The sequence below is a fragment of the Phyllobates terribilis genome, unplaced genomic scaffold (genome assembly GCF_046119375.1).
Source record: "Phyllobates terribilis strain yellow unplaced genomic scaffold, ASM4611937v1 Scaffold_2__4_contigs__length_985480577, whole genome shotgun sequence".
Lineage (NCBI taxonomy): Eukaryota > Metazoa > Chordata > Amphibia > Anura > Dendrobatidae > Phyllobates > Phyllobates terribilis.
In genome coordinates, this window is record NW_027362762.1 from 215,272,128 (window position 1) to 215,416,306 (window position 144,179).

The 144,179-nt window shown below is 43.6% G+C and overlaps 1 protein-coding gene across 3 annotated transcripts; it reads left to right on the top strand.

Annotated features, from left to right (window-relative positions):
- Nucleotides 1-19,014: 19,014 nt before the first annotated feature.
- Nucleotides 19,015-116,092, top strand: TSC22D1 (TSC22 domain family member 1). Of its 3 annotated transcripts, none has more exons than XM_073663897.1 (3): nt 19,015-22,344; nt 111,116-111,167; nt 114,346-116,092. In XM_073663897.1, exons 1-3 carry the CDS (start codon nt 19,598-19,600, stop codon nt 114,619-114,621), a joined length of 3,075 nt encoding a protein of 1,024 aa, XP_073519998.1. In that variant the 5' UTR covers nt 19,015-19,597; the 3' UTR covers nt 114,622-116,092. The 3 variants fall into 3 exon arrangements, with proteins under 3 accessions (XP_073519998.1, XP_073519999.1, XP_073520000.1); XM_073663898.1 differs by lacking the exon at nt 19,015-22,344 and adding an exon at nt 104,327-104,650; XM_073663899.1 differs by lacking the exon at nt 19,015-22,344 and adding an exon at nt 110,723-110,985.
- The last annotated feature ends 28,087 nt before the right edge of the window (nt 116,093-144,179 follow it).

A 144,179-nucleotide genomic window follows, 5' to 3' on the forward strand; every position in this document is an offset into this window, starting at 1 on the left:
CCGGGCTAGCAGCAGAGAGGTGAGGGGAACAGCGTCCCTGCCTAGCAGAGGGCAGGGACGCCGGCGCTACAGTGTTGATGTCATTACTCAACACCCCTCCTCATTACAGAGATGCACATCACCAGATTTACTTAATTGGTAGTTGGCTCTCAAGCCTATTTTGCTTTGAGTAGGACAACATGTATAAAAAGTATCATGTGATCAAAATACTCATTTGCCTAATAATTCTGCACACAGTGTATTAATATCAGCCTCCAGCTGTCTGCTTTACCTTTGCTGGTTATTAAAAATGGGGGGACCCTAAAAAAATGACGTGAGGCCCCCCTATTTTTAATAACCAGCTAAGGCAAAGTAGACAGCTAGGGGCTGATATTAATAGGCTGGGAAGGGCCATGGATATTGAGAACAAGGCTCGATAGGGTTACTCGAAGTTAGCGGCAGGCACAAGTGTGAGAATTTCCATTCCTGCCACTGAACGGGAGTGAACTTTGAAGTCTCGTTCTGAGAACTTTCTCACAATGAGACTCCATAGGATCCGATGGGCGTCTTGGGACATTGCACTATTGGATTACCGTCTGAACTTCCTGGATTTATTTTTAAATAATAAATGGGTAAACCAGGGAGGGTGGGGGAGTCTTTATTCAAATATTTCTGTGTCTCTTTGTTTTTTTAACTATTCACTTACCGGGTTAGTAATGGGGTTATCTGATAGATGCCATCCCATTACTAACCTCTAGGCTTGATGTCAGCGGACATTAGAAATTTCCCGTGTGTATCCATGCTGTACAAGCCTAGTCTCCCTCTACACTAGGGTTCCACAACCGGTGGCTCGTGGGCCCATGATGTGCCAATTTGATGCATTAGCACCAGGTCTAGTAAACAGCTATGAAAAGCAGGTCACTAGATGGTACCTTTTCTGAGTATCCCCACACCAAAGAGCAAATCTAGATGCTGTAGGGTTTCTACTCACTTGGGTGCGTCAGGAGGCAAACAGGAAGTGTTTTCATTGAAATGTCCATGTTAGCTTATTGCCTCATAAACTGACCATAAGCAAAAGGAAAACAAACAGCCTTTAGTGCAGGCAAAACAAAGTAAAAGGTCCTTCAGGCAAAGTCTCTGGTTAGCCAGTCCTTTGGGCACACAGGCTGGATAGCGTCCAGTACACTGTCTCAGTCTGCAGATAACAACACACGAGAGGCCTTCTCCCTCCATACACAGACCATGTGTCAAACAAAGGACTCCATTTTAACCTCTTAACCACACCCAGAGATGAGGTATGTGGGCAGCCAGACCCGTCCATCTCTCATGGCTGCCAGTAAAACCTGGCCCTGGATGCACTAAACAATCCTCTTAGTGCTATGTGCACTAGAGTTGCACTCCAGGATTACGTCACAGATGACAACCATCTCTGTGACACATACCTCCCATCAACTATATGTCTGGTAGCTGCCTTACATACCTCCCCCCTCTGCCTAAAGCCATGGGGCTTGGCACCTTCTACTACTAGACAGGGGATTCTCACGAGGGCATCGGCATTACCATGTAGCTTCCTAGCTCTTTGTTTCACATGGAAGCTGAAATTTTGTAGGGTTAAAAACAAGTGGGTAACCCTAGCATTTTTTCTCCCTCATCCACCTGAGTGGGGCATTGTCTGATACCAACTTAAACTTTCCACCCAACAGATAGTAACGTAACGCGTCCACCGCCCACTTTATGGCCAAGCATTCTTTTTCTACGATGGAATAATTAATTTCACATGCGGATAGCTTCCTACTTAGGTAAAGAACCGGGTGCTCCTCCCCTTGTATCTCCTGAGAAAGGACTGCTCCCAAACCAACATCTGAGGTGTCTGTCTGGAGTATAAATTCCTTATTGAAGTCATGGGCAACCAGAACTGGTTGCTTACACATAGCCAATTTTAGTTCTTGAAAGGCCATCTCTGCCTCTGCAGTCCATTTGGCCATTGCTGATTTCATCCCCTTAAGGAGGTCAGTCAGGGGTGCTGCCATCATGGCAAAGTTTGGGATGAATCTCCTGTAGTATCCCATGATTCCTAGAAAGGCTCTCACTTGCTTATTTGAGAGTGGTTTTGGCCAGGTTTGGATTGCCTCCACTTTACTGATTTGGAGTTTGATCTCGCCTCTACCTTGTTAGAACCTTGCTGTTAGGTTTTTTTTCCTTTGCTGGTCACATGACCTTGTTGGCCTATTTAGTCCTGCTCCGCCCTTCTGGCTTTGCTGGACTTCATTGTATATCTACTTTCTAGCTAGCCTGTGCTCTGTATCTAACTCTGTTAGTTTGCTTGGTCTACGGACCTCTATGTTCTATCTATTTTGTTTGTTCGTCTGTCTGCTACTATTTCTGTTAGGAGGTGTCCCATATTCCTCCCAGTCCTTAGTACTTGTAGGGATTCCCTCCCCACATCTATAGGTCTTCGTACAGACTAGATTAGGACTTTAGCAGGTCTGATCGCAGGATCAGGTTCCCTGTTACATCGTAGGGATTCAGCTGAGTCTCATAGTAGGGACAGATCTCCTCTCTTTCCTTAGCTTTGGTAGCAGAACATAACAGTAAGTCCAGCCAGCAAATTCTCTAAGGAAAGATTTTTCTGTTCCATCATGGTGTCGGTTCAGGATTTGGCTCATCGCCTGCAGGGACTCTCTCTGGAGGTGGCCGAGCTCCGTCAGCACGTGAGTAACTGTCCTGGAGCACATTTCTTGGAGCCTAAGGTATGTTTGCCGGATTTATTTTTTGGTGAACACCGAGAATTTTTTTCATTTAAAAATGCTTGCTTATTGTATTTTCGTTTGAGACCTAAGTCCTCTGGGGATGAATCCCAGCGCGTAGGGTTCATAATGTCACTTTTGCGCAAAGAGCCTCAGGAGTGGGCCTTTTCTTTGCAACCTAGTGATTCATGCTTCAGATCAGTGGATAGTTTTTTTTCTGCTTTGGGACTATTATATGATGATCCTGACCGTGTCGCATCAGCTGAGACTGAGTTGAGACGTCTAAAACAAGGATCGGGTAATGTGGAAAAATATTGTACACATTTTCGTCGTTGGTCCACTCAAACAGGGTGGAACGATTCTGCTCTGAAAAGTCTATTTCTTGCTGGGCTCAGTGAAAGGGTTAAAGACCTGCTAATTGCTTATCCTACACCTGAAGATTTGCAACAGGCTATGCAATTAGCTATACGGGTGGATAGAAGACTGCGTGCTAGGGTTAATGAGAGCAAATCCTCTGCTATGTCAGTTTCTGGTTATGATAATGTGTGTACTAACAGTGGTGAACCGATGGAGATTGGATCGGTGGCACCTCGCTCTCAAGAAAAAGACCGTCGTTTTTCGCAAGGCTTGTGTTTCTACTGCGGAAAATCTGGTCATTTGATTAAAGGCTGTGAACTTCGTATGAAGAAAGAAAAAAAAATGGTCAGTCACGCCCGTATTGCCTGTTTAAATTCCAAGGGTATATTTTTAGCTGCTTCCACGATTGCTCAGGAAAAATTAATGGAATTTCGGGTGTTTGTTGATTGCGGGTCTACACTGAATGTAATTGATGGGGGATTCGTGGAAAAACTCAATTTAAAACCTGAACCTTTGTCATCCCCCATTGCTGTGGTTTCTGTGGATGGCTCCCCTTTGAAGAATATTACTCTCAAGGTCAGTGAATTTCCTCTCACTATTAATGGTGTTCACCATGAGAAATTGGATTTGGTAGTGTTGAATAACTTGCCTTCTCCAGTAATATTGGGTTTGCCCTGGTTAAAATTTCACAATCCTGTACTGGATTGGTCTACCAGTGAAATTAAATCCTGGAGCCATAAATGTTATGACAAGTGTTGTAACGGGCGTATTGCAGCTTTGGATAGGGGAGAATTGCCTGTTCCTATTCAGGATTTTTGGAGAGTTTTTTCTGAGAAGGAATCGCAGGTTTTGCCTCCCCATAGAGACTATGATTGTTCTATTGAATTTGTCCCTGGAGCGACTCTTCCTAAGAGTCGTTTATTTAACCTTACTATTCCTGAGAGGAAGGCTTTGGAGGAATACATACAGACAAGCTTGGCCGCCGGTCACATTAGGCCCTCTAAGTCTCCTGTGGCGGTTGGATTTTTTTTTGTAAAAAAAAAGGACGGCGGTTTACGTCCTTGTCTGGATTTTCGTGAGATTAACAAAATTACGGTACGCAATCCTTACCCACTGCCATTGATTCCTGATCTGTTTAACCAGTTATTGGGGGCCAAGTGGTTCTCTAAAATTGACCTTAAGGGGGCATACAATCTGTTGCGCATGAAGGAGGGTGATGAATGGAAGACTGCTTTTAACACTCCTGTGGGTCATTTTGAGAATCTGGTTATGCCTTTTGGTCTCACTAATGCTCCTGCATTTTTTCAGAATCTGATTAATGACATCCTTAGACCTTTGATCGGTAAAAATGTGGTTGTGTATTTGGATGACATTTTGATTTATTCGCCAGATCTGGAGTCTCATTGGCGGAGCGTGCGTGAGGTATTACAGTTATTAATGGACAATTCGCTTTTTGCTAAGCTGGAGAAATGTGAGTTCGCTGTACAGAGAATTAGTTTTTTGGGCTACATTATCTCCAGCAAAGGTTTTGAGATGGATCCGGTTAAGGTTCAGGCTGTGCAGGAATGGCCTAGGCCTATTGGTTTGAAATCGATACAGAGGTTTTTGGGTTTCGCCAATTACTATAGAAAGTTCATAAAAAATGTTTCTAGTATTGTCAAACCTCTGACTGATCTCACCAGGAAAGGTGCTGATGCGGTTCAGTGGTCTTCTGAGGCCATTGAAGCTTTTGTGTATCTCAAGGAGAGGTTCACCTCTGCTCCCATCCTTATGCAGCCTGATGTTACTAGGCCGTTTTTGGTTGAGGTTGATGCTTCCTCTGTGGGGGTTGGCGCAGTATTGTCTCAGGATAACGGGGATGGATTACATCCCTGTGCCTTTTTTTCAAAAAATTTTTCGGAGACTGAATTGAATTACGATATTGGTAATCGGGAATTATTGGCTATTAAACTCGCATTTGAACACTGGCGCCACTTCTTGGAAGGTGCGGAATTTCCCATTCAGGTTCTTACGGATCATAAAAATCTGATATATCTTGATGCTGCCAAGCGCCTGAATGCCCGTCAGGCTAGGTGGGCACTGTTTTTCTCGCGGTTTAATTTCTCCGTTACTTACATCCCTGGTACTAAGAATGTTAAGGCGGATGCCTTGTCTCGCAGTTTTTCTCCCATAGTCGGTGCTGAGAAAGAGGAAAACATTTTACAAGAAGGTGTTGTGATAGCTGCTTTAGACTCCGTCTTGGAAGATGAGATTCTTAAAGCTCAGGAGAATGCCCCATCTAACACTCCTCATGGGAGGTTGTTTGTGCCTGAGACCTTTAGGAGAGATTTGTTTGTTGAGTGTCACGAATCTCGGTTGGCAGGTCATCCCGGAATCTCTGAGACCAAGAGACTGGTGGGTCGCAGTTTTTGGTGGCCTGGATGGCAGAAGGAAGTCATTAAATGGGTGCGCTAATGTACTATATGTGCTAGATCTAAGTCCTCACATACTCCTGCTGCGGGGTTGCTTTGTCCTTTGGAGGTCCCCAGTGCTCCTTGGACACATTTGGCTATGGACTTTATAACTGACCTTCCCCCCTCTGAGGGTTTTACTGTCATCTGGGTGGTCGTGGACCGCTTTAGCAAGATGTGTCACTTGGTTCCCTTCGTCAAACTGCCCTGCGCTAAAACTCTCGCTAAGGCCTTTGTCAAGGAAATTGTCAGACTTCATGGCGTTCCTACTGACATTGTTTCTGATAGGGGTCCTCAGTTCGTGGCTCGTTTTTGGCGTGCCTTTTGTGACAGGTTGGGAATTCATTTGTCGTTTTCGTCCGGATATCATCCTGAATCTAATGGCCAGACAGAAAGGAAAAACCAGGATGTTGAGCAGTTCTTGCGTTGTTTTGTGGCAGACAATCAAGAGGGGTGGTCTGAGTTTCTGCCACTTGCCGAATTTGCTCTGAACAATCATACATCTTCTTCTGCTGGTTGTTTGCCTTTTTTTTGTTGTTCTGGGAGACATCCGTCGTTTGGGTCGTTCTCCAAGTTGGGATCTGCCGTGCCTGAGGAGGAGAATTTTTCCGGTGATTTGGAAAGAGTTTGGACGGATGTGCGTGGTAATCTTCAGGAGGCCAACAGAAAATCTAAAGACTACTTTGATAGGAAACGACAGGAGGTTTTGTTCGCTGTTGGTGACATGGTTTGGTTGTCCTCTAGGAATCTGCGGTTGAGGATTCCTTCTAAGAAATTGGGTCCCAAGTTTGTAGGGCCCTTTAAGGTGCTTCAGGTTGTCAACCAATCTGCTGTTAGGTTGGAGGTTCCTACCTCCTGGAGAATTAATCCGGTCTTTCATGTCTCTCTGTTAAAAAAAGCTGTTGTGTCGGATGGTGACGCCTCTGCCTCTGTTCCTCCGGTGGTGGAGGACGGGGAATATGAAATTTCTCGCATCCTTGACTCTAGACGGTATAGAGGTAGTTTGCAGTATCTTGTGGCCTGGAAAGGTTTCGGACCCGAGGATAACTCTTGGGTGAGGTCAGATGATGTTTCCGCGTCCAGACTTATCAGAGCGTTTCACAGGAGATTTCCTGATAAGCCTGGTCCTAGGGGATCCGGAGGATCCTCTTAGAAGGGGGGGTACTGTTAGAACCTTGCTGTTAGGTTTTTTTTCCTTTGCTGGTCACATGACCTTGTTGGCCTATTTAGTCCTGCTCCGCCCTTCTGGCTTTGCTGGACTTCATTGTATATCTACTTTCTAGCTAGCCTGTGCTCTGTATCTAACTCTGTTAGTTTGCTTGGTCTACGGACCTCTATGTTCTATCTATTTTGTTTGTTCGTCTGTCTGCTACTATTTCTGTTAGGAGGTGCCCCATATTCCTCCCAGTCCTTAGTACTTGTAGGGATTCCCTCCCCACATCTATAGGTCTTCGTACAGACTAGATTAGGACTTTAGCAGGTCTGATCGCAGGATCAGGTTCCCTGTTACATCGTAGGGATTCAGCTGAGTCTCATAGTAGGGACAGATCTCCTCTCTTTCCTTAGCTTTGGTAGCAGAACATAACATACCTATTACTTAACCCTGGTATTTGGCTTCTCCTTTCCCCATGGCACACTTTTTTGGATTTATTGAAAACTCCTCCTTCCTAATAGCATCAAACACTGCCTGGACCTTTTCCAGATGACTTCCCCAGTCTGGGCTGAAGACTACAATATCGTCCAGGTATGCCGCGGTGTATTTCTTATGGGGTGCCAAGATTCGGTCCATGGCCCTCTGGAAGGTGGCCGGGGCCCCCAGCAGTTCTAACGGCATCCGGACATATTGGAAGCAACAGTCCGGCGTAGAAAACGCAGTCTTCTCCTTGGCTCCCTGTGACATGGGGATCTGCCAATATCCCTTTGTTAAATCCAAGGTGGTTATGTACCTTGCTGGTCCAAGTCTCTCGATCAGCTCATCGACACGCGGCATCGGATATGCGTTGAATTTGGAGACCTCATTCAACCTCCTATAATCATTGCAAATCTCCCTTCGCCATCGGTTTTTGGAACCAGGACAATCGGGCTCGACCATCCGCTCTTGGATTCCTCAATCACTCCGAGTTTCAACATATGCTCCACTTCCTTGGAGATCAATTCTCGTCGGGCCTCAGGAATTCAATAGGGCTTTAAGTTCACCAACACATGTGGCTTTGTCAGAACCTCGTGTTCTATGACCTTGGTGCACCTAGGCAATACTGAGAACAGTTCCCTGTTCTTCTGCAGCAATTCCTGTTTTTGTGCTTTCTTCAGCGTCTCTGCTATTGCGACTCCTCCAACCTTGTCTTCTGGCTTGACCAGCAAGCACGGAGTTTCAACAGGCTCTCTGTCTTGCCATGGCTTGATGAGATTGACATGGTAGATCTGGTATGGTTTACGTCTTCCTGGTTGATGAATCTTATAATTCACTTCTCCAAGCTTTTCCACCACCTCATACGGTCCTTGCCACTTATCCAAGAATTTACTTTCCACGGTAGGAATTAGCACGAGGACTCGGTCTCCAGGATTGAACTGCCTCACTCTGGCTGACCGGTTGTAGACGCTGGCCTAAGCCTCTTGTGCCTGGAGGAGATGTCCTTTTGCGATGGGCGTCACCTTCACAATCCTCTCCTGCATCAGTGCAATGTGCTCGATGACGCTCCTGTGGGGCGAGACTTCAGATTCCCAGGTTTCCTTTGCTATATCAAGGAATCCCAGCGGATGTTGGCCAAACAGGAGTTCAAATGGCGAGAACCCAGTAGAGACCTTTGGAGCCTCTTGAATACAGAACAAAAGATATGGCAGGAGATAGCCCCAGTCTTTACCATCCTTTTCTATACTCTTCAGCGTTTTATTGAACCTTTCCACGAGGCAATCTGTCTGAGGATGGTATACTGATGTCCTCAGTTGGGAGATTTGCAGGGTCTTACATAATTCCCTCATCACCTTACTCATAAAGGGTGTTCCCTGATCGGTCAGGGATCTCCCTTGGCACTCCTGTCTGGGAAAATGCGTGGACTAATTTGCAAGCTATACATTTTGCCGGATCGCTTCAGAATAGCGTGTGGCATAGTCCAGGATGACCAAAATATATTAATGCCCATGAGCAGATTTAACCAGGGGACCAACCAAGTCCATAGCAATTCTCTCTAACGGCACTTCAATGATGGGCAATGGCACGAGGGGACTTCGAAAGTGAGAGGTGGGTGCGGTTAACTGGCATGTAGGGCAGGACCTGTGGTACTTTAAGATTTCCTGGTGACATCCAGGCCAATGGAACCTCTGCATGATTCGTTCCTGAGTTTTTTCCACTCCCAGATGGCCACCCAAGAAATGTGAATGGGCCATGTCCAACACCCACCGTCTGTAGGGCCCCGGCACCACTAACTATTCCACAAGATTCCGTAACCCGGTACAACAATTCCCCACTCAACATAAAATAGGGAAATCTTGTGTCAGCCTCTGGCTCTTGTGCAATACCATTTATGACTGTGACATTGTTAAATGCTTCGCTCAGATTAAGGTCCCTATGTTGGGTGGACCCAAAATTCTCGCTGGTCATCCCTAACTCAGGAAGGTCAGTCTCAGGGGACACTACCTCCTCATCCCCCACAAGGATATAGAAGGGAAACCCGTCTGACTCTGGGTGTGGTGATACCTCTTTAGGGCCAACCGGTTTCATATCCGAGCCACTGAACCCTTCCCCCACAGATCCCAAAACAAATAAAAGTCCCGGCCTATAATAATGGGGTGCAAAAAATCCTGGATGCCGCTGATCTCATGGGACTCAGTACCGTGGGCCGTTTCAATGTTCACTCTGGCCACCGGATAATCTTAGCATCACCATGAATGCAGCGGACGCCAACCTTCTTCTATAGGATCAGCTGGAGAGGAAGTGTGGCCCTCACAAGGGTCACCAGACTCCCTGAGTCTAGTAGTCCAGTTACCTGTCAACCATTTATCTTCACGGGACAAGCTTGAGGCCCCTCGCTGGGTGGACAGTTCACACTGCAGGCCGGATACACATAGTATGAACAACGGCGTCCCAGGCTGCAGTCCATTTGCTCGGAGGTCAGGGGACAACGGGTGGCTATATGGCCTGGGCCGTGGCATTTCCAGCATATAATATCACCAGTAGGGACCTTTGGCATTACCTCCCCCGCCCCTTTGGACCCTTTGGCAGTTATATATGGCAGTTGGACAGGGCAGGAGACAGGTAAGACATGCAAGACAATCAAACAAACTTGCTTCCAGTTCATCTGTTTTGCAAACAGTATTCACCATTTGTATTTGTGCCATTTATATTCTGGCTGCTACAATCATCCACATTCACCGTTCTCCCACCAATTCTGCACACTTCATCCATATTAACCCCTCACTCCTCTCTTCTCCTATGTACAGCTGTCATGCTCTCTTCACAATGTTATACCACACAGATCCATTCATTCCCGCCATACAACACAGTAAACGCTCTCACAAATCACTCAACCATCTGCTCACTCTCTGTATTTCCTTCTCTTAGTCGCAGGTGATATTTCTCCTAATCCAGGACCCTCCAGTAATAACATTAACTTTTTCCCTGTTACATTCAGTAACCCTGCTAATCTCATTAATATTCCCTGCATATCTTCTGTCTCATTCAACTGTGCCCTTTGGAATGCGCGCTCAGCATGTAATAAACTCTCTTACATCCATGACTTTTTCCTCTCTAATTCCCTCAATCTTCTGGCTCTCACTGAAACCTGGATCCAGCAGTCGGACACCACCGCTGCTGCAGCTCTCTCCTATGGTGGCATACACTTTTCTCATACTCCAAGACCTGACAACAGATCAGGTGGAGGTGTTGGTCTGCTTCTTTCAACAAAATGTACTTTTCAGGTTATCCCCCCAGTACCCTCCCTTATCTCCCCTTCTTTTGAAGCCCACACAGTCAGACTCTACCGGCCCTTCTCCCTGCGAGTGGCCGTTGTCTATCGCCCTCCAGGTCCCTCCCATCAGTTCCTGGATCACTTTGCTGCCTGGCTTCCAAATTTTCTATCCTGCAACATCCCCACGATAATCATGGGAGACTTTAACATCAGAATTGGCGATTCTCTTTCCCCATCTGCCACTCACCTTTTATCACTAACCTCCTCCTTCGGCCTTTCACAGCTTGCTAATTCTCCTACACATGAAGTACATGACTTTACTAACTTTCCCCTTCCACCTGACCATAATCTTCTTTCATTCTCTCTCAAGAACTGTGACTCTACTCAAGACCCCCCACTTTCCACACTTATAGAAATATACGCACCATTAACACCTAAAAATTTATGAAAAAGTTGCAATCATCATTGGCCCCAATCTCCTCCCTCTCATGTCCCGACTCTGCATTGAAGCATTATAACGAAATAATGCTATGCGCCCTGGATGAAGCCGCACCTCCTACACAAAGAACAATTCGGCATAGACGGCGATAAACCTGGCACACGCCTCAAACATGTCTTCTCCAGCGGTGCTCCAGGTGCGCTGAAAGGCTGTGGAGAAAATCTAATCTGCCCGAAGATTTCCTCCATTATAAATTTATGCTAAAAACATATAACTCTGCGCTTCACCTCTCCAAATAAACCTACTTTAACAACCTCATAATCTCAATTTCCAATAATCCTAAACGACTCTTTGACACGTTTCATTCTCTCCTCAAACAGCACAGGCCCCGATTACCGACCTCAGCGTTGACGATCTGGCCAATTATTTCAAAGAAAAAATTGACCATATCCGACAGGAAATTTTCTCCCAATCCCCAAACGTTATGCATGCTCTCCCCTACCACATTGTATCTTGCTCACTTTCTGACTTCGAACCTGTCACGGAAGATTTAAGTGATCAGGCTCCTTGCATCTTCTCGCCCTACCACCTGCACCAGTGACCCTATTCCCTCACATCTCCTTCTTTCCCTTTCTCCAGCTGTCGCCACTCACCTAACTAAAATTTTCAACCTCTCCCTCTCATCTGGTATCTTCCCCTCTTCTTTTAAACATGCCAGCATACATCCATTACTTAAAAAACCATCCCTTGACCAGAACTGCATGGCCAACTGCAGACCTGTTTCCAATCTTCCCTTTATCTCTAAACTCCTGGAACGCCTGGTCCATTCCCGTGTAATCCGCTATCTCTCAGACAACTCTCTTCTTGACCCTTTACAATCTGGTTTCCGCTCTTTACATTCTACTGAAACTGCCCTCACTAAAGTCTCTAATGATCTACTAACAGCTAAATCTAATGGTCACTACTCCCTGCTGATTCTCCCGGATCTCTCTGCAGCATTCGACACTGTGGATCACCAGCTCCTCCTCACTATGTTCCGCACTATTGGCCTCAAGAACACTGTTCTCTCCTGGTTCTCCTCCTATCTCTCTGACTGCTCCTTCTCTGTGTCTTTTGCCTGCTCCTCCTCCTCTCTCCTTCCCCTTACTGTCGGGGTTCCTCAAGGATCAGTCCTAGGCCCCCTTCTTTTCTCAGACTTCACCCAGGACATGCAAAACGTGTTGTAGCAGTCACACATATCTGCTGGGAACACTGCCCGCACTTCTAACACCAATTGTGGGGTTTCTACTTGGGTGCATCAGGAGGCAAACAGGAAGCGTTTTCAATTAAATGTCCATGTCAGTTTATTGCCTCATTAACTGACCATGAGCAAAAGGAAAACAATCAGCCTTTAGTGCAGGCAAATCAAAGTAAATGGTCCTTTAGGCAAAGTTACTGGTTAGCCAGTTCTGTGGGCACACAGGCTAGATAGTGTCCAGTACACTGGCTCAGTCTGCAGATAACAACACACAGGAGGCATTCTCACTCCATACACAGACCATGTGTCGAACAACGGACTCCATTTTAACCTGTTAACCACACCCAGAGATGAGGTATGTGGACATCCAGACCCACCCGTCTTTCATGGCTACCCGTAAAAAAAAGGGGGTCACCTGTCAATATAATATATGTCCCATTGGAGAAAAAAGTCAAATGGTTTTGAAGGTTGGTTTAAATAATTAAAGGCACCTCCCCTTGAGAAAGCTTTGGCGAAACGCACGAAGGGGTAGCAGGAGACACATCTGGTTTGTGTACACTAAGTCTTAGTAGATCACCGCTCTTCACTTATTTATTCTCTTATTACATTTGGGTGTTATTATGGGTAGTGTCTAAGCCATACTATATGACCTTTCCTCCCTACACACCTTTTTGATAGGATGAAATCGACTTGACAGGTCATGTTGAGATAACATAGGACTGTCTATACCTATTGGGTTGGTTACCTTACAGTGGATGAAATATTGTGGCTTTTGTAATTATTTAAACCATCCTTCAATACCATTTGACTTTTTTCTCCCAAGGGACATATATTATATGGACAGGTGTCCCCCTTTTTCCTTCTGTACGAGACCTCATTCTAATATGTTACATGTTTTAATTCAATTTATTAATAAAATGTGTTTGTTTTTACTCTATCTGGTTATTTATGGCTACTCCATGGTCTTTTCTTCTGCACATAGTATTTGGGAGGACTCCACTTACGGATGATGTGTTCTACTAATGTGGGGGAACTTGATGGTTCTTATGGTTCCAAGCCACGGTTACATATGATGTACTATTTGAATATTTGTCTAGCAAGTCTACGTGTCCATGAAATTCACGGACAGCAAATAGATGGTAACAATATGCAGTCCTTGTCCTGTCCGTATTTATCTTTCAATGTATAGGAGAAGCTTTGTAATTTATTTTTTATTTTTTTTTATATTTAAAAACCATTGATGAAACACTGATCATAAAACAGATACACGGACCAAACACTGATGAAAATCAGATGAAAAAAATAGATGACACTGAGACCATTTTATGCGTATGTGATAAATCATAGACATCTGAAAGAGGCCTAAAAGCAACAAAAAGAGGTCAACAGGTTTGATGTTTTCCTCTTATTTATATGGAAGATATAACATGTGCAACTGGGCTAGAAAAGTTTAGGCATTGCTATTTTAATACATGTCAAGGCTGTCTTAGTTAAATTGCCTGCATAAACTTCATTGTTTAGCTACACACTCTCCAAGATCAATGCAACAGTAAATACAGGGTATAGTACATACAAGAACCACTTGACTTAAAGAAACTTTGTAAAAGATCTTATTAGCAGAAAGTGACATCTTAACCTCTCAACCTCCCTTGTAAGTGTCCCCACACTATGCTTGTAGGTCCTCGTAGAAGATTTTTTCGACTGTCACATTAATCTGAAAGGAACTTGTGTCTACCTGGAAAACAACCCCATTTAGATTAATGGAACTGATTTTCAGTTACAGAAAATTTCTGCTCCAATTGAACGCACTTTGATGTTTAGAAACGCACAAAGGATTACAGATTAGCAGTAAATCAGTTACAGATTTCCAGAGGTTATTCAGAACCTAAATTACAAAACGATGAACATAATTGAGGCTCAATAAAACCCCAAACATATGATGTGGTGTTTTCCTGCAAAATTCACCTATAACACAAATTTCAGGCCACTTCACTGCAGAAAAATAATCTGTTGTGTACGCGCATGGCTATAAGGCAATGAAAACCTGATCAAGACAGCAAGAAGATTATGAGGGCCATGCTGTACTTTCTCTTCCTCAGCCTGTTTGTGAGACCACATGTGACATCTAATCATCAGAGGTTAATTCTAAGGCTATGTTCACACGGAGCTTTCTGAAGTGGATCGGTCATTTAAATATCTCAATCATTAACAATTAAGATTAACCCTTTCAGGGGCCCATTTTGGGTTTTAGGACCATAAGAATTTATGTGTTCTTGCATCACCATATTCAGAGATCTATAACTGTTTTACTTTTCCATCTACATACCCACTTAATTTTTTTTGCTTGTCAAGTTGTATTTTTCAACTATATTGTGGGGTATGTATAACTTGATTTATTTTTTTTCTTCTTGAGCCGACTGAATGGCTGCAGTGCTGTTGATGTGATGTCAGCACTGCAGACAAACAACAGAGACAGAAGCAGTGGTGGAGAGCAGATGCTGGACCTGAGTATAGTAAGGAATACTCGGTTTGTTTTTATTTTTATAACTACAGCAGCCTATGAAAAATGTTTTCTGAAATAGGACAACATGTATATGGATTAAAAGTTGATTTCTCTGCCACTCTTTTACTAAAATGTATACTGCTGGTTTGATTTCATAGGGGCTATGTCATAGAGGAAAATTAAAATCCATAAAGACATCCCCAGAGAGGGGACACATCACCCTCACATTGAACATATGGGATTAATTAACTGGGGAAGTGAGAAAATAATTATAACAGGGGAAGAGAGAGAGAGCTGACACTTCAACTTACATTGACGTAGGGACCTCATGTCGTGAACAGGTAATTACAGCAAAAATCTGTTCAGGGAACCAGCCACCCAGACTGGGATTTACAGGCTCTTCCTCTGTTCAAAGGATTTTTCTCAGACATTTTGGAGCCAGTGGTCAGTGATGAATATTGGGGTTTGCCTCGATCCGATAATTAGGGGAGAAAGATTTTCAGCATCGAAGCGAATGGATGAACATAACGCATTTACTCAAATCCCTATAACACCATTCTAACCTCTTCAACTTAATATTGGTCTGATGGATAATGCTATTCACGCCATGTTTCATCTCTATAGAAAGGGAAAATCGCAATAGGAAACAATATCTACAGCCTGGGACCTCCAGGGGCAAAGATATCCTGAACGTTAGAGATCTCATAAAATTCATTAGCTCCTCGCATTAGCTTTTACGCTGTATAATGACCCCAACATTAGCTCTCACGCGGTATAATGGCCCCCACATTAGCCTCCATGCTGAATAATGGTTTCCGCATTTATTCCCATGCTGTATAATGGCCTCCATATTAACTCTCACCTGTATAATGGCCCCCATATTAGCTCCCATGCTGTATAATGGCCCTATATTAGCTCCAACCTGTATAATGGCCCCATATTAACTCCCACACTGTGTAATAGCCCCCATATTGGCTACAACCTGTATAATGGCCCCCATATTAGCTCAAACGCTGTATAATAACCCCGATATTAGCTCCAAACTGTACAATGGCCCCATATTAACTCCTAAACTGTGTAATGGCCCCCATATTAGCTCCAACCTATATAATGGCCCCCATATTAGCTCAAATGCTGTATAATAACCCCCATATTAGCTCCAACTTGTATAATGGCCCCCATATTAGCTCCCACGCTGTATAATGGCCCCAACATTAGGTCCTACGTTGTATAATGGCCCCCGCAGTTGCTTCCACGCTGAATAATGGCCCCCACATTAGCTCGCATGCTGTATAATGTCCACCATATTAGCTCCCACGCTGTATAATGGCCCCTGCATTAGCTCCCACACTGTATACTGTCCCCCACAATAGGTTCCACGCTGTATAATGGCTCCCGCATTAGCTCCCATGCTGTATAATGTCCACTATATTAGCTCCCACCTGTATAATAAGCTTACAGCCTGCCATGACCCCGCTACCTCCTCAATACCACTGTATCTGCTGATTTACCAACACCGGAGCTGCTGCAACTCCCACGTACTGTCTCCTTCCCCACCATCCTGTAGAATGTAAGCCCGCAAGAGCAGGGTCCTCTTCCTTCTGTACCAGTCTATCATTGTTTATTTGTTACTGTGATATATGTATCTTGTATGTAACCCCTTTTCATGTATAGCACCATGGAATCAATGGTGCTATATAAATAAATAATAATAATGGCCCCCATATTAGCTCCCACGCTGTATAATGGCCCCCATATTAGCTCCCACTTGTAAAATGGCACCTATATTAGCTCCCACGCTGTATAATGGCCCCATATTAGCTCCCACGCTGTATAATTGCCCCATATTAGCTCCCACGCTGTATAATTGCCCCATATTAGCTCCCACCTGTATAATGGCCGCCATGTTAGTTCTCACACTTTATAATGTCCTAATTTTAGCTCCCACGCTGTATAATGACTCCACATTAGCTCCCACTCTGCATAATGGCCCCCATATAATCTCCCAAGCTATAAAATGGCCCCTGCATTAGCTTCCACGCTGTATAAGGACCCCCACAGTAGTCCCTACGATGTATGAGGGGACCCCCACATGGTATTAGTGTCCCCCATACTTTATGATGCCCCCACAGTCCCACCATTTTAAATAAAAACCATCCTATACTCACCTAATCCAGGATCCTGATGAGTCCACCCTGCAAAGCACGGGTAGACCAATGTGCTGTCACTGCAAGCAAAAGACATCAGAGTTCCAGCGCGACACGATGACATCACCGCACCGGGACTCTGAAGACCTGTGCTCACGACGGCGCATCACCTGCTGTTCTGTAGACCACAGGTTTAAAGCAACCTGAGGTCTACAGAACAGAGAGCCCTAGTGCAGGGAGATCGTGTCTACCTGTTCTACTGCAGAGCTTAATTATATCGGTGTGTTGCACATGATGATATAGTTAACAGTGGCAGTAGCTCAGGGTGGACCCCTCCAAACGAGGGGCAATCGTACCCTCTGCCCCCTTGGTAGCTACGCTCTTGAATTCAGTGCATCTTGTTCCTTTCTAAACAAAAGTCTTAAACAGAATCAGTCACCAGGTTTTTGTCACAATCTGATAGCAGCATAATGTAGGAGCAGAGACCCTGGTTCCAGTGATGTGTCACTTACTGGGCTGCTTGCTGTAGTTTTAATAAAATTACTGTTTTATCAGAAGGAAATTATCTCTAGAGGACAATTCCAACCACGCCTCCACAAACTGGCAGCTTTCTGCCTATGCAGGCTATACACAGAAAGCTGTCAATCAGTGGTGTAAGTGGAGTTATATAAAGCTCAGCATTCAGAAAGCTGGTAGATGTGCAGCAGATTAAACAGTCATTTTATCAAAACTACAGCAAGCATTCCATTAAATTATACAAGGCTGGTATTAGGGTCTTTGTCCCTACATCATGCTGCTCTCAGAGAGGTTATTAAAAACCTGGTGGCAGATTCCCTTTAACGAATCGAGGCCTAAAAGTTCTTGGAGATACAGTTGAAAGAACAGTCCACAAGTTCAAAGTAAAAGGAACACTGGCTGCACCACCTGGACGTGAAAGAAGAAGCGATAAATGCTTTACAGCACAGCAAATTTCTGAGGAGGCAGTCAGTGAGGTTTTAGTTTGTACGGTGTGACGCATACAGAACGCTGAGGGTCTCCATGCCTGAACACCAAGACGAACATCTTCACTTATTCAAAAGAACAAGTGGGTGACAATATGCTCAAAACCATATAAATAAGCCCAGATGTTTTGGGATTATGCTCTGTGGGGCAATGAAACATAATTGGAACTTTTTGGGCCTATGAATCAGCAGTATGTCTGGAAGGGGAAGAATGAAGCATGCGCTGAGAAGAACACCCTGCCTACAGTGATGCATGGTGGTAGCTCGTTGATGCCCTGGGGCTGCTTTGCTTCCTCTTTCACTAGAAACCTTCAGCGTGTGGAAGACAATATGGATTCAATCGTCAAGAAATATTATGGGAAAATGCCATGCATTCTATAGAAAGCTGAAGTTTGGACATCACTGGACCTTCCTGCAGTACAATCATGCCAAGCACATCTCAAAGTCCACCAATGATTGGTTTCTGAAGTCCTGGAAGATTCGAGATTCACTGTCACCTCACAGTGCACAAACCGGGGAATATTGATGAACTGGAGGCCATTTCCTTTGGAATACCGTATACACAGCAGGTCACAACAGCCAGAGGAGCTGTACAGAAGACACTTGTCATGTGAGTAGTTCGGACACTGCAGAGGTCAGTGTAGAGTGATCTTGTGGTGAATTTGGAGACGCCACACGTCTCCAAACAACTGTGCAGGTTATTCTGTCTCTTGCAGAAGGTGTGTACGCTCTGCTAATACCCCAGTGGGGTGAGTAGTTGTGTCCTCCCCTATGGACACTTTACATTAGTCACCAGTTGGCCGCCTCTTGCTGTGACTTGGGAAGCTGTATTGTGGAGATGGCAGACACCTCGGTCGTGCTGCTCCTTCCCACTGACATCACAGTGTGACGGTGCAGATGACACACAGGTGGTCCCTGCTCCCCGGTGCTGCCTCCTCCACGTGTCCCGGCCATTGCACAATGGGCTATGTTTCACACTGCCCGACATTCAACAAGCAGGACACGTCTGCATGACTCCCGCACTGACGTCATCCCTCCGAGAGCCCGAGCGCTCCCGAAACCCTCGCCCTGCGTTCGGCAGTTTCCGTCCCGCTTCGGGCGAGCCCGCTGCGTCATGCTCGACTCTATCCCTCCCCCTGCAGGCCGGCCGTCTTGCTACAGCTCTGCTAACGTCGTAGTGCGCATGTTCGGCGGCCATTTTTCTCGATTCTCCGCCCCTCAGTGAGCAGCTTCCCCGGCTGGCAGCCGCTGTCGTCCAATACCGTGTAAGATTAAGGAAGGGGGAGGGAGGCACAGGCGCCGTGTAACAGGGAGCCGGAGCCCAGAGACACTGCGAGAGAAAAGAAAGGCAGAGTCACGGGGGATAGAGCCAGGCAGAGGAGTCCATGAGCCGCCGGCCTCCTCACCGCCGCTGACCCGGATTCTCCGCAGCGTTCCACGAACACGGCTGTTTATCTGTGCGGAGGATGGGTCCCGGCCAGGAGCCGTGCTGATGACTGTCAGTAATGGCCGCGGCCACCGGCTGCATCGTCCCGGCCATCTCCGCACTCCGCATCCTCGTCATCCTCGTCTCCCGGCAGCAGAGTGACCACACCTGCCTTGTGGCCCCGGATCCAGGGCTCTGCGCCGCGCTGCCCTCCCCGAGGAGTGAGCTGTCAGTACACGGAGCGTGCTGCTGATCGCCGGGCACCGGGAGGCGGCGTGCCTGCACTGACCCCGCGGCCCCACATCCGTGCATTGTCCGCAGCATCTGCCCGGGCTCCAGCCATACAGCGGGGGTCCTGCTCCAGCTCGGGGAGTGAAGGTGGGTGGGCTGAGAGGAGGAGAATCAGCATGCACCAGCCCGATCCATCTGCAGATCTGGCTGCCAGGAAGATGGCGCAGCCGGCAGACATCCCCAGAAGGGGCAGCGGGACCGGGGCGACCCCCTCAGCGGTGAGCATAACAGGTGGCCCTGGGGGCAGTGGGCACATCCTGGCCCCTGACGAGTACCAGTCTCCTCTGCTGGTGCAGCCCCCACCTCCCGCCTCCTCCTCCTCACCTGGACCTCAGCAGCATCCTCCCCAAACCTTGAACTTGATGGCACAGCCCATGGTACAGTCTGGGGCACAGATTAAAAAGAAAAGTGGCTTTCAGATTACCAGTGTCACCCCTGCTCAAATTTCAGCCAGCATGAGCTCGAATAACAGCATAGCGGAGGACACTGAGAGCTACGATGACCTGGATGAGTCGCACACTGAAGACCTGTCGTCTTCTGAAATCCTGGATGTGTCGTTGTCCAGGGCTACAGATCTGGGCGGCCCCGAGAGAAGCTCCTCCGAGGAGACCTTGAATAACTTTCAAGAAGCTGAAACTCCTGGCGCTGTGTCTCCAAATCAACCGCACCTTCATCAACATTTACCTGCTAATGTCCAGAATATTATGATAAATGGGAACGTGCACCATCTTCATCATCACCATCATGGACTTCCGATGCCGGCCCATCATGGCTTATCCAGTGCCTCTGTGTCTGCGGCTTCTCACAATCCCACATCTGTGAAACTGGCTTCTCAAGGATCTACAGAGACTACAGCACCTGTTTCTTCTGCAGCGCCAGCTGTGGGGACTATGCCACCCATTGTGCGTAAAGCAAGTGGGCCTGTTGGTTCAGGGGTCAGTCCTGCCACAGGTAGTGGTACCACACACAATGTCAATATCCAAAATGTCAGCAGCATGGCAGCCCCTGTGGGCCCTGCGCTCACTAGTGTACCTGTTAGCTCCACCAGTGTGACGAGTACTAGTAATGTCAGTGCTGTCTCTGGAAATGTTAATCCTCATTTAGGTTCTTCTGGCAACGGAAATTTTGCTGCATCTAGTATACCTAGCAATGCTACTAGTGCCCCTGTAGGACCAGCCGCTGTGCCAGCTGTAGGGCAGCAGCAGGCAGCACCTTCGGCTGCTGCGACCTCTAGGTTTAGAGTTGTAAAGTTGGACTCCAGTTCCGAACCGTTCAGGAAGGGCAGATGGACTTGTATGGAGTTCTATGACAAAGAAAATGCAGCAGCTGCTTCAGAGGGAGCTGTGGTCAACAAAGCAGTGGAGAGCGTTAAACAAAACCCACTTGAGATGACGTGTGAGCGAGAGAGCACCAGTGGGAGCTCAGTGAGTAGCAACATCAGTACTCTGAGTCACTACACAGAAAGTGTTGGAAGTGGGGAAATGGGGGCACCTGCAATGCAAGGATTTCAAGCACTGGGACCCCAGCAGATTGACTTCAGCAACCCTCTCGCCCAGAATGTCTCACCTTCAAATATACCACAGAGTGTTTCCCAGCCTCAGCTTGCACAGTTACAGATACATTCACAAGATGCCACTTATTCTCCCCAGAAACAAGCAGGACAGGCCGCGCCAGTTGCTATGACTGCCCCTGTTGGTGTGCAGCCAGCTGCTATTAACATACTTGGTGTCCCATCTTCTATAGGGCATCAGCCACCAGCAGTTTCTACGATGATCCCACCACAGTTGCCATATTCTCAACCGGCACAGCCCTTACAAAGTCTACCGACTGTTCAACAGCAGCCTCCAACGATACAATATGCACATCCACAAACTGCTCCAACTCAGATGACTACCGGGCATGTCATGCCAACAAATCAAAGTTCTGTACCAGGGAGTTTATCCGAATACATACAGCACCCCCAAATTGTTCAGACAGGAGTGGCTCCTATACCGTCTGCATCAGCTGGAGCGGGTAGTACCGCAGCATCATTACCTGTTGTCCAAGCACAAGTTTTGCAGGGACAGATTCAGTCTGTATCAGCACAAGTGCCACCAACCTGTGTAGCTCCAACCCAGCCTGTGGTGCACGCTCAGGCCACCATACCGGCAACTGGTGGACAAGTTATAGGCGTTGTGCAACAAGGCAATCTGCAAACTCCAGTGCACCAGGTATCTACCAGTCAAACTACACCACCTGTTATGCAGCAAAGTGTTCCAGCTCCTTCTCATTCGGTACTACCACCCACACAGGGAATACCAGTTGGCGTTCCTACTCATCCACCTCCTGTACTGATTGCACCTCAAAATCCTCTGCTTTCTTCAAAACCTCCAACCCAACTTATTGAACCCACCGCTGTACAGGGAATGACCACTCCGCAAGTACCCGCAGTCAGTCCTTTACCCACAGCTACCAATGTTCCAGCCGTTCAGCAGCTGGGGATGAGTGTACCTACTGGAATATCACCTGCAGCTACCACCCTGGGCCCACCACCTACTGTTCCTCAACTTCCAACACCTCAAAATGGGAATTTGGTCCAAAGTGGAAATCATGCTCCAGTTATTGCAAGTGTACCCATTGCACAAAATATTGCTCTTCAGATGGCTGGTAGTGCTGGTCATTTCTTGGCACCATCTCTTATTCAGTCAGTGGCAAGCCAGATTGAGGATGCTCGACGTTTGATGGAGCACTCAATGGTGGGCCTACCGCATATCCTGGAAGGGTCCTCTTTGGATACTAGTGGTGGTCTTCAAGGTGCTGGATCTTTACTTCCTTTGAAGTCTTTACCCCTGACAACTCCTCTGGTTGATGGAGAAGATGAAAGGTGAGAGTGGCATCACTGTCATTGTATTCTATTGTCACATGAAATATTCCAGTGAAGTCAGTTTCCTGTCTTTGCTTCCTATTGTAGACTTTGTGTCTTAGGCCTGTGAGATGTTGGATCTATTGTCCTTGACACATAACAGGCATCCTGTATTATTCACTTGGTGGGATCTGAATGTCACAATTTCCCTTTGTGTTGTATGGATTTTCCTGTGCTCCCACCCAACCTCAGCCCAGAAGTGCAGTCCCGGTGGCTTCAGTCCCTCGGCTTCTTGGCAGACCGTGATCCTTGAGTCTTGCATGTAACCTGCTTTAGTTTTATATGACATGGTCTGGAATTAGATGTCAGCTCATTGAGATTTTACTGTGGTTTTCGTCATCTGCATTGGCTTGCGTAATGGATATGATCACAGGTATTCACTATTTTATTAGCTAGCACAAGAGATTTGTCATCTTGTTCCCAGGCCTGTTCATCACGAAGCATTAAAGCCGGCGCTGTCATATTTATATTAGTGGATACGACGGGGGTGAAAAGTTCAGTTTATTCTCGCAGCACTGAAAAAAAAAAAAATGTTGTAAAGTTTTGTATGAGGCAGAGATTACTCACTTTTGGTACAGTTTTTATTTTTCTTCATAGGTTTCCTTCTTTTTGGATCCTGTCCTCCTGGCTTTTTGTTGAAAATATAACACTAAAAATGCAACAAAACTGCTTGTGTAAATGTAGCCTAAATGATTGCATGCTAGATACCAATGACAGGAAATAAGACTTCTCATTGTAGGTTCTCTGCGATACAGCTGCTCACTTCTTCCTGTAGTGTTCGGTGCTGTGGTTTAATCTACTTTCTGTAAAGTGTTCTGTAGAGACTGAGTAGTCTCCTTCACCCACATTTACCCACCCCACCCCACTGGGGAATGGGTACTGAACAAGATACACAAAAAATGGAGCGTATGGTATGTGCCAGCTTATTGTTCTACCTCCTTTGATACCAATTGAGTAGGATGTGACAAAGAGAAATTAAAGTGCGCCATTTGTAAGCAAAATGCAGTTAGCAACAGTTCATAGGTTTGTGTCCTTCAATCTGGTTTAAAAGTCATTTATGTTCCTCTCTTCTATCAGTTTCTATTTAGCATCGTGATTGGGAACTTTTTAGAAAGCTAGGTGACCACCAGACCACCATTGGAGTGTGCTCAGATGGGACACTTTTTGGCAGTTTTATTCTCTTAAAATAAGGACGTAAAAAACAAACACTAAATTCATGTATTAACCCCTTCCCAACATCCGTGTACATGTACGGCACAGCGGACTAGGATTTCCGGTGAACCATACTGTGCATGTATGGCTGGTGATGGTGCCGGCTTAGCAGCAATGCCAGCCCCATAAGCAGCAAGTGCCAACTGTGTTTTGAAGCTCACACTCTCTGTGACTGCAGACTTATGAATCCCCCCAGCGCACGCACTGTGTGCTGTGAGAATTCGCCAGTTTCGGAGCCAGGAACAGCAGGCATGTATGTGTTATGCATACTCCCTGGCAGAGCCCGTCTAGTGGGCATGGACTCATTCCATACACTTGTATTGAGAGAGGTCGTGCCCACTAGACCGCCTCTGCCCGGGAGTATGCATAACGCAAAAGTACCCCCAGGTCAGAAACTGGTGAATAGTCGCGGTGCACAGTGCATGCACTGAGGGGATTCATAAGTCTGCAGTCAGAGTGACTGCAGACTTAACAATTTAGACCAGACAACCCCTTTAAGGCCAAATGATTGCCTCTAGGTTTGTCCTTTACGGTGGCCCATTTGACCCGGTCATAAGATTGGTCTAACACACCTCCTGTCAGAGGTATTGCAGCGTAATAGACCAGTGATCCAACCAGTGTAAATTTAAGGACATGTTCAGTATTTGGTCAGTATTTCACATCAGTATTTATAAGCCAAAACCAGGAGTGAGTGATAAATACAGAAGTGGTGACGTGATTCTATTATACAGTGGGTACGGAAAGTATTCAGACCCCTTTAAATTTTTCACTCTGTTTCATTGCAGCCATTTGGTAAATTCTAAAAAGTTCATTTTTTTTCTCATTAAAGTACACTCTGCACCCCATCTTGACTGAAAAAAAACAAAAGTAGAAATTTTTGCAAATTTATTAAAAAAGAAAAAGTGAAATATCACATGGTCATAAGTATTCAGACCCTTTGCTCAGTGTTGAGTAGAAGCCCCCTTTTGACCTAGTACAGCCATGAGTCTTCTTGGGAATGATGCAACAAGTTTTTCACACCTGGATTTAGGGATTCTCTGTCATTCTTCCTTGCAGATCCTCTCCAGTTCCGTCAGGTTGGATGGTGAATGTTGGTGGACAGCCATTTTCAGGTCTCTCCAGAGATGCTCAATTGGGTTTAGGTCAGGGATCTGGCTGGGCCAGTGAAGAATGGTCACAGAGGGGGGTTCCCCAGTACTAGTTCACCTATACATGCGGTCAATACGAAATCGGTAAGGGTCTAACTCCCACCGATAAGCTGAGAACTGCTCTGGTAGCGACTGGAACAAAACACAGCAGCCCATACATAGCTTACAATAATCTTCATCAGCCATGGAAGTGAATGTACGGGCTATTGCTGTTTACAGTAGCATATATCATTGGGGTACTTCAGGAAACCTGCACTCTTCCTTACAGCATGCCTAAATGCGGTGTGAACAGGGCCTGACAGTGCATGCACTGCTTTTCACGCATCCGGCATTCTGAGTACAGACCTGTGTATGGACTGTCCGTGGGTCTCCTGACCAGAATTAAACAGCCTCATATATGGTTATGAGACTGCTGAGATCATGTCAGGAGACCTGCTGCCAGTCAGCTCTGCAGCGTTTTTGTGGTGGTGTTTCTTTTCTACAGAAAAAACCCTGCTTTCTTGGCGGTAAATACTATATATATATATATATATATATATATATATATATATATATATATATATATATATATATATATATATATATATATATATATATATATATATATATATATATATATATAAATAATATTAGTACAGACCAAAAGTTTGGACACCCCTTCTCATTTAAAGATTTTTTCTGTATTTTCATGACATTTAAAATTGTACATTCAGAGTGTGCAAAGCAGTCATCAAAGCAAAAGGTGGCTACTTTGAAGTACTTAGAATATAAGACATATTTTCAGTTGTTTCACACTTTAAGAATATAATTCCACATGTGTTAATTCATAGTTTTGATTCCTTCAGTGTGAATGTACAATTTTCATAGTCATGAAAATACAGAAATTTCTTTAAATGAGAAGGTGTGTCCAAACTTTTGGTCTGTACTGTGTGTAAAATATAACCACGCAAAAACGCTGAAAGAACGGACATGCTGCTGATTTATAAAACGCAATTCTCAAATTCAGTGAGGAAAGGAACCAAGCAAGTGCATGAGATTTGAGATCTCACAGCTTCTGATGGTACTGTAAAAAGCAGCTTTTAACTTGCATAAAAAAACTGCAGAAAACCCTGCATGTGAACATAGTCTAAATTAACACAATCTAGAACAGGGGTCTCAAACACGCGGGCCGCATGCGGCCCCTCCGGCTGCTTCTTGCGGCCCGCAGGCACAGACTCCGCAACGATTGCGGCTCTCTTCAGCCGCCGCCGACATCAGCGCTGTAGTGCAGTGTATTGCCGCGCGGAGACCGGCTCTCTGCACAGCAATACCAGTGTCAGCCGCCGGCCTATCAGAGGCCAGCAGCTGACATCTGCGCATGGCAGTGACGCCATACGCCGCTGCGCTGTCTTCTTTTTTATTATTTTCTATGTCATGTGAAATACAGCACAGGGGGGCACTGACCGCAGTATGGGGAGGATGAAGACCCTGACCACAGTATGGGGGGGGACAGGGACCCTGACCGCAGTATGGGGACGGGGATGGGGACCCTGACCGCAGTATGGGGGGAACCTGGATGGGGGACATGTCTGCAAGATAAGGACCAGGATGGGGGACCTTGTCTGTCTCCCATCCAGGTCCCCCATATTACAGACATGGTCCCCCATCCAGGTCCCCCATATTACAATGTCTGCAATATGAGGGACCATGTCTGCAATAGGGGGGACCTGGATGGGGGACCATGTCTGCAATATGGGGGACCTGGATGGGAGACCATGTCTGCAATATGGGGGACCTGGATGGGAGACCATGTCTGCAGGATGGGGGACCTGGATGGGAGACCATGTCTGCAGGATGGGGGACCTGGATGGCAGACCATGTCTGCAGGATGGGGGACCTGGATGGCAGACCATGTCTGCAGGATGGGGGACCTGGATGGCAGACCATGTCTGCAGGATGGGGGACCTGGATGGCAGACCATGTCTGCAGGATGGGAGACCTGGCTGGCAGACCATGTCTGCAGGATGGGGGACCTGGATGGCAGACCATGTCTGTAGTATGGGGGACCTGGATGGCAGACCATGTCTGTAGTATGAGGGACCTGGATGGCAGACCATGTCTGCAAGATGGGGACCAGTTCAAAAGGTGTATAGAAAATAAAATGGTATCACTAAAAATGTCACTTTGTCATGCAAATAATGCGGCCCCCCAAATTAAATGTTTTTCCGTGTGCGGCCCATATGCCCAGCTGAGTTTGAGACCCCTGATCTAGAACATGCCCCTGAGGTGGAAAGGATAGTGTCTTAAATGCACTATTTTTGTGCAAGGCATGTCAGACAGTGTATTGTGCAAATTAACCAGTTGAAGACAGCGCTCTTTTTTCCTTACCTAACCAGGCACATCTCTTAGAACAATTCTTGTTCGGGTTTTCAAATTACTATTTTTTTGCAATACATGGAGCTTACATTTTTTTTCTAGATATAAAATGCTGAATTGTGGAGAAAGAAGGCAAAAAAAAAAAAAAAAAATTTGAATATCCAAAAGAGAAAATGAGAATTTTTTTTTTCCATACATATACTTTTAACGACATAAAAAAGAAGAAAGTGTGCCTGTTCCGGAAAGGGAAAAGTAGCCCTGTCTTCAAATGCTTAAAGTATATGCATTTTTCTGGAATATCACCAGAAACCATTAAAAGAAATTAAGAACTACATGTTTTTTTTTTTTTTTAATTCTTGTATGCCACAAAGGACTACTAAAAAAAAAAAAACAAAAAAACTTTTTCTGTAACATTTTTATATTATGGACACTTTTTCTATTTGGGATGAGCCTAGGACCAGTCCTTTTTGGAGGGGCATTTGAAAATAATGTTTTTATTGCTGATTTCCCCTGTAACTGGAACTAAGATGTTAAAGTACCGTCACACTTGTCGGGATCGCTGTAGCGTCGCTAACGATACCACCCGTCAGGGATCATTGCTGCGTCGCTATGTGGTCGCTGGTGAGATGTCAAACAGTCAGATCTTCCCAACGATGCAGCAACGATACGGCGACCTCGTTGGTAAGGTGTCAAACACACCAATGTATGCTACCCAGCGGGACCTCAACGATCAAAAAATGGTCCAGGCCATTTTGACACGACCAGCGATCTCACAGCAGGGGCCTGGTCGCTGCTACGTGTCAAACGTAGCGAGTTTGCTGCTGAGGTCGCTGTTACGTCACAAAACTTGTGACTCGGCAGCGATCTTGCTTAGTGTGACGGGGGCTTTAGCTTCCTGACTATCCATGTTGACTGGGTCTCTAAGGACCTAACAGCTCATGTTTTCTCCTTATACTCAGTGATCGCATGATTGCTAGGTCCGGAGGAAGAAGCGCCTCTAGGTCTTCATATACCGTATACAAGCTCTGTATACAGTGATTGGGAAGGCTTAGATGGTAATAAATCTTCTCTGCCTTGTCTTTAGGATTGTCCCTGAGGTCGGCTGCAGACAAGTGTGTGAAAAATCATCCAAGTTTCTTCCAGAAATCTCGAGTGATTTTTATTTATTTTTATTCTTTTTTTCGTTTTGCTATCCGCATCCGTTTTCTTATGTCCATGTGATGCCCATGTGTCAGTGCAAAGTAAAGTGTGGATCGCATAGACCTTTTAAGGTCTGAGTGGTATGGAACTAATTAAGCTGAATTCTCTTCATAAATCCACATCACCTAATAGAGCAGTTTGACAACTTTGACATAAACCTAGGCTTGTGTACATCATCCAGGTCTGAGTTATCTGCTTGGTATAATATTTTATCTTTGCTCAGAGGTTTTTGACTAGTCTAGATTATATTTATGGTCGGACTGGTTAGTGAGTTCTCCATCTTTGTGCTGAGTATGAGTAGTAGTGTGACTAGTTAGCAGGTAGCCAATCAGTAGTGTTTGTGATATTTACATTGATTTCTGTTACATACTGGTCATCAAATGTCCGTGAGTAGTCATCCTTTATCTGGTGGCCTGTATCTTCCTCCAAAGTAGATAAAAATCATTCTTGTGACAATGAGGCAATTAGTAAGCCCGAACTGGGGCCTGTATGGCTTCTTACAGTGATGTACTCCGCTGGAATATGTCTCGAGTCCTAACGAGGTGTTCACACTGCATCCTGAGAAGCCACAGACTAGCATTGTCTTCTGCCCAGACACGTGGACTTCTGGCAGCACTGTGGTAACATGTGCCTTAGCCAATAGCACCCAGTCACCGTTCAGTTCATTTAGAGGAGTTATCCCATATTCACAGGACCCTCCTCTGACAGAGAAGTGGCCACGTATGTACTGATCTGTCCGTTCATCTTGCTCTGCAGTATTTAGAACTCCCATATACATGAATGGATAGAGCAGCGCATGCTCACACCTCGCCATTCCCAGCAGCACAAGACAGATCCCCAATCTTGAGATTGGATGCTGACTAGGGTTGAGTGAGTATGTTCTGTCCAATTATGCTCGGGCCGAGCTCCGAGTATTTATAGCTGCTCGGTGATATGGTTAAATCGCTCCCGTGTGCATGATTTGCAACTGTTTGACAGCTTTATTACATGTGAGGAATGTGTAAGAAAGACATTCCTCACATGTAATAAAACTGTCAAACAGTCGCAAATCATGCACACGGAGCGATTCAAACATATCACCGAGCAGCTGTAAATACTCGGCGAAAGGGTTAATAGAACATACTCGCTCAACACTAATGCTGACCCTAGCGGTTGGACCCACTTCCATCAGACAATTGACATATCCTATGTATGACCTTATTGTATGGGACTGGAGTACCCTTTAATGTTCCTGAGCAGTTTAGAAGATGAAAGTTGATCTGTAGCTATGGGTAACATGGGTTCTTCCGAATAGTTCAGTAGCGTTCTGTTTTATCCTACCTGTAACAACCCACCAGGCAGGTAGCCAATCATTATACAGCATAAATCTCCTGTTGCCTGAGGCTTCACCCATTTATTGACTCCACTAGATTTCTATTTTGATTCCCAGCTTTGGTCATCTTGCCCACCCCATCAAGGAGTCAGAGTATTGTCATGGTCTGAATGGTTAATAACCAGCTTTAGGATTGTTTCCCAGGACTTTTATTTCAGGAAACATTAGTAATGTAGGCCGATCGGCAGTATTGACTCTTCCTTGTTATAATTGTGATCTAGAAATAAGCCGGTGAATTTCCATCACCGCTTTGTATACAGGGAATGTTGATGATTCTGTTGCCAAATGAGGTTGAGAACAAAGGCCTTTTGTTAACACCTTTAGTGCTGGAAGGCTTTGCACATGTTGATTTCTATAATGGAGATGTAGCGGGTCAACTTGAAAAATATTATACATAAGTAATGTTCAACGCCTGCAGTATAAAAGACATGAAAATCCATCTGCTTTCTAAAAGTCCATATAAATGTACCCATGCATATGGTTGGAGTATGAGGCAGATAGTTACTACATCGCATTGCTGGCGTCTTTACATTGCAGACTTGTTTTCTGTTTTATTCGAATTATTGACGCTCATGGTGCACTTTAAGCTTTGAACATTAGTAATGCTCGTATGTAAAGTAGTTGTATCAGTGAGTTATTGGCCATTTATGAAATCTGCTGTACACAGAGCCTTGCCATTAGCTAATATGCCTGCAATATTTTCCCTGATTATGAAAAGATCTGCCATATTTAGCATGGACTATGCATCCTTTAAAATTGGAAGTCACTATAAGGGTAGGTTCACTCAACCCTATTAAAATGTCAGTTTCAACCAGAAAATTAGACTTTTTTTTTTTTTTTTATTCTCGTGTGTCAGCCATTTGCAGTCCGTTTTTTTTATTTTTTGCAGCAGCTATTAATAATTTACCAACTAGTAAACTGTAAACTGTTAAACCATTGAAATGTATCTGTAAAAACTGGAAGCTATTTGTATGGAATATTTTTTTTGTTTTTTTTTGCACTCCCATAGACTTGAATGTGTGAGTCTCATCCGTTTAATGGAAACTACTCATTCGTCAAGTGAAAACATTGTTCTCTGCAGCGCATGGCCTTGTGTAAACGGGACTCGCGTTGCCAAGAACAATGGCAGCCTATATGCACTGAACCATCTATTAAAGGGAACCTGTCACATCCTAGCTACTATGGTCACTGCCCCCATTGCTTTGTTACTGATGCATCACTAACAAGCGTTTTTCATTAAAATTGGTGGTGTTATAATGATTTTAGTACATTTTATATACTTTGTCCTACCTGCTCGTTTTCAGTCATAGGGGTGTGATCCTGCTATTCAGTCAGGGGCGGGCGCCGCATTCAGTCACTGCTGGCGCCGCTCACGTATTTGAATATTGCTCTCGGCAAGCACTGATAGCATTGGTGCGCATGCTCAGTTTTAAATGTCCTTCAGCTGGTCCGCGCATGCGCAGTGAGGCTGTGTGGTTGGTAACCACAACAAAAACGCTTGTTAGTGATGCACATTGCATCAGTAACAAAGCAATGGGGGCAGTGTACATAGTAGCTAGGACGTGACAGCTTCCCTTTAATGATCATTCAGAGTGCATCATTAAGCACAGTCTGCATGTATAAATAGGCTATTAAATAATCCTTAAAAGTTTGGGATCAAAGTCTGCAGTCACCATGTGACTGCACTTCTGAATCCTCACAGTCCGCACACCACACGCTGTCAGGATTCTTCTGTGCCGATGGCGAGAGTGGGCGGTCACGGGGCCACAAGTATGCGAATTGCATACTCACGAACATGTGCTGACTAGACGCTCTTGACCTCCCTCACATCACGTGCATTGAGCGAGGCCGCACTCGTCTAAGCTTGTGATGATTCAGAAGTCTGTAGTCAGTGTCTGCAGGCTTTCATTCCAAACCTGGACAGCCCCTTTAAGCCACTGACTGATTTCTCTGTTTTTTTGTGCACTTCAAATAAAATCATTGGACATGTTGAAATCCAACTGCCCAATCTGTCTTTTCCTTGCTATCTGTCATGATGGAGGCTCCAATACACATTACGGGCTCACCTAAAATCAGTGGTTGCATCAATGTTGATCTACTTTTTATGGTTGGCTTGAGTTCGTACTGTTATGGAGGTGTGTCTGTCAGATGTACAGGTTGGTAGACACACTCGTTGGATGCCACTGTATAGCCTTAATTGGGATACGTTACACAGAGGTTTTGAATATTAAAAAATGGTTATATTGTGTGATACTCTAGTTTTGAAAATAAAAAGATATGCTGACATTTACCAGCACAATGGAGACCAACAGGATAGTCTTAGTGTTTTGTTACATGAATGGGACCTTATTTATTGTAATTATTATATATGGAAATGTTTGCATGCATCGGTAGCTTTCCTGAACTATACTGAATAGACATTGCACACTGTGCTGAATACACCACGAGTTAATGGCAAGAATAGGAGAGTTAAATGCTGCAACTTACAGTAGTTATATTTATAATTGTTACATAAGAAATGTGACATCCAGGAAAACCTGTTCACTGGAGGCTCCTTGTCACTGCTGATATCTTCAGCTTTACACACAAGATCTACCCTGCAGTGTGCAAATCTTTGTCTCAGTACTGTTGTGTGTTTTCTAGAAGATGAGCTCTGCCTGTCAACCTAAAAACGTGGTAGAAAGAGTGAATGAGCCAAACCACCCACCGTTACAACAGCTAAGGCTATGTTCCCATGTCCAGGAGTGATCAGTTAGAACAGATCCAGCAGCAGTCAGCTGGTAAAAAAAAAAAGTTTTTTTTTTTTAAATAACTGATCTCTGCTGGATCCGTCCCCCCCCCCCCCCCCCCCATAAAATTGAAGACTATGGAAAACGGATCCATTAATCAGCCATCTGTTTTTATTTAATTTCTAACTGATCTATTTTTTTGCTTACTGGATCCAGTAAACAAAAAACGGATGGCTGATTAACAGATCCTTTTTACATAGACTTCAATGTTAAAAAAAAAAACAGATCCAGCTGATATAAATCATTTTGAAACTGATTGAAAAGTTCTCTGCACAACTTTTTTGCCAACAGATTGCTGCTGGATTCGTTCTAACTGATCACTCCTGGACATGTGAACATAGCCTAATAGTAGCATCATTATTGGTAAAAGGCTCCGCAGGGGTAGTCTTCAACTTATACTTCTGACAAGTGTAGACATACAGTGGCACATTTTGGTCATTGGCTATAATGTTTAGAAACTTTTTTTGCAGTGGCCAGCTGTATAGGAAACTTAATTTACTGCAATTTCCAATACTGTTAAAAAAACACAAAATGCCTGCCCTCCTCTGCCGTGTTTCTAGGGGCCCATGGCTTAATTTGGCATATATACTCATGGAGCACCTTGAAGTTGGCTTGACACACAAATAAGTTAAAGTTCATAAGCTTGTATATCTCCCGGATGTGTGCTCCTTATGCCATACGTAGGTATATACTGCCCCAGGGGCGGACACAGACTGTAGTGGGCCCCTGTGCAAGAAATTTTTGGAGGCCCCCCCCTGCGCTTCATAAGGCAACAAAGTTATGTAAACATAACCCCCCCATGTGCAGCTCACCCCCCCGTGCATCTCCCATCCCCCCCATGTGCATCTCTCATCCCCCCCATGTGCATCTCTCACCCCCCCCGTGTGCATCTCTCACCCCCCCCGTGTGCATCTCTCACCCCCCCGTGTGCATCTCTCACCCCCCCCCCGTGTGCATCTCTCACCCCCCCCCCCGTGTGCATCTCTCACCCCCCCACTCCTAGTTAATTAATTGTATTTAAAACAAATAAAACTTGTTATACTTACCCCCATGCGATCCCTGCAGAATCCTGGCGCTCGTCCACGTCGCTGCCACCTTGTTCTCCTGACGTTCGGCCATGTGACGGTGCCACATGCATAGCCATCAGCTTTTGTTTTGGCCAAAAGATTTTTAAAGCCGCCACCACGATAAGGTAGACTCTTCTGGCCGGGCCCTACTCTAACCTATTAAAATTTTCTTAAAATATCCAATACTCTTTTTAGATATATTTTTATTTAGTTTTCTCTAAGGGAATGTGTCATATACATTTTTTTTTAAAATGACCAATAATACCACATACAGGGAATACCGCCACACCATGACCAGACCACATATTACCACAACATAGTGACCGAATAATACCACACAGAAGGGGGAAAAACTGCCACACCATGACCAGACCACATATTACCACCACATTACTAATATTACCACCACATTACTAATATTACCATAAGTGTCATTATACACGGGAGCTCTATACATGGTATGTATAATGTAAGTGTCCAGGTAATCTAGTGATCACCAGTGACATTATACACAGGAGCCCGGTACATAGTATATAGTGTAAGTGTACATGTAATACAGTGATCACCAGTGACATTATACACAGGAGCTCTGTATATAGTGTCAGTGTACAGGTAATACAGTGATCACCAATGACATTATACACAGGAGCTCTGTATATAGTGTCAGTGTACAGGTAATACAGTGATCACCAGTGACATTATACACAGGAGCTCTGTATATAGTGTACAGGTAATACAGCGATCACCAGTGACATTATACACAGGAGCTCTGTATATAGTGTATAGTGTACAGGTAATACAGTGATCACCAGTGACATTATACACAGGAGCTCTGTATATAGTGTCAGTGTACAGGTAATACAGTGATCACCAGTGACATTATACACAGGAGCTCTGTATATAGTCTACAGGTAATACAGGGATCACCAGTGACATTATACACAGGAGCCCGGTACATAGTATATAGTGTAAGTGTACATGTAATACACTGACTCACTGGTGACGTCTCTAGGTGAAGTCCTTCAGCTACGCTTTTCTCCTTCATCCAGCACAGACCGCCATCACGTCTTCCAGCCAGGACTCGTCTCTGCATAAAATAACACAGTTATCTAGAGCACATTCCCCAACTTCTACATTACGCAGCTGAATACAGACGTGCATCCACCATCAATATATGGTTAGTTATTATGCAACCTACCATTCCAAATATAAATTGTAATCCACCACGGTGCCCCCATTAACTTTAAATAGGCACTTAATATATAATTTAATTAGAACCTCTACTCTTTCCGCCAATTTGTTACCAGTTACACTCCTGCATCCGCAACGTCCCCTACTCTATACTTCCTGCTCCCCGCATTCATTATTTACATGCACCCCCTGCCGCAATTCATTATATCATGTCCGTGCTCTCCCCACCCCATCATCATTTATCATTTACTGTCCCCCACCCCACATTCATTATGTGCAGCTCGTTATCCCCCTACTCCCAATTCCCCCATGTGCAGCTCATTTTCTCCCAATTCCCCCATGTGCAGCTCATTTTCTCCCAATTCCCCCATGTGCAGCTCTCATCCCCCCATGTGCAGCACTCACCCCTTCATGTGCACATCTCTCATCCCCCTCCCCCACATGTGCCCCTCTCTCATCCCCCACATGTGCCCCTCTCTCATCCCCCACATGTGCACCTCTCTCATCCCCCACATGTGCACCTCTCTCATCCCCCCCATGTGCACCTCTCTCACCCCCCCATGTGCACCTCTCTCACCCCCCCATGTGCACCTCTCTCATCCCCCTCCCCCCCATGTGCACCTCTCTCATTCCCCTCCCCCACATGTGCACCTCTCTCATTCCCCTCCCCCACATGTGCACCTCTCTCATTCCCCTCCCCCACATGTGCACCTCTCTCATTCCCCTCCCCCACATGTGCACCTCTCTCATTCCCCTCCCCCACATGTGCACCTCTCTCATCCCCCTCCACCACATGTGCACCTCTTTCATCCCCCTCCACCACATGTGCCCCTCTCTCATCCCCCGCCACCACATGTGCACCTCTTTCATCCCCCTCCACCACATGTGCACCTCTCTCATCCCCCGCCACCACATGTGCATCTCCCATTCCCCTCCCCCACATGTGCACCTCTCTCATCCCCCTCCCCCACATGTGCACCTCTTTCATCCCCCTCCACCACATGTGCCCCTCTCTCATCCCCCCCCATGTGCATCTCTCATCCCCCTCCACCACATGTGCATCTCCCATTCCCCCCACTCCTAGTAAATTGTATTTAAAAAAAAATAAAACTTGCTATACTTACCCCCATGCGATCCCTGCAGAATCCTGGCGCTCGTCCAAATCGCTGACACCAGGTTCTCCTGACTTCCGGTCATGTGACGGCGCCGTCACATGACCGGAAGTCAGGGGAATCATGAAAGCGCTGCCGCAGCAGCGCAGCGCTGAGATGTCCCGGACCCGGCTCTTAGCATGGGGCCGGGGGCCCCATGAGGAGAGAGACGCACAAGAGGGGGGCCCCTACCGGCTGGGCCCCATACTGGAGTCAGGGCAGTCATGCCCTGATGGCGGCCCTGCTGGAGGGGCCCCCTCTCCCTCGGGGCCCCCGTTCAATGAACCGGCTGCACGGGCGGTAGTTCCGCCCCTGTACTGCCCCTTTGTCTCCCATTATAAAATCCATCATATGCATATTGTGGCATTGCTTTATATAGGAAAGTGAGTGACACAGCTTTTCAGTACTCTAACATGAAGAGTTATGCAGGCACTCTTGGCATACTGAGCCCATAGAAGTATATGAAAACCTGAAAGTAAAAGAAAAGTAGTTTTCCATAGGAACAGTGATAAAATTGTAGCAAATCCTTATTTTGTGCAACCAAAGAGAAAAAAGGGGGATGTGCCAGGAACAGCGTACAACAATGTTTTTAATAAAAGCATAAATTTTATTGAGTCAGTCAAAAAAAAAAATTATATGAACACATTAGACACTAGAAATTTCAGTGTTCAGTTTAGAAGGCAAAATTTGATGTAAGGTCCTCTCTAAAAGGCTTTGCCAGCAAATGTCCATTTGCACTTGAGGGACATTATTGGTGACCCCCAATAGTTGTTGGGTAGTTAGCCAGAACAGCCTAAATCAGCAGATTTGGCTGACATTAAAATGTGTCTGGGACTATAAAATAGTTTTGCCTTTCATTGCACTAGAGTCTATGGATGATAAAGAAGTAAATGTACAGTATCACACAAGTCCTAAAAGTAGACTACCAAATCAAACAAGTTCCAAATATTACTGTCCTTTTTTATGGAAAATGATCCAATATGACATATGAGCAGGCAAAAGTATGTGAACCTTTGCTTTCAATATCTAATGTCTCCCTTTTGTGCAGCAATGACCACTCTGCTCCAAGAATGGCAATGTTCGCATGATTGTAGCATGGGGGTCTTTTTACACTGGCGGATTGCCTGTAACATGTCGGTCGGCACTCTTACTTGCCTTTGATAGTGCATTTATTATTTCTTAAACGCGTTCCTCTTATCATTGGTTTATTACATAATAGGCTGATATTTAGAATTGATGCAGTAGATAAAGACTTCTGGGACTTATTGTCCTCGGGAATGTTGGCCTCCACAATCACATCAACAACCAAACAAAAAACCTTTCTATGAACAAAGTATTCATTCATTTGGACTGTATTTTCAGGAAGCTGTTCTCCTGTTTGAAGAATTTAATTGTCAGCATGGCCATGGCTTTAAATAACTTTGTAGACATTGCTGAACTGATATTGGAGATTCGCTGGCAATCTGCCAAGAACATGGAACATTTCAGGGTCCGGGATCCTATTTTCTGGACAGCATTTTGTATAGGTGAAGTGTTAAAATCTGATAAATAAATTTTTTTTCTTCTAAACTTCCTACGGTCATAATCACATGTCTGCTGTTCCGATACCAAAAATACACATGTGCGACTAAAAAGCGGTTTGATTATTTTCATATAATTTCCATGTATTTTGGAGTTTTGATAACGAAAAAAATATTTAAAAAAATCCTAAACTTCAGGACTTGCCACAAACCTATAGGTTCTTCTGCAAATTCTGGTGTAAATCATCGGCAGGCAGCTTATTTTCTTTCTCCATTAACATCAATAGGAACTGCGTGATTGGCTGGTGACAGTCAGGTGGTTAATGACATAATGAAAGTCATCAACAGTGTTTCCCCAAATTAGCGTTATGGCTTTGCGGAAGTGCATTAATTCGCCTGTTTGCTTCATTTCTGGTGAATATACAATGTTGAACCAACAGCTGAATATTACAGACTTAGTCGGAAGTATACTTTTTTCACAAAAACTTGGAGATCAAGATAGTTTGGGAGCCTCAAAGTGTGCAAACTGTGTGTTGAGGACCTCTGAAATTGGTTCAAGAGTAAGAAAAAAGCTTTCCGATATGGGATTCCTATGGTATGGCGAGAGCAAAAGAACCATAGTGACGATGTTACTTTTGTTTATGCAATGTGAAAGGGAATAATTCCAAATGGAAGCATTCCATTTCATACCCCAATCTTCACTCAGAAATTCGTCCCATCCCCCCATGACACAAGGGCCCTGCTACCTTGGAAGACATACCTAGCTCCGATAAAGGTGGAATCATACCTGAACCAGATGACGAATCAAGTTCTGACTTTGAAGATGATAGAAGACCAAAATTTTTTTCCCAGGAGGAGATGGGTTTAGTAAGAGACTTGAATCTTCCCAAAGATACCCCTGATTTACTCGGATCAAGGCTTAAAAGCAGGAATTTGTTACCAGGAGTGTCTTTTTTTTTTTTTTTCTTTTTTCTCATGGTTCAGACATCGTGAAAAGGAGTTTGTTCCTTACTTTGCCCGGGAATACAAGTTGGTTTATTGCATCGATGTCGAAGGTTTGATGGGTCAATTCAAAATCCAGTATGATTCAGTGCGATGGTGTCTTTTTGGAGAATCTTCAAAAAGAAGTCTCAAAGCATTTTTACTCCACAACGGCGTTTTTTACGCTTCCATCCCTGTAAGTTATTCCGTACACTTTAAGGAAACCTACGAGAACTTGGAATTGGTTCTTCGTAAACTTAAATATGAAGACCACGGTTGGCAAGTGTGTGGGGATTTGAAGGTCTTGTGCATGCTGCTCGGCCAACAAGTTGGGTGTACCAAATACCCTTGTTTTCTGTGTCTGTGGGACAGTCGAGACCGACAAAATCACTGGATCAAGAAGAGTTGGCAGCCGAGGGTGCTCACAGTCGGTGAAAAGAAATATACTCTGAGAAACTTTGGTACCTCCCTATAAAGTTCTTCTACCACCTCTTCACATAAAATTGGGCTTGATGAATCAATTCTTAAAATCACTTCCAAGAGATGGGGAATGCTTCAAATACTTGGTCACCAAGTTTCCAAGCCTCTCGGAGGCAAAATCGAAGAAAGGTGTGTTTGACGGACCAGACATTAGAAGGCTTATAGCTGATAGTTTGTCAATACCATGATCCTCAAAAAGAAGGGTGGATTGCCTTTTAAAGAGGTTGTAGAGAAATTTTTAGGCAATAAAGATCCTGACTACAAAAAGATTGTCGAACGAATACTGAAAGCATTGCAAGCTTTAGGTTGCCTGATGAGTTTGAAAGTTAATTTCCTCCATTCCCATCTTGACTACTTTCCTGAAAATTTGGGAGCTGTGAGTGAAGAGCAAGGTGAACGATTCCACCAGGACATTTAAGAGGTGGAAAGAAGATACCAGGGAAAATGGAGCATTACAATGATGGCAGACTACTGTTGGATGCTTCAGAGAGACATTCCAGATGCTACTCACAAGCGTAAATGTACCAAGAGGAGCCTCACAGGGAAAAAAAAATCTATTTTAGTGGGTGTTAGTGTGCTCATTTCAGTTCAAAAATGATTTTCATGAAAAATTTGTAATTTTAAGTCTATTTTCATTTATTTCGCAGTATTGCCTTATTTAACATAGTTACCTAAATTGTCAGGAAACGTGATGCCCCATGACAAAACGGAGGTCATTTTCGGATTCAGCGCACCAAAAAACATAAAGATTATGTGGAATAACCAAAACAAGCTCTTTAAATTTTTTTTGCAGACCTGTGAAATCAGCAGCACCGTGCAAAGCAAGTGAATGGAGTTGTGATCCTCATTGGCTCCTTGCAGAGACCAATGTTCTCTGCTTTAGGGGTGCGTAGCAGCGCTTCAGATTCACAACATAGCCATATTGTTGCCTCAGATTTAACCTGTGGCACTATAGGTCTGTATAATGATAAATGCAATTATTTTGTCAAAAACCGGAAACCCTTTGTAAGGCGAATCTGTTACTGGAAGTTCACACCACTGGATTTTCAGTCTGCACGCTGTCCATGAAAACAGAAACTGGACTCAAACAGGGCACTCAGACCAATGTTATTCACCTGGGCTGTTCAGATGTCTGTTTTTTCATACTCATCGAATGTCTGCAGGGGAAAAAAATCATGCACTTGTGTTTTCTGTAGCTCGGATAAAACTTGCCAATTCAACTTTGTGCACCATAAACAAAATCTGGTCCCATACGGGTCATCCGTGGAGCATCTGACTTTTATGGATGCATTGCAATTTTGAACATAGGAAATTGAATTTAGTCTTGCACATCTATTAACTGCTGATGTATAAAAACGAATGCCATATGGATGGCAATACAGCTGAAAAATCATCCATTTTTATTCTGGATGAAAATCAAACTATTTTTTTGTATGCTCATGTGAACTCTGCCTTAGGCTAGCATCATATTGCTGTTTGTTTTTACCTGATCTGAGAAAAACGGTCTGATTTATGCTAATCACACTTGATCTGATTTTCTCAGGTGGAGAAAAGACTTTCCTCCTTCATTCAGTCCTTGTGAAAAAACAGACCGAACTCCGTTATCAGAGTGCACCCATAGACTTGAATGGCCAAGTACGATTCGAATATTGGAGGCAAATTGTGCATGCTGCGGGGTTTTTTTTGTTTTTTTTCCTTGTACCACTCGGTCCACTGCTTAATTGAATAATATGGAGACGTGTACAAAACGACAGATATCGCCCACCCGATTTTACGGTCATGTGCACGAGCCCTTATGACTTTTCTCCACTGTTGGGGCCTCCACCAAACTCCTTGAAGGCACGCATGCACTGTATGCTTCCAAGTCAGATTTCTTTTAGAGCACCTGCCCTTTCAATCAAGTTTTGATCAGTGGAGTCCTGGTTACCGATACCCCCCTCATCCCCCAATATCTGACGCGAAGGGGCAGAAGCTCAGACAAGTAGCATTAGCTGAAGATTGGCTCAGTACAGGAAACCAGTGAGAGTCCCATGCACCAGACCTCATATATAATTTGCATGGCACTTCTTAAATTGTAAATGTAGGAGAACTCCTTTGAATATCTATTTTATAGGAACCTGCCAGTTCCTGCATTCACTGATGAGCTTCTGTAATGTGCTACTGTGAGGAGCTGTCATGCACGTATGACCACTTTTTTACTGAAAGCGGACCACCACTGTCTGATGTGCAGTAAAAGTAAGTGATGGAGTCTTGCACATTTGTCTTACATTACTAATCTCTTGAGTTCATGGATATCCGTGTTCGGGCTTACAGGGCCGTCCTCCACGTTATAATATATGGGCAGTGTATGTATTACAGAACAGGCCTGCTGCGTCTTCTCCATGCTCTTTAGATGAACCACACATGGAGAAATAGCTGTAAAGGTTTCTATTCCTCGTATGCAGAAAGACTGCTTCACCCACATTCCAGCTAAATGGCTTTAACTTGCCTGAAGCGATAAAACAAAGCGCTGAGCAGATACATTGCAGAAGCTGTAACGTATGAAAGAGCTACATGTGAAATCCTGCAGATCTAGTCATCTAACGTTTAGGCTATGTGCCCACGATGCAGAAATGCTCAGGATTTTTTCCTGAGCATTTCTGCATCTCCCTAGCAGAAAAAAACGCATGCGGATTGTACATGCGGATTGTACATGCGTTTTTCCTGCCAGGGACATGCGGATGTGAAGCGTTATTCACTGACATTTCCGCATGCGGATTGACAAGCACTTTCCAAGCGATTAGCATCACTTGGAAAGTGCTTGTGACAACTAGGTCACACTATATAAATCCATGCAAACGGCATGGATTTATATACTGTGACCCGAGAGAGTGGTTAAAAATAAAAAAACTATAATACTTGCCTTCTGATGGCCCCCGAGACTTGCAGCGCTCCTGTGCTGGCTGCCGTCAGATCGCGGTACTGAAAAGACCTGCCGTCACATGACTGTGTCGTCAGCGCAGGTCCTTCAGTCCTGCGCGATCTGTCAGCAAGCGAAGAGGAGGAGTCCAGGTGCCGTCGGAAGGTGAATATAGTCTTTTATTTTTTATTTTATTTTTTTTTTTATGGTATCTGGGTGTGGATGAGACTCTCCTCTCCTCTACACCCGGGTACCATTCGCACATTAGAACGCGCCAATTACACAAGTACAGATGCAGTCTTGCTTAATTGGCGCGTTCTAATGCAAGTCAATGGTGGCGAAAACGCAGCGATTCCGCAAAATAATTGGTAGTGCTGCGTTTTTTTCCGCAATGATAATCTGCAGCGGAAATTTCTGCAGCATGTGCACAGCACATGCGGATTATCATTGGGGAACATTGCTGCCCTTCTACCATGCGTTTTTAATGCGCTGCGGAAATGTATTTAAAAACGCATCGTGGGCACACAGCCTTATTATAGTCCCTCATGGAATGGGTGTCACGTATATGATGGCACTAATCCTAGTACATACCTGGGGTAAGGTCTGCTTGGTCCCTGGCATACACTCTGTAGTGCTTTACTTTCCAGGTCGTGTGTCATACAGCCAGGCTGTGAGTATTACTAGGATCCCTTTAATTTGCTGAGGCGTCCCTCTTTTAGTGTTGGGGTTGTCCTGTGAAAACAAGATTTCACAGATCTCCAGTATAGGCGATAACTGAGTGATCAGTGGGTTTCCCACAGCTGGGAGCCATGCTGATCAGTAAATCACAGAATTTTATCCCCATTACAGAATGGAGTAGCAGGTTGGACCCCAAAACAGAGTTTCATTCATTCCCTATGGGGCTGCCAGAAAAAGCCCATAGAGAATGGATGGAGCAGCGGTCGAGCATGTCACTGCTGCTCCATTCTAATGGGGATATAAGTTGACGATCGATGTGGATCCCTGTGGTTGGAAGACCCTTTCCTCCTATTAAGAAGTTATCCACGTGATGGTGGATAATTTTTCACCGGACAAACCCTTTAAATAATACCCACGTCCCTTCCGGTCATAAAACAATGTAATAATTTTTTTCCAAACTAAGCTTTATGCCCACAAGTTTCCTGTGAAATGCCATATGGCTTCAGCTTAGATGTACCTCATGATGCCCCCCCCTTCCCCTGCCTAAATGGCTGTTCTGTGCAAGGGGCTTACAGGCTGTTAACGAGTGTGAGCTGATCCGTGGAACCAGCAGCGGACACTAAATGGCTGAAGGACCTGTACTGTTCAGCACCACATCTGCTTACATTGGGCTGGCTCTGAGAAGAGTTGGTCAGGTGGGATGCTGAGTTTTGGAGACCCACTAATCTGGTATTAATGACCTACCCTAGAATGGTTATAAAGAACTTGGCACTCTTCACCTGCAATCCGTTTCTAATGAAGGTCTGATTATCGGCCACAACGCCATTTTGATTTATGTTGGATTGTCTCCTCAATAAAATGTGAATTTTGCATCTCTAAGGAGTGTCAAGTTCTTTAACTATTATGGGGGTGGAACCCTATTTCAGCATCCCAGAGTGGAGTGTCGTACATCCTTCTCTATCCTAGAATAGGTCCGCTATCATTGTAGTGATAAAATAGGAGTGTTTGAGATGGTGACTGCTCCAGTGACAGATGCTGTGCAGAGAATCTAGTGTTAGCACAGGGTTTATATTAGAGCCTCCAGTTTCATTCCTTGTTGCCGTGTCACATTACCAGTTATTGGGACGAGCTCATCTGCCCATGTGTCTCCAGCATCAGTACTGACCGCTTGCTGATGTCATAGGACACCATTGAAAACCATATAGAATCCAGCTTCTATTTGGTATCACTAGTAAGTAATAGTGCTATCATTAGATTGCAGCTAGTAAAGCTGTTGCCAATGAGTTTAGTTGCTGATATCTTGTTACTGGCATAAGAAATTAAATAGTCCTGATTAGAAAGCATGGGCAGAGTAGCAGTTCCCTAATATTCCAGCGTCTCTGCATCCTGGTCTTCCTGCGATATTTCCAGGACTCTATTAGTGAGTTTTTGGTAGGGGTTCATAACTAGAGAACAGACAAATGCATTTCTGAGTGCACTTAAATATAAATTTTGTTTTTAATCTCGCTGTATCCTATTACTGGCAAGCTTCTAATTATGCTGCAGCTTTGTCCCCCCCTTTATTGCTCTGCCATGCTTTGGTAGATAATTTTTTCTGTATTACACCCAGTTGTTTGCATGGTCCTCATTAGAACAACATAAAGAGCAGCTGATTCAGTGCGGTCCCTGTTTTTGCACTGGCTCTTTTATGTGTATTGTAAGCCATGTGTTACACATTTCTGCTGTGGCTTTGACTATTACATTACGTAAATTGACAATCTGCCAGTTTTTTTCTTAAATTTGAGGTTTTCAACTCTGCCATAGTGTTACATTGCATTCTTTTAATGTGTATAAAAAAGTGTGACCGAGGCAAAGGCAAGGTTAAAAAAATGTTATGATGCATAAATTGGCAAACTGTTCTCCAGGACATCACAAAAAATCCTGGATACATAGAGTAAAGAGTCTGAGTCTGATATATGAAACCATCCAGAGGTTTAATGTCTAGATACATTTCTTAAATGTTCACTGTCCTTTCAACAAACATTTCATAAATCAATAGTACAAGTAAAAATATATTTTCAGAGAAATGTCTTTCAAGACATATGGGCCAATTCTCCTGCCTTCCGAACTCATTATTCACTCCAGAAAACAGCTAAAGTCTCTTTACCAAAATGACTAACTGCCAGCAAAGTGAGTTGTCAGATTGCAGCCACCTATTGCAATCTGTGGAGAGGGGAGGAGTAAGGAGCAGGGAGAGGGTGGTGATACTTTCTTGGGTTTGTTGCTGCAGAGATGGATTCGTAGCTACATTGCTCAGTACTACTGTATAATGTCCTCCATGCTGCTGAGCATGTGCGACATACTCTGGAAGAGGAATCCCTTATGTCTGTGTGTATTGTTTAAGGGAAATATTATAGCAGCTGGTCTCCTTCCACCAGCACAGAGACACCTGTAAATTTACAGCTTGCAGAGAGGGAAACTAGTAAAAAATGCAGGATAGAAGTCATATCCCTAGAAATGGTGTTATTCCTCATATACACATATGACCTCTAGTGCTGACGTTACCTGAAATGGCAGGTACGCTTTACGGAATAAAATCTGTAGTGGGAGATGGGCTTCTCTTTTCTAGATGTCTGGTAGCTGGGACTGGCTGGTACTCCAGAGGAAAGCAGACAATGAGCTTGGAAGGTGCAATGAGTTTTAGAAGTAGTTGGTCTATGAAATATAGAAAAAGAAGTATGTGCATGTGTCAGAGCTCATTGCGCCTGTGGTTGGTTTTGTGGCCATAATATGGGTACAGAACTGAACCCGTATTTATTTGACACTAGCTGTACTACCCGGCTTCACCCGGGTTAATAACTGCTGTTAGCAAAAGAGAATGTGTTAACAAAAATTTATTCTCCCACAAAAACCACAAAACAAATAGATAGAAAGTTCATTGGCTCTTGAGGAAGCAGCTCTTGTTTTCATGTCTGCAAGCCTTGCTTCCCTCTCCTCAGAAAGTTCATTGGCCCTTGAAGAAGCCGCTCTTGTTCTCTTGTCTGCAAGCCTCTTTTCCCTCTGCTCAGAAAGTTCATTGGCTCTTGAGGAAGCAGCTGCTGTTCTCATGTGTGTCACATTTTTCATTGGCCCGTAATGCAGCTTTTCTTTTTGCATCAGCTGACATTCGTGCCATGAAATTCCTTCTCTTATGAGACATTATTGTGGTAAAAATAGTCTAACTGGCAGTTTCTATATCCTCTTACATGGAAGTAATGTGACTGACATCAGCCTTTCCACCAACACACCCTAACTGACATCTTATTACTAGTGTTGAGCGACTATGTTCTGTCCGAATATGCTCGGGCCGAGCTTCGAGTATTTACAGCTGCTCGGTGATATGGTTGAATCGCTCCCGTGAGCATGATTTGCAACTGTTTCACAGCTTTATTACATATGAGGAATGTGTAAGAAATAGACATTCCTCCCATGTAATAAAACTGTCAAACAGTCGCAAATCATGCACACAGGAGAGATTCAAACACATCACCGAGCAGCTGTAAATACTCGAAGCTCGGCCCGAGCATACTCGCCGAAAGGGTTAATAGAACATACTCGCTCAACACTAGTTATTACCTTACACAAGCTTTGTTATACTGAGAATGTCCTTTGTTGCCTATATTAACCAATCACAGCTCAGATTAATTAACTGTAGCAAAATAGAAGCTGAGCTGTGATTGGTTGCTATTGGCAGCCTGATAAATCTTTGTGAGATGAGTTTTGTGTGTGCTGAGGGTGGTATATGTGTTCAAGCACGTGGTAGTTTGTGGCCCATTGTGTGTGTGTTCATATCCCCGTGTGTGGTGAGTATGAGTATCCCATGTCGGGGCCCCACCTTAGCAACTGTACGGTATATACTCTTTGGCGCCATCGCTCGAATTCTTTAAATCTCCCTTGTTCACATGTGGCAGCTGTCAATTTGCCTCCAACACTTTTCCTTTCACTTTTTCCCCATTATGTAGATACGGCCAAAATTTTTTGGTGAATTGGAACGCGCGGGGTTAAAATTTTCGCCTCTAGATTGTCATGAAATTGTGTCCCGGCTATGTATGATTTCTAACTACAGTATACTCCTTACTGAATAGCAGGCCGAAGAATGCGTTCTTACCATTTGTAAAAACAAAGCTCATCATAAGCAGAACTATTAACTTTTTGGTAGAAATAGCAATGATAAAAATTTCCCTTTTAGACATTCTTTTGTGCATACACTGTAACACCTGAGTTTATTAAAAAAAAAAAAAAAAAAAAAAAAGTAAACTGTTCTCTTCTGCCCCAAAGCCAAACACCTAATCTCTATATTAAATCTTGCAAACTGCGCTCAGGTTAAAGCTTTCTGTATAATCGGAATGGCCCTGCAGGGCAAAATAATTTAGCTATGCCAACACGTTATTATACTATTATACTATTATACACCAATGAGAAAAATTTCCGCCATGCACGGTAACTTTTTTTGTAGGACTACTTCATTACAGTCGCCAAAATATTACGCTTTTCTCCTCCCGATGGCTGCTGTGTGCCTGCATTCTGCTTTATCCCCTGTCTGATGGAAACCTTCCATCCCTGCCTGTGGCACATCAGCAAAGGCAATGATCAATATTAGCCCTTAGCAACAAGGAACCCCCAAAAATGTGTTTTATTTTAGTTGACCACCTCTTCTCTCAGATTGGTAGCCATTTCTGTAGCATAGTGTGTTTTGTTTTTTTTATTTATTATATATTGCTTATATAGCACTACCATATTCTGTAGCACTTTACTTACTTTATTATCACTGTCCCCATTGGGGCTCACAATCTACATTCCCTATCAGTATGTCTTTGGATTGTGGGAGGAAGCCGGAGAACCCAGAGGAAGCCCATACAAACTCCTTGCAGATGTTGTCCTTGGTGGGATTTGAACCCAGGACCCAATCACTGCAAGGCTACAGTGCTAACCACTGAGCTGCCGTGCTACCCTATATATAGTACAGTGCTAATCACTGAGCCACAATGCTACCCTATATATAGTACAGTGCTAACCACTGAGATGTCGCGCTACCCTATATATTGTACAGTGCTAACCACTGAGCCGCCGTGTTACCCTATATATAGTACAGTGCTAACCACTGAGCCACAATGCTACCCTATATATAGTACAGTGCTAACCACTGAGCCACAATGCTACCCTATATATAGTACAGTGCTAACCACTGAGCCACAAAGCTACCCTATATATAGCACAGTGCTAACCACTGAGCCACAATGCTACCCTTTATATAGTACAGTGCTAACCACTGAGCCACAATGCTACCCTTTATATAGTACAGTGCTAACCACTGAGCCACAATGCTACCCTATATATAGTAGTGGTAACCACTGAGCCACAATGCTACCCTATATATAGTAGTGCTAACCACTGAGCCACAATGCTACCCTATATATAGTACAGTGCTAACCACTGAGCCACAATGCTACCCCATATATAGTACAGTGCTAACCACTGAGGCACAATGCTACCCCATATATAGTACAGTGCTAACCACTGAGCCACAATGCTACCCTATATATAGTACAGTGCTAACCACTGAGCCACAATGCTACCCTATATATAGTACAGTGCTAACCACTGAGCCGCCGTGCTACCCTATATATAGTACAGTGCTAACCACTGAGCCGCCGTGCTACCCTATATATAGTACAGTCCTAACCACTGAGCCGCCGTGCTACCCTATATATAGTACAGTGCTAACCACTGAGCCACAATGCTACCCCATATATAGTACAGTGCTAACCACTGAGCCACAATACTACCCTATATATAGTACAGTGCTAACCACTGAGCCGCCGTGCTACCCTATATGTAGTACAGTGCTAACCACTGAGCCGCCTTGCTACCCTATATATAGTGCAGTGCTAACCACTGAGCCACCGTGCTGACCTATGTAGTTCTCTCTATTCTGGCTCACAAAAGGGGTCCCAAGCAGAAAGTCCCTTTTTCTGATGCCCTTATGCTATTTGAGACGACCTCTGTAAAAGGTAACTCGGGTATCAGTAATCTTTGCATCCTCTTAAAATTCTTGCTCAGCTGAGATACTGCAATAAGTTATGGAGAAGCTAAAATTAAACTAAAAGCATGAAACAAATTTTGCTTGTACATGCCCACTATCCTAGAATGAGGATTCATGTTTTTTAATTAAAAAATGTAGCTAAATGATCTGCACATAAGGAAGCTAATTTACTAATCTAGTCCTGTCCTCTCAGGTGCCCAATTGTTCGTCAGCTGCTGCTGCATCCTGGTTCCCGGCTGTGGATGGGTACACATCTTTTAGCTACATTTTCAGTTCGATGGGAGACTCCATTTAACACGTGTATGTAGCAGATTTATGGTCTCATTCCAAACTACAGCGGTATGCAGTGCGATCAGTTCTAATCAGGGATTCTAAACTCCATCCACAAGAAGAGTAAAAGCTTCACAGATTTCATGTCATTCTGTAGATTTCTCTGCAGCATGCAACCTGCATATCTCAGCCTTTTTGTAGGTGAAAACTCTTTAAAAACCCAGTTGTAACAAATGTGTATTTTGCCGCCGATCGTGTCAAACCTGAACAAACTCATAAACTGCCATCATGTAAAGATTGTGCTGGTATACAGCTTGTATGTACTTTGCTATTGTTAGGACCCTTTGCTCAAATTTTAGTCTTGGGCAAAATGCATCTTGTAGCCCTCATTTGGCCCAAACTTGTACCGTTCTTCATATTTTATGGAGGTTTTCTTATGAAGCTCATTGCTTTTAGGGGAGAATCTGGTGCTTTTTAGAAGCACCATATGGTGACACATTGTGCCACCTTACAGGGTGCATGCACAAATTGGCCTGAGGCACAAGCCTTTATAGGATTAACCCCAACATTTAAAGAGGCCCTTTCACCAGTTTAAGCATATGTGTGGCTGTCATTGCATGTCTCAGTCTGTTCTAAGCTGTTGTGGAGGCGTGGTCTTATTTCCCCAGTATGTTGTTGCCTGCTTATGATTGGTCAACCTTATGCAGAGGAAGAAGTACACACCCCCCAGAGACTAATATCTGGTAAAGCCTTCTTGGACTTAACACAAAGTGTAACCTAAACTTTACAAGCTAATATCTCTGCGACAAAAAGGAGAAATTAAAAAAAAAAATTTCCCTTTTACTCAGCTGTGCAGGCACTATCCCATGATGTGGCCAGTTTAACGTGCTCAAACTGGTGAAAGGTACTCATCCGTCCTAAGGGTAGGTTGTAACTTGTGAATTGGTAGGTGTCTGACTGATTCCTCCAGCAGTCCCATAGAGGATGAATGGTGCACATGCATGGCTACCACTCTACTCTAACAGGGCACTCTTGGGATCTTTGTGAATAACTGTGTAAAGGGAACCTGTCATATTGAAAATGGTATGTGATCTGCAGGCAGGATATTATATAGATTGAGGGGCGATGTCTTGCGGTAAAATGAATATACAAAGCAGGGGTACCCAACAAGGGGGTGCACACCTTGTAACTGTTTAAAGGGGTTGTTTGGTTAAAAGTGATGTCTGCATTTACTCTGTGTGACTGCAGACTTATGAATCCCCCCCAGTGCACGCACTGTGCGCTGCGGGGATTCGCAGGTTTCCGACCCGGTAATGGAGGGTATTTATGTGTTATACATACCCCGGCCAGTGGGCATGGCCTCCCTCTCCATACACTTGTATTGAGCGATGCCGCGACTTCTTGTCAAACGCGCCCACTGGCCGTCTGCGTCACTAGACGGGGCGTGGCCTCGCTTCATACAAGTGTATGGAGAGCTAGGCTGCACCCACTGGCCGGGGGTATTTATAACACATACATACCCTCCGGTCCCGGCTCTTAAACCGGCGAATCCTCGCAGCGCATAGTGTGTACACTGGGGGGATTCCTAAGTCTGCAGTCAGAGTAAATGCAGACTTATCACTTTAGACCGAACAACCCCTATAAAAGCAAAGTCTTCCCCTGTTACAGGGTGAAAGTAACAGGAGTGACTGGTGTGCCTGCATTCTCTAGAGGAGTTTCGGACTGTTCAGCAAACAAGAGTAGATTTGTATATAGTGGAAAAAGTCGCTAAAATTGGCGCAGTCACTCCCAATAGAATAAAGCATCTGTCCAGGGGTCAGGTAAAAGATAATATTTTACTCATACAGCGTCTTAAGGTTACACATTTTGGGGATCTACTACCCTTCATCAAACCATCTGATCTTACTGCATCTACAATGTGGCAGGTGCCTTCAATAAAGCCGCTATACAATGTGTCTACTTTGTGTTACGGTTTGAGTTGCTATCTGAATGTAGCTAACATTGTGTGATTAATAGCACAGGATATGCATGTCACTCATTTGTCATGTTTGAATATTTATTTTTTTGCTTTACTTGCTTGTATGTTGTTCATTATTAAGATGGGCCCAATAGATGTAGAAAAAAATCTACATGAATAGTTTTTTACCGCTCCTGAACACATTTTGTAACCATATTTAGTAATTTGTATCTTTTTTAGGTGCAGTTGTATGGATGTAATTTTTATCACTTTTTACGGGGTCATTAGGAGGATCACGAGGGTCTGATATAAATCTGCTATTAATCTGATATATCGATGGGATGGATTTCAGCCACAAAAATGTCTGCTGTGAAATTTGCCATGTGGAGATGTGAATTATAACCAGCGTGTAATTTCTGCCAATCTCTGTGCCCAAGTCCACATTTAATTGGAGATGACCTCTGATGAAAGCCTCTGTTGGGGCATTAATGGTCACACGTAGAGAGGAGATTCATGTTCTGGTGTTATGACAGATGATGCACTATTTAAGGTGTCCGTGCACTTTTAATAGAGATGTTTGTCACCTTCCACTCTGGCCTGACATAATAACTGTGTTTGTGAAGCGTATACACTCCCAGCAACCTGATCATAGAGAACAAGAAGTGGGCAAATCTTGTGATCTCAGTGGCTGCCCTAGGGATTGGTCATTAAAAGGAAAGTCTTGGTGACTAAACAGCTTGTGGAAGCATCTGTGCTGCCGTGGCTGTAATGTGACCGCACATCGCTTCCCCCGACTGGCATTTGAATGTAAAGTCCTGCTGCTTCCCAACTCCTGATGGCTCCACTACCATATGTGCATTTTATAGATCCTCATATCTGAACCAGATTTTATTTGTAGACCACGTTAGGAATTCTATAAAGTTATCCCCATTTGTGCGGAGAAACACTAATGAGGGACTGGACACAATTTAAAAGGGAGTCCGTCATCCCAAAATATCAGTACAAACTAAGCACACAGCCTTGTAGGGGATACTGCCCCTATAAAAATCCCTGTGTCATAAACGCTGCCTCCTTTCTGCAGAAACTTTGATCAAACTCCCTCTCAGGTGATTGACAAGACTGACTGGCCTGAGCTTTCCCTGCAGACCATGCTCCTCCATACAAAACTCTATCAATCACCAGAGAGGAAGGTGGGGCATATAAAGCGGTGGGTGGATGCACCAGTATGCTAATTAGCAGTTATTAAACTTAAAGGGGTCTTCCCATCTCAGATTCTATTCAATATGTAACAGGTGTAATTATAATATCAAATATCTACAATTAAAAATGTAGTATAGTTCTTCTGATTCGTTATGTCACTTACCCCATGTGCAGGGCATTGCCGTAACTTAGGTATCCATGGTGACGACCACTCATATAATGTTAGTTGTTAGTGGTCGTAAGCATGGATACCTAAGCTACTGCAATGCACTGCATATGGTATAAGCAACATAGCTTTTCAGAAGAATTATACTACATTTATAATTGGAGGTATTTGCGAATATATATACGGTAATAATAATATTATTATTACACTTGCTGCATATTGGGATAGGATCTCTGAGATGGGAATACGCCTTTTAAGTTTCTATAGAGGCCATGCAACAATTAGACCACTGCATGCCCTATAAGGCTGTACTTCGTTAGACTGTCATTTTAGAAAAAATAATTTTTCAACCAACGGAATCTTATGAATATTTACCTTTTATTTATCTGCACATAAATTAACTTTTTGTGGGTAGATATCTTAAAGGGGTTGTCTCATCACAGATTGCGCTTGCAGAATGCAGCCATTGGGGAATTCTGCTCATACCTAGCACCTGCATGACTTAAGTAGTCCAGAGGGAGCAGCTCTACATCAGGGCACATAGAGGAAAGTCCTGAGTAAATCACCTCTCCTTAATGTCTATATGCTTTAATAGGGCATATGGACAGGAGATGTTTGTATGCTATGGAACACATGCTGTATTGTGTACAGAGACAACCCATAAGTAGTCATCCTGCTTTTTGGTCATTGTGTTTTATTTCACAATGTCAACTTGATACAAATGCAAAATATGGATTTCAAAAAGGTTGTCCAGCACTATGAAAGCCAGTCTTTAGTTTTATTTTGACTACTTCAGAACCGCCCATAGACTTTAAATGTCTGGACAGTCCACACTTTACTCTGCACTGATGTTCTAAAACGCCATTGCAGACTAAGTTGCTTGCAGGCGATCATGCAGCAGGGAGCCACCTGTCACACAGCCCTCTCTGTGGGAAGTGCAGCTGAGATGGTTTAACAAGAACTGTGTGATGGTGTAGAAGGCACTACCAGGGCTTCTTCCTTCGTACCTAGCAGTCATGTGATTGCTGGGTGTAGGGAGAAAGCAGGCGCTACTGGGTCCTAGGAGACCCAGTCAGCTCTGCTATGTTGACAAGGCTGAACTTTTTATGTAACTAGGACTAATATACAAGCCCCAAGTAACAAGAGAAGTCGCTTGTATTAATATCTTAAAATGTCCCTCAAAGGTCTATTAAAGGGGCATTCTCATATTAAATTGCTTAAGTTAGACAGAAATAAGCAAGTTTGCAATTGATTTTATTTTTCTATCTGCTGTCATTCTCCTGCAGTGAGCGCTTTTATCTTTCATAGTTTGCAGCTGGTTTCCATGGAATTTGGCCACTAGTGCCTGCCAAGACATTGACTGAGAGTGCATGCTTAGGAGTTGGCTCCTCTCCTGGAATTTAACTATTAACATGCCAGCCATGTCTATACAGCTCATTGATTTCTGTACAGCAATTCGTTGCTCACCTCCTTCCCTGTCCCTCTGTTACTGCTCTGTATCAGTCCTGTAAAATCACCAGCCCCCACCATCAGTAACTTCCAGAGCAGTTCTCCTAATCACAGCTCTCACTTTCCTGAATTGTATGCTTGTTGTTCAAATGCTCTGTTATATCTACATGAAAATATAGTGACAGTGTAAACTCAGAACAAACACCAACAGATCATTAATGTTTTGTAGCAGGATGAAGCTCTTGGATCATAGTTGTCATTCAATGAGGCGTGCACGCCCCCCCACCCCAAAAGCAACCAGCAAGTAATGAGACTGCACATCTGTGAACTGCTCAAGACAACTTGAGAATACCCCTGAGGCCCTGAGAGAACAGTGTGTGAAGTGAATTAAAAAAGCAAAACAAAAAAAAAACTTTTTTAGCCCTGTCAAAGTCTTTTTATATAAAAATAATTTATATGGAAAAGATAATGCAATTTTAAATGTAAGTTAATGGTTATAAAAAAATAGAAATATATTTCTCATTTTTCTTTACTTTTTGTTCTCCAATATCTGCAGAAAAAAGCAATATAAGACACAAAAAATAAGCTCCATGTATCGAGAAAGAGGCAAAAATGATTTGAATATCCGAACGGTATACTTTTTTAGAGTAGTTAAAAGCGCATGTATGAAAAAACCCGAAGATGTGTCTTTATCATGAAGGGGTGAAATGGCCTGACCCAAAACTGGTTCATATACTTGTGATTATCTGCATTTGTCTAATGTGACTGCACCAATGGCACTTCTGCTGACGTCCCGTTCGATTGGCCCCGTGATTCTCTGTGGCCCCTTCACAGAACAGTAGCAATGGCGTCTGCTGCTGGGGAGGGGACATGTGCAGCTTTCTCAATGCTGAGCTGGCGAGTACACAGTTGGTGCTCTGTGGGTCCCTTCCCACACGGCACAGACACTACAAATTCATTGTGGATTTTCCGAACCGAAAACCTGCTGCACTTTACAGTGCCAACATTGTGCATGAGATTTTTATAAACATCACGCCTAAGCTGTAGAGAATAGTCGATTACTTATTACTTGCAGTCGTTTTCTCAATAGTAAATACTGCAGTAGAGGGGTGGGGTATGTATGGCGGCCATTCAGATGATGGCATGAGATTCTCATTTTATATGCATGTGCCATTGTTGAAGATGTATAACAAGGTGTACTAATGTGTTTGCTGATGGTGAACAGATACATGGATTGGTTACATGTTTGTCAGTAAAGGGTCTGTAGCACTCACTGCAGCACATCTACTAAATATGGAAAGAAATGCAAAGCTAAACACATTCCTTCTCTACAAAGGGCCTCTGCACCTAAAATATGGTGGTGTATATTTACCCGTATATGCGTCATGCTGTGTAATGTCACTTCAAGATGCAGCTCTGTCATGTGCCTTGTGTCCTCCTTTGTGGGGCATGCCACGTACATGGGGGCTCGGGTTCACAAGTCTTTAGTCTCTGGTCAGCTGACGGAGTGAGAAGTCTGAGATCATGAGTTTGCAGGGTAACACTAGTCTGTGTGTAGGTCAGGGATAAATGGAGAATTCATCATCACCATTCAGACGCGTCAGTGAGATGTCCTTTAGGAAGTCGTAACAATTTGACACTAACTTTTTAGACGTTTCAAATACTGGAGTGTCTGTACACAACTATACAAGTCTGTAGCAGGTCTTCATTTATAAAGGCCCCATAAATTGGGGTCTTGATGTGCAGATGCGGTGTCTGACAACATAGAAGAGGTTTACTACAGGCTCCACTTCAGGATCTGTGCATTATATTCATTGCACTTTTAATGAGTGAGCTGTATACAAAGCTAAAATTAAGTATTTATACCAATAAAAGAATTGGAAGTAGAATTGCTCCCTATTTCCACCGTGCCCCCCCCCCAACAAAAAATTATATATATGTATATGTATATATATATGTGTATATGTGTATATGTATGTATGTGTGTGTGTATATATATATATATATATATGTATATACAGTACAGACCAAAAGTTTGGACACACCTTCTCATTTAAAGATTTTTCTGTATTTTCATCACTATGCAAATTGTACATTCACACTGAAGGCATCAAAACTATGAATTAACACATGTGGAACTATATACTTAACAAAAAAGAGTGAAACTACTGAAAATATGTCTTATATTCTAGGTTCTTCAAAGTAGCCACCTTTTGCTTTGATGACTGCTTTGCACACTCTTGGCATTCTCTTGATGAGCTTCAAGAGGTAGTCACCGGAAATGGTCTTCCAACAATCTTGAAGGAGTTCCCAGAGATGCTTAGCACTTGTTGGCCCTTTTGCCTTCACTCTGCTGTCCAGCTCACTTCAAACCATCTCGATTGGGTTCAGGTCTGGTGACTGTGGAGGCCAGGTCATCTGGCGTAGCTCCCCATCACTCTCCTTCTTGGTCAAATAGCTCTTACACAGCCTGGAGGTGTGTTTGGGGTCATTGTCCTGTTGAAAAATAAATGATGGTCCAACTAAACTCAAACCGGATGGAATAGCATGCCGCTGCAAGATGCTGTGGTAGCCATGCTGGTTCAGCATGCCTTCAATTTTGAATAAATCCCCAACAGTGTCACCAGCAAAGCACCCCCACACCATCACACCTCCTCCTCCATGCTTCATGGTGGGAACCAGGCATGTAGAGTCCATCCATTCACCTTTTCTGCGTCGCACAAAGACACGATGGTTGGAACTAAAGATCTCAAATTTGGACTCATGAGACCAAAGCACAGATTTCCACTGGTCTAATGTCCATTCCTTGTGTTCTTTAGCCCAAACAAGTCTCTTCTGCTTGTTGCCTGTCCTTTAGCAGTGGTTTCCTAGCAGCTATTTTACCATGAAGGCCTGCTGCACAAAGTCTCCTCTTAACAGTTGTTGTAGAGATGTGTCTGCTGCTAGAACTCTGTGTGGCATTGACCTGGTCTCTAATCTGAGCTGCTGTTAACCTGCAATTTCTGAGGCTGGTGACTCGGATAAACTTATCCTCAGAAGCAGAGGTGACTCTTGGTCTTCCTTTCCTGGGGCGGTCCTCATGTGAGCCAGTTTCTTTGTAGCGCTTGATGGTTTTTGCAACTGCACTTGGGGACACTTTCAAAGTTTGCCCAATTTTTCGCACCGACTGACCTTCATTTCTTAAAGTAATGATGGCCACTCGTTTTTCTTTACTTAGCTGCTTTTTTCTTGCCATAATACAAATTCTAACAGTCTATTCAGTAGGACTATCAGCTGTGTATCCACCTGACTTCTGTACAACACAACTGATGGTCCCAACCCCATTTATAAGGCAAGAAATCCCACTTATTAAACCTGACAGGGCACACCTGTGAAGTGAAAACCATTTCCGGTGACTACCTCTTGAAGCTCATCAAGAGAATGCCAAGAGTGTGCAAAGCAGTCATCAAAGCAAAAGGTGGCTACTTTGAAGAACCTAGAATATAAGACATATTTTCAGTTGTTTCACACTTTTTTGTTAAGTATATAATTCCACATGTGTTAATTCATAGCTTTGATGCCTTCAGTGTGAATGTACAATTTTCATAGTCATGAAAATACAGAAATTTCTTTAAATGAGAAGGTGTGTCCAAACTTTTGGTCTGTACTGTATGTGTGTGTGTGTGTATGTGTATGTGTCACCACTTCAAGAAGGAGCCGTCAAAATGGATTAACTTCTGTAGATTCCAGGTAATGTGTGGCTACCTGGCTATGGTAATCTGCACAGCCCATCAGTATCTATTCTTGTACTCTCTTGTGTAAGCTTTGCAAGCTGCTGCTGCGTCATTACAACTCATTGGTACGTTATAGCCAGTGCTTATTTGGGTGGAGTTCTTGATTTTTCCTCCTCATTCACTGACCATGCCGTTTAGCCAGGTTGCCATTCTTCCTTGAAACCTGCTGCTGTCCCTTTATTATAAGTTAAAATCCAAGGCAATTTCTTCTTGGTCAGAATGACTCCTAGCGTGGGCAGACTCCAATCCAGCTTTGATGCACTTCTTTTTGGCCAAAGCTTGAAAAGGATCCCAAAGGAAGGAAACGCATAAAATAAACTTCTGTTTATCCACTTTTGTTCTCTGGCTCAAAAAACTACATCCAGTCTCGTGAAGTTGAGTACACAGCTTTAACAATATTTTATTTATCCCTGCGACTATTGATAGTAGCATGATGGCTGCTTATAAGCAAAGACCAGGAAGACCTTCGGATCATCGGTGCTGGGGTCCTGGGGGACCATATTGCTTATTTTATTGTTTTATAACAATTGCAGGTTTTGCAATGATGGGCCCATTCAACCTCTCACCAATAATAGACAATATAGTGATTAAAATACATATCGTAAGCTTTATCTGATATAACAGGACTTGAATCAAGGCGATTGGGAGCAAATCTACATGCAATCCACTTGTCGTCATCATTAAGCTAGCGCGGCCTTCTGATGCCTAGAAAAGGATTCCCAAATCATTCATTTGCTCTTTTGCTTGTGTTTACTGATGTAGTCTATAATGGTGATTAGGAGTCATTGTAAAATCTGTGATTCTAAAATGTAAAATGTTGGTGCTTGGTAGGTAAATGGCAAAAACGTGGTATTAGATGATGCCCTGCTCTGGTTACTTCTGCAGCGGCAGGTACTGATATTTTCCAGAAGGGAAAGTTGCCTGCCCGTTCGCTTATCAATGCAGAAATGAGCAGGGCATGACTAACCCTATAAACTGGACTGGATTCTAGGTTTTTCTCTCTCTCTAAAGTATTGAATGGCAATATACGATAAACTTTAAGAGCTAGTTAGACCCCTTTTAAGAGCCTATATTAGTGGTCCAGAAAAAGTGACTTTAAAGGGAACTTGACAAGTCCCCCATGCCCTCCAACCCACCAAAATTGGTATATTACTTCATAAATACCCTGCCTAATAAGCCCTTTACCATGGATGACACATTAACAGATGTTTAAAAAAAGTGTTTTTAAAGTCCATTTTTAATATGCAAATAACCCTAGTTATTGGTTACTAATGACCCTAGTTATTGGTTACTAATGACCCTAGTTATTGGTTACTAATAACCCTAGTTATTGGTTACTAATAACCCTAGTTATTGGTTACTAGTTGATGAGTTGTTTGCTTCACCCGACTAGTCATCCCACTTGCCCCTGTGGGCATAACATGATTTGCAAGCGCTGACGTCTCGCGAATGCGTGCAGCTTTCCTTCCTAGACATCATTGTGTCTCTGAAACGGAATGTACACTTCCCGACTGGACGGGGCGTGATCACATGCTGAGTGGGACGGCTAGTCTGGGGAAACAAACGCCCCATTGATTAGTCAAAAGATTATTTGTATTTTAAAAACAGACTTTAAAAATACTTTTTTTTGTGACATCCAGGATCATGGGCTGCTTAGATGGGGTATTTAGAAAGCAATATACAAATGTTGGAGGGCATGGGGAACTGGTCAAGTTTTCTTTTAATAGACATGGTCTGTGCTTTGTCATGCAGTTGTGCAGATTTATTAGGAAACATCATTCTGTTGCTATATAAAAATGAACTAAATGGATTTCCCATCTGGACGACCCCTCCTGTAACTGAAGCCTCCCCTTGAGAAAGCTATTTGCGAAACGCGCGTCGGGGCAGTGCTGGTGGGCTCAAATAATCTCCCTCATAATGGGTAAGAAACACCACATTTAATCTATCTCCTCTGACTCACTCTGTGCTTATGGTTAATTTGGCGCTTTTCACAATATATTGTTGTTTGAGACTGTTTGTTGAGGTGTTTTTGCACATTGAGTGCTGCTTTACATACTGGATCTTTTTGTAGCTCCCCAGCCTTACTTTCCTCCTTATGTGACTCATTTGTTTACCTAAGGGTAATGATTTTTTTTAATGTGATTTGTTCTTATAAATGATCCTTTTAATTATACTGGTGTTTCTTGGTACTCCTTTTTCAATTTTTTGATCAGGTTCTCTTTTAATAGACAGTTGGTGTTTTGTCATGCAGTTGGGCAGATTTATTAGGGAACATCATTCTGTTGCTATATAAAAATGGACTAAATGGGTTTCCCATCTGGACAACCCCTCCTGTAACTGAAGCCGGCTTCCGATAACCCACCAGTCATCCATGATTGCTGGGGGATGCTTAGAACAGCTGTGCATTTCTCTTGTAGTGATCTCTGTTGGAGAACTCTTGTCTCCTTTCAAAATATTTGGGCAACTATATGTAATTTATGGTCACAGTAAGTTCCCCACGGAGTGGAAGACATGTTTTAAAAGTTGCAATCCGCCCTGAGCGGGGACGATCTCCATGATCATTAGCACTGCTGCAGCAGAATTTTCTAAATGTAGGTATATTTAGTATATTTTTCAGCTTTTTATGAGTAGTTAATAGTTTCTTTTCAAGAATTCAGGAGCAAAAAGAAAAAATTCTTAAAAGCATCCTACTGTCAGACACTGGTCTTCATTTGGTGCTGTATACCATGACTGCAAATCCTTTTAGTAAAAAGTGTCTTGGCACGGGGAAGTGTCTGTGGCTCCCTCTGGCTTGTTCCTGGCCAGCTACACTTGAATGACAGGTCTCTGCCAATGCACAAATATGGAGAGACCGTCAATGGAGTAGCCAGAAGGATTCCTCTTTATATCGCAGCAGCAATGTTTGGCAGTATGAAACAGCTGACAGGTTCCATACATATGCACGTCACTGCACCCTCATACTTTATAAGATGATTGACTAGCCTTATCAAAATCCTCAAATTTGGCCCAATTTCATCTAAAATGGGAACACAAAATTTCCAGTTAAAATGAGCAGTTTTCTTTTATACTGAAACAAAGGAGGGTCAGTATGTTATAGGAAATAACCATTACATTAATCTTCAGCCCCTCATTTTCCCTGCTTAGACCCCTATGGGGAAAATGCAACAAATGGAAAGACGAGGTTTGTCTTCTTTACAGCAGCTGTTGGCTCTTGCTTTAAAGGGGTTGTCCATTCCCACAAAAATATATTCTGTTTGTGATTCTTGTATAGTTCATTGGTCAGATGTTATCTGGTGTCCTGGTGGATCCAATGTCTTCAACACCAGTAACGCCTCAGTGTCAGCATGTGACTGTAGTGGAGTGTGAAGGGGGCTGGCTTACTGCCGGATTTGTCAGTGGCTGTGACAGAAAAGAGGCCTGGCTTTGTCTACATACAGCCATTGTTGCTCATGGAGAGGGATGGAAGTAGAGCTGCCTGGACCAGAAACGGGCGATGAATCCAGGACATCTTGGCAGATTTCAAGGTTATAGTCTTTTTGTAAGTGCAACTATTTAACCTGTTAAGACACAGTAAAACATAATTTAGTTCTGCTCGACATCCCTCATAAAGGTAAAAGACCTGTATATTAGGACTGGATTGCAGATGTTGCCCGGTGGAGGACATTAGCCCTATCTCTTGGAATTAATAAGCATTACTAACACAAGAAGTGTTGTCACTTGTTGGCAGCGAGTCTCACAATTCATTGTCTTTCTGGAGGGATTGGAGAGGACAGGAGACCATATTTAGACATGAAGTCCTCCAACTAAACTTTCCACAAGAATCTGTGATTACTTCACTTATGGTTTTTGGCTGGTGCCGTGCCCGCTTCTTTCTATGTCTGTGATAAAGCCAGCATTGTGTCAGCGGGTAGCAGTAATAGATGTACAGGATGGGAGTTATCAGTTACCATGTACAGGTGTAATGGCTCGTGCTGGGAAACTTTAGATGCTAAGAGCCAAAGCATTGCCATGTTCAGAGATCAGATGTCAGATGAAAGGACTGATGTGAACATGCCGCCGCGTGCAGCAGTTTTTGCAGAAATCGTCCTTATGTAATGTATCGCCTGCACATAGATGTAGACAGTGTTTGTGCTGCTCTAAATATAGCCCTGAAAAAATCACTTGCTCAACACATGTTGAATGTGGAAAGTTCCCGTGTCTTGTAAGAGGAAAGAGCTATTATTTTCTTGTGAGAGCGAGCCAGCTCACGATGTATAAATCAATAAAAGTGCGTGTCGACAATTTATACTTTCCAGTTATTGGCGGCGTCTCCGGGTCACATACCTTGTTATAGTGGAGCATGAACGCCTAGTAATCTACCATTTACAATCCATCCAGTCTTTCTTTATGCGTTACTGTGAAACTTAGGAACAGCAATTTAGCCGGACAGTTAAGTCCAAGGTCATGCACTTGTGCCAGTCACCTTCACGGTTTGTTTGCCAGTCAAATGGGAGCCTTCAGCTAAACAGGACTGGGATATAGGCATAAACAGTCGGCCATATGACATTGTCTATTAACGTTTTCTTTAGTTAATCAGTGAAGTGTAATAAGTCCCATGAGTTGGCAATGCCCTGTGTTTTCAGATGCGTTAGACATTGGTCTTTACATGTTATTCCTTGTAAACAGTGCGACACACACACATGGCGACCTGGTGGACGCGTGCGCACACAGGCTTATCATGGCGACCTCGCGGACACACAGGCACATCGCGGCGACCTGTACTGTGTATCCACCAGAGAACTTGCCATCAATCTGCAGATTGTGCCTACTCTTTCCAGTCTTTCCTGATGCGTTACAGATATATGTAAGTGCCAAAAAGATGTAACTTTAGTTAAGTAGGACCTGTCGACTTGTCTGTATTAATATTGAATTGTGTTCCTCGGGATGTAACAATTCTGGAGCATCTTTTCATGAAACACTACTTTGTACTGTTCCTCCATTCCTTCTACAGATGAATGAATCGTTTGACAACTGGGGTTGTGTCCTTAAACTTTGTCCAATCGGTGCTGACAGTTCCAGACTATCTAGGGACATGCCCCTTTGGACAGGGTAAAGCTGCGTGCCCACTATGCGTTTTTCAAGCATGCATGTTCATTAATTTTGTGGACACGCAGCGTAATCGCCGCCATTGACTTGCGGATGTCACGCGGTCCAATGCATCACTGCATCTGCACATGCGGATATCACACGGTTCAATGTGCGGATGGTACCCAGGTCTGGAGAAGAGACTCTCCTCCAGACCCGGGTACCATAGAACCTGTAAAAAAAATAAATAAAAATTTTTAAATAAAAAATTAAAGATTATACTTACCTTCCGATGTCTCCCGGTCTCCTTAGTGATACGTCCGGTCTCTTGTACGGCTCGCGGTGGTGTGAAGGACCTTCCATGACTTCATTGAGTCATGTGACAGGTCACGCGACCGCTGACGTCGGCGGTCGCGTGACCTGTCACATGACTCAATGACGTCACCGCAGGTCCTTAAACACCACCGCGACCCATACAAGAGACCGGACTCAGCGGAGAAAAAATACCGGGGGCCCTCGGAAGGTAAATATAATCTTTATTTTTTATTTTTCACCATTCTTATTCTTTTTTTTAACTAACTTGGTCACACTACTATAAATCCATGCCGGTTGCCGGTTGCATGGATTTATATAGTGTGACCAAGTTGTCAAGCACTTTCAAAGTGATGCTAAAAGCGCTTGATAACCCGCATGCAGAAATGCATGCAAAAACGCTTGACAAACGCTTCTACCTGCGGATTTTACATGTGATTTTCCGGCCAGGGAGAAGCAGAAAAAATATGCAGCATTTCTGCATCATGGGCACATAGCCTAAGGATATTGTTCAATTGTTAGTTTATTCCATTATTTTTAGGAGAAATACGAGGAACCCACCTGTCGCATGACGACATATTTAACCCTCTAGTATTTACTTTTGAGGCATTTGAGTACTGTGCATACAGAGGCGATAGTATACATACTGTTGACTTACAATGACGTTCTTAAAAGGAAATATTTGATTTTCTGAATTACGTAAATCTGCAGATAGCACGAAGTGTCTGGGTTTTTTAAGGCCATGTTCCCATTTTTCACTTTGATGCATGGTTGTGAAGCGATAATAAAGTTATATCTTTGCTGTGGCCTCTGACTTCTAGTTGCTGATCCTTGAATGCCGCCCACCCTCAGCGTGTGTATGCAGAGCAAGGGGAGTGACTAGCGCACACTCAGGATGTAGTGAGCGGTTACTGATCAGCGGCTGGATGTGAGCAGATGCAGGGAGAATAACATTTTTTTTTTTCCCTGCAGCCGTATGTCCAATTACAAATCTTCATACGTTTTTAAAATTGTAAAATGCCGTCTTTTTTTTTTTTCCACTGTCAACCACACGCCATGCTTTTCCAATTTTATTACATGATCAGGTCTAAGATGTTAAAGGAAAACGTGTAATGATTTATTTCTTTATGAAGGCAAAAAAGGAGCTCGCTTGCAGATAGCCGAGAACCTTGTTAACTGGAGGGTGCTAGATATACTCTTAATCACAGTATTAAAAAAGATCACAGCTGCTTGTCTGGGGTTTGAGCTGCTTAAACCCCCCCCCCCCCCATACAGACACTATCAGCTGCACCAGCTGATATCAGTTGGTTCAGCCGACTCTGTATGGGCGCACCAGCCAAATGATTGTTGGGGAGATAGATGTTGATCGGGCATATCTGATTTCAGACTGCTGCTGATTGCTTTATTTTCACGGAGACGAGCCGTGGAAGATATCAATCGGCGGCTTTCTCATGGAGAACACCGGATTGCTCGGCCAATCGACTGCTTATGATTGCGGGAGAAATGGTAGAGATGGCTGTCGATCGGCTGAAGCATTGTTTGGCCAACAGCTCTGTGTATGTGTGTGGAGGGGGGGGCTTTACTGTTTAGGAACCCCTCTGGCAGTATTTAAAGTGAACAACCCTTTAAATCATATTGGTGGACAGGCGTGTTTCCTGACCTACACATGTCCATACCTCTTTTAGAAGCTACTGTGGTCTATTTTGTGGACTGAAAAACAGATGACCTAGAGATAACAAAAACAGACACATGGAATACAAGCGGATGAGAGACAGATTGTGTTCTTCTGCAGGTGCAAAACTGACACAGAGGATTGAGTAAGGCTCCATAGACAGAACCTGTGAACTAGGGGCTCTCCTCATATTAGCTCTGAATTGTCAATGGTATTTAAAGCACCACTCCAGCGTGTGGCTTTTTTTTTTAGCACTGGAGTGATGCTTCTAATTGAAGGTCCCTGCCCCCGGTCTTGTACTTATGCACGGTCTTCACCTGCACTGGTCCTCCGTTGCCATGTTGTGACTGGCCAGAAGTCAGAATTAACAGTCACAAACGCTCAATGCAAGTCTAAGGGCCAGAACAAGGCTCTCATAGACTTGCATTTAAATGAGACCTCCGACTCGCTCTAGCAAACAATTGAGTGATCCGGCAGGTTACAAACTGCTGGAGACCGATGGGAGCGGCGGCGATAGAAGGGGAAGAAGGTGGGTAAGTATAAGAATAGGTGCAGGAAACTTAGATTAGAAGCACCACTACAGTGGTAAAATAAAAAAAATTGCTAGATTGTTGCTTTAAAATGGCTTTTTAAAGGGGAAGAGCTCCCCAATACCATGACAAACCTGTTAATGTGTTACATGGCTATGATACCCTAATTGTTATGCCAGCGTCCCCCTCCCACCATTGCTTGCAATGCTATTCAGCTCAGACTGGGAGATTCATTAAACTAGTACAAAGGAAAGTAAAGTTGTGACCGGACAGCCTTATTTTTCAGGCCATTTAAAAGTGGATGCCTAAAGGCATTTGCATTGGTTTTGAGAACCCTCCAGTATATGGCACCGCTCTGCTCTGTTGTGCCAGTCCTGTGCCCCCTGGATCAGAGCCCACCGCGGTCACTTGTGCTTCTGACCTGTACAATACAGAAATCTACCACCTGCCTACTCCGTCCATAGATACGTCTTTCTTGGCTACTGTACAGGTGCATAATTTACTAACGTACAGTATTTAAAATTATAGTTTGGTAAAACCCAGAGATTTTGTGTCTAGCAGACTTGTAAAACTATTAAACTAATGATTCAGCATCATGGAAAAAAGTATTTCTAATCTTGATCTAATAATCAGAATAGCTCTGGCCACCTTTCACTAACCGCATACCCCTAGAGAACACCCAGCTCTTTCCGCTGCACGCTCCCTATTGTAACAGTAATAAAGCCCCTCTAAGCCTGTGAGCAGGACCCCACCTAGCCCTCCTCTTAGCATTTCCTCTTGGCTCGGTTTGGGTTGGTGCTTTCTCGGCTCCATGTTCCACATGAACAGCAATGATAATGTAACGTCTGGTCTTGTGAGCCGGCTGCCACTTCTCGCTCACATTGCTGTTGTACTGTAATTGCTTTGGATGTGGCTTCCTCCCTGCATTTCTCTCTGCATTGCTCTTCAGTGAGCTCATTCTCCGTTACTCATGGTATATATGCACAATAGACTAAACATTAAAAGAAATGAATGGACTTTGAGAAATGCTTTCAAGCTCATCAATTATTCATGAGTCCTTTCCATGGTTTTCCACTTTCACAGCAACTTTGCTGCAGTGAATGAGTGTTGAGTGGTTTCTCTTAACCATCTGCTTGGGTTTGTCACAGGGTGATTAATACAGTTATTTGGTTGGAGTGCGACACCCTGCGCCACAAATGTTTTAAGAACTGTCTAAATCATAGCTGAAAGTTTGCCTCCGTTCATTTGAGTGGGAGGAATAAATGGCTCCTGGCTGAAGTTCTGCAGGATGTATGCACTCGTGATCTGTGATGTAGGCATGCGCTGGGCACTGTGGCATGTGACTTCTCATGCCGCTCTAACCAACACTTCCCTTTTTAAACAAATTTTCTGCCATCGTTTTAAATCTTAAAGTGCAACTAAACTTTGCATTATTTTTTACATTGTAGGCAAATAAATTCCCCGTAGGTCAGTGGGAAACGGGGTTCTGAGACCCCCACTGATCTCTCAAGACTGCTGAGACGTGCACAGCTCAGGGGGCAGAAGCTCTTGCCTGAGCGGAGTTCAGACCATTTAGGGTATGTGCGCACGATCAGGAATTGCTTGCTTTTCTGCACCTCTTGGCATCAAAAATTCAGCGCTTTTCTGATGCGTTTTTTTGCATTTACATGTGTTTTTTGTGCATTTTTGCATGCTGATTTGCCATGCGTTTTTTTACCAATGCATAGTATAGGAAAAACGCAGGCAAATCCGCACAAAGAATGGACATGATGCTTCTTTTTCCGCACATGAAATCCTGTCAGGAAAATTCCATATCATGTGCACAGATCTTCTAAAATCCCATAGAAAATGCTGGGATAAGGTTTGCAATACGTTTTTGGGGCCAAATCCGCGCAGATTTGCCGCATAAAAACGTACTGTGTGTACATAGCGCCCCCCGTGACTTAAACTTTATTTCTCTCAGTCACATTCTGGTTTATTTCCTCCGGGCAGCGGGGGTCTAAGTGCGGGCGTCAGGCTGGTTCAGAAGGAGATTAACCCGTTGTCTGCAGGTTAATAGCGTTTTATTTTTCACGTGACCGGTTCCCTTTAACACATTTTGAAAGTATTGTTACTCTGCAGCATTTTTTCCACAGCTGCCTTAAACTTTTGCACAGTACTGAATGTCGCCAAACCCGCTGACCAAATAATGTGTATGGGGGAGGACTGGGACTCCTGATTCTTCCTTTGCTATTCTGCTGGTGGATTTCACCTTCCCTGATCCTTTTGTTCTCGGGGAGATGAGCTGCTGCCAGAGGTGTATGGCAGATCACAGCCAAGTATCGTGTGTATGAAAAGGTAAGGCCAGCCATCTGTGTCAGCCAGCCTAAGGCTAAGTGCCCACGAAGCAGAAATGCTCCGGATTTTTTCTGCATCTTCCTGGCAGGAAAAACGCATGCGGATTTTACATGCGTTTTCACATGCATTTCCTCATGCGGGTTATCAAGGGCTTTTCCAAGTGATTTTAGCATCACTTGGAAAGTGCTTGACAGCTTGGTCACACTATATAAATCCATGCAACTGGCATGGATTTATATAGTGTGACCAAGTTAATAGTTAAAAAAAGAATAAAAATGGTAAAAAATAATAAAAAAAAAACAACATTATACTCACCTTTTGATGGCCCCCGGTGTCTTGGGCGGCTCGCGGTGGTGTAAAAGGACTTTCCATTACGTCATTTAGCCATGTGACAGGTCACGCGAGGTAAGTATAATGTGTTTTTTTATTTTAATTCTTTAACTACAGGTACTATGGTACCCGGGTCTGGAGGAGAGTCTCCTCTTCTCCAGACTCGGGTACCAACCGTGCATTGAATCGCTTAATATCCGCATGTGTACATGTAGTCATGCGGATATTATGCTATTCAATGCAAATCAATGGCAGCAATTACGCTGCGTTTCCGCAAAATTAATGGACATGCTGCGGATTTTTCCGCAATGATAATCCGCAGCGGAAATTTCCGCAGCATGTGCACAGCACATGTGGATTATCATTGGGGACCATGGCAGGCCTTCGACCAAGCGTTTTTTAAGCGTTTCCGCGGCAGAATTGCAGCTGCAGAAACGCTTAAACGCATAGTGGAGACGCAGCCTAAAGCTATGCATAGTGTGCCACCTAGTGGTGGCTGCTGGCAGCTGGAATGTTGTTCTTTGACTACACAGCACTTTTGGAGATCTTGATCCCCTGCCATAAGTATATAGGATATAATAATTCCCCATGAGTTTTGCAACTGAACTGGACCAATTTCTGGTGTTCTCTACACCTCTGTTGGCCCCTAGATAAAATAGAAAGGACTTTGAGTTTCCGGATTTAGGTAGCAGATTGTATTATAGACTGACTCTGTTTTTGCCAGTGTTAGAGACTCTTCAGAGTAGATTTGCTTTTGGAGACATTTTGGAGCCGGTACATAAAGGACAAGTTGCTTGTGTCGCTCATGATGCCACATTAGCTGGAGTCCTTGCACTTACTGCCTGGGATTGTAAATGGCGCTGATAAACTTTACCACTTGCTGCTTTTTTATTTTCTCTCTATTTTGAGTCATGTAATGGTCTCTGAATATTTTATGATAAAAGCTCCGGCTGCCTTGCTGGGATCTGGCAGAGTTACTGTATTCATACTGTCAATACAATGGGTATAAAATGAGATTCCAGGCTCCAAGCTAATCCCCCACAGTAAGCAAATATGCTAATGTACGGCCGCCCCGGCACAGAAAGAAAGCAGGCGAATAGTCTGCCACGTCCAGCTTGCCATCAGACAGTGCCGTAGTAGTGGGCTTTGTACCAGGCGTCTTTGAATCGCCAAGGAGTGACGTGACCTCATTGTGCTTGACTCCTTCAGTGTCTTTATTGTAATTGCCTGTGCTGGTGATGGAGAATAGTGAGAACCCTCCTGCCTGCCCATCTTCTGCCATATGCCCCATCAGTCTGCCTGCCTTCATGATTGGTGCTCCAGGAGTAGGGATACATTTCAATCATTTCTTAAAGGGACAGTAACCTTTCTTACCTACACGCTGTGTTCTAGTCTGTTGTAACTTTTTGTCCATTTACAGGCCGGGGATGTTTAGATCGTGTACTTGAATGGGGCTGCTGATGAGATATCCATCCTTCGATACTCATACATTACTCTGCCTTTGGGTATAGTGTTCCTTTAAATCTTGCAACAGAGGAAGTGTCCAGCAACTTCGAGGCAGATTTGTTCTTTTGAATACAACTTAATAGAAACCTCCAGAAACAAAGGCGCCATTTATCTTTGTTTAGCTGTCACACAGATTAGACTTTGCTGCGGATCAAAGGCAGGAGACCAAAGTTATGCAGATATGGCCGCGATGTTGTCCAGATCTCTTTATCCAGGTCTTATCCTGCAGCCATGGACGCTAGATGGAAGTTTCTAGTGTTTTGTGATGCCGTGCCATAGTCTAAGGAGCGACATGAGGGTACTGAGCTGTAGATAGGTTCAGGAGCTGGGAAGGCATTGTGCTGTGCATCTCGCATATATGTCCGCTAGCCAGAGAGCAGATGGTTTCTATTTATGAATGCTTCCAAAAAGCTGAAGACGACAACGTTTTTGGAAGTCAAGGTGATAACCTATCGGTCCACCACTATAGCTCCACAGGAGTTGTCACCAAGCTATCCCAGGTCCTGACAAATCAGCAAAGCACATGCAATATGCCTTCCAGTGCGAGGCCGCACAGTGCATGGCGCTTTAATGCTCCTTACAACTGCTCTAATGGAAAATCTCAGAGCAGCCCTACCGGTATAGGTAGTATTAACTCCGTCACTTCTGGCGTTTCCCTATAGCATAGCCCTATAAAGTGTGCGCTTTCAGCCACGTTATAAAAACAGGATTTCCAATCACAGCATTGTAACAGCTGGCTGCTGTAGTGGATGCCTCAGAGGCAAACCGCATATAAAAAGCATAAAGTGCTATTATTTGGTTACTAGCGCAGTACCATAATGATATGGACAATTTTATTTTATTTTTCTAAGGGAAATAGTTTTATATAGTGCTTAATAAAAACGGTCTAATTGCCTAAGGAATTGATGCAATTTTAGTGGTGATCATACATGTGTAATGGATGTAGTTGTAATAATACATCTTTGGGGACTTTGTACATCTATCTCTGTGAATGTGTTACTTTTCCTTGCAAGCGTGTCCACCTTCCCCAACGCTCTCAGCCATTCAGATCTTTCTCTACATCAGCTTTTCCTTCCCTCTCATTCTGCGGCACAGAAGCTGCAACTACATCCCCCTTCCTCCCTATCTGCTGTTGCCTTAAAGGGTATCTATCACACGGTTTTTACCACCTGATTAGTGAGCAACATAATGTAAAGATGACCCAACAATGTCACTTAATGGGCTACTTGCTGTGATTTTGATAATCTGCTGATAAAACTGATTTTTATCAGCAGAGGACTAGAAAACCTGTTGCCATGTAGGCTAGTCCTTATCATTCTTGAGCCCTGTATAACTCCTCCCTCCACCACTGATTGGCCGCTTTCTACGGTGTACACAGAAAGCAGCCAATCGGTGGTGTGGGCGGAGTTATACAGAGCTCGGCAATGAGAAAACTGGTTGATCTGCCGAAGATAAAACAGTGATTTTAACAAAATGACAACTAGCTGCCGAGTAAGTGACACATCGTTGGAATGAGGATCTCAGCCCCTACATAATGCTGCTCTCAGATTGGATAGCAAAAACCTGGTGACACATACCCTTTAATACAGCATTTTCTTTGGGGCGACCTGATGGTTTAAAGGAAATCGGTCACCCCCTGGGAGATATGAGACCTCTAATATGGGCATGCAGGGTATAGAAATGAGTTAGACCAGTGCATGTCACACGGCCCTGTAACGTGCATTGGAGGGGGGGGGACATGCTAAATAATCAGATAGGGGGGGATTTCTGGGCGTCCGGGTGACTCCAAGCATGTGAAAACAGATTTTATAAAACTCCATTTCTCTGCCAGTAGACCTCTACTATGGGCCATACAAGTGTGTATAGATTTACTTTTCTATACCCTGTATGCCCATATTAGAGGTCTCATATTGCCCAGGGGGTGACAGATTCCCTTTAATGAAGATGTTTCTGATTTATAAACCTTTTTAGAGGGTCTGCAGGCAAGGAAATGGTAGTATAGGCTGCCAAAAATGGGGAATATTCCCCTAAAACCTGATGACTTCATCTAATATGAATGTGATGTTCAAATTTTCCCCCATTGGCAGATGTCTGGGGAAAGAAGCATTGGGCAGTGGTATGTCAGCAATGGCATGTCTAATCGTTTGTTCTCACTGGATATAGGACCTCCATCAAGGATGTCTGACAGTATTTTATGCCTCTCTTCTCATGGACTATACGTGCTTGGGCAACAAGCGATGGTGTTGGTTCTGCCCTGTCTGGTGCAGTGGATTTCTAGTACTGGCAGTGTTTTGTCTGATCCTATAACTGCAGTAAGAGCTTTAGTGGAGATGTGAACAAAGCCCGAGAGGCTTTCAGGTGGCCGATAAGCTGCGGCGTGCACGTTTATAGGTTCATTCCCCTATTATTGGCCCTTATAAACGGTATCATTGGCCCTTATATCACAGTATTAATGATCTCTCTGCCTCCGGTTTGTAGCAATCAGAACCCTCCATGACATGTGCTGTCGCGTCTGACAGTCTGTACGGTAACTTATAGTGGTGACACTGCTGAAGATCACGGCCTCTGATATCTGCCCGCCACCCGATATTTCATGTCCTTCATCTGTGACTTGGATTAATCTCTAAGTGCAGTTCTGTTGTTATAGGTGATAACCATTTTACTGGAAATGTTACTAGAGCAGTTTGCATGGAAAATTCTGATGCTTTTATACAGTTTTCATATTTTATTTAGGTTTTTGTTGAAGTCTGTCGTGTAAAGGGCACAAAACGCAAAGGACGGGGGGCCGCGGGGGGCATGAAAAACGTTTCCTATCCTCCATATATGAGAACTATGTATAATTGTACAGCATGCCTCTTACCACTGGGTTATACTCGGCATTTTATAAAATGATCTAAACCATCACAATAAAGCTATAGCACTTAAAGGGGTTTTCCCAACCACAAAGTTCATCTTAATCAACAGATCTTTGTTATTGAATAGTGCTCTTCAGATGAATATTTTTTTTTCCTCGATCCGTGAGAAATAAATTGCAGTATTCACTATTTTCTTTCAAATCTTGGATGAGACTCTCCCATTCAAGTCTATGGGTGCTTTAAAAAAAAAAAACGGATCCAGCACAACATCCGAGCGGCATCTGATTTTTCTGGATACGTTTCTATTATAGTGCAGATGTATGAAAACGTATCGCACATGAATGTCACACTGAGATGAAAAAAAAAATGGATGTACGGATGGCACACGGATGAAAATCAAATGAAAACTTAATGAATATGTTCACCTATTGTCACTGGTGTAATAATCGGTAGTTTTATCTCTGATATTCTCCTTCCCTCTCTCCGGTCCGCTATTACGTCTACCTGGAAACATGTACATCTTCACCATTGTTGCCCACAGTAATGGTTCCTTGGGTCCGGCCCAATTTTTATTTTAAACATTTGTCGAAAAAGCCACGAATTTCCAGCATTTTCATCATGTCTTTATTAGCATTTTATAACATTTAAAACTTTCTAAATGTTATTAGAAACTTATGATCATATCGCCAGATAAACGGATAAATGCCATACCTAGAGTATACTGCATTCAGAAAGAGTCTAGCCAGAGGGGGGGCGCTTGTAGAAGACCACTCCTGAATGGCCATGCATTAACCTTTTCTGTCATTGCTGATTACATATAGTGATTGTCTGGTATCGTTCTGACCACAGATGGATGATCTATATTGTATGTGTCTCCAGCACTGTGGGAATGTTAATTCTTTTATAGCATGGACCATGACAAAACCCTTGTGAGGCCTGATGTGATGTGAAGAATTATTTTGTGTCGTGGTTTGTTTTGCTATGATATTTGTATAACATTTATATTTTTAAGTTATGATAAAGTCCAGTGTAAAACACGTGATCAACATTAATGTTCTCTTCTGGCTGCAATCTCTTGACAGCCACTAGATGTCACTATACATCCATGTTAGTGCGGTGGATAAATGGGCTTATACTGCCACCTTCTGGACAACTGGATTTGTAAACTCAAAGCTGAAGATTTTCTATGGTATTGATGAGAACCAGCGCTGCTAGGAGAGAATATTGTGCCCCATAGCGGCTCCACATCGCAGCATACAGTGTGCCTGCTGTATGTTGGGATACAACTTAGATTTATGCAGGTCGGCCACATCATTCGTATGAAAGGAAGAATCTCTCATAAGGATTTTGCCCAATCAGTACAGTTTAGCTGCTTTTTTTTCAGAGCACACAGTTCTTTGTATCTGGGTTTATAACAATGCTGTATTCTCATGCAGTAACCACCTCATACCACTGTGTGGCAGTATTGTGACCACGTGGCTTGTATATGAAATTAGTATATAATCCTACGAGGGATCATCTCTATATAAATCCGGTAACATTGGGAGGTTGCTCCTATCTGTACGTCTAGAGATGGCGGTCCTCAGAGTATGATGACCCTCTTGTGAGTCATTCTTTAGCTTTTATAGATGCTTGTATATGCCTCTTCTGATTAGTATTTCTAGGACAAGATTATTAAGACACTAATTGTTTTTTTTTCTTTTTCTCTCTATCATTCTCCTTATTTGGATGAAAATAACGATTTATTTTGCTACTTCAGGTAAGACTTTTCATATTTTGCAATTTGCCTATTAAAATTTATCATCGTACAACTACTGTCTGTCCATGTTCTACAATGTATATGTCCACTGTATGGACAAAAGTATTGGGACACCTACCTACGCATTAGGCTATGTTCACACATTGCGTATTTTTCAGCTTTTTTTTTTTCTGCAGAAAAACCTGATCTCTTGCCAGGAAGGTTTGTTCAGGTTTTTGCTGCGTTTTTTTCACTGTCTTTTTGTCTCTTTATGCATGTACATAAAGTTTAATGAAAAAATATAAACAAAACTCATTCTGGTTTTGGCACAAAAAAACGCTGAAAAACCTGACACCTGCGTTTTTGGTGCGTTTTTTTTTTTTAAATCAGATATTTTTTATTAAAAGACTTTTTATAACATTATACATAAACAACAGTGAAGCATCACTAAACTAGCAGTGCCTCTCAAGACCCACCCGTTCCCCTTCCCCCCACCCATAACAGCCCCAAGAACCATATGGCAAAAAAACAAATTTTGTTACAAACCGTATACCATCATAAAGCTTATCCGACTGTTAAAGCATTACTAGTTTGATCCATGGGTACAGAGCTTAGTATCTGATAATCAGTAATTAGTTATACAGAACATGAGAGACCACAACATTTTAAATTCAAGTGATATTTAAAATAGACATAATATGATAACCATGAAACATATTCCATTTACCCCAGATTTTATCGAATTTACGTATAGCCTTCCGCTTTTTGTACACTCCCTCTTCTAATCTCAATAAAAGGCGCATTCTATCCAAAAATTCCTGGAGCCTGAGAGGGGAGGGATCCAACCAATGTGCAGCTATAAGCTTTCTGACCTGGTATAGAGTCCTCTTAACAGCTATTATTTCATCCTCTTCACATCCTATTATTTCTACAAGGCCTAATACACACACTTTAGAATATAGGGGTAAATTACACTCAATCACATCATTAATGTATTGCACACACTCATTCCAGAATACAGCGACCCTTCTACACGTCCACATCATATGCATAAGATCTGCTCCTTCCTCTCCACATTTTGGACACGCACTGTCATTCCTTACCCCAATGCGCTGTAGAAATTTGGGGGTTCTATATACCCTATGTAATAAATACAACTGTGAAAGTCTATGTGCCTCACATGTAGATAGTATCGGAACGCTCCCCACCACATCTTCCCACTCCTCTGAGGATATAGTACCAATGTCGCGTTCCCACCTCTCCTTAACATTTAAGGGTCTGTCCCACTGAAACTGCTGCATAAGTATCCCGTAAATTCTGGAAATCATTCCCTTCCCACCTCTATGGCATAATAATGTGTTAAACAGTAGATGATGTTGGATTTTACTTTGCATATGTCGCGGCTGTACAAACCATGCATGCCTCAATTGGAGATAAAAATAAAAACTAGTTTGTGGAATATAATATTCTTCTTTTATCTGTTGGAACGATTTAAATATTTCCCCCTCTAATATTTGCGCCACATTAGTTATTCCCAATTTTTCCCATATTCCGAATCCTTTCAATTTATGGATCTCTGGAAGGCCCACATTATGCCACAGCGGAGTAAACGGGGTAAAGCCTTTTATTCACAACAACAATTTGATTTTCTGCCACGTTTTCCCCATAAGTGTTAGGGTCGGGAGGTGTCTCCTAGCATCCCACCCCGAGGTTCCTGTTTCTAGAAAGGAGGTAATTGGCAGATTGTGTGAGAGTAGACGTATCAGTTTATCTAGGTTCCCCTGGATTAACCAGAGCTGTTGCATTTGAGAAGCTAGAAAATATATCCATGGATTAGGTGCGGCTAGTCCCCCCTGATCTTTGGGCCTTTGAAGTGTATCCAAGCTGATTCTGGCCACCCCTTTTTTCCAGATCAATTCCCGAAACAGTGCCTGAAATTTATAAAATATTCTCATGGGGATCCAAACCGGTGAATTATGAAGGATATATAATAATTGGGGCATTAACACCATTTTAATTAAGTTAGTTCGACCTACCATTGATAGGGGAAGTTTGCTCCAAGTATTGGCCTTTTGTTGAAATTTAGTAAGCAGTTCAAGTAAATTTAAAGGAATCTAATCTCCAATAGATGCGGTCACTCTAACTCCGAGATATTTAAATTCTCGCACCACCTTCAAGCAAGTACTCCCTACCCTAGTATTCTGAGACAAACCATCAACCGGCATAAGAACTGATTTGTCCCAATTAATCCGTAAGCCAGAATGATCTCCAAACTCCCTTATTAAATTCATAGCTGTCGTCAGAGATTGCTCCGTGTCGCCCAAAAACAACAGAAGGTCGTCAGCATATAGGGCCACCTGCTCCTCCAGTGTTTTATAGCAGAACCCCAGTATTTCGCTGCTGGAGCGAAGCTTAACAGCCAACGGCTCCATAGCCAGGGCGAACAGTAGAGGAGACAACGGGCAGCCCTGACGCGTGCCCCTGCCCATTTCAATGCTACCAGAAAGACTACCATTAATTCTAATCCGAGCTAGCTTATTGTTATATAGAAGCCGTACCCAGGCCCGAAATCCAGTACCGAACCCCATTTTTCGCAAAACAGCCCATAAATACTCCCATTCGACACTATCAAAAGCCTTAGCGGCATCAAGTGATAGTACTGCCCTACCACCCGCATTTTGTGACTGCATTTGTAGATTAAGAAAAAGCCGACGCAAGTTAATTGCCGTCGACTTGGCCGGTATAAACCCAGTTTGGTCTTCTGCAACCAGATGTGTAATAACCGCCACCAATCTGGTAGCTAAAATTTTAACATCTACCGAGAGTAAGGATATTGGCCTATATGATTCGGGGTTTAGTGCATCCTTTCCAGGTTTTGGCAAAAGAACTATGTTAGCCTCCCTCATTGAAGTCGGCAAGGCCCCCCCCTCCCTCGCTTCCTTAAACACTTCCAGTAACCTGGGAAGTAAAACCCCCCAGCCTCCTTATAAATTTCTTTTTGGTGCGTTTTTAAGTGGTTTTTTTTCACCACCCATTACTTCCAATGGGTGAAAAACGCTGAAAGTGACATGCTCTATTCTGCAAAAAAAACATGCAAAGCACAAAATACTGATCAAACAAAAACCAAGCTGTGTTCATGGGATTTCTGGAATCTCATAGACTTTGCTGGTACTGTAAAACACAGCTGAAAATTTTCATAAAAAAAAAGCTGAAAAAACACAATGTGTGAACATAGCCTTACTGCTTCAGACCACCTATACTACATCCATAGACATTTAAAAGGGTTGTCCAGCCTTGGGGTACAAGTCTGCAGTAACTCTGATTGCAGACTTGTGATCCTCTCATTGTGCGCACTGCATGCTGTGAGGATTCTGGTTCTGCATAGTTCTGGCCACATTCCGACTAGACGTGTCCGACCTTCCTCAATACACTTGCATTGAGTGATGCTGCTCCCATCTGGTCAGCAGTTGACTGCATGTATATGCAAATCACATACTTGCACACAGAATCATCACAGCATGCAGTGACTGCAGACTTGTAACCATAGCTTTCATTTTTTTGAGGAAAGTTTTTTTTTCTAGAAGATTTTATTGTGTCTATGGGAATTTTTGCCTATTTATCCAGAAGAGCATTTGAGAGATGAGACACTGATGTTGGATGAGCGAGTCAAGCTCACAATCTCCGCTCTAGTTCAATGCAAAAGATGGGGTTGAGATTAGGACTGTGTGGCCAGTCAAGTTCTTCAACTCCAAGCTAGCCCAACCATGCCTATATGGACCTTGCTTTATACGCCTGTGCCAATGGGACTCTCTGAAAAAACTGAATTCAATGATTAAGAGGTGTGTCCCAATACTTTTGTCCATGTAGTGTATTTTACAGTGAAGGCTCTTTAAGTCAACCATCAGAGTGGTTTTCTCAGGTGCAAGATGTTCTAAGGAAAGATGGCCAGTATGCATATTAGTACGAGGGCTGTGGAGTCGGTAAGCCAAACCTTCAACTCCGACTCCTTAATTTCGATTACACCGACTCCAACTCCGACTCCACAGCCCGGCCTCACTACTGAGCGTGTACATAAAGTGCAGCACAGATTCATCTCAACTATAAGCCTAAATCCTTAGATCAGGAACAGAACAGACATTTATAGGACATTTCATAACTTTCCCAAATTCTTATGAAAACATTTACAGCACATCCTGCATTGAACTACTGTACCCAATGTATTATATATTTTAGGGTTCGGGGTCGCTCCATTTTATACCGACTCCAACTCCATCAAAATGGACACAGACTCCGACTCCACAGCCCTGATTACTTCCAATCAATGGCACATAGTACAAGATTAGTAACAAGCAATATAATTAATCTTAAATTACAAAAATGACAATGGCTGATCACATGACTAAAACACTTAAAGGGAATCTGTCACCAGGTTTTTGTCATTTAAAGAGCAGCATAATGTAGAGACAGCGACCCCGATTGCAGCGATGTATCACTTACTGGGTCCTTGCTGTAATTTTGACAATCACTGTTTTATCAGCAGGAGATAATCACTAGAGGACTAGTAAACCTGCAGCCATGTAGTCCATATTCATGAGCTCTTTATAACCCCACCCCCACCACAGATTGACAGCTTTCTGCCTATGCACAGTGTACACAGAAAGCTGCCAATCAGTGGTGGGTGCGGGGTTGTACAGAGCTCAGCATTCAGTGAACTGGCAGAGATGCAGCTGATAGAACAGTGTTTTTATCAAAAGTGCAGCAAGCTGTCCAGTACTCTGGGTCTCTGCCCATATATCATGCTGCTCTTTTGCACTTCTTTCGTAGTTTAGCCACACTTGTAATTTCTTTTTTCTCGCTTTCACATAACATGGATGGTGTCATTCAAAATTACAACTTATCCCGCATAAAACAAGTCCTCATATTGCCATGTGGATGAAAAAATAAAAAGTATGGCTTTTGGAAGAACACAAGGAAAAAGGAAAGTGAAACGACAAAATAATATAATGATTCAAGTGCAAAAAAAGGTTACCCATTGGATATTATCCCAATAGGCAAATGGCAGGGTGCAAATACCAAGATTTTACATACGCCTGCGCAGAGCTGGCAGGAAATTAAATCTACCAGCCAGGATGAGCCCTATTGACGGGTCATTCCCATCTTCATAGATGAGATCCGTCCAATACTTTTGCGATTTACTTCTTATTAAAATGTTCAGCCGTTCTTGAGATGGTAACACTTTTTGTGTGTTCTGTATACAATATGTTTGCTAGGTGACCGACCACCACTGCTCTCTAGCTGCAGTGGCTGAACATGCTCATAGCTGACAAACTCTTTTCTATTGAGCTTGTAATGCTTTGAAATTGACCAGGATCACCGGAGCGTGCTGTGATCGCCTACTCATGGCCAGCTCTATTGTAGTGCTTACAAGCTATGCAGCAGCAGTGGTCGGTCTCCTTGGCAATGAGCTGTAACTCCGGAATGGCTAAAAATTTTAATAGAACAGTTTTGCAATTTACTGTTTATTTCTGCAAGCGCTATCATACAACAATCACCTATTGAGATGGGAATAACCCTGTAAGATTCAGAGATGCCAGACCCCCACTGTTACAGCTTTCTCAAGTGGTGTGCATATTATGTGATTATTATGCTTGCTTATATAGCGCCATCATATTCTGCAGCACTTTTCAAACATGATCATTGCTGTCCCAATTGGGGCTCACAATCTAAATTATGATGAAACTGAACGCCTGTCACAGGACAACTGCTCCTGATAAGCAGGTGGTGATTTGAAGAGCCTTCACTGTTTAAATGTATGTGTGTGTGTGTTTGTGTATATATATGTGTATAGATAGATATTGTATGTGTGTGTGTGTGTTTGTGTATATATATGTGTATATGTATGTATGTGTATAGATAGATAGATATTGTATGTGTGTGTGTGTGTAATAAATACGTGTGTGTGTCTGTGTATATATGTGTATAGATAGATATTGTGTGTGTATGTGTGTGTGATAGATATACATACAGTATATGTGTGTATGTATATCTATGTGTATATATATGTATTTAATATATCTATCCAGTACAGGCCAAAAGTTTGGACACACCTTCTCATTTAAAGATTTTTCTGTATTTTCTTGACTATGAAAATTGTACATTCACACTGAAGGCATCAAAACTATGAATTAACACATGTGGAATTATATACTTAACCACTTCGCACCAGAGCCTGTTTTTGCCTTCGTGACCGGGCCAATTTTTTCAATTCTGACCACTGCCAGTTTATGAAGTAATTACTCTGGAACGCTTCAACGTATTCCCCTGATTCTGAGACTGTTTTTTCATGACATATTGTACTTCATGATAGTGGTAAAATTTCTTCCATATAACTTGCGTTTATTTGTGAAAAAATCGGAAATTTGGCGAAAATTTTGAAAATTTTGCAATTTTCAAACTTTGAATTTTCATGCCCTTAAATCAGAGAGATATGGCACACAAAATAGTTAATAAATAACATTTCCCACATGTCAACTTTACATCAGCACAATTTTGGAACCAAAATTTTTTTTTGTTAGGGAGCTATAAGGGTTAAAAGTTGACCAGCGATTTCTCATTTTTCCAACAAAATTTACAAAAACATTTTTTTAGGGACCACATCATATTTGAAGTCACTTTGAGGGGTCTTTATGACAGAAAATACCCAAAAGTGACACCATTCTAAAAACTGCACCCCTCAAGGTGCTCAAAACCACATTCAAGAACTTTATTAACCCTTCAGGTGCTTCACAGGAATTTTTGGAATGTGGAAAAAAAAAATTAACATTTAACTTTTTTCACAAAAATGTTACTTTAGACCCAATTTTTTTTATTTTCACAGGGGTAACAGGAAAAAATGGACCCCAAATTTTTTTGTGCAATTTCTCTTGAGCGTGCTGATACCCCATATGTGGTGGAAAAACACTGTTTGGGCGCACTGCAGGGTTCGGAAGGGAAGGAGCGCCATTAGACTTTTTGAATGTAAAATTTGTCTGAATAATTAGCAGACGCCATGTTGCGTTTGGAGAGCTCCTGATGTGCCTAAACAGTGGAAACCCCCCACAAATGACACCATTTTGGAAACTAGACCCCTTAGGGAACTTATCTAGATGTGTGGTGAGCACCTTGAACCCCAAGGTGCTTCACAGAAGTTTATAATATTGAGCTGTAAAAATAAAATTTTCACATTTTTCCCACAAAACCGTTTTTCATCCCTTAATTTTGCATTATCATAAGGGTAATAGGATAAATTGCACCATGAAGTTTGTTGTGCAATTTCTCCTGAACACGCTGATACCCCATATGTGAGGGAAAACCACTGTTTGGGCGCACAGCAGGGTTTGAAAGGGAAGGAGCGCCATTTGACTTTTTGAATGTAAAATTTGTTTGAATAATTAGCGGACGCCATGTCGCATTTGGGGAGCCCCTAATGTGCCTAAACAGTGGAAACCCCCCACAAGTGCCACCATTTTGGAAACTAGACCCCTTAGGGAACTTATCTAGATGTGTGGTGAGCACCTTGCACCCCCAGCTGCTTCACAGAAGTTTATAATATTGAGCCGTGAAAATAAAATTTTCACATTTTTCCCATAAAAAATGTTTTTCATCCCCTAATTTTGCATTATCATAAGGATAACCGGAGAAATTGCACCATGAAATTTGTTGTACAATTTCTCCTGAGTATGCCAATACCCCATATGTGGGGGAAAACCACTGCTTTGGTGTACGGCAGGGTTCGGAAGAGAAAGGAGCGCTATGTTGGCTGGGATAGGCAGCAGACACCATGTCACATTTGAAGAGTCGCTGACATGCCAAAACAGCAGAAACCTCCACAAATGACCCCATTTTGTAAACTACACCTGTCAAGGAATTCATCTAGGGAAGTAGTGAGTATTTTTTAATTTTTAAATTTATACCATTGGGCAGTGAAAAAAGCATAATTATATTTTTACCACAAAAAAATGTTTTACCCTCAGATTTTACATTTTCACACAGGGCAATGGGTAAAAATGGTGCCGAAATGTGTCACACAATTTCTTCTAAAAGTGTCAATACCCCATATGTGGCTGTATCGTACCACTTAGCCATACGGCGAGATCTGGGGGGGACGGAGCGCTATTTGACAGTTGGAGAACAAATTATTGTAGAATAGGCATTTGGATTTGGGAGCACAAAATTTTCTGAATTTCTTTTGGGGGGCAAGGGTCATTTTGCTTTTCCAGAGCCTTTCTGCTACCAGTAACTTGGAAGTCCCTTATATTTTTAACAGATGACGGACCTGAGTGGGGACTAGCTTTTTTTGAGGACTGAGTTGAAGCTTTTATTGGGAACATTTTACGTAACATTTATCCGGCGCTCTAGGCTGAGCACTTACATCGGGGTTTCCATCTAAATTTCCAAGTGATGTAATTCAGATGAAACCCCTGCGGGATCCATTCACTGTAATGAGGCAGCAGAGTTACTCTGGACACCGTCTGGCCTCTGTGTAGCGGTGTCCTTTTTTTCAGAAGTGCACAAAACTGTGGCCAACCGCACTTTTATGCACGCCTAAAACAAATGACACCGTGGGATCACAGACCTGACGGCGTCCACAGTGGCCTATATCTGCCTCATTACAGGGAATCTTCCGTCATGGGTTCCGGCTGAATCATGTATTTCAGAGATTTACACGGAAACTCTGGTGTAAGTGCTCAGCGCAGAGCACAGGATAAATGTGGGCAGAGCCTTACTGCGATCTTTGGGAGACATAATAAACAAATCAGTAGCAGGTGAAGAATTGGTTTTATTTATTTTTTACGCCGTTCCTAGTGTGATATAACTGATGAGATTACTTTATTCTTCGGGTCGGTGTGATTACAGAGATACCAGATTGATATCGGGTTTTTATGACTGACAGCTGTCACACACTAAAAGACGCTTTTTTTGCAAAATCTAGTTTTTGCATCACCATATTTTGAGAGCTATAATTTTTCCATATTTCGGCCGATAGAGTCATGTGACGGCTTGTTTTTTGCGGGACGAGTTGACCTTTTTATTGGTACCATTTTTGGGGACGTGACATTTTTTGATCGCTTTCTATTCCGTTTTTTGGGAGGTAAAATTAACAAACAAACAATTCAGGAATTGTTTTTTGAGGTTTTTTTTTATGCCGTTCTGCGTGTGGTAAAAGTGATCAGGCAGCATTATTCTTCGGGTCAGTACGTTTACAGCGATACTACACTTACTGTATTTTTTTATGTTTTGGCGCTTTTACACAATAAAACTATTTTATAGAAAAAAATATTTTTTTTGCATTGCTTTATTCTGAGCGCTATAACTTTTTTATTTTTCGGCTGATGGAGCTGTATGGCGGCTTTTTTTTTGCGTAACAAGATGACGTTTTCAGTGGTACCATTTTTATTTCTATTTTGTTTTTTGATCGCATTTTTTTCCACTTTTTGTTTGGCAATATGATGAAAAAGCATATTTTTTTGCTCCGTTTTTTATTTATTTTTATTACGGTGTGCACAGAAGGAGTTAATTAGTGTGACAGTTTTATAGCTCGGGTTGTTTCGGACGCGGCGATACCAAATATGTGTACTTTTTTTGGTTTTGTAAAAATATACGGATTTATTGGTTTAATATTTTATTTATTTATTTTTATTTATTTTGTGATTTTTTTATTAATAGTTTAAAAACTTTTTTTTTACTTTTTTTCACATTTTTTCTTAGTCCCTGTATGGGACATTAATTTTTATTTTTCTGATCTCTGATCTCATGTAATGTAATAGACATATATTACATTACATGAGATCTTCCCTGACTGTTTCAGTCAGAGTCTCCTGTCTGGCTACAGCTGCAGCTGAGCCAGACAGGACACCATATATGGCAGAGCTGGAGGCGGTCATGTGACCTCCAGCTGCCATAGCAACCCCAGGTCCTGGAAGGACTCGGAGGTCTTCGGAGAGGTAAGTTGACGACCCCCTCTCCTCCTGCTGTCTCCTATATGCCGCGATCACTATAGATCACAGCATATAGAAGACAGCTAAGGGTTAACATCACTGGGACCTGATCTAATCAGGTCCCGATGATGTTCCCTGTCAGAGCTAACGCTCTGCACCGGAATCGCAGCGCTTGCAGGACCCTGGGGGTCCTGAAAGCGCTGCGAGACCACCCACCGTTTTTAAACGTCGGCGCTGCACAGAGCCCGGCAAGCGCCGACGTTTATCTACAGTGGGCGGTCGGGAACCGGTTAACAAAAACGTGTGAAACAACTGAAAATATGTCTTATATTCTAGGTTCTTCAAAGTAGCCACCTTTTGCTTTGATGACTGCTTTGCACACTCTTGGCATTCTCTTGATGAGCTTCAAGAGGTAGTCACCGGAAATGTTCTTCCAACAATCTTGAAGGAGTTCCCAGAGATGCTTAGCACTTGTTGGCCCTTTTGCCTTCACTCTGCGGTCCAGCTCACCCCAAACCATCTCGATTGGGTTCAGGTCTGGTGACTGTGGAGGCCAGGTCATCTGGCGTAGCACCCCATCACTCTCCTTCTTGGTCAAATCGCCCTTACACAGCCTGGAGGTGTGTTTGGGGTCATTGTCCTCTTGAATAATAAATGATGGTCCAACTAAACGCAAACCGGATGGAACAGCATGCCGCTGCAAGATGCTGTGGTAGCCATGCTGGTTCAGTATGCCTTCAATTTTGAATAAATCCCCAACAGTGTCACCAGCAAAGCACCCCCACATCATCACACCTCCTCCTCCATGCTTCATGGTGGGAACCAGGCATGTAGAGTCCATCCGTTCACCTTTTCTGCGTCGCACAAAGACACTGTGGTTGGAACCAAAGATCTCAAATTTGGACTCATCAGACCAAAGCCAGATTTCCACTGGTCTAATGTCCATTCCTTGTGTTCTTTAGCCCAAACAAGTCTCTTCTGCTTGTTGCCTGTCCTTAGCAGTGGTTTCCTAGCAGCTATTTTACCATGAAGGCCTGCTGCACAAACTCTCCTCTTAACAGTTGTTGTAGAGATGTGTCTGCTGCTAGAACTTTGTGTGGCATTGACCTGGTCTCTAATCTCAGCTGCTGATAACCTGCGATTTCTGAGGCTGATGACTCGGATAAACTTATCCTCAGAAGCAGAGATGACTCTTGGTCTTCCTTTCCTGGGGCAGTCCTCATGTGAGCCAGTTTCTTTGTAGCGCTTGATGGTTTGGACTGACTGACCTTCATTTCTTAAAGTAATGATGGCCACTCGTTTTTCTTTACTTAGCTGCTTTTTTCTTGCCATAATACAAATTCTAACAGTCTATTCAGTAGGACTATTAGCTGTGTATCCACCAGACTTCTGCACAACACAACTGATGGTCCCAACCCCATTTATAAGGTAAGAAATCCCACTTATTAAACCTGACAGGGCACACCTGTGAAATGAAAACCATTTCCGGTGACTACCTCTTGAAGCTCATCAAGAGAATGCCAAGAGTGTGCAAAGCAGTCATCGAAGCAAAAGGTGGCTACTTTGAAGAACCTAGAATATAAGACATATTTTCAGTTGTTTCACACTTTTTTGTTAAGTATATAATTCCACATGTGTTAATTCATAGTTTTGATGCCTTCAGTGTGAATTTTCATAGTCAAGAAAATGCAGAAAAATCTTTAAATGAGAAGGTGTGTCCAAACTTTTGGTCTGTACTGTATATGTGTATGTCATATTTGGCTACTTTTAACTTTTTAATTTTGACTCAAAACATTGCTGTGCAGTTACGCATTTTTTGGAGACCCCTGTGCTAAATAGTGTCAATCATTCTTGGCAAGAGAATGCTGCTTTTTTTATTGTAAATAAGTAGTGCATGTCAGTTCATCCTCTGTCCACCAGGTGGTGCTGCAGCATCACACTTTCTGGTGTGCACACTGGCATTCCAGCCCTGTGATCGGCAGTGGTAGAAAGCATCGTGTCAGTCACTCTCGGGTCTGTGAAGGTCCATTCGGGAACTTCTTAGTGTTACAGGAAAATGGTTTCTCTGGATTTTCTTGGAAGCAGGTGGAGGTGTTTTACACTGTAATGGGCTGTATTGTGACCAGTGCAGGGTTGTACAGAAAATGGGTGGTAAGATGGCATTTTTAGCACAGTTCTGAGCCCTGCCTAGCCATTTCAGTCTCACGCCCTCACCCTTGTTATTGCTATGCAGACAGAAGTGAAAGTGCATTCTTTATCAGGAGCCCCCCCGTCCCCCGTCCCCCTTCCCCCGCTATGGCTGCTCGTTTTTGTGTGGGCAAGCCTGTGAGATATTTTTATTGTAATTCTTGTTGGACTTTTTATTCTTCGATTTCCTTCATTGTGCCCTATCTGTTACTAAAATGTTCACGTTTCCTGTGGTGTTTAATGCTAGAAAAACTTGGGAGCGGGAATGGCAGACAAATATGGCAAATCTGTTTCTAGAAATGGTGACTAAATGATTGAGAAGCTCTAGAAGACAATGCATAATAATAATTTTTTATTTATATAGCGCCAACAAATTCCGCAGCACTTTACAATTGCATGTATTTTAGCAGCTTATTTCTGCTTCTTATTTGTTAGTGATGGTAAAGTGAAAGGGGGTTCGTTCTCCATCTTATAGTGGGGATAGGCATGTGACCGCTGCACCCAATCACTGGCCAGAGCAATGATTGACTGCAGCAGTCACATGTCTGTATGACCAAAACAAGATGGACGGAGACCAGGGAGTCATGGAAAAAGCAGACTAGGCCTTTTCTTTGTGTACAATGTTATCTAGATCACCTATCATCTAGCAAAAGCGAGGCTTAGGCTATGTGCTCACGTAGCAGATTTGATGCAGAGCGTTTTTGTCTCTCTTTGGCAGAAAAAAACGCATGCAGATTTACATGCTTTTTTTCTGCCAGAAGGGTTTTTTCAGCGTTTTTACATGCGTTTTCGCATGCGTTTTTTCAAGCACTTTGCCAAGCAATTTTGAGCATCACTTGGAAAAGTGCTTGACAAGTTGGTCACACTATATAAATCCATGCAACCGGCATGGATTTATATTGTGTGACCAATTTAAATGCTTTAAATGCTGCATCTATAGTAGTAAAAAAAAAAAAAAAAAAAAAAATAAAAAATAAAAAAACCCTGAATGGTCTCCTCTTGGCGGCGATCCTCTCTCCTCGGCGTCCCGCAGTGTACTGTCAGGACCTGTGGTGACGTCATTTAGTCAGCTGATGGTCACGCGACCATTACCTGACCGTTGACGTCAGCGGTCACGTGACTATCGGCTGACTAAATGACGTCACCGCAGGTCCTGCAAGTACACCGCGGGACGCCGAGGAGAGAGGACACGGCCGGGAGAAGACCAGAGAGTTGAGTATACGTGTTTTTTTTTTTTTAACTTTTTTATTTCTTTTTTTCACCGCGTGGTAGCCGGGATGAAGAGGAGTTGTAGTCTCCTCTTCATCCCAGGTACCACACGCACCACGATTACGCCGCAAATTCGCGGCCATTGAATTTAATTGAAAAGTATCAAATCCACATATACCTGCGGGTTTGCTGCGTTTCAGTGTTCCTCAATGACCGGGAATTTGCGGCCTAATCGCGGTAGAAATGGTCATGCTGCGTTTTGCAACGCAATGCGAATTCAGCGCGCAAATTAGCGCATCATGTGCACAGCACATCCGCATTCACATTGCTCTGCATGGCAGACGGTTTTACAGGCGTTTTCGCAGCCGCAAAAACGCTACAAGAACACTATGTGGGCACATGGCCTTATTCAAATTGGATTTAAGTATTGTCATCTTTAACAATAGCTTTCAAATAATTAATTTGGGTAGTATGAGAATAAAAGTAAGATTATGGGTACTTTAAGGAAGTCATACCTTTTTGAGAGTAGTCACACATCCTGGTTTACTTTTATATTTTTTTGTTACGACTATTTTCCTTAATTTGCTTAAAGGATGTTTCTGGATGTAGCGTGGCAGGGAAGAGAGAATCTTCAAAGCCTAAAGTCCCATTTCACTGGCCGATATCCACATGCAAAATGCTAGTTTATTGCCTGATTTCATCCCGGAATAATGGATTCAACTTTTCGTTGTACATTGTCCCATGTTAATGGTATGAAGCAGGAAACTCTGCATGAACCAATATGTGTTTTCCCACAACATCATTTTTTTATAACCCAATGAAAAATTGGTCAGAAAACATTAATAGTTGGAGGTACAAACCACTATGACACCCAAAATTGTGACCTAACTATATTTTAATTCAAAATGGGGGAGAAAGAAGAACTCATTTAAAAGGGACCTAGAGTGATGTATATTCTATGCCCTCTGTTTATTTGCAGTATTTGGTGAGCTGCATCCCAGCTTTCCTAGCATCAGCTTCAGGACATATCATCACTGAGCTGCTACTCAGCTTTCCTAGCATCAGCCTCAGGACATATCATCACTGAGCTGCTACTCTGCTTTCCTAGCATCAGCCTCAGGACATATCATCACTGAGCTGCTGCTCTGCTTTCCTAGCATCAGCCTCAGGACATATCACTGAGCTGCTACTCAGCTTTCCTAGCATCAGCTTCAGGACATATCATCACTGAGCTGCTACTCAGCTTTCCTAGCATCAGCTTCAGGACATATCATCACTGAGCTGCTACTCAGCTTTCCTAGCATCAGCCTCAGGACATATCATCACTGAGCTGCTACTCAGCTTTCCTAGCATCAGCTTCAGGACATATCATCACTGAACTGCAGCTCAGCTTTCCTAGCATCAGCCTCAGGACATATCATCGCTGAGCTGCAGCTCTGCTTTCCTAGCATCAGCCTCAGGACATATCATCGCTGAGCTGCTACTCAGCTTTCCTAGCATCAGCCTCAGGACATATCATCACTGAGCTGCAACTCAGCTTTACTAGCATCAGCCTCAGGACATATCACTGAGCTGCAGCTCTGCTTTCCGAGCATCAGCCTCAGGACATATCATCACTGAGCTGCAGCTCTGCTTTCCGAGCATCAGCCTCAGGACATATCATCACTGAGCTGCTACTCAGCTTTCTTAGCATCAGCCTCAGGACATATCATCACTGAGCTGCTGCTCCGCTTTCCTAGCATCAGCCTCAGGACATATCATCACTGAGCTGCTACTCTGCTTTCCTAGCATCAGCCTCAGGACATATCATCACTGAGCTGCAGCTCTGCTTTCCTAGCATCAGCCTCAGGACATATCATCACTGAGCTGCAGCTCTGCTTTCCTAGCATCAGCCTCAGGACATATCACTGAGCTGCAGCTCTGCTTTCCTAGCATCAGCTTCCGGACATATCATCACTGAGCTGCTACTCAGCTTTCCTAGCATCAGCCTCAGGACATATCACTGAGCTGCAGCTCTGCTTTCCTAGCATCAGCCTCAGGACATATCATCACTGAGCTGCAGCTCTGCTTTCCTAGCATCAGCTTCAGGACATATCATCACTGAGCTGCTACTCAGCTTTCCTAGCATCAGCTTCAGGACATATCATCACTGAACTGCAGCTCAGCTTTCCTAGCATCAGCCTCAGGACATATCATCGCTGAGCTGCAGCTCTGCTTTCCTAGCATCAGCCTCAGGACATATCATTGCTGAGCTGCAGCTCTGCTTTCCTTAGCATCAGCCTCAGGACATATCATCGCTGAGCTGCTACTCAGCTTTCCTAGCATCAGCCTCAGGACATATCATCACTGAGCTGCAACTCAGCTTTACTAGCATCAGCCTCAGGACATATCACTGAGCTGCAGCTCTGCTTTCCGAGCATCAGCCTCAGGACATATCATCACTGAGCTGCAGCTCTGCTTTCCGAGCATCAGCCTCAGGACATATCATCACTGAGCTGCTACTCAGCTTTCTTAGCATCAGCCTCAGGACATATCATCACTGAGCTGCTGCTCAGCTTTCCTAGCATCAGCCTCAGGACATATCATCACTGAGCTGCTACTCTGCTTTCCTAGCATCAGCCTCAGGACATATCATCACTGAGCTGCAGCTCTGCTTTCCTAGCATCAGCCTCAGGACATATCATCACTGAGCTGCAGCTCTGCTTTCCTAGCATCAGCCTCAGGACATATCACTGAGCTGCAGCTCTGCTTTCCTAGCATCAGCTTCCGGACATATCATCACTGAGCTGCTACTCAGCTTTCCTAGCATCAGCCTCAGGACATATCACTGAGCTGCAGCTCTGCTTTCCTAGCATCAGCCTCAGGACATATCATCACTGAGCTGCAGCTCTGCTTTCCTAGCATCAGCCTCAGGACATATCATCGCTGAGCTGCAGCTCTGCTTTCCTTAGCATCAGCCTCAGGACATATCATCACTGAGCTGCAGCTCTGCTTTCCTAGCATCAGCCTCAGGACATATCATCACTGAGCTGCTACTCAGCTTTCTTAGCATCAGCCTCAGGACATATCATCACTGAGCTGCTGCTCAGCTTTCCTAGCATCAGCCTCAGGACATATCATCACTGAGCTGCAGCTCTGCTTTCCTAGCATCAGCCTCAGGACATATCACTGAGCTGCAGCTCTGCTTTCCTAGCATCAGCTTCAGGACATATCATCACTGAGCTGCTACTCAGCTTTCCTAGCATCAGCCTCAGGACATATCACTGAGCTGCAGCTCTGCTTTCCTAGCATCAGCCTCAGGACATATCATCACTGAGCTGCAGCTCCGCTTTCCGAGCATCAGCCTTAGGACATATCATCACTGAGCTGCAGCTCCGCTTTCCGAGCATCAGCCTCAGGACATATTATCACTGAGCTGCTACTCTGCTTTCCTAGCATCAGCCTCAGGACATATCATTACTGAGCTGCTACTCAGCTTTACTAGCATCAGCCTCAGGACATATCACTGAGCTGCAGCTCTGCTGTCCGAGCATCAGCCTCCGGACATATCACGGAGCTGCAGCTCTGCTTTCCTAGCATCAGCCTCAGGACATATCATCACTGAGCTGCAGCTCTGCTTTCCTAGCATCAGCCTCAGGACATATCATCGCTGAGCTGCAGCTCTGCTTTCCTTAGCATCAGCCTCAGGACATATCATCACTGAGCTGCAGCTCTGCTTTCCTAGCATCAGCCTCAGGACATATCATCACTGAGCTGCTACTCAGCTTTCTTAGCATCAGCCTCAGGACATATCATCACTGAGCTGCTGCTCAGCTTTCCTAGCATCAGCCTCAGGACATATCATCACTGAGCTGCTACTCTGCTTTCCTAACATCAGCCTCAGGACATATCATCACTGAGCTGCAGCTCTGCTTTCCTAGCATCAGCCTCAGGACATATCATCACTGAGCTGCTACTCAGCTTTCCTAGCATCAGCCTCAGGACATATCACTGAGCTGCAGCTCTGCTTTCCTAGCATCAGCCTCAGGACATATCATCACTGAGCTGCAGCTCTGCTTTCCTAGCATCAGCCTCAGGACATATCATCACTGAGCTGCAGCTCCGCTTTCCTAGCATCAGACCCGGGACATATCATCACTGAGCTGCAACTCAGCTTCCTAGCATCAGCCTCAGGACATATCATCACTGAGCTGCAGCTCCGCTTTCCGAGCATCAGCCTCAGGACATATTATCACTGAGCTGCTACTCTGCTTTCCTAGCATCAGCCTCAGGACATATCATTACTGAGCTGCTACTCAGCTTTACTAACATCAGCCTCAGGACATATCACTGAGCTGCAGCTCTGCTTTCCGAGCATCAGCCTCCGGACATATCACGGAGCTGCAGCTCTGCTTTCTGAGCATCAGCCTCAGGACATATCATCACTGAGCTGCAGCTCTGCTTTCTGAGCATCAGCCTCAGGACATATCATCACTGAGCTGCAGCTCTGCTTTCTGAGCATCAGCCTCCGGACATATCACTGAGCTGTAACTTAGCTCTCCTAGCATGTGGTGTGGGCTGCCATGATCATCAGAGCAGTAGAAAGGCTGGGTTACAGCTCGGTATTGTGGTGGTGTGGGCTGCCATGATCATAGGACTTTTAAGTTTTGCAAAGAGGGCATCTTACATTATGCTAATCTAATGAACCATTCTGGGGACTCTTTCTTATATCAGGAAGTGCCCCAAGGTACAGTAGATGGCAATAAATTAGTAATGTTAACCTCTTCCTTACATTCTCCATACATGTATGCCTATTGTCAGATGCTGATATATGGAGCAGGCTCAGAAACTGAGACCATTACACACACATAGGATGACTGCTGCGTTGCATAGCCGGCATCTGCATCTAAAAGTAACAACTAGACCTAGCTCCAATCGCTGCTTTTAATGCTTTAAAGGGACTCTGTCAGCACAGGATGACTGTTCAAACGAAGTCCCGTCACTCAGTGCACCATGCCAGGGCTGGTCATTTAACTACACCTTCTCACCTGCTTGTTTTCCCTCAATCTCCACCCTCTCTTTGACAGCCCTGCCTTCATAAAGACAGAAAAGGACAGAGAGGGAAACCCAACAGGTAGGAAGGTGTATTTAAATGTTTGTCCCCGCTATGATGCTCTGAGCGCCTGTACTTGTTCTGAACAGTCATTCTGTGCTGACAGTCCCTTTAAAGGGAACCTGTCAGAAAACGCTATTATTCTGCAGATATAAGGTTAATCTGCAGGTCAGTAGTGTTCTGAAGCCATGCTGCCACTGCACTTAAAGCCCGACTACCTGAAGGAATTGATCTTTGTTCCTCCTGGCAGTGTTTGGCTTTCAGTCATTGAGGAGCAGCCGGAGTGGCGCAGTCATCACTCGGAATATAGTGAGTGGCAGCTGTAACCACGCCCGAGCACTGACTGACAGCCGGCTCAGACCTGATACACTAGTAGCCAGTCAGTAAAGGGGAATGGTTACAACCACTGCTATGTACTGAGCAGTGACTGAATCCGAGCCTCTAGGACTGAAAGCCAGAGGCTGCCGGGAGGAATAAACTTAATTTCCTCCCGGCAGCTAGACTTTCAGTGCGGCAGCTTCACGGCTTCAGAACCCTATTAATCTGCAGATTAACCCCATATCTGCAGGTTAATAGCCTTTTTTCATATGTCAATCTGTGATGGTGGCATTTAAGACAAGCAATCATGGTATTGCACTAAATCTACCCCCCACCCTGTGTGACGTAATTGTGCATTGCCGATGGGTTGACATGGCAGTCGGAGGCCTGCGGAAGCCTACCCTTTCCTTTTCCATGGCTGCCATGTTGGTATTCCTGGGCTTCATAGGAGACCATGATTTTATCTGTATACTCCAATACTGTGGTATTTACAGTCAGGGCTGTGGAGTCGGAGCCCATTTTGGTGGAGTCGGTATAAAATGGACCGACTCCAACTCCTAAAATATATAATAAATTGGGTACAGTAGTTCAATGCAGTTTGTGGGGAATATTTTTTCATAAGAATTTGGGAAAGTTATGAAATGTCCTATAAATGTCTGTCCTATTCCTGATCTAAGGGTCTAGACTTTTAGCTGAGATGAATCTGTGCTACAGTAAATTTATCACTTAAACATGAGCCATGTATGAGCGAGTCGTGGAGTCGGAGGTTTGGCTTACCGACTCCACAGCCCTGATACAGTATATACTGTGGTATTGCAGAGTATAGAACAAGCGATCAAAAGATTAAAATATATAAAGGGAAAAAAAATTACCACACCATGATCCACATAAAATCAAAAGACAAAGATGCAAGGAAAGAAACACAATGTCTAATAAGTAATAACCCCCAAAAAACTTCTAAAAATTGATTTTCATGTATTATTTTTTAAGAAGTAAAATAAAATGAAAAAAAAAATGAATGTGGAGGGGGCATTGAAAGGCATTTTCTGGGCTTTATATAATCTTTGTCACCAACATGATCAGATTATTGACCCCTTAGCAACATTGGACATACTGGTACAGACATGGGTGGACCGGAGGTCCTCCTGCAGCTGTTAACTTCTTAAATCTTGCAGTCAATAACTGACCTCGGCATTTACTGCGTGCGACTCAAAAGGCGCGCTTTTCATGCACCCTGTGTCCCCGATGCCGATAGGTTACCATGACCCTGGTGAAGACCCCCATGCCTACCATGACAGTGATTTGTGCTGTAAACTGCAATACTGCGGTTTTGCAGTGCATAGTATGAACGATCGCAGAAATATATAAAGTACAGACCAAAAGTTTGGACACACCTTCTCATTTAAAGATTTTTCCGTATTTTCATGACTATGAAAATTGTACATTCACATTGAAGGCATCAAAACTATGAATTAACACATGTGGAATTATATACTTAACAAAAAAGTGTGAAACAACTGAAAATATGTCTTATATTCTAGGTTCTTCAAAGTAGCCACCTTTTGCTTTGATGACTGCTTTGCACACTCTTGGCATTCTTTTGATGAGCTTCAAGAGGTAGTCACCGGAAATGGTTTTCACTTCACAGGTGTGCCCTGTCAGGTTTAATAAGTGGGATTTCTTGCCTTATAAATGGGGTTGGGACCATCAGTTGTGTTGTGCAGAAGTCAGGTGGATACACAGCTGATAGTCCTACTGAATAGACTGTTAGCTGCTTTTTTCTTGCCATAATACAAATTCTAAGTAAAGAAAAACGAGTGGCCATCATTACTTTAAAAAATGAGGGTCAGTCAGTGCGAAAAATTGGGCAAACTTTGAAAGTGTCCCCAAGTGCAGTTGCAAAAACCATCAAGCTCTACAAAGAAACTGGCTCACATGAGGACCGCCCCAGGAAAGGAAGACCAAGAGTCACCTCTGCTTCTGAGGATAAGTTTATCTGAGTCACCAGCCTCAGAAATCACAGGTTAACAGCAGCTCAGATTAGAGACAAGGTCAATGCCACACAGAGTTCTAGCAGCAGACACATCTCTACAACAACTGTTAAGAGGAGACTTTGTGCTGCAGGCATTCATGGTAAAATAGCTGCTAGGAAACCACTGCTAAGGACAGGCAACAAGCAGAAGATACTTGTTTGGGCTAAAGAACACAAGGAATGGACATTAGACCAGTGGAAATCTGTGCTTTGGTCTGAGGAGTTCAAATTTGAGATCTTTGGTTCCAACCACCGTGTCTTTGCGCGACGCAGAAAAGGTGAACGGATGGACTCTACATGCCTGGATCCCACCGTGAAGCATGGAGGAGGAGGTGTGATGGTGTGGGGGTGCTTTGCTGGTGACACTGTTGGGGATTTATTCAAAATTGAAGGCATGCTGAACCAGCATGGCTACCACAGCATCTTGCAGCGGCATGCTATTCCATCCGGTTTGCGTTTAGTTTGACCATCATTTATTTTTCAAGAGGACAATGACCCCAAACACACCTCCAGGCTGTGTAAGGGCTATTTGACCAAGAAGGAGAGTGATGGGGTGCTACGCCAGATGACCTGGCCTCCACAGTCACCAGACCTGAACCCAATCGAGATGGTTTGGGGTGAGCTGGACCGCAGAGTGAAGGCAAAAGGGCCAACAAGTACTAAGCATCTCTGGGAACTCCTTCAAGATTGTTGGAAGACCATTTCCGGTGACTACCTCTTGAAGCTCATCAACAGAATGCCAAGAGTGTGCAAAGCAGTCATCAAAGCAAAAGGTGGCTACTTTGAAGAACCTAGAATATAAGACATATTTTCAGTTGTTCCACACTTTTTTGTTAAGTATATAATTCCACATGTGTTAATTCATAGTTTTGATGCCTTCAGTGTGAATGTACAATTTTCATAGTCATGAAAATACAGAAAAATCTTTAAATAAGGTGTGTCCAAACCTTTGGTCTGTACTGTGTGTGTGTGTGTGGATGGATGGATGGATGGATGGATGGATGGATGGATGGATGGATAGATAGATAGATAGATAGATAGATAGATAGATAGATAGATAGATAGATAGATAGATAGATAGATAGATAGATAGATAGATAGATAGATAGATAGATAGATAATAAAAATTACACATGTGGCAATGCTGTGTCTGTAAAAAGCCTTTTAAAATCTAAAATAAACCCGATCGGTAAAAGCCACAAAGAGGGAAAAAAATCAACTCCAGAATTTTTTTTTTTTTTCAATTGCCGCAACGCTACAAAATATGCAAAATTGTATCAATAAAAAACGTCAGCTCTGCATTAAAATAAGCCCTCACGCTGCTCAATCAACCAAAAAATTAAAATGTCACGTAATTTGCAAAATGGCGCAATTTAAAAAAATAAAAAAATAAAAATTTCACCATTTTGAAAATGTTATTAAATGATGGCTATACTAGTGCAGTCTTTAAACTTGGAATTACTCGGGGGTTGGGGATATTTTCCGCAATTTTGCTGCACTTGGAATTTTTTCTCTTTCTCATTACATGTGATGGTGAAATAGATGATCTGATTTAAAGGTACAGCTCGTTCTGCTAAAAAACAAGCCCTAATAAGGTCATGTTGAAGGAAAAAGTAACAATTTATGGCTTTTGGCATAAGGGGAGAAAAAATAAAGGTGGAAAAATGAAATATTGCCATGTTTATAACATGAAAAATGGTCCAATCTTGAAGAAATAAAAATATATTGGACAAGAATGGACCATATTACTAGAAAGTGGTCATAATTCACGGTGGGAACATGACATGGACTGGAGAGGTTTCGGCATGTTTTGTGGTGTTCGTGGTAGCTACATGTTCCATTTGTTGTAAATGAGAAGCAAGATATTCTCTTCACTTTTGGACATCACTTGCTTGTTGCTGCAGTTTTGTGTTTTCAGAATATTTGCTGGATATCCTTGAGGAGGCAGCTCTGTAATTCCTGTGGTTATAAAGGTATGTTCCACTTGATTGGTCTTGAGACAGACAAGTTGTTCTCTCAGGAGTCTGAGGTTGCGTTTAGGAAGTAGACATAGCTGGACTGGGAAGTGTGTGTTACCTCTGTACATACTTGGAGTTGCTTGTGCCTTGTGGTTAGGGTGACAGAACTGCTCTATGATGGAGCAACTGCTGACAGACTTGCGTGCACCTCCCAGTATAAGTACCAAATAATTACCTATTACGTATATCAATCTTATCCGTATATCACTATGTCCATCAAATTTATAGACACGAGAGGTGTTCAATAATTTATCTACCCGAATATGAAAACATTTTCTGGTAAAATTGAAATAAAGTTATTCCACTTCGCCTCCAGTGATCGGATGCCTTTCTTCAGAATAGGAGACTTCTTGCTGCTGCAAGACCCCTGTTGCTGCCTCTTTGACCGCATTCCCATCAGGAAATCGATGCCCATGCAGAAATTTCTTCAGGTTCCAAAATAGAAAGTAATAACTGGGAGCCAGGTCTGGACTGTAGGGTGGATGGCTCTGCTCCATGAACCCGCATTCCCCGACAACAGCTTGTGATTTGCGAGATTTGTGGCACTGTACTGATTCTTGAACACACCTGCCAACAACTTCCCACACCGTTCCTCTTTGATTGCCTCATGTAATGCCTTCATTGTTGAGGCATAGGGTGTCTCCAGTAACTGTCTTGTGTGACATCAATTCTAGTAGTAAAATGCCTTCTGTATCCCAAAAAACAGTTGCCATGATCTTTGCAGCTGACTGCTGGACACAAAATTTCTTTGGCGTTGGTGACCCCTTGTGCTTCCCTTGCATGGCTCTTGTTTGGGGTCAGGATCATAGTGGTGGATCTATGTTTCATCACCAGCAATAATTTGGGAATAGAGGTCTCCTGTATTTTTCCGAAGCATGTCTAAATTATTTGGGCTAAATTGCTAGCTACATGTTTTTTGCTTCAGCTTCAACATTCGTGGCACCCCCTGGTAAATTGCCTTTTTTAGATCATCAAAACATCACAAATTATACTGGAAACAGCACCAAATGAAATACCGAATTCATTCATGAGCTCTAACACGGATTTTATACCAACGATCTCCCAAAATCGTGGCCTCTACATCTGAAGATTTTGTAATTACCTTCTGTTGCAGATACTGCCTGTGAGCGGCGTTACTGCGGGCCGCCCACAGGCATCATGTGACCCGCCACTGATGTCACGTCAAGTGAGGCGTGACATCAGTGACACGGTCCCCGCTGTGGATGTTGGGTTGTGGGCGGGGTTACCCCCACGTCACACCGAGCATCCACCGCACGCTTTACCAATGAATGGGGAGAGGGAGAGCACGCGGTGGATGCCAGCCCACAGCCCAGCATCCACCGGTGGAACGCAGAAAAGAGAGACTCCCGGCTGTATCCGGAATCATGACGTGACATCAGCGGATGTCAGAGCAGGCTGCAGCCAGGGGTCACATGATGGCTGTGAGCGGCCACCGATAGCGCCGCTCACAGGCAGTAACTGCTCCGCAAGGTAATTACGAAACCACTTAGGGGCTCCGGGAGAATACATTGGGGGGGGGGGGTGTACTAAAATGTAGTGAACAACCCCTTTAATTGATTCCCTACCCCTTTAAACTGCTTGGTCCAAAACTCTTCTTGGTAGTAGGAAGGTGTATAATCACCATATACACCATGGATTTCTTTTGGCTTCTTTTCCTCCTTTTGTAAGGAATTTAATCACAGATTGAAGCTTCAAATCCTTCTCTTTGTTTGTAGAGCTGCAGTGTACTGCACTTGCCATCCCGTCACTTCCAGTACTTTCATCACACTGAACTTCTGTGTCCTCATGTCTCAACATGCCCAGAAAAGCTCCACTCTCTTACTGAAGAACATGCTGGGGTAGATAACTTGTTGAACACCCGTCATAGTTGATTTGCCTAATATGTTCCAATTAATGCAATAGTTATACACAAATGATCCTTGCACGAGAGCGCTTTTGTTCTTCTATAACATCACTTACAGCAATACATCAGCCATTATTTTTCCAGTGTAATTAAACATGTATGGCCGCTTTACTTGGTTGTAACGGCTGATATCCGCTAAATTGTGCACAACTGGAACAGCACGGTGGCTCAGTGGTTAGCATCTATATTTGATTATTTACTATGCTTGGTGCCTGTTCTACCCTTTGCTTCTTTTCTCTCATTTATTTCTCAGGGATTTTGGCACAGGTGTATGTCTTATCATAAGGTGGTGCTGGGTCTTATATATTTTTCACTGCAGCCTTGCAGTGCTGGGGTCCTGGGTTCAAATCCCACCAAGGACAACATCTGCAAGGAAATTATATGTTCTCCCCATGTTTGCGTGGGTTTCCTCTGGGTTCTCTGGTTTCCTCCCACATTCCAAAGACATACTGATAGGGAATGTAGATTGTGAGCCCCAATGGGGACAGTGATGATAATGTCTGTAAAGCGCTGTGGAATTAATGGTGCTATATAAGCGAGTAAAATAAATAAAAAAAAAACTGCATCAGCAGAACGATCATTCACCAGGCATACAATTGTTTCTGCTGTTCTCCCATCAGCCAACTTTTATCCAATGTCCATGGCTACATTAAAAATCTTAAGTTGCATATACCCCTTTAGCTAGCTATCAGCAGAGCGTTCATATATTTTCAACAGGGGAAAAGGCAGTATGCTGCTGCCAGACACCTCCGGCAATGTATTTTCTCCTGGGAGAATGAAAGGTTGGGCATTGAAATTCAACATGCCTGATCCTTCAGCACCATAACATTGTCGGTCAGGGGATTCAGAAGAACCCTATCCATAGTAGGTGATCACTCACTCCTGCTAAAAACAGCATGTTCATCTGACTTTTTGCTAATGTGTAGAGGGATCTTTACTCAAGCAAGTTTTCTTAGTTATTTGCCGGGTAGCACTTGCCAACAGAATAAGACAAGTTTGGTCCCTAGTATGAGATTTTGTCAAATCAAGCAGACTAGTTAAATCCCTTAACCCCTTTGGGCATCCTGTTGTACATTTTTGGTGGACGTACAGTAAGCATAGAGCTGGCTCAGTTGTATTACATAGCCGGCACTTGTGTCTGAAGGGCCCCCCATATACATTACCTGTCGGATGACAGATGCTTCGGCTGAGAGCTCCTGTGAGAGAACCAGTGCCAAACTCCTCACTGCACAAATTGAAATGCCAGACACAGGAGGCCCCCATACACACTAGACGGTTGGCCGATGTCTGTGCAATTCAGCTGACTGTGATGGGGGGCCTTACAGGGATTGTCTGGTACTTTTATATTGATAGCCTTTCCTTAGAATAGAGCAGCAATATTTGATCGGTGGTGGCGAGGCACCCTGCACCCCACCAGATAGCTTTTCCTGGAGCCTGCGGTGGTCAGATGTGCTCAGTTGCGGAACTCCACAGCTCAGTCACTGCACTTCCGCCACCCTATTTGAACCTATAGGGGGCGATGTGCAGTATCCGGCCATAATCATTATGCAGTTGGTGGAGCTGTGTACTTCCACTCTGCAACTGAGCACTTTCTGCTGGCATCGGGAACAGATGATTGGCAGGGGAGCCGGGTGCTGCACCCCCACAATGAGATATTGATGAGCTATACTAAGGATAGCCCCGTTTACCTATTCTGAAAATAAAGGCATAAAAATGGTATTGTTATGGTAATAGTAAATGTTATAAAGAAAGTGAAACCTTTTTTTGTCATCTCACATCCCCAAAACAATGGAATAAAAAGTGATCAAAAAGTCATATAAACCTTAAAATGGCACCAAAAAAACCGGCACACCACACAAAAAAACAAGCCCCCGTGCAGTCCATCTGTGTTAAAAAAAAAAAAAAAAAAAAAAAAAATGTATTTAGCAACACAGCCAAATTGTGTTTAAAAAAAAAAAAGGAATTTTTTTTTAAGCAACCAGAATAATTGAAAAAAAATTGTATTAGCTCTGTAGTTGTAGACACTTGGAGAATATTAATGGCAGGTCATTTTTACCCAAAAATGAAAACCCTGAAAAAAACTCCAAAAACCAGTGTCTGCATTGTTGGGGGGAGGGGATTTTTCTTTACAATTTTGCTGCATTTTGAATTAAATTCCCATTTTTCAAATCTAAAACTCCCTGCAAGGAAACGAGCCCTCATGTCGATAGAAAAAAATAGTTCTGGGAGCACAGGAAAAGATGAGGGCAAAAACCGAAAATTGGCCTGGTCACAAAGTAGTCAAAGGGGTTTCACACTAAATGTTTGTCGGTCTTTAACATAGGGAGCGTTGGGGCTCGCGTTCTTGACGTTGGTGGGGCCCAGCAGTGAGTCTCCTATCCTGTGGATGTATTAGTGGTAAAACCTCTTGAGGGAGAAGCCATAGCCTGCACATAGGGAAAGGTCCAGTCAGCTGCGTGACTTGGAGGTTCATGTGTAATGAGTCCTGTGGTAATAATTACTAATCTACGTGTTCATACCGAATCTCAGTGAGATGAAGGCGGCCGTTTCTTCACCAAAACTTGCGAGCACTGGAAAGATCTTGATTTACCAGTATGGCGGATGCTCCTGGGCACAAGCTGTCACTACACATAAGACTCTGCGGTGGCCAGGACAATGGGCGCAGACCTAGGCTGGTGCTGAATTCCTGAATGTGACAGCAGAAGAAAACCCATGTCTGCACTTCTGTTGGGTTCGGTTGTAGCTGCAGGCTGTTTTTCACAGAATTTCCACTGCTTTGCTCTCCGACTAATCCAGTTTGTTTAATAATTGAACTGGTTTTAATGTCTGAAAAGGTGAACTCACACATAACTAAGCAATGGCCTACGTTCTGTTACCTCACATTACATTTCCCTGAATTATCTTGTTGTTTTTCCAATGATGCGGATTTCATTGCTGGCACTTTGCCCCATAGTAGTCAGTGCTACGTAAAATAGAAGTTTGGGGTCTTTTCAGGTTGACACCTTAGCTCCTCAGCTCTGCAGGCTTTCTAACCAGAACACACATTGGAGACCCTGGATGCCATGGCTGTGGATGGAAACTTGAGTATTTATTATTCTACACATGGTACAGTAGAGAACACATCACTGCTCGGTCCATCACCTAATCTTTAACTAAAATCACCAAAGTAAAGCCCTTGTCACACCTCGTTTTCAGCTTTGTCAAAGATATATGTTGGAGTATCCCCCAATGGATATGTTCATTAGCCCTCAAGCACCCAGCACACAAGTGTCCTTTCGGTATATGCTGGGCTTTCCGTTGACCATGCGTGCCAGTTTATGCATTTACAGTGGCATATGTCCAGGCTTCAGTCAGGGCATACTCCAAATGTGTACCTAAGATGTAGCGTAGTCTAACGGTGCTGTCAGGGGACTGGCGGACCATCCAATGTTTATGGGGTTCTCCCAGCTCCCTCCTAACAGATAAGGAGCAATAAAGCATCGGGCATGTTGAATTACACGCCATCCTTTTGTTTCAATGAGAGATCAGCTGTTAGAAGAGAAAGCTGTTGGCCAGACGGGTGTTTAGCCATCTAAGGTGTATGCGCACCGTCAGGATTTTGCTGGTGAAAACTACACCCAATTTGAAACGGGGTCAATTAGTGACACGTCAGGGTGTTCCTGGACATTTTGGTATTCGTAAGCTGATAAGATATTCAGTAAGTCATTATTCTATATGTAGCTGCAAGCATCGGAAAGCTTGCTGAGGGTAATGTACACACAGGACAAAGTGCTGCGGATTCAATGTCCGTTTATGCCACTGGGATGCAGGATTTGCACATTTCAAATCCCCAGCATCCGTCTGTATACGCGGAGTGTAAATTAAGAATTTGTGAGATCTGCACAGTTCTATTACCGTAAGGGCTTGTTCACACTAAGGCTGTGTGCCCACTATGCGTTTTTTAATAGTTTCCGCAGTGGCAATTTCGTTACAGAAACATTTAAAAAACGCTTTTTAGAAGGTCTGGCATGTTCCCCAATGATTTCCGCTGTGGATTATCATTGCGTTTTCGCCGCCATTGACTTGCATTGAATCGCATAATATCCGCATGACTACATGTGCACATGCGGATATTAAGCGATTCAGTGTGCGGATGGTACCGGGGTTTGGAGAAGAGGAGACTCTCATCCAAACCCGGGTACCATAGTACCATAGTACCTGTAAAAAAAAAAAAAGTTTAAAATAAAAATAAATATTATACTTACCTTCTGTTGGCCCCCGGTCTCCTTATCCGATGTGTCCGGTCTCTCCGGCAGCTCGCGATGGTCTAAAGGGACTTGCCATGACGCCATTTAGTCATGTGACGGGTCACGCGACCGCTGACGTTGGCGGTCGCATGACCCCTCACGTGACTAAATGACGTCATGGCAGGACCTTTTACACAACCGCGAGACACCGGGGAAACCGGACGCATTGGATAAGGACACCGGGGGCCATCAGAAGGTAAGTATAATATTTATTTTTTATTTTTTACCATTCTTTTACGGTCACACCTTATAAATCCATGCCGTCTGCATGGATTTATATAGTGTGACCAAGTTGTCAAGCACTTTCCAAGCGATTTTAGCATCACTTGGAAAAGCTCTTGATAACCTGCATGCGGAGATGCATGTGAAAAATGCTTCACATCCGCATGTCCCTGGCAGGAAAAACGCATGTACAATCCGCATGTACAATCCACATGTACAATCCGCATGCGTTTTTTCTGCCAGGGCGATGCCGAAACGCTCAGGAAAAAATCCGGAGAATTTCTGCATCGTGGGCACATAGAGCTGCAAAGTGAATGAGATTTCTGAAATCGAATGCACATGCTGCTTATTTTTTCCTTGCAAATTTGAACCATCAAACCTTTTTTTTTTTGTTTTTTTCTAATCTGCAGTATGCCAATTCTTTTAGCATTTTTCACCTATTTAAATGAATAGGGCAAAAACGTGCATATTTTAAGCAAGCCTATAGTATATGCAGGACATTTTTCTGCTGCAGATACTCAACGTGGGCACGTAGCTGAAAAACGCAGCAGAATTTTCATCCAAGTAGTCTGCATGAGGTATGTGCTGCGTATCCTCCCTGTGTGTTCTTGCCCTTAGTTGTTTCTGGAAACCTAGGTCACTTTAGGATAAGCTGTATACAGTTTTCTGTATTGGCCCAGGGAATATGCCTATTTTCGTAATGTTCCTGCACACTCCGTACCCTGGGAGAGCAATTACTGAGACGTGTGCATGTGCGCCCATATCTGGGACTTGTATAGACGGTATATATTTTATATTCCATGCTATGGATACATATTCCGTATATCTATAAGCATGCTTGCGTTTCTAGCTGTTGACTTGTATGCTGCGGTGGCATTCCCACCGTCCCCGGGCCCCGTTCCTGCACTCTTCCATATTTCTGCATTCCGTCAGGAAGACGTGGCATGTGTGTTGTTTTTTTTTTTTTAGCCGTGACTTGTTTTCAGGTTGTCTTCATCGTGATGGTAATGCTTCCAGACAGGAGCTCTCTGCCCCAGCGATAATTACTTGCGACTCCAATGAGTGGCTTTCTTTAACCCTGTGCTGGCTGGATTCTCGCCCTGCTGTATTCAGCAGTGTCGCACCTGCTCGCTGAGTGCAGCTCCCCAGCCTTAATACTCCATTTCTACCTGGGGTTGGATCGGGGTTAACATTCAGAGCTGAAGTGTAGTAACAGACTCCTTGTAAGTGGATTAGAAAAGAGGAAAATCTGCACCAATTAGTTACCAGGCTGCTCCGGCGATTTCATAACCGGATTAGCCCACTGTCGAAAGAAGCGAGCTCCTGTGCTAGCGGGATGTGAAATCTCCCAGTCGTAAAGATTTTAATCTCTCTTGATGCTTTATGTAACACCGTCACGTGATCCACAGCTCGTGTTGTCATCATCTGCCCTTGTTTCCTTCTCTTGATCTCAAAGCCAAGCCAGGCACCAACATCTCCACTAAACATACAAGAGATCTGTGTATCCTGGCGCAGGAAAATCCTCCCCTCCCCCGTTGCATAGGAATCGCAGAATAGTGCAATGAGCCCCGGCAGCGCTGGACGATTGGTGAAATGATACAGCATGAAGGGTTAACTCAGCAGCTAGTCAGAAGGTTTCCACCAGATCTCTCCATGCAATGGACCATTCACCATAGCAGAGGTTCTTGCACAGTAGCCATGAAGGTGCTTGTCCTGGAGCTGGAGCAGCATCTGAAAAGGTATATTCTTTTTTTTTTTCCAGAAAAAAAACTGCCTGTTATCTGCCATGTTTTTACCCAAATGCAGAAAATACAAGCAATGGCGACGCGGGTCCGCAGATCCCGTAGGCTCCCCCCAGACTGTGTGCCGGACAGAGCAATACTAACTAGTGGCCGTCTGATACAATAGTGACTTAGTGTTTATGGGCTGCTGGGAGTGATTGTTCTCAGGAAGTCTTTCATCTCTCCGCCTGGTACAATAAAATGAAGTTGTAGGGAAGGATTAACTGTGGGATTTTCTGCCGCTGCTGTGAAGGTTAACGTCTTCCCTTTCCTGTGGTTTCTGCTTCCTAATACCTGGGATGACTGCTTGTTCTTTATTAATCGCTCCCACAGGACGGACAAGAAGACGCCTTGTGTGATATGCAGACCCTACTGACCCGACTAGTGACCTAATGAGACACCATAACAATATGATGACCGATCGGGGTAAAACCAATACCACTGGGTGCTGATGGCTGCACAGGACCACCGTGATCGTGCACAGTTTTTGTTTTGGAGGTTTTTTTTTTTGTTTTACCCTAATACACACATGACTGATTCATAATATTTTTTACATATCTTTATAGTCCAGCGACATGTCAGTCATTTCACTGTCAGGGTTGTGTCGGTGCATTTGATGTAGTCTCCTTGTAACCCTTGGTGCGTCATAATGCCGGTAGATGTGATGGATAGTATTTGTGTGGCAGTAGTATGGGCTCCGCACATTTCTTGTATGCTGTGGACAGATTGTTGGTTTGAAGGTTTTTAATGCATTATATCTAGGAGTTCTCATGAGGTTTAACATAGAAAAATCTGGATTATCTGTGTAATGATCGCATACAGCGGCCACTAATTCCGGCAGTGTGAAACTGAAGCATCCCAAGTATGCGGCAAGTCCACGGTTCTCCGGCCCAGTCATGCGTCAGATATGTTATAGTGGTACCACACTGGAAGGGGCCTGTAGATCTTGGGGAAAACAAGATCCAGTGGTCCAGAGCTTTAGGCTATGTTCCCACAACGAGCTTTTGGTGAGTTTTTTTTTGATCTTGCAGATTTTCTGCACATATTAAGTAATTTAGGTTACTTGCGTTTAATTGCTTTTTTGGCGCTACGTTTTTTTGTCTCTTATGTCATCTTTTAAATAAAGCTCTTTGATACTTTTGATACTCTCTGGTATTTGGCTTTGACATAGTGCAGATTACGTGCATTTTTAATGCGTATCCGCTGCAGAAATGCACTAATCTCATGTGCGGTTCTTTTACCTGTGGATTTTCTGCATCTAATCAAGTTTATGGGAAAAATCTGCACCTAATTTCTCATGAGTACACAGAGTTGTAACTTGCTGCAGATTTCAAACACGCCGCAGGTCAATTTATGCTGATTAAAAAAAAAAGCATGAGAGGGCATGCCATTTTCCCATCCACTTTGCTGCAACTATTAAACACTCCATTTTTGACTCAGTGAAAATATGCAACGTCAAAAACTCATTGTGGGCACACCGCCTTAAAGGGAGTTTGTTGCCAAGTTTTTGCTGAGAGCAGCACGGGCAAAGACCCAAATTCCAGCAATGTATCCTTTACTGAGCTACTGCTGCAGTTTTGATAATCCGTTTTCTCTGCTGCAGGTCTAGCAGGTCTCTGAATGCTGAGCTCTATATAACCCTCCCACACCACTGATTGGCAGCTGTGTACACTGTGCATAATCAGTGGTGGGGTTATGCTGGGCTTATGTATATGGAGAACTACCTAGTACTTGTCCTCTAATGATAATCTCCTGCTGATAAAATTGTGATTTGATCAAAACTGCAACAAGCAGCCCAGTGACACATTGCTGGGATCTGGGTCCCTGCCCCTACATCAGGCTGCTGTTGGGATTAGGAGGAAAAATCCCGGTGTCAGATTCCCTTTCAGGAGGACCGGTCACCTCTCCTGACATTATATAAGCATTCCTTGAAATTCTGGAGCATCATTAACCATAACTCTGTTCATCCTTAATTATGAAAAAATTGACAACTAGATGTTACCACACCCCTGGTCAAAAGGGGTCTGTCCATAGAGTTTGACAATGGCAGTATTGATTGGACACTTATGAGGGGTAGAGCCACACCCCCTGCTGGTAACACCCAATTGTCCATTTATTCATATAGCAGAGGACCACCAGAAACATTAAGATCTACATAAAAAAAGTATAATTAAAGAATATAAGTATTTACTAAAATGCCAGGTATGGAGAGCTGCCAGGTCAGATTAAGGATTGTCACGTGTGGTCAGCTGGCACTGTGTGAGAGCGGAGCGTCCTGTGTGCTGCACAGATGTGCGTGGCGCATGCACACTCGGGTGTTCTGATAGTCCAGGCGTTCACCTCCTGCGTAACCTCCTATGGGGACCTCCGTGTACAGGACATCTGTCCGTGCCTCGGGGATTGGTATTTGGTGTAAATTTTGGTGTTTTCCCACCAGGATGATGTGAAAGAACATGCTCCTCTCATATGCAGCCCTGGCTATTTTCAGTAGATGACGCTGGGTGTATCTGTTTAACTCTGTACATTTCAGCTCAGCTGGTTGGGTTTTCTGTCCGGACGGTCAGTAATGTGTTCTTTGCAGGCTGACGTCCGGTGAGCTGCCATGAAATGTATTTACCTACTCGCAGCCCGAGTTCTGAAACAAATAAGTTTCAGAGGCTAGAAAAGTTGCTCTACGTAATAAAAACTAACTCAAATTACCCACGTCTATCTACTTTCAGCCTTTTTACACGATAAACAACAAAGTTGTCATTACTAATAAATTAGTAAATGGCATTACGGAAAACAAAAATAAAATTTAGAAGATTATAGAGACTGTCTCCAATTCAAAAAGTGAATTGCCCAGGGCAGATGGCGTGGAAATCTCTCTGTATGCTTGATCACCTTCAGCTGATCCTATTAAACTCTCTGCCTCAAGAACATTTCTATTCAATGATGTTACAACTAATCGTGTACCATCACAGAGTCCTCATTTTGTATTCAAATTTCTCAATAACATAACGATGCTGCCCACCTTATGTCTAAGGCAATGACTTGGCATGCCTGATGGGGTTAAGCTGTTTAAAAATTCAATAGCAAAATGTTTCCTTTCATCATCGTCTACAACAACAGTGGATGTTTTTCTCGGACTCACCTCAACATTAAGCTCTTTATGTAGTAAGATTTACTGTATATATACAGTGCACCCACTACAATATAAATAGTCTGTGGATCTGCTGCTCTAATATAGTAATGGGGATATTTATCACAGCATGGAGCATCTATAGAAAGGTAAATGTCGCATCAGCACAGTAATAAGTAGTGGCTGTTTCTGTAAACCCCTGCAGACTGCTAGTAGGGATGTGAGCATCTCTGCAGCATGTTGTGCGTGCGGCTCGCGGTTCTTGTTGGATACCAATGACTAGGCTTGAACCAGATCCCTCTTTATAGATCTCCTCTGCTCATGCCCAATAAATGAGGGCAGATCCTCGCTTCTGGTTGGGAATCTGATGAACGCTGCCTACACAGCAGCACACCGCCGCCCAATACAGCGTCCGGTTCATTTCAGTTTTTTTCGTGTAAATGTTTAGGAAAAGCACTTAATACTTAAGGCGTCCGGGATGAGGAGTGATGGGTGCTGGCGGCTCCTCGCTCAGCATTCTGCTTATGTCGCTTACAGCTGAACTGCTGAGTCATTTGAAGCAAATCAGTGACTGGGAAAACTGTGCCGAACAACCACATTCTTTTCAGTGGGGTGGTCCGGCAGCACAGCCTGGACAGCCAGGCTAAGATTACTCCAGGCAGTATTGTAGTGTTATTAGTAACAGGACACTTTTCTAGGCTTCAGCTATGACTATTCTGTCTCTTAAAGGGGTTTTCTGGAACTTTGATAGCCTGGTGACCATCCGTATCAGATCGGTGGGGGTCCGACTCCTGCTAACCTGACTGATCATCTGGTTGAAGGGGCTGTGCTGGAGCAGAGTGTGGTACATTTTTGTTGGACCTGTGCCTGATACTGCAGCTCAAGTAAATGGCACTGAGCATAGCCTCTGCTAAAGGTGGTTATCAGTTTCTGGAAAACCCCTCTAAAGCCACATTATCCATCCCATCTGTAATGACTAATTTAGCTGGGGTACTAGCAGTTATAGGGGGCTGTAGAGTGGTCTAACGTTTCACACATACCCTCTAGGCTGGTACACTACCCTCTATCCATCTTGGAATACCCCTGTAATACACACTCAGCCAGGGATACATATGGGTAGAATTAAGATCTAAACCTTTTCACCAAAGTGGTTACTGATTCGTTGTAGTTGTTTCTTACCCTCTGACTAACAATGGGGTAAGAGGAGTAAAGCAGTTCTCCAGAACAGCCTCTTTTGTGGATATGTTCTTTCTTCTCTCTCTGATGTAGTTATGAAAATATAACATCTGTTCGTTCTCAGAGCTGCAGACAAGCCGCAATAGCCAAGCAGATTAATTTACCTATTGGTTGGTTTTGGGGAAAACTTGTATTTTACTTGATGAAATCGCTGATCTTTCTATGCTTAGGAGTCCAGTGGGCTGTCCTAATCACTGCCTGACGACCTTCACTGTATACGTACCAAAAAGGACTGCCCACGTGGCTCCAAAGTGTAGAGCGGGCAATTTAAATTGGTAAGATACAAGCTTGTACCCACCTGCCCTGCACCTCGCTGCTCAGACAGGAGTGCGGGGACAACGTGACAGGTTCTCGTCACACTATGCACATGACGTGAAGGATTCAGTCATGGCACATCTTCTCATCTGTAACACCTGAGTAATAGTAGGTGGTGTGTAATCTGTGCTGCCGGGCGGTCAGGAAGGTACCGTGCCTGCAGTTGGGTCTACTGCCTGCTGTCTGTGTCCGCCATGCCGGTCATTGTCTGACTCGAGGATGTACAGAATATTACGAGTGGTTTTATAACACAATGGTTACATAAAGTCTAATTTTAAGGACCAGTCATCAGGTCAAAATTGTCCAGTTTTTGCTCTTATTTTATTCCTGCCTTTCCACTGATTGTTCCTTTTTTCGGGGTGGGGTGGGGGGTGGTTAAATCGGCCATACAGTACCAGAGATATGCGCCTCTTTAGTGCTAATTTTTATGGTTTGTACAAGGGGATGTGGCCCACAGATTCTCCGGAGGCGTCACGCTAGGCTGCCCTGCATTATTACCCTGTACAGACCATAAAGGTTAGCACTAAATGAAAAAAAATCTCTAAATCCAATGGCGGATTTAAAAAAAAAAAAAAAGTCATGCTCAGGGGAGCAGCAGGAATAAAATACGAGCAAAAGCTGTCCACTTCTCACCTGGCGACAGGTCCTCTTTATAAGAACTTTCCAGTTTAGAGGGTCCCCTGATTTGGGAGGGTGGGGTCTGCAGATATTCCTCATTCTGTTAAGAGTGGAGCTGCTCCCTCCTGACTCCCATACACAGCTGTGTTTGACCCTTGTGCATGGGGTGATTTATGGCATCAGCAGTACATAGTGTGCTGGATGTGCGACCTGTGATCACATAGGGTCTGGATGGGGAGGATGTGCCCTGGTGATCGGCCACTGGTTTGTCTCTAGTCTTGGTCACTGTTTCCCATTGGACGGAGGATGGCCCACGTGGGGCTGTGTTAGAGGAGTTAGAGGAATGGCCCAGTACTACCTCCTGTGCCCACAGCCCCTTCTCATGCCCCCGCTGTGTGGCAGACCCCGGTGATATCCTGGCAGTGCTGCTGCGGGATGTGTGGTACAGACCCTGTGGTGATTCTCACCTGTGTGCACCAGAGGGCGCTGCTGCGCCGTACATCCCGCTGCTACTGGAGCTGTCCAGAGTGACAGCCGCGGGGTGATGGCAGTGTGCAGTGACGGTACGTACCGCTCCGCTGGCGATGATGACCCCCGCAGCCGGCTGCACCATCGCTCGCTGCTCACCGCCATCACTCATTGCTCACCCCCACCACTCGCTGCTCACCGCCATCACACACCGCTGCCTGCTCTCCTGGACAGGGAAGGGTGGCGGGGAAGGCGTGGGCGGGGCCGAGCAGGGCGGCAGCCAATCAGCGCGCGGCTCCCGTGTTATGTAATCAGGCCGGCGCTGAGCTGCGCCCGGATCGCTGAGCTGGGACATTTCTTCCCGCAGCAGCCTCAGCACCACACGCGGCCGCCCCATGTCCCCCTCCGCGTCTCGCTAGCGATGTAGAGCGGCGGCCGCCATGGACCTCGGGGTGTACCAGCTGCGGCACTTTTCCATCTCCTTCCTGTCCTCCCTGCTGGGCACAGACAGCTCCTTGGTGACACTAGACAGCAGGTAATGGCGGCACCTGCCCCCTCCCGGGATGTGTGTGATGGCGGCATGTGCAGGGATCTAGGCGGGGGCTGTCAGTACACCGCCGCTGTGTGATCGTGTAATAACGGACATTTCTTCTGCTTTATTACAGCGCCTCCGGGGCCAGTGTGGTAGCGATCGACAACAAGATAGAACAAGCCATGGTGAGTGCGGGACCGGGGGGCGCAGGAATATCCCCCCTTTGTTTGTGTCAGAGCTGCCGGGGCTCCGCCGCCGCTGCTCCTCACACATCCCTGTTACTAGGCAGGAGGAGAAGCTTTAACTCCCGGCTATAAATAGCTCGCCCGCTGATTGGCCAGCGCTGTCAGTGCGGTAGGCGGGGTGCGCTCCTCGTGACGTCACTGACGGAGAAGAAAACACTATGCGGCAACCTGCTCTGCTCAGACCGGCTGCAGCCGGTGTAGTCCGGGCGGCCGCGCTCTCAGGCTATTGTCCTCACACGTCCTGCTCCCACTGCAGTGCAGAGAGCGGCGGTGTGCGGAGCACATAACCAGCCATATACACAGCCTGTGCAAGGCACGTCCTCACACAATGGTGTGTCCGCCCCTATAGACCTACATATATAGTGATATGCATTCAGTGGCCACAGCTCTACTGCTGATAGCCCAGTGCGGCCACCTGATTTGTACAGCTGCACACAGTGATTGGGCTGATGAGTGTCCTGTTTATTTGTGGTCGAACTCCAGGAACTGACAGGTCATGTTCGGCTCCCCCGAATATTCCCACCTGTCCAGGTGAAGCCAATATGTTAGTTTGGTTCCTATGATTACTGTTTATGGTGGTCTATATTATATACATATATCTTGTATATTATGATGGGAAACATCCTAATATTCACTATATTGCCCATCTACCTTCAGTGATGCTGAGCTGTGATATGACCTATTACTCCTTGGAGCCATGTGACTAGTGTGCTGCAGAAAGGACCACGGGGTAATCATGGGTTAATCCATTGTTGGATGGAACCTGTCACTAGATTCACACTGTTGGCAACACAGGCAGCAAGAATCTGACCACAGGGAGAGACCTGACTAGTCTGCACCCCTGGCCAGCTGACCACAGGGAGAGACCTGACTAGTCTGCGCCCCTGGCCAGCTGACCACAGGGAGAGACCTGACTAGTCTGCACCCCTGGCCAGCTGACCACAGGGAGAGACCTGACTAGTCTGCACCCCTGGCCAGCTGACCACAGGGAGAGACCTGACTAGTCTGCACCCCTGGCCAGCTGACTACAGGGAGAGACCTGACTAGTCTGCACCCCTGGCCAGCTGACCACAGGGAGAGACCTGACTAGTCTGCACCCCTGGCCAGCTGACCACAGGGAGAGACCTGACTAGTCTGCACCCCTGGCCAGCTGACCACAGGGAGAGACCTGACTAGTCTGCACCCCTGGCCAGCTGACCACAGGGAGAGACCTGACTAGTCTGCACCCCTGGCCAGCTGACTACAGGGAGAGACCTGACTAGTCTGCACCCCTGGCCAGCTGACCACAGGGAGAGACCTGACTAGTCTGCACCCCTGGCCAGCTGACCACAGGGAGAGACCTGACTAGTCTGCACCCCTGGCCAGCTGACCACAGGGAGAGACCTGACTAGTCTGCACCCCTGGCCAGCTGACCACAGGGAGAGACCTGACTAGTCTGCACCCCTGGCCAGCTGACCACAGGGAGAGACCTGACTAGTCTGCACCCCTGGCCAGCTGACTACAGGGAGAGACCTGACTAGTCTGCACCCCTGGCCAGCTGACCACAGGGAGAGACCTGACTAGTCTGCACCCCTGGCCAGCTGACCACAGGGAGAGACCTGACTAGTCTGCACCCCTGGCCAGCTGACCACAGGGAGAGACCTGACTAGTCTGCACCCCTGGCCAGCTGACCACAGGGAGAGACCTGACTAGTCTGCACCCCTGGCCAGCTGACCACAGGGAGAGACCTGACTAGTCTGCACCCCTGGCCAGCTGACCACAGGGAGAGACCTGACTAGTCTGCACCCCTGGCCAGCTGACCGCAGGGAGAGACCGGACTAGTCTGCACCCCATGCCAGCTGACTGCAGGGAGAGACCTGACTAGTCTGCACCCCATGCCAGCTGACCGCGGGGAGAGACCTGACTAGTCTGCACCCCATGCCAGCTGACCGCAGGGAGAGACCTGACTAGTCTGCACCCCATGCCAGCTGACCGCAGGGAGAGACCTGACTAGTCTGCACCCCTGGCCAGCTGACCGCAGGGAGAGACCTGACTAGTCTGCACCCCTGGCCAGCTGACCGCAGGGAGAGACCTGACTAGTCTGCACCCCTGGCCAGCTGACCGCAGGGAGAGACCTGACTAGTCTGCACCCCTGGCCAGCTGACCGCAGGGAGAGACCTGACTAGTCTGCACCCCTGGCCAGCTGACCGCAGGGAGAGACCGGACTAGTCTGCACCCCTGGCCAGCTGACCACAGGGAGAGACCGGACTAGTCTGCACCCCTGGCCAGTTTTCCCCTCACACTCCTGTGGTTGATAGACAGGTCTGTCACTGTACAAACCCATAGGGGGAGACGTGTCACTCAACTGGAGTGGGACAGGGAGAAGTCAGCCCGGGTCGCACCAGAGTGGTTGTGTCTTACTATTTTGCCTGACTTTTCAAACTATATTTTCTGAGACGCAGGACTACAACATACCTGGCTACAGTTGTGCAGTCAGGCTCTGATTCATGCTGTTTGTTTTTCAGGCAGCATGAATCGAATGACAGGTTCCCTTTTAAAGTGTCCATATACCTTCGGTAGCCCTCACATAATCCCACAATCAGCCAACACCTCTCTCCACTCATACACATGTATGATCTGTTTGGCTGAGCATATATGTGTGTTCTGAATGGCAAGAGCAGAATCTGTTGCTGTCCGACTCCTCTGGTGGCCACTAATCTTCCTTGAGAACATTTACATGCCCAATTCGCTTTTTCAAAATAAATGCTGAGCCAAACATCATACTAATGAAATAAGCCGTCCTTATTCCTGAGCCGGGAGGGTGTCACTGGGACCCACTCACCTTTTTGTTCGTTCCTGGTTTAATTGGTTAGAGCTGACGGTTTGTCTCATACCTTAGCTCTACTACATGTATAGTATTAGTTGGGATCATACGGGCAGGTTTGTTCCCCTGATATTTTAACACAGGATAGATCCAAAAGAGGGCAATGTATAAAGAAAAGACTGATGCTTCTCTTTAGGATCCTCTCGTTCTCTTTTTGACACTCAAATCACATGATTATATTGTTCCCTTTCCCTATTGCATAACATCCAGCCTTATTGCTTGAGATAAACTAATGATCGATCTCTTCTGTTCTAGGACTTGGTTAAGAGCCACCTCATGTATGCAGTCAGGGAGGAAGTTGAAGTCCTCAAGGAGCAAATTAAGGAGCTGAATGAGAAGAACTCTCAGCTGGAACAGGAAAACAGCTTATTAAAGACCCTGGCAAGCCCCGAGCAGCTCGCCCAGTTCCAGGCTCAGCTTCAGAATGGTTCTCCACCCTCCTCCTCCTCATCTTCATCATCATCACAGCCTGCAACAAGCACCACGGCACCGGCACAGCCCGCCTCACAAAGCTCAGGCCCACCCGCATAGCAGCTTTCTTCAGAATACCTTACAAATGGGGCTTTGAGTCAAGTTGACTTATCCAGCGAGCATCCATTTCCACCATCCTGACAAGTGCTGAAGAGTTTTGTTACCATCAGGTCTTATTATTCAGGAGAGCCCCATGTATAATACCATCTGATAGTAACATGGTTTTGAGTGCTTTAAGAGCTTGGAGTTTGACATTTACTGAGGAGGTGGCCTGAATCTCGGCCTTCTTTTATAGCTATGAAGTGTCCTAATAATTTCAGTGACTGCAGAATTCATCAGATTCTTTCACCCTTGGATGTGCCTCTATCTCCACTTATTTATAAGGAGCAGGTAGAAATACGTGCCTCCTGCTCTGCTATGTCTACCCGCTTAGTTGCAATCATCCAGTTTTCAGTATTAAAGCACCGTCTCACTTCACCTCCTATTGAAGTGTGTTACATTGGGACTGGTCTGTGGACTGCAAGCGACTGTAAATACATGGACACTGCATTGTATGCCAGCTGGGATTCCTTAAAGAATTTTTTTTTTTTAAATTTATTGTATTTTGCCCATAATGTGCACGGCTGTAAACAATGCAAGTATGGTCGGGCATGACGGTGTGAAAGCAGTGGACTGGACTGGAAGTAACTCGAGGTTTTGGCTTCTCGGCAGCGAGGAGCAAGCTGTTCTGCCGCACAGGCACATTCCTAGTAGGTAAAGGTGTCATGAAGTGCACTCCCTGGTGATCTACCGATGGTCAGCTGAGCCTTTCATTTGCAATATCTCGTATTAATGGGATTGGATGCACTGATCCGTTATGAGAAGATGCTGTTGGAAAATAGGAATATTATTATTTCAATGAAGTTTAATTGCCTACTGTATATTTGTGTATGTAGTGTAAGTACTCTGTAAAATAGGAAAAACTTGTAAGTACTACTTAGGTTGTACAGATTGAAATTTAGTGGTTTCATTGGCTGAACTGATTTTTTTTTTCTTCTTTTTTTTTTAAAGCTGCTACCCTTTATGTTAGAGGAACTGTAGATGCAGCTTCTCCTGGCACTGAAGGCGAGCGCACACCCGCACAACTGTTTAGGGGCGACGTAGACAACCCGTGGCTCCTCGGCTGCTTTGGAAATACAAGTCTCACCACATGCGCTGTCCAGTATCGCTTGCCAGGGCATGCTGAGACTTGTGGTTCTGCTGTTGAGTCACAGTTTGTTACAATCTTGGCAGATTCATGCCACGTTTAGTGTATTCTTTTATTGAATTTGCCTTGGCTGGAGTATCTTTTGAAGTAAAATCCAGTTCACTGAAGTTTTTTTTTTTTTTTTGGTTTAATCACTCCAGATACTGACCACTTTCTGCTAACCTGGAATATTTGAGCTGTAAGGTAGTATGCATATGTCGTGCATGTTCTCTAAACAGTTGTAACACGTCATTGTATTTAACTGTTGCACTTGTCAACTTTCAATAAAGCATACATTGTTGGTAACGCAGAGTCGGAGTACTTGGACCTGAAAGCGGAGGTAACGCAGAGGGGCCCCTGCCGATGGAAGCCGCTCCGTCCCGAGGGAGTTGGGCACAGGGTAGATTTATTTTTCGTTTAGCCATCCATCCAGACTTCTTTCATTATTCTGTGCTCAGGCTCACAAGTAGGACTTTTCCTTGGAAAATCTGCTGTGCTGGCATATTCCTGAACGCAGGGAGTTCAGGCTGATCGCAGTAGATTTATTATGAGGCCCAGCTTTGCTTAGCAACAGCCCCCCTCCTCCTCCTCCTCATCACCGGCCATGAAGGCTTTCCCATGCAAACAGCCTGCAGGCACATGAAGATTACATGGAAAATGTTGCGTGGTTTTACAGATCCTTCAAGGGCTTGTGCGGGTTGGCATGAGATGTTAAAGCCTATTACAACAGCCATATTATATAGGGTTTCAGCCATTTCTGAGGACTTTTTTCCATACCTGATTTAGTTTCAGAATCATTTACTATATTTGGCTGGCTGCCTTTTTCCCAAATCCCCAGTGCCTCTGTTTTCTGTCTGCTCAGGGTGTGATTACCCATCGTTTCTCGGCTATTTTCAGCATTTTATTATTTTCCAGAGTAAACCGTTATATACTTGGTGGTGTTATGGCCGCATATGGTTTTAGCCTTGTCATACATGTATAAATGTGTTCACATAATGAGGACTTGTGACCGTGTCTGCTCTTATTTTATTATCACTGCTCCTTTGAATTCTGCATTATTTCTTTTAATCCCCCATACGGTTTTTTATCTGGTTCTAATTTTTAGGGTTTTTACTAGTGTTGAGTGAGTATGTTCTGTCCGAGTATGCTCGGGCCGAGCTCCGAGTATTTACAGCTGCTCGGTGATAAGGTTGAATCGCTCCTGTGTGCATGATTTGCAACTGTTTGACAGCTTTATTACATGTGAGGAATGCCTATTTCTTACACATTCCTCACATGTAATAAAGCTGTCAAACAGTTGCAAATCATGCACACGGGAGCGATTTAACCTGATCACCGAGCAGCTGTAAAAACTCGGTACTCGACGAAAGGGTTAATAGAACATACTCGCTCAACACAAGTTTTTACCTAAGGGGCTTTGCTCATTGTATTCTCTGGGGTCTTTAGGCTGCTCTGCATTATTATCCTGTGAGCAAATCCACCTTGGCAAAAACCATAAAAACTAGCACTAAATAAAAAGCCCATATCTCTGGATCAGTATAGTGGATTTAATAAGTTCAGGGGGACAGCAGGATTAAAATAAGATCAAAAATTGGCCAATTTGACCTGGCGACAGGTCACACAGCAAAAATAAAGCTGTCGGTCTTTTGAGGAGAAGCCTCTTTTTCCGAATGAAGGAGTCTAGATGTGCACAAAGCCAAATATAACTCTTTATCGTGTCTCCTGTATATTAAATCTATACATGTACGCTGCACTAGAAGCAAGGGCCAGATTATCGGATGCTAGATGACTCTTGAGAAAGTTTCATTTAAATCTCGAATGCTATAAATTGGAGAAAAAACCTGATGCATCTAGTCTACACGTGTTAAACTCCGGCCCGCAGACCAAATCTGGCCCACAGGGTGGTTTTATTTGGCCCTCGACACCAGAACCACCACCCCTATGTGGGGCCCATTATTCTGTATGAAGGACTATGTGGGGCCCATTATTCTGTATGAAGGACTATGTGGGGCCCATTATTCTGTATGGAGGACTATGTGGAGCCCATTATTCTGTATGGAGGACTATGTGTGAGGCCCATTATTCTGTATGGGGGACTATGTGGGGCCCATTATTCTGTATGAAGGACTATGTGGGACCCATTATTCTGTATGGAGGACTATGTGGGGCCCATTATTCTGTATGAAGGACTATGTGGGGCCCATTATTCTGTATGGAGGACTATGCGGGGCCCATTATTCTGTATGAAGGACTGTGTGAGGCCCATTATTCTGTATGGGGGACTATGTGGGGCCCATTATTCTATATGAAGGACTATGTGGGACCCATTATTCTGTATGGAGGACTATGTGGGGCCCATTATTCTGTATGAAGGACTATGTGGGGCCCATTATTCTGTATGGAGGACTATGTGGGGCCCATTATTCTGTATGGAGGACTATGTGGGGCCCATTATTCTGTATGAAGGACTATGTGGGGCCCATTATTCTGTATGGAGGACTATGTGGGGCCCATTATTCTGTATGAAGGACTATGTGGGGCCCATTATTCTGTATGGAGGACTATGTGGGGCCCATTATTCTGTATGGAGGACTATGTGGGGCCCATTATTCTGTATGAAGGACTATGTGGGACCCATTATTCTGTATGAAGGACTATGTGGGACCCATTATTCTGTATGGAGGACTATGTGGGGCCCATTATTCTGTATGGAGGATTATGTGGGGCCCATTATTCTGTATGAAGGACTATGTGGGACCCATTATTCTATATGAAGGACTATGTGGGACCCATTATTCTGTGTGGAGGACTATGTGGGGCCCATTATTCTGTATGGAGGACTATGTGCGGCCCATTATTCTGTATGAAGGACTATGTGGGACCCATTATTCTGTATGGAGGACTATGTGGGGCCCATTATTCTGTATGGAGGACTATGTGGGGCCCATTATTCTGTATGAAGGACTATGTGGGACCCATTATTCTATATGAAGGACTATGTGGGACCCATTATTCTGTATGGAGGACTATGTGGGGCCCATTATTCTATATGAAGGACTATGTGGGACCCATTATTCTGTATGGAGGACTATGTGGGGCCCATTATTCTGTATGGAGGACTATGTGGGGCCCATTATTCTGTATGAAGGACTATGTGGGACCCATTATTCTGTATGGAGGACTATGTGGGGCCCATTATTCTGTATGGAGGACTATGTGGGGCCCATTATTCTGTATGAAGGACTATGTGGGGCCCATTATTCTGTATGGAGGACTATGTGGGGCCCATTATTCTGTATGGAGGACTATGTGGGGCCCATTATTCTGTATGAAGGACTATGTGGGGCCCATTATTCTGTATGGAGGACTATGTGGGGCCCATTATTCTGTATGAAGGACTATGTGGGGCCCATTATTCTGTATGGAGGATTATGTGGGGCCCATTATTCTGTATGAAGGACTATGTGGGGCCCATTATTCTGTATGAAGGACTATGTGGGACCCATTATTCTGTATGGAGGACTGTGGGGCCCATTATTCTGTATGGAGGACTGTGGGGCCCATTATTCTGTATGGAGGACTATGTGGAGCCCATTATTCTGTATGGAGGACTATGTGGGGCCATTATTCTGTATGGAGGGACTATGTGGGGCCCATTATTCTGTATGGAGGATTATGTGGGGCCCATTATTCTGTATGAAGGACTATGTGGGACCCATTATTCTGTATGGAGGATTATGTGGGGCCCATTATTCTGTATGAAGGATTATGTGGGACCCATTATTCTGTATGGAGGACTATGTGGCGCCCATTATTCTGTATGGAGGACTATGTGGAGCCCATTATTCTGTATGAAGGATTATGTGGGGCCCATTATTCTGTATGAAGGACTATGTGGGGCCCATTATTCTGTATGGAGGACTATGTGGGGCCCATTATTCTGTATGGAGGACTATGTGGGGCCCATTATTCTGTATGGAGGACTATGTGGGGCCCATTATTCTGTATGGAGGACTATGTGGGGCCCATTATTCTGTATGAAGGATTATGTGGGGCCCATTATTCTGTATGAAGGACTGTGGGGCCCATTATTCTGTATGGAGGACTATGTGGGGCCCATTATTCTGTATGGAGGACTATGTGGGGCCCATTATTCTGTATGGAGGACTGTGGGGCCCATTATTCTGTATGAAGGACTATGTGGGGCCCATTATTCTGTATGGAGGACTATGTGGGGCCCATTATTCTGTATACTGATTGGCCGTTTTTCATTTTGACCCTCTGCATGTTTGAGTTTGACATCCCTGATCTACTCCCTTCCCAAAAAACAGATTTTTCTTTTTCAAGAATTTGGTCTTCGTGCAGTCAAGGAAAACCACTAAGACTTGTCCATAGGCTCAAAGATTTTTCTGGCCACTACTGCTGAAATAACTATTCAACCTGAAATATTGGATTTGCATGTAAATTTATTTTTTCTTTTCAGCTAATGATATGCTATCTGGATTACAGGAGATTAGACGTCATACTTGGTATAGATTTGAGCTGATTTTCTACAGGATCATTGTCCAGATCTTCATTTTGTGATCTCGCTGTATAGCATTATTTCTTAGTCTACTTCATTTTGCACATTTCAGAAATTGCAGGAGTCTTTTTAATGTCTGTGACTCCCTTCGTATCTGCTGCATCTATACACCTCTGCAAAGGTTACATGCCTACTATAGACTGTCCTACCGGACAGCCCCCAGCCTACAATTAGAGGGGGATGGGTAGTGTTGTGAACTGAGATCTTCAGTTTGCTGGCACAGGTTATAGTTATATTGAGTTCTTTTGTATGTGATAAAGCAAAACTGAAAATGTTTTCCTTAAAAAATGTAAATGCTGTAATTCTGAAGAGGTTCTTTACGGCTCTGTTCACATGTCCATTTGTCACCATGTGGTTGTGATGGATCCAGTATAAAAACCGTATGGATCCGTCACACATGGATGCAAAGTGGGAACCAAAGTGTCCTTTTTTTTTTTAATGGATCCATTAAATTCAGACACTTTGATTTCCGTTTTGCATCCGTCTTTGTTCTGTTTGTAAAGGATGCATTTGTACTAGGAGACACATTCCCCTGGTGATCTGCAGCACTAAAAATCGTGTAGTAATTGATGATCTGTTTGCCATAGACATCAATGGTAACAATAAAAGAAAAACTCAATTTTTGGGGGGGGCTGGATAAAAAGTTATGCAGACATTTTTTTTGTTTCAGCTAAAAAAAAGGAACCGCGCCTGCCGACTGGCAAATTTATGATATTTTACGACACCCCCGACTTGAATGTCTCCTGTACTGGGACGTTTGATTTCCATTTTTATGACCCAAAAAAGTGGAAATAACTAATGGATGTGAATAAATCCTAAATGTGAATATTCAGCGTATTAAAATAATATTTTCATCTAGGGTTGGCTATTTCTGCCATCAGTCTTATGCATGTTTCATCATGGCGTGTAATGAAATGAGCGCTCACTGCTTCATGATGACGAACATCACTCAGCTACGGATTAATGAACTGACCAGACACAAGGGCCTGAGACTGCCGTGACGTGGATGCTGGGACATTACGTAGCCGACATTTCTTCCAGGTGAGCTGTCTGCTGGAGAGATGACAGATCTTCATTAATGTATGATCTGTGAAGAATACTTCTCACGCTTTGTGAATAGCCAGAAACCTGCATCGTTGAGGCCTGAGACCCTATATACAGGAGAGGGTCGCTAATCACTCTGGTTTACTTTGCACCCATGATACTGCTGTTGTCTGATCTTGCCCGTTATGGATTTTTATTACAGAATGTGCATCAGCAAAAATTGCTCCATTTATCACATGTATGACTACAATAATCTGCAGTAAAGGTGGTTGAGTATGCATTGTTACCTGGAATAAATAATGGTAATAACTGCTCTGTAATATGCACAGTGCATGTTATATTAACGTGGTTCATGTAACGGTACACAAGGAATGATCTAGTTCTTTTGTAGTTTTTGTATAGCACCAACATATTCCACAGCACTGTACAGAGACTTACATCACACACATCAACCCTTATACTAATTGCTCAAAATGGCAATTGCTTTATATATAATGGCAACATTGGTGATATACTTTTCCTTTGATTAATTTGATTCAAAGTCAAAGGGGTTGTCCAGTCTAAGAAGAAAAGTCTGCAGATGGCCAAATCGTGACAGTGTTATGTACACGCCATCACGATTCCCCTTGAGGGTGGACAGCCACATGGATGCCATCTCAATACATACGGTCATATGTCGGCAAGGCTTCTCTGCTAGAACATTATTAAAACGGAGGACTCCTGATATTTCTTAGACTGGACGACCCCTTTAATAGATACTAATGAGAAGATGCATAAAATATATCTTTATTTTGTATTCCTCATATCAGAGTAGTAATATGTGTATATCACACAGCACAATGTTGTAGTATTCACCTATAGTGCTGAAGTTCATGGAAGTCCATTCATGGTCATTGTTCATTAACGAATAAACGATTATTAATTGTTACATCTATGATATTAAAACAATTGGTTCCAACTTGTTGAAATCAGAGCCGGCACATATATAGGATAATGCGAACATTTCCTGTTTCGTGACCAAAACTTTACATCTCTGACCAGTTAATGAAATGGGTGAATAGAATTTTAACACCTTGATAGAGAAGTCATGGGTTACTGTATTTTTAAAAAATACTTTAAAGGGAATGTGTCGTCAGAAAACAACCTATTGTTCAAATCATTATTTTTTTTTTGACAAGTGGCTTTTGTTTTTCGTTCCACATTACAATCGGTGTTAAAAATAGAAATAAGCTTGCAGTTGTCACACTGGCTACTGGGCTTCTTCAGTCCTATAGGCCCTGATTCATCAAAATGTTTGTCCCAAAAATCTGGCATTAAACACTTTGAAAAGTTGCAAAAATTTGCAACTTGCCTTTTATTACGCTCTGCCAAAATGAGTGGACCTCTGACGAGATGGAGGGTGGCGACGCTTGTTCATCTATGTCATGGTGAGTTGTTCCGTATCTTGCCCTAGAAATCTTACTCCAGTCTTTGACCATATCCCATCATCAAGACTGGCGTGAACAACAGTGGTCTTGATGAATTAGGGCCCAATTGCCCACAGTGGCTCCATCTGCTTCATTCAAGTGAATGGTTTTGTCGTTTTTTCCCGTCAGAATACAGTTTTTTGGGAAGTCCAATGGAAATCCAAAACTGTATATGCTCTCAAGACTGACACTGCAGAATGTGTATTCCACCCACCGAGTACTTGAAGCTCCACATGATAGCAGCCAGATGATACTCCTTCACTTAAAACCCTGAATACTATGGCATATACACTGCCGCAGATGTAAAGTCAGCCAGTGCTCTCAAAGTTGTATCCCGACAGCTGCTGTCCTCTGAATAATAATAAAAAAAAATATATATATATATATATATATATATATTGCACTGCCAATAAAGGTGTTTCTACTGCTAAGTACTGTAATCTCATGATCAGAGGGGGGAGTCCAAATTTTAATAGAACAGACACCCATCCGTGTGAATGAGTGGTAATATGCATGCTGGACCTCCACTCTTAACTGTCTGGACTGACAGCTGAGTACAGTGATCCCTGGGGTAGTCACTCAGGGTTCCTCATTATCATGGTGACCCCAGCAATCGGACCCTTATCCTGAGGATAAGATATTAAGTTATAGCTTTGGGGAAAATGCCTTTAAAATTGATCCGTTAATGGATCATGTAAGACTATTCCTAAAATTATGGGTCAGTCTTGTTGAAATATGATCATAATATAAGTGGTAGATTTTATCAGCACTTTTAGTGCTAGCTCTGTTTTACTGATTACACGGTATGGTAGGAAACACACCGGTATGTAAAGACTAAATGTGACTGGGCATCTTGGCATATGCCCCAGTGACAGCAGTGCCAGGTCATTTTTGGAAAGTAGTAGATTATCTGCAAACAGTGAGTGGTTTACTGAGGCCTATGATATGACAAAGGCTCCATCAGCACATCATCAGATATCTAATCTCTCCAGGCTTCATCCAGCTTCCATGTCTTTTCTGATGTGTCACTGATGAGATCCGCCATAAGCTTCAATAGATACATTCCCACTTAGTAGCCCTCAAAATTCCCTATACTTTAGTCTATAGCGTTTAAATATTTGTCATGGGGATTGACTACATAGTAGTAAATTACTACTGGGATTATAGTAAATTTTAGCAATTTATGTCTATGGAATATGTAAAACTTCCAAAATGCAGTAATATATTATTTTGTACTTTTTCAAGGCTTCTCTTTAAGGGGTTATCCTGGACTATTTCATTTTTTACTACACGCCTATTGCCCGGCGCTAATCTCTATTAGCTCAAAGAGGTCACAGACCGCTCCTACTGGAGATTCAGAGGCTTCCACTGACCTCGCGTCGACAGAGCAGCAGCTTCTCTTCCCCTCTGCTCTGTAGACTGCGGGTGACTGCCATCATCATTGATTGACTGAGCAGTGGCTTCTCTTCCTCTCTGCTCAGTAGACTGTGGGTGACTGCCATCATCATTGATTGACTGAGCAGTGGCTTCTCTTCCTCTCTGCTCTGTAGACTGCGGGTGACTGTCATCGTCATTCTGATTGAGCAGTGGCTTCTCTTCACCTCTGCTCTGTAGACTGCGTGTGAGTGCCATCATCATTGATTGACTGAGCAGCGGCTTCTCTTCCTCTCTGCTCTGTAGACTGCGGGTGACTGCCATCATCATTCTGATTGACTGAGCAGCGGCTTCTCTTCCTCTCTGCTCAGTAGACTGTGGGTGACTATCATCATTCTGATTGACTGAGCTGCGGCTTCTCTTCCCCTCTGCTCTGTAGACTGCAGTTGACTGTCATCATCATTCTGATTGAGCAGTGGCTTCTCTTCACCTCTGCTCTGTAGACTGCGTGTGAGTGCCATCATCATTGATTGACTGAGCAGTGGCTTCTCTTCCTCTCTGCTCTGTAGACTGCGGGTGACTGCCATCATCATTCTGATTGACTGAGCAGCGGCTTCTCTTCCTCTCTGCTCAGTAGACTGTGGGTGACTGACTGAGCAGCGGCTTCTCTTCCCCTCTGCTCTGTAGACTGCGGGTGACTGCCATCATCATTGATTGACTGAGCAGTGGCTTCTCTTCCTCTCTGCTCAGTAGACTGTGGGTGACTGCCATCATCATTCTGATTGACAGAGCAGCCTGGAAGAGAAAGAGCTGTTTTGCCGGTGTAGAGCAGTTGAATCTCTAGTGCTTTTGGTAGAACAGGTAGGTAGTTGCCTCTGTTAGAAAATACCTGCTTGTTAGCTTTTGGGCCTATAGTTAAAAAAAAAAAAATAGTCCTGGACAACCCCTTTAATAGTCTACAAACCAAAGGGCTACTAACCTAAGAGTTAACATATTTGTGAATGCATTTCTGGGCTGTAATACTGGTGGCCCAGTACACATGTCTACTAGTCTATCATTGGTCATAGAGCTAGCGGAGATTGCACCACTGATTGAGGGAGGGCCACCGACTAACCGGGTTCTCCAAGTTCTGCTTGCACATCCTTTTTGCAAAGACTAGTAAAAAAGGGAGATCAGATTAGTAAGCCAGTTAAATGATATATGGTAATTCCAATTCTAATATTGATGGGCTAACCTGATGTTAGGCCACTTTCAATGGCAGTGTTTGTCAGTGTTTTGTAAGTCAAAATAGCGTGAGGTCCAAAACACAGAAGAGGTGAAAATATTTCCATTATAGGTTTTTATTTTGTTCCAGTCCTTGTTTTGGCTACAAATGTTGATCATAAAAAATCCTACTATGTGAAAGTGGCCTTATAGTGCATGTCCAATAGCACGTCTCATGTAAATGGTACCATTGTTCAGAATCACACGAACTACACACAAATGTATTTTTCCAGAAAAGTGAGCAGACAAGAAATAACACCATATGAACAGGGAGGACCAGCAAGAGCCCAGCGTCGGAGATGTGTAATAAGAGAGTAGATTAGGGATATGTTTACACATAACATGTTGCCATGTTTTCCCACATCTTTTTCGCATGGTTTTGCCAAAACAAATGCAGCATTTGACAGTACCAGCAAAGTGAATGAAATTTCTGAAATCGTTGAACACGTTACTTGTTTTAGATCTGCAACGTGTCAACTCTTTCAGTGTTTTTTCAGTATTTTTAACTCATTCTAATGAATGGGACACAATGCAGTGCACCGCAAAGCGCGTGATTTTTCTGCCAAGATGCACATCTTTTATTCAGAAATGTATGCAGCAAATACTTAACGTGTGCACATTTCCTAAGACGTTATTTTGTACTTGTGATGGACTGATTAGTGTTTTTTGATCTCTTGTTATTGCATTTTATTATTTTCTCAATGCCAACAAGTTTCTACTCCACATCACAGTGTAATATCATTACTTCCTGCTACAGTCATGGTCACAATGGACATGGTGAAATCACAAGCTTCTGACTGGTGGAAACATTATTTTCGAATATCAAGTATTTTTTAAACAGTCCTTTTGCCATTAGTGCACAGTCAGATGACTGCAGAGATCGGACTGCAAGGCACAGACTGGCCGGTGCGTCTCTCAAGCGTGACGCCATCCTAGAAATATATGACGCTGTCGCACTGTGGTCAGTCAGTTCTTGAAGTCCGATCTTGGTCCGATATATATGGTTGTCTGCCTGCATGCTTAGTGATCCACTCACTTTGGCATCAGGAGGTGAGCTGGGCACATGTCACATCTGCTGATACCTGTTGGGACGCGTGTGCAGGTGTACAATACCTCCCAATGCAGAAGTGAACGGACAGGACTAAGCCCTTAAGGAATGGGATTTTATTACTATGATTTACAACTGAGTAACATTTTTTTTCATTTAAAAAGATAACCTTGGATCGGTCATAACACTGCTTTAATCAGATTGATTTACATCTTTATTAGCAGCATTGTTTATAATGGAAGCTTACATCTCCTTGGTCAAGTGGAGCTCATTACTTACAATGTTCCCAACTGATTGCGTAAAACAAGGCATCTGCCATAAGACGCCAGACAACACACCCTAACACTAACATGTTGATTTGCTTTATTATATGCAGCATGCCAAATAAACTGTAGTAAATAAAGTCACTTAATAGTGTGTTGTGTGGATTTCTACACAACTGGCTGCATCATTAACTCACTCCTTCTTCTAGCATTCAATGAGCAATAAAGAAGCCGACACACAGTGCCCTCATAAATGAGACATTAAGTACTGTACATTCTTCCTTCACTAGTCACATCAAAGCCAATCAGCAAATACAGGAACATTCAGCGCTCACACTGTCATTAGTGCATCTGACCATCTAAAGTGTTCCCTCAGATCAGTATCATGGTATGGTACAATAAGACATTACCTTCTGTTTGCACGAAACATTTCCTCTATTTAACTTTATACTCTAGATCTTTCCAGGGAGATTGGCCATTCATTCTTGTGTCTGCCCTGCTGTTGGTGCCAACATCTAGTCTCATCACTGCTGACATGAGTCTTCTTGTAATCTCAGCGTGACTATTGAAAATGTAGGAATTTCTGCGTCTTCAATGTATAAGGGTGCTTTCACACTGCGTTCTGGCATCTGTTCATTGGTCCTGTAGGGGCTTACGTCCAAAACCCCCAGCAAAACGGGATTCAGGCTTATGCGCCAACTGGGCCATAGACTATAAATGGTGCAGCGAGAACGAACGTGCGCTCTGCTGTGCATCATTTTCGGGGCGGGTACACCTACTGGAGGAGGACACCCAGACATTGTAGACTTCATCTGGGTGTCCTTCTCCAGTAGGCATACACACCTAAAAATAATGCACTTCAGAGCACACATCCACTCTGCCAGCATCATTATAGTCACTGTCCCCATCGATGCATACGCCCGAATCCCATTTTGCGAAGGGTTCAGACGTAAGCCCCGAAAGAACCAGTGAACTGATGCCAGAACACAGTATGAAAGCACCCTAAGGAGCTTTTGCCGCATCTTGTTTTAGTCGGTGTCCCACGCTCCCAATCTAGAGTCAAGGATGAATGTGTGTAGACAAAACTTGTGGGATGCAATCTGTTACATAAAGCTAACCCAGGAATAGCTCTAGCTATTTTTATTGTTTATGACCTGTGTAAAAGCCCACTTGCTGCACTAAATAAGGGATGTTATGGTACTTTGTTCACTAGTGAAGTGGTAAATCACCTCTCGTACAATGTACAGGGAGTGTCAAAAGTCAAGAACCAACCAAATATCTAAGACATTTACCGGTAATTAAATATTCCAGCAAATGACAGCTGATGCCTCTCTGTCCTTTCCCTTACTATTCATAAACTCCCACCAAAGCATGCCAACATCTCTTGCTGCCTGACTGTCCATTAGCAATCTATATTATTGCTATTATGGACTCGTGATGAAATATGGCACAGGTCCATAAAGGCCAACCCATAATCCTATGCATCCATAGGAAGGCAAGGGTGGAAAATACCCTCCTGAATCCATCTGTGGAAATCTAAATAAATACATCTCAACATCCCACCTTCAGAAATCTAAAATACATTTAACTTGATAATATATTTTTCAAGAAATTCAACAGGGCTCCTCATGAACTAGATCATTAAGTCAAACATAATGGGATTGTGCTGTAAAGTTTCATAGTGTCACTGCTTTTACAGCTAGATTTACTATCTAGGATGATAGTAAAACCTACTAAACAGACGTTCCGCCCTGGACATGGTTACAGGTCTGTTGAAAGACAATTAGAAAGATCTGAACTGTTCATTTATATATTTGTACATTTTAATTAGATCGCCCCTAAGCCTACCCTGGAGAACCCTAAGTTTGACAACCTGACTTGGTATTGCAGTTCACTTATTCTTTTAAAGGGTTTTACCATCCGGAGAACTTATGACATATTAACAGGATATGCCACAAATATCGGATAGATGCAGGTCCCACTGCTAACGTCCGCACCTACCTCAAGATACTGTAGGTAATGGAGATGTGGCCATCCCTACTGCATTCTTTATGTTAATTTCTTTGAGGCCTCAGAAAATTGGTGAACATGCGTGCTGGCAATTTTCAGAGCAACCATAGAAATAGAGCTGTGCTTGGGTGGCCTCCTCTCCTCTGACATGACAGGGCTCCATTATTGAGATCAGCTCTATAAACTTAAAGGGAACCTGTCAAAAAAAGCTTTTAACCTGCAGATGTGGGGTTAATCTGCAGGTTAATAGCATTGCGAACTTGCCCGGCGGTGGCACTTAGGCCCCCCATGCTGGGAGGAAATGGACTTCATTACTAGCAGCGTTCCGGATTGAGTCACAGGGTTGGCGCTGGCACGGGATCAATGGCTATAACTGACTGACAGCCGGCCCCCTAATGCTGAGCTGCTGTCAGTCAGTGCCAGAGGCGTCGCTGCCGGGGGGGGGTAAAGTTAATTAAAGCGCGGGCCTAAATGCCGGAGCTGGGCAGGTTCACAACGCTATTAACCTTCAGATAATCCCCATATCTACAGTTTAATAGCGTTTTTTCAGGTGACAGATTCCCTTTAAAGATACTCTGTCAGCACAGAATGACTTCAAAGTAAGTTCAGGCGCTTCTCTCATTGCTTTTCATTTATCTCCTGCCCTTTTCTGTCTGTATAAAGCCAGAGCTGACAATCAGGTGGGAAGGTGCATTTGAATGTTTGACCACACCAATGGTGCACCGAGCGCCTGTAATTGGTTTGATCAGTCATTCTGTGCTGAGAGTCCCTTTAAATACTGCATTAGGTAAAACAGATAAGGCAAAACACTTTGCCATTACTGGTGCTATGGCCATTGTGTAGTATAACTTGTATAAAAAGCATAAACCAGTAGATGTAATGCACCAACTGTAATTTTATTGCTTGCTATATCTGTACATTGCCCCTAGTAATCAATTAACATGTATTGTACACACTTCAAAAGTATTGAGCATATTAAGCACCAATATAACATTGGCTGAGCATGTTTGATACATTTTATAAAAGGTTAGGGGCCTTGGACACATTAGGAGAATATACCTAAAGCTGGGCTGCGGACTGGTCACTTCCAACAGGTTCCTGATTTCAGCTCAGGCAGCAGATGTGAACCAGAGCCAAAGTGATATTACGAACGTGATCACAAATGCATTGCACAGATCCTAAATAAGTCCATAATCCAATAATGCAGTAGGAAAATTGAATAATGAGCCACCAATACCCCTGTTATTTGTATCACACACACAGAACAGCAAGTGCAGTAAGAAACTTTCCAGTACACAGCCCAAGAGTGTCCAGCTCTGTGATGTTTACTGCTTGATATAAATACACCAGGTTTTCCCTGAGGTGCCATATAGTAATTAATTTATTTTTGGCGCAGTATTAAGGTTCATTCTGGATATTTATATATCGATTATAATATTTCAATAGAATGAATATCATATTAAGAAGTAAAACATCAAAAATACTTTCTTTACACTTCAGCAACTAAAATATCTTAAAATATGTTTGTTTCCATGTGATACATATGAGACATTGGAGCACAAGGATATATTCCTAAAGCTATTTTTGTCCTAAACCACATTGCAGCGTCCGTCCCCCCCCCACCCGAACTTCAACTGAGGCATAGGACATGCTGCCATATCTTTTGAATTCGGTATTTCCTAAGAACTTCAGGTTTTTAAGCAAAATTTGACAGGTGCATAAGTATGGGCACCCTTATCATTTTCTTATTTTAAATACTCCTACCTACTTTTTACTGACTTACTAAAGCACTTTTTTTGGTTTTGTAACCTCATTGAGCTTTGAACTTCATAGCCAGGTGTATGCAATCATGAGAAAAGCTACTTAAAGTGGCCACTTGCAAGTTGTTCTCCTGTTTGCATCTCCTCTGAAGAGTGGCATCATGGGCTCCTCAAAACAACTGTCAAATGATCTGCAAACAAAGATTATTCAACATAGTTGTTCAGGGGAAGGATACAAAAAGCTGTCTCAGAGATTTAACCTGTCAGTTTCCACTGTGAGGAACATAGTAAGGAAATGGAAGAACACAGGGACAGTTCTTGTTAAGGCCAGAAGTGGCAGGCCAAGAAAAACATCAGAAAGGCAGAGAAGAAGAATGGTGAGATCAGTCAAGGACAATCCTCAGACCACCTCCAGAGAGCTGCAGCATCAACTTGCTGCAGATGGTGTCACTGTGCATCGGTCAACTATACAACGCACTTTGCACAAGGAGAAGCTGTATGGGAGAGTGATGCGAAAGAAGCCGTTTCTGCAAGCATGCCACAAACAGAGTCGGCTGAGGTATGCAAAAGCACAATTGGAGAAGCCAATTTCTTTTTGGAAGAAGGTCCTGTGGACTGATGAAACCAAGATTGAGTTGTTTGGTCATACAAAAAGGTGTTATGCATGGCGGCAAAAAAACACAGCATTCCAAGAAAAACACTTGCTACCCACAGTAAAATTTGGTGGAGGTTCCATCATGCTTTGGGGCTGTGTGGCCAATGCCGGCACCGGGAATCTTGTTAAAGTTGAGGAACGCATGGATTCCACTCAGTATCAGCAGATTCTTGACAATAATGTTCAAGAATCAATGATAAAGTTACGCAGGGGATGGATCTTTCAGCAAGACAATGATCCAAAACACTGCTCCAAATCTACTCAGGCATTCATGCAGAGGAACAATTACAATGTTCTGGAATGGCCATCCCAGTCCCCAGACCTGAATATCATTGAACATCTATGGGATCATTTGAAGAGGGCTGTCCATGCTCGGCGACCATCAAACTTAACTGAACTGGAATTGTTTTGTAAAGAGGAATGGTCAAAAATACCTTCATCCAGGAACTCATTAAAAGCTACAGGAAGCGACTAGAGGCTGTTATTTTTGCAAAAGGAGGATCTACTAAATATTAATGTCACTTTTCTGGTGAGGTGCCCATACTTATGCACCTGTCAAATTTTGTTTGAATGCAGATTGCACATTTTCTGTTAGTACAATAAACCTCATTTCAAGGCAGAAACATTACTGTGTCCAGCAGTTATTACATATATTGCATAAACACCAATTTTTATAAAACAATAAGCTTAAGATTAATAGGGGTGCCCAAACTTTTTCATATAACTGTACATAAAAATAATAAATAAATTAATGAAAAAATTATATGCTAACAGTCAACTGGCGTGAATTGGTTGGCGAATGTTGAGAAAATAAATGTCTTTCCTTGGCACAGTTGTTGGTGATTAAGCCCATCACCACTATGGATAGCATCCTCCAACTTTCTTTAAGGTAATCTTTGTAGGCACAAAGTATATAATGGGCTCTCAAGATGTCCACCAACTCGCAGCTATGGCTTTATCCACTACGACTTCTAGCAAAAGGCAGATGTGCTACTTTTTCTTTTTCTCTCACATACCAATCCTGATGCTCTGGATAATTTGAAAAATTGCTAGAAGAGAGAACAATTCAAATTGAAAGAATTTTTTTATATGAACAAAAGAGTAAAAGTATAATTCTCTTGAGATTAATAGCAGAAAGAGCATTTATTCATAAATATGACTAGGTGGGTCATTAATATAATTGATGTAAGCACTGATAGTACTATTACCAGCACCAAGGAGCCAGAGAAAAGTTGCAGCATCAAAGGATCTAAAGTAGGTAATACTGTGGGGGGATTGCAGTACAATGCATTTGGATCCCATCATTCCTACTTAAAGGGGAATTTTCACGGTGTTAAATTGCTTCAGTTAGCAGCATTAGATCTCAAGAAAAAAAAACAAGTTTGCAGTTTACTTTCTTTAGCTATCTGCTGTCATTCTCCTAGGCTTTTATCTTACATACTGTACAGCTAGTTTCCACAGCCGAGAGTGCATAGTAGTTACATTCCAAGAGAGGAGTTAACTTCTAATTCACCAGTCAGCTCTCTCAAAGCTATTGATTTATATACTACAATTAGCTGATCACCTCCATCCCACTCAGCTCCTGTTGAGTTGCATTTTAAATCTTGCAAAATCACCAGCTCCCACCATCGGCTACTTCTCTTAATCATGGCTCTCACTTTCCTGACCTGTGTGCTTGTTCAAATGCCGTGATACCGCTCTATATGCAAATATAGTGATAACAGTGATCTACACTGTGTCTTGGTATTTCTACGAATACTACTGTTAGGCTGAGTGCCCACAATGCGGATTTAATGCGTTTCCGCAGTGGTATTTCCGCCGCGGAAACGCATTAAAATCGCTTGTTAAGAGGTCTGGGATGTATCCCAATGATAATCCGCATGTGCTGTGCATATGCTGCGGAAATTTCCGCTGCGGTTTATCATTGCGGAAAAATCCGCAGCACAACCAATTTGACTTGCATTGAAGCGCATAATATCCGCATGTATCCATGTATGCGGATGTTATGCGGTTCAATGTGCGGATGGTACCCAGGTCTGGTGAAGAGCAGACTCTCATCCGACCCGGGTACCATCATACCTGCAAGTAAAAAGAGAATTATAAAGTAAAAAATAAAAAAAATTATTCATACTCACCTATCCGGCGGCCCCCGGTCTCCTCCCGACAGCGTCCTCTTTCCTCGGCGTCCCACGGTGTACTGGCAGGACCTGCGGTGACGTCATTTAGTCAGCTGATGGTCACGCGACCATCACCTGACCGCTGACGTCAGTGGTCGCGTAACCATCAGCTGACTAAATGACGTCACCGCAATTCCTGCCAGTAGACACCGCGGGACGCCGAGGAGAGAGGACATGGCCTGGAGGAGACCGGGGGCCGCCGGAGAGGTCAATATAAGGTTTTTTATTTCTTTTTACTTTTTAATTCTTTTTTTTTTTTTTTTTTTTTTTTTTTTACTTTAGATGCAGCATTTGATAGTAGAAATTTTCTCTAAGTTGGTCACACAATATAAATCCATGCCAGTTGCATGGATTTATACTGTGTGACCAACTTGTCAAGCTTCTTTTCCAAGTGATGCTCAAAATCGCTTGGAAAAACGCTTGAAAAAAACGCATGTAAAATCCGCATGCGTTTTTTCTGCCAAGGAGATGCAGAAATGCTCAGGAAATTTCTGCTTCAAATCTGCATTGTGGGCACATACCCTTAAACTATAACCAGACTTCTCACTCAAGGACGAGAGCCCGCTCTGCCAGAAACCAGGTAGTGAGACTGCGTAGCTCTGAGCTACTCAAAAGACAACTTGAGAATAACCTTTAAGACCAGATTTTCAGCACTGAACAAGTTGATCAAAATCTATTAACACAAATGGATAAGTAAATAGTAAACATGAAGTATTTTTCAAAATCCTTCATAACCTCAAGTTTATATATCACATGTTTTTGTTACGTGCATCAATGTCTTAGCAACAATAATTTGCACTAATAATATTATTTATGGACTTATTTGAAGAGCCATTTTCTATATATTTATATCCAATTATTGATGTTAAAGCACTAATAATATAGTATGCAAAGAAGTTTACTAAATTCTAATTCAAAATATGATCAGAACTCTAAAAATAAGCTATCCAGAGGCAAAAATTTTTAATTTTTTTAGGTGGGATAAGGAACTTGTCATTTTATTTTAACCTATTAAATTCCAAAAAATACTTCTGATAATTTAAAGTGTAATCGGCATTTTAATTTTTTTTCACCAATCAATAGTGCACATGAAAATCAGAAGCTTATTTAGTTTCTTATTAAAGAAATTGGCTTCTTTTACCTCTTCAGTGAATACACTTTCCCATTACAGGCGTAAGAGATGACAGTGTTTCAGGAGAACTTGCAGCAGAATTTCAGTGTCTGCCTCCATCTACTCCTCCCCCTTCAGTCTCTATAGAATTTTAAAAGCACCAACTGCCATCTCCTATCTCAGTAATGGTAATAGCGGTCTTCACTGAACACATATTACCTATGAAGTGAGCGTGAATGATCAATCCAGGAGGAGAAAGAAGCAGATTTCTCTGATAACATATATTGCAAAATTGCTTATTTTCATGTGTACTATTCTTTTATTACATAAAAATTAAAACGGAGGTTACTCTTTAAGTCCATTGTTCATGGCTTTTCTTATCAAGTCAATAAACATTAACCGAAGTATAATTACAAATACTATTGAAGCCTATGTTATTGTCTTCTTAATGGGCTGGTGCATTATCAATATAAGTAGCTACGGCTTTAGGTACACGCAATCCTATGAAGACTAAACAGTGTTCAAGCAACCACAGCAAGCTGACATTTTAATAATCAAGAGAAAAAGGTTAACATGTCCAGCAACATTCACCTTATTTAACCTCTCTCTTAACTTACAATCATACTTGAGACATAATACAGTAGTGTTCAAAATAATAGTGTGCTCAAAAACATGAGATAAGCACAAAATCTTTATACTAGTTTTTATTTCCAGCATTGGGAACATTGCACACTGTTTTCTAATTCAAAACATTAAGAGAAATGTAATTTTTAACTACTTTACAGAAAATAACAAAAAATTAACATTGGGCTGTTCTAAAAAAAAAAAAAAAAAAAAGCAGCGTCTGCATTTGTCTTTACAAACTCATAATATGTATTTTTTTTGAGGATTTACCATTCCTGCAAATCACTAACCTAATATTTAGTTGCATACCCACAGTTTTCTACAACTGCTTCACATCTTGCATAGAGTCACCTGTCAACTGTTATTCCAGCCCAGCTTTCACTACATACCACAATTTTTTGGCATTTGTTGGCTTTGCCTCAGAAACGGCATTTTTGATGTCACCCCACAAGTGTTCTATCGGATTAAGGTCCCGGGATTGGGCTGGCCACTCCATAACCTCAATTTTGTTGGACTGGAACCAAGATTTTGCTCGTTTACTGGAGTGTTTAGGGTCGTTGTCTTGTTTCAAGGGCATATCCTCCTCAGCATAAGGCAATATTATTATTATTATTATTTATTATTATAGCGCCATTTATTCCATGGCGCTTTACATGTGAAAGTGGTATACAAAGCACATGAAATTACAATAATCTTGAACAATACAAGTCAGCGACTGGTCAGGAGGAGCGAGGGCTCACAGTCTACAAGGGATGGGTGAGGATACTGTAGGTGAGGGCAGAGCTGGTCCTGCAGTGGCTATGATAGAGTGGTGGTTACTGCAGGTTGTAGGCTTGTCAGAAGAGGTGGGTCTTTAGGTTCCTTTTGAAGATATCCACAGTAGGCGAGAGTCTGATATGTTGGGGTAGATAGTTCCAGAGTAGGGGGAATGCACGGGAGAAATCTTGTATGCGATTGTGGGAAGAGGGGAGTAGAGAAGGAGATCTTGTGAGGATTGGAGGTTGCACGCAAGTAAGTACCTGGAGACTAGGTCACAGATGTATGGAGGAGACAAATGTGGATGGCTTTGTATGCCATGATTACGGTTTTGAACTTGAGTCTCTGGGTAATGGGGAGTGTTATGATCTGCAACATGTACTAAGGAAAGAAAGGGGAAAGCTGTCCCTACAGTAAGACTAAGCTGAATCCCTACGATGTAGCAGGCTGCCTGTTCCTAGCGAACAGACCCGCCTTAGTCCTCGGCTAGTCTGAACGAAGACCTATAGCATAAAGGAAGGAGTCCCTAAAAGAACTAAGGACTGGAACAAAAATGGGACACCTCCTGAACAGAGAAGGTTGTTGCAGAACACAAAAAGATAAACTGACAAAAAGGTACTAGAGGTCCCAGAAGGACCAAGCGAACTGACAGAGAAAGGCACAGAAGCACCTGGCTAGCAAAACGGTCAAACACCACTGAAGTCCAGCACAGCCAAAAGGGCGGAGCTGGAATATAAAGGCAGGTGGTCACGTGACCGAAAAACACAAGATGGAAAAAAACAACAGGAGGGTTCTAACAGTACCCCCTCTTTTATGAGGATCCTCCAGGCCCAGGCCTGTCCGGAAACCTCTTGTGGAAAGCTCTAACAAGCCTAGAAGCAGAGACATCATCCGCCCTTACCCAGGAGTTATCTTCGGGACCGAAACCCTTCCAGGAGACAAGATACTGTAATCTCCCTCTATGCCATCTAGAATTCAAAATACGAGAAATTTCATATTCGCCGTCTTCCACCACAGGAGGAACTGTGACAGTGGCATCCCTATCTGATACATCAGCCTTTTTCAACAAGGAAACATGAAACACAGGATTAATATTCCAGGAAGTAGGGACATCCAACCTAACCGCAGACGGGTTAACAACCTGAAGCACTTTAAATGGACCCACAAACTTAGGACCCAGTTTTTTAGCGGGAATCCTCAACTTCAGGTTCTTTGAGGATAACCAAACCATGTCACCCACAGTAAACAAAACCTCCTTACGTTTCCTGTCAAAATACTTCTTGGACTTCTTGTTAGCCTCTTGAAGGTGGCATTGTACATTAGTCCAAACTCTCTCCAAATCACTGGAAAAATTCTCCTTCTCCGGCACCGCCGACCCCAATTTGGAGAACGAACTAAAAGACGGATGTCTCCCAGTACAACAAAAAAAGAACACCCAGCAGAGGAGGATGTATGATTGTTAAGAGCAAATTCTGCGAGAGGCAGAAACTCAGACCACACCTCTTGATTGTCCGCCACAAAACAACGCAAAAACTGTTCTACATCCTGGTTCTTTCTTTCAGTCTGTCCATTAGACTCAGGATGATACCCAGACGAAAATGACAAATAGACTCCCAACCTGTCACAAAAAGCACGCCAAAAGCGAGCCACAAACTGAGGTCCTCTATCAGAAACAATATCCGTGGGAACGCCATGAAGCTTGACAATCTCCTTAACAAACGCCTTAGCGAGTGTCTTGGTGCAGGGCAACTTAATGAATGGAACCAAATGACACATCTTACTAAAATGGTCCACGACCACCCAGATGACAGTAAAACCCTCGGACACAGGAAGATCAGTAATAAAATCCATTGTGAGATGCGTCCAAGGTGCACTAGGAACCTCCAGATGGCAAAGCAACCCAATAGCAGGAGTATGTGAAGCCTTTGACCTAGCACACACAGTACATTGACGCACCCACTTGATGACTTCTTTCTGCCATCCAGGCCACCAAAAACTGCGACTGATAAGTCTCTTAGTCTCCGAAATTCCTGGATGACCTGCCAACCGAGACTCATGACACTCCACAAACAAATCTCTCCTAAACGTTCTAGGCATGAACAACCTCCCATGGGGAGTGTTAGATGGAGCATCATCTTGAGCTTTCAGAATCCCATTCTCCAAAACGGAGTCCAATGCCACCACCCCAACTCCTTTCTGTAAAATGCTGTCCTCCTCCTCGGCACCGACCGTAGGAGTGAAGCTGCGAGATAAAGCATCGTCTTTAACATTCTTAGTACCAGGGATATATGTAACAGAAAAATGAAACCGAGAAAAAAAAAGCGCTTGGCAGTATCCAGATAGATCAAATTCTTATGATCCGTGAAAACCTGAATAGGAAATCTAGCGCCTTCCAAAAAATTACGCCAATGTTCAAACTCGAGTTTAATAGCCAGCAACTCCTGATTTCCAACATCATAATTCAGTTCGGTTTCCGAAATTTTTTTCGAAAAGAAGGCACAAGGATGTACTCCATCCCTGTTCTCCTGAGACAAAACTGCTCTGACCCCCATCGATGAAGCATCGACCTCGACCAAAAAAGGCTTGGTCTCATCAGGCTGCATAAGGATAGGGGCAGAACTGAACCTCTCTTTGAGATACGTAAACGCTTCAATGGCCTCAGTAGTCCACCGGACCGTATTCGCACCTTTCCTGGTGAGATCCGTTAGAGGCTTAACAATTACAGAAAAATTCTTAATGAATTTCCTGTAATAATTGGCAAAAACCAAAAATCTCTGTATATATTTCAAACCAATAGGCCTAGGCCATTCCTGCACAGCCTGAACCTTCACCGGGTCCATCTAAAAGCCCTCGCTGGAGACAATGTAGCCCAAAAAACTAATTTTCTGCACAGCGAACTCACATTTCTCCAGCTTAGCAAAGAGTGAATTATCACTCAATAACTGCAAAACTTCACGTACACTCTGCCAATGGGACTCTAAATCTGGTGAATAAATCAAAATGTCATCCAAATACACAACCACATTCTTACCAATCAAAGGTCTCAGGATATCATTAATAAGGTTCTGAAAAAATGCCGGTGCATTGGTAAGACCAAAAGGCATCACCAGATTCTCAAAATGACCTACCGGAGTGTTAAAAGCAGTTTTCCATTCATCACCCTCCTTCACTCGTAACAAATTGTATGCCCCCCGGAGATCAATTTTAGAGAACCACTTGGCCCCCACTAACTGGTTAAACAAGTCAGGAATTAACGGCAATGGGTAGGAATTGTGTACGGTAATCTTATTAATTTCACGAAAATCCAGACATGGACGTAAACCCCCGTCCTTTTTTTTAACAAAGAAAAATCCAACTGCCACAGGCGACTTAGAAGGCCTAATGTGACCAGCAGCCAGGCTAGTCTCTATGTACTCCTCCAAGGGCATTCTTTCAGGGATAGTCAGATTAAACAAGCGACTCTTGGGAAGAGTAGCTCCCGGAACAAACTCAATGGCGCAATCAGAATCCCTATGAGGAGGTAAAACTTGCGACACCTCCTCCGAAAAAACTCTCCAAAAATCTTGAATAGGTACCAGTAATTCCCCTTTTTCCACATCCGCTATGCGACCGTTACAACATTTATCATAGCACTTCGGACTCCAAGACTTTATCATATTAGTAGACCAGTCCAGTAAAGGATTGTGCAGTTTTAACCAAGGCAAACCTAGAACGACCGGAGAGGGTAAATTATCTAATACAACCAAGTCCAAAATTTCTTGGTGAACTCCATTGATAGTGAGGGGAAATGCAGCAACCTTGTGAATAATATATTTCAAGGGAGTGTTATCAATAGCAATCACAGAGGTGATGACAAAGGTTTGGATTTCAATTTAAGTTTTTCCAAAAACCCTTTATCAATCACATTAAGTGTTGAACCACAATCCACAAATACCTGAAATTCAATCAAATCTTCCAGCAAAGTAGTACTCCCAGAAAGAAATACTCCTGCAGAGCGTAAACAAGCAATACGGGCGTACCTGACCTCTTTTTTTTTTCTTTACTTAAACGAAGCTCACAATACTTAATCATACTTAATCAAATGGTCAGCTTTACCACAATAAAGACACAATCCCTCGGTGAACCTCCGGTCTCTTTCTCTCTTTCCTGAGAGCGAAGTCACATCGCCCCAACCTCCATCGGTTCTCTGCCGTCTGAGCAGATTTTCTGGGGACTAGGACCTGGCATTACAGGAGTCTTTACCTCATTCAGCCTGGACTTCAGCCTCCTATCAACACGAACAGCTAATTGCATGGCATCCTGCAGAGTCTCAGGTGCAGGGAATGCAATTAAACCCTTTCACTCAGACCAGCAAGAAATAGACATTTCAGAGCAGGATCATTCCATTTGACTTCTGAAGCCCATCTTCTAAAGTGTGTGCAATAATTTTCAACATCACCTGACCCCTGATTCAAATGCCTGAGTTCTGCCTCAGGAGATGAGATTCGATCAGGATCATCATATAATAGCCCCATAGCAGAAAAAAATTCTTCTACCGACCTTAAGCATGAATCATTAGGTTGCAGAGAAAAGGCCCACCCCTGTGGTTCATTGCGCAAAAGTGACATAATAAAACCAATGCGCTGTGATTCATTCCCAGAGGACCTTGGTCTCAAACGAAAATATAACAAACAAGCATTTTTAAAGGAAAAAAAATCTTGCGGTTTACCATAAAAAATATCAGGCAGTCCTACCTTGGGTTCCACAAAATGCGCTCCAGAACAGCTACTCCCGTGTTGCTGGAGCTCGGCCACCTCCAGAGACAATCCCTGCAAGCGTTGAGCCAAATCCTGGACGGAAACCATACTGATCCTCGAATTTCTTTCCTTTTAGTTTTTTGGGCTGTACTTACTGTTATGATGATCTGCAACATGCACTAAGGAAAGAAAGGGGAAAGCTGTCCCAACAGTAAGACTAAGCTGAATCCCTACGATGTAGCGGGCTGCCTGTTCCTAGCGAACAGACCCGCCTTAGTCCTCGGCTAGTCTGAACGAAGACCAGTAGCATAAAGGAAGGAGTCCCTAAAAGAACTAAGGACTGGAACAAAAATGGGACACCTCCTGAACAGAGAAGGTTGTTGCAGAACACAAAAAGATAAACTGACAAAAAGGTACTAGAGGTCCCAGAAGGACCAAGCGAACTGACAGAGAAAGGCACAGAAGCACCTGGCTAGCAAAACGGTCAAACAACACTGAAGTCCAGCACAGCCAAAAGGGCGGAGCTGGAATATAAAGGCAGGTGGTCACGTGACCGCAAAACAAAAGATGGAAAAAACAAACAGGAGGGTTCTAACAGGGAGCCAGTGAAGGGATTGACATAGAGGAGAGGCCGTGGAATACATGGGGGACCGGGGAATTAGTCAGGCCGCAGAGTTTAGGATAAATTGGAGGGGTGCGAGAGTGTTCACCTCTTCAAGTATTGTAATATATGCAAACTGGTCCATAATCCCTGGTATGCGGTAAATAGGTCCAACACCATAGTAAGAGAAACATGCCCATCTCATGATGCTTGCACCACCATGCTTCACTGTCTTCAGAGTGTACTGTGGCTTGAATGCAGAGATTGGGGGTCGTCTGACAAACTGTCTGTGGACCTTGGACCCAAAAGAACAGTTTTACTTTCATCAGTCCACAAAATGTTTCTCCATTTCTTTTTAGGCCAGTTGATGTGTTCTTTGGCAAATTGTATCCGCTTGAGTACGTCTTTTTTTTTTTTTTTTTTTTAACAGTGGGACTTTGCAGGGACTTCTTGCTAAGAGATTAGCTTAACACAGGCATTTTCTAACTGTCACAGTACTCACAGGTAATTTGAGACTGTCTTTGATCATCCAGGAGCTGATCATTGGCTGAGCCTTTGCCATTCTGGCTATTCTTCGATCCATTCGAATGGTAGTTTTCCGTTTTCTTTCACGTCTCTCTAGTTTTACTTTCCATTTTAAAGCATTGGAGATCATTTTAGCTGAACAGCCTATCATTGTCTGCACTTCTTTCTAAGTTTTACCCTCTCCATTCAACTTTTTAATCAAAATACGCTGTTCTTCTGAACAAAGTCTCGAACTACCCATATTTCTCAGACTTTCAAGGAGAAATGCATGTACAACATGTGCTGGCCCTTAAATAAGGGCCCCCTGATTCACATCTGTTTCTTCACAAAATGATTGACCTCACTAATAGAATTCCACACTGCTATTATTTTGAACACACCCCCTTTCAATTAATTAGTCAAATACACAGACTCAAAAACATGCAGATCGTGAATGCGGAGTCTGTGGGTTTTCTTAGAATCTACTGCACCAACTGGTAAATTATTTGACATGTGGTAATATCTTTTATACCAAAAACAGTGATTAATCTGGGTAGTCGTATTGGACTGCTATTATTTTGAACAGTACTGTATATCTGAATAAGTGATACTTATGAATATTCAAAATGTACTTATCTGCAATTCTAGATTCCTTCATGATACACTTTCAGATCCAGAATGATGTGTGAAAGTATAAAAACAATGTAGATTTACCTCAAAGGACTCATTCAGATGAGAATATTTTTGCACTGAGTATATGACGGATCAATTGTAGACCATATACAGTACAGACCCAAAGTTTGGACACACCTTCTCATTTAATGATTTTTCTGTATTTTCATGACTATGAAAATTGTACATTCACACTGAAGGCGTCAAAACTATGAATTAACACATGTGGAATTATATACTTGACAAAAAAGTGTGAAACAACTGAAAATATGCCTTATATTCTAGGTTCCTCAAAGTAGCCACCTTTTGCTTTGATGACTGCTTTGCACACTCTTGGCATTCTCTTGATGAGCTTCAAGAGGTAGTCACCAGAAATGGTTTTCACTTCACAGGTGTGCCCTGTCAGGTTTAATAAGTGGGATTTCTTGCCTTATAAATGAGGTTGGGACCATCAGTTGTGTTGTGCAGAAGTCTGGTGGATACACAGCTGATAGTCCTACTGAATAGACTGTTAGCTGCTTTTTTCTTGCCATAATACAAATTCTAAGTAAAGAAAAATGAGTGGCCATCATTACTTTAAGAAATGAAGGTCAGTCAGTCTGAAAAATTGGGAAAACTTTGAAAGTGTCCCCAAATGCAGTTGCAAAAACCATCAAGCTCTACAAAGAAACTGACTCACATGAGGACCACCCCAGGAAAGGAAGACCAAGAGTCACCTCTGCTTCTGAGGATAAGTTTATCCGAGTCACCAGCCTCAGAAATCGCAGGTTAACAGCAGCTCAGATTAGAGACCAGGTCAATGCCACACGGAGTTCTAGCAGCAGACACATCTCTTCAACAACTGTTAAGAGGAGACTTTGTGCAGCAGGCCTTCATGGTAAAATAGCTGCTAGGAAACCACTGCTAAGGACAGGCAACAAGCAGAAGAGACTTGTTTGGGCTAAAGAACACAAGCAATGGACATTAGACCAGTGGAAATCTGTGCTTTGGTCTGATGAGTCCAAACTTGAGATCTTTGGTTCCCACCACCGTGTCTTTGTGTGACGCAGAAAAGGTGAACTTATGGACTCTACATGCCTGGTTCCCACCGTGAAGCATGGAGGAGGAGGTGTGATGGTGTGAGGGTGCTTTGCTGGTGACACTGTTGGGGATTTATTCAAAATTGAAGGCATACTGAACCAGCATGGCTACCACAGCATCTTGCAGCGGCATGCTATTCCATCCGGTTTGCGTTTAGTTGGACCATCATTTATTTTTCAACAGGACAATGACCCCAAACACACCTCCAGGCTGTGTAAGGGCTATTTGACCAAGAACGAGAGTGATGGGGTGCTACGCCAGATGACCTGGCCTCCACAGTCACCAGACCTGAACCCAATCGAGATGATTTGGGGTGAGCTGGACCGCAGAGTGAAGGCAAAAGGGCCAACAAGTGCTAAGCATCTCTGGAAACTCCTTCAAGATTGTTGGAAGACCATTTCCGGTGACTACCACTTGAAGCTCATCAAGAGAATGCCAAGAGTGTGCAAAGCAGTCATCAAAGCAAAAGGTGGCTACTCTGAAGAACCTAGAATATAAGACATATTTTCAGTTGTTTCACACTTTTTTGTTAAGTATATAATTCCACATGTGTTAATTCATAGTATTGATGCCTTCAGTGTGAATGTACAATTTTCATAGTCATGAGAATACAGAAAAATCTTCAAATGAGAAGGTGTGTCCAAACTTTTGGAAAAGAAAATCCCGG

Bases quoted from the DNA above. Each gene is read 5' to 3' on its own strand.
- TSC22D1 (XM_073663897.1), top strand. From the start codon at position 19,598: ATGCACCAGCCCGATCCATCTGCAGATCTGGCTGCCAGGAAGATGGCG. The intron at 22,345-111,115 runs GTGAGAGTGGCA...GCTTTATTACAG, and splicing joins GTTGATGGAGAAGATGAAAG to CGCCTCCGGGGCCAGTGTGG. The intron at 111,168-114,345 runs GTGAGTGCGGGA...CTTCTGTTCTAG, and splicing joins ACAAGATAGAACAAGCCATG to GACTTGGTTAAGAGCCACCT.